Source organism: Pongo pygmaeus, chromosome 3, assembly GCF_028885625.2.
Source record: "Pongo pygmaeus isolate AG05252 chromosome 3, NHGRI_mPonPyg2-v2.0_pri, whole genome shotgun sequence".
Classification (NCBI taxonomy): Eukaryota; Metazoa; Chordata; class Mammalia; order Primates; family Hominidae; genus Pongo; species Pongo pygmaeus.
In genome coordinates, this window is record NC_072376.2 from 133,687,631 (window position 1) to 133,831,809 (window position 144,179).

Genomic DNA, 144,179 nt, shown 5'->3' on the forward strand with positions numbered 1-144,179 from the left:
ATATCCTATCAAATAGTAATTAATGGCCTAAAGTCACATTTAGATAAACCATATTTAGTTCGACTAGAGAGATGTCAGGCTTCTTTCAGATCTGATATTCTATGATCCTGAAAATTCAGAGATTCTAGGAATCACTTAATGTGTGTTCTTCTCTATGTTATTGAGTATTATTCAAAATTATATGTGTTCGCTAATTCAACAGATATTTCTTGAATACTTAATATGTGTCAGAAGCTGTTCTGGGTGCTTGGGATGTTTGTGAAGAAAATAGACAAACATTTCAAGCCCTTGTGTGCTAATACCCTACAGGGAGAAAGACAGACAATAAATGATCAGCATAATAAATTAATAAATATATTATGATAAAATAGGTAGACTAAGTCAGATGTTCCTAGCTTAAAGAAAAGATAAATATTTAAGGTGATGGATATCCCAGTTATCCTGATTTCATTTGTACACATGATATGAACGTATCAAATCATCACATGTTCCCCCCAAATGCATACATCCATTATGTGTGTATCAATTAAAATTGAGATTAAAATAAATAAATGAATAAATAAATAACAAATATACTATGATAGAAGGTGGTAAGAGTAATGGGGAAAAATAGGGCAGTCTCAGAAAATCTAGAGCATAGGAGATGTTGCCTTTTTAAATGAGGTGAACAGGCTAGACCTAATTGAGAAAGTTTTATATATATGCATATACTTTATATGTGTAAATATTTGCATATATGTGTGCATTTACATGGGTACGGAAGTACAAGCTAAATTGAAATAAATACCAACTACATAGATATGTGTATATATATTTACACTAAAATCCATTAATATATCTTCCACTAAGTTTAAATTTGTCATAATTTAAATACAACCTTGGTTAAGCATTTCTTTGTGTTTTTCATAAAGAGTTTCTAATAGTGTCAAATGACCTTTAAAATGACATTTTTATAGTATTTTTTGTTTTTCTTGATTCTAAAAGCTTATTTTAGAAAATTCAAAATATTGAAAAATAAATAAACAAAAATCACCTGCAATTCCACTTCTCATAGATCACTACTAATATTCTAGAACACTTCTTCCATTCCTTTATACTTGCACTCTTTCCTTTCTCTGCCTTTCTATTTCCCACCCTTCTAACTACCTAGATAGAATTAAGGATTATTATATACAAATGGATAACATTTTTGAAAATTAAACCCTCAATCCCTTATCTGAAACCTTTGGAACCAAATGTGATTAAGAGTTGAGAAATGATTGAATATAAAAAGGTAATTTGGTAAACTGTATATTGTATGATACCTCCAGTATAATCTGGGATTAGACTGTATAATCAAATACATTAATATTGGAATGTTCAGCTATTCACAATAAATAAGATGAATAAAGTCTATAGTTTTATATTAGTTAAGGTCATGTTTTGCCATTTAATTATATTTACAGAATAGTCTTTTGGTTTTTGTAAGCTTCTTGGATTTCAGAATTGCAGATAAGAAATTGTGAACCTGAGTACATTTTTTAAAATGCTGGCTTTTTTAAAAACTTAGAGTTATGTTAATATTTTCTTATGATAAATTTTCGTAAAAAATTTTAATAATAACACAATAGCTCATTTCATGGATGTTTCTTGATTTTCTTAACTATTCTCATATTATTAGACATTCTTTTGCATAAATCTTTGATCATATTATTAACTCTTTAATTTAGATTTCTAGAAGTGGACTTTACTAGATCAAAGAATAGAAACATGTTAAGACATGATATGTGACGTATATTGCTTTCCAGAAAAGTTGAACAAATTTGCACTCTCATCAGCAGTACATAAAAATTCCATGCTCATTTTAGATAGCAGATATGAGTGAATGTCTACCAAATATTTCTTAAATGTGTTAAAAAATTATTAGAGTAATTTGCATATTAAGCATGTTAGCTAATTGTTTAGCATATTTGATGCATTTGTTTTTCTTGTTTATATATTATATTGTTTAAAAAAATTTACATGTAAATACATGTAAATATCACATAAGGTATTATGATGTTTTATTTTTCTGGTTTATGTTTACATATATATGTTACATTTTGTGGATCAAGTTTATTGATGTTTTCTTATGTTATGTTGAATATAGCTTTTAGGTATTTATTTATTTATTTATTTGAGATGGAGTCTTACTCTGTTGCCCAGGCTGGAGTGCAGTGGCACCATCTCAGCTCACTGCAACCTCCACCTCCAGGGTTCAAGCGATTCTGCTGCCTCAGCCTCCTGCTCCTTTGTAGCTGAGATTACAGGTGTGCACCACCATGCCTGGCTATTTTTTTTTTTTTTTTGTATTTTTAGTAGAGATGGGGTTTCATCATGATGGCCAAGCTGTTCTTGAATTCCTAACCTCTAGTGATCTGCCTGCCTCCACCTCCCAAAATGCTAGGATTTCAGGCGTGAGCCACTAGGGTTTTATATTTTTAATTTACCATCTATTCCATCTATAATATGTTCTTCAACTACAATGTATCTTCAAAACATTTTTTTTAGAACTTCACGTGAGTGATATATTTTCTGAACTCCTATATACTGTGTGTGTGTGTGTGTGTGTGACAGAGAGAGAGAGAGAGAGCATTCACACATGTTATAAGATTTTGGCAAGTACATTGGTTCACAATATTTTTTCTGCAAAACTTTATGGGACTTCTCCCTCACTTTTGGGAGCCAGTCTGGCCACAGAGGGATGCTGTTTCCATGTGGAAGGCTCAGTGATGCATCCCTGGCCCTGTGATGGCCGTGCAGTCCAACATCACTGGTTCTGGATCAATAAGAGGAGTTCCACGTGAAGTGTAATCTTCAAAATACCCAAGGCAGTGATTGCCAGTGGAGAAGGAAGAAGGAAAAGCAGCTTTTTATCTTAGGAAAGTTTGTGAAGAGCAAAAAACAAATGCAGTGCTTTTGATGAATGCCAAGAGCATAACGAAGCAAAGACAGCCCCTTTCCCTTGTGGGCTATTGGAGCTGATTTGATGCAATTGAAGAATACTGTACAGAGAAGCTTCTTCTGCTGTGAACTATGTGCTAAGATCCAGAAACTCAAGAAAACAACTTAATGACTCTTATTCCAGGAAGAGCCATAATAGATGGCAATTTTCAGAAAAGTGTTCTCTGCCGGCCTGGTTGAGGGTCATGATGCAGCTAGAGTGGCTGCTAATTTACCAAAGATGGCTTCGATGCTTCAAAGACATTGACACTAAGGCTGGTTTCTGGCTCAGATATTCCTGGGGTTCCCAATGAACGAAGCTAATTGGTTTTGCTCACAGAGTGACAGGTGATGACTGTTCTTTGATGTCTTCCTTTCTCCACCTCACCAATCAACCTCCTACCTTCCCTCTTTCTGCCTACTCCCTCTTCCTCCTACTTCCAGACACTTGTGAAAACAGGAGATTGTGAAAAGACCAGCATAGATGAGAGGAGGAGAAAAAGAATTTATTTTTAAGTTTATTACATTCTGAGTTCAGTTTCTTATTCTAGCGATCCACAGTGCAACAACATGAAAATGCCACACCTGTCTGGCTGTTGCTAACTTTTCAAAGCTGCCATATTCTTAGCAGTGAATTTGGATATCTTTTATAAAGAACCTGAAATGCACTTAGATGTCATGTTTATCAGTGCAAAAACACTTCCAGAAAGTTATCTGAAGAAATTTCTTTTTATCATAAGCTTAGTTCTTTCACTGTTAAATTTCTGTTAGAATACTTCAATTGTGCATCTGACTATTTTATGGTATACTTAGAATTTAACAAATACGTGAAATTAGGATTTACTAGACAAAGTAGAATGTTTGTTTTAAAATTGTGAGATTTATAAAAGTTTTCACAGATTTAGCTATAAAGGAAAGAACACTTGGAGCATATACTTCCTACCAGTAATTTCCTGTCACTTAAACAACAGTTTCAAGTATATTTTTGACATATTTGTACTTCCATTTTTTTAGGATCTGAGATGCATATTTTGTGAAAACTAATTGACAGCCTGATTGTCTCTTGAAAACTGTAGGTGCTTTGCAGGCCTTAATATCAGGAATATTCCTGAAGCTAATTTACTCTGAAATATTGTCAGACCTTCAAAATTTCTCTATGTTAACATGTAAGTTAGGCTTCATCAGGATGCCTCAAAACTATAATATGAGATCAAAAGCTGTCATTCTGCTAGATTGCTAACTCTATAACCACATTTGTGATTTAGTTTCTCCTTAAGTGATATAATTTGCTTTTCTAAAGGAGATAATCTTAAAAAGAGTGGAATCAGAGTTTTACTTAAAATTCTTCAGAACTGCAAAATGAAAATTATAAAAAGGATTTTGTGTAATGGCCAAAAGGCAAAATGCTCTTAGTTTTCAAAAGTAAACACTTCTGACTCATGTGGTCCTCAGCTCTGAATTGTGGCCTGTAGAATATGAAACTGATAAATCTTCAGAATTTCAAAATTGAAAGATAAACTCTCAGAGAGGTAGACTCCTTGAATGTACCATTGCTACATTCTAACTAACCCTAGATATGGTAGTACTTTGATGTATTTTTTTAAAGTGCAAGTACATTACTAAGAAATAAGGTACTTCTAATTGCTTACCATAAATTAAGATATTTTGGGACCATTTATATAAATTTAATGTAATTTTAATATTTTTCTCTAATTTAAATTGCCAAATTGTGACAGCTTTACTACTGTGTTTTATATAATGAGGGCAAGACTACTAGAGTCACTGAAAGACCAAGGAATATATTGAAAATTAAAAGGGGCTTCAGTCTCCCTTTGCTTCATTGTATCGTCTCATGGCTGCTAATAATTTTCCTCTGACAATAGAAAACGTAGGAAGTATCTCTATTTCTTTCTCATCACCCATCACTGTACATACAGTATAGTTTTCTGAAAATGAAAGAAACTTCTAATAAATGACATTGACAAACAGTAAGATCCAAAATAGATAAGTGACCAAGAGGATACGTGTAGAATTGACCAACTGTCCAAAAAGGTACTAATTTACAGAAAATTTTGAAGCCATCAGGAATTTTACCTTAACCTCTCATTAAGGAGCTACTCTGTTTGAATTAACATTTTATGACAGAATAATTGGAAGTTTATAATGCTAGAATTTAATTTTGCTGGAAAGAATCACCATCGTCCCACTGGTTTTTAAAGCAGAATTCATTTGATATAGTTCTTACATAAAGGAATTCCATTTCCTATGGTTTATTTATTAATAACTGATTAACATGTAAATTATATGCAAGTAAGCACTTCAGAAAAAGAAATAAAGAAATTAGACATGGGCTTTGGTAGTCTCACTTTACTGTAACTTTTTCCAAGTTTGCTTCATTAAAATATCTTCTTAAGGGGCTTTGTTAGATTTCAGAGAAAACTCAAATGAAACATTGTTTTATTCTTTATTACAGTGTTTTCCATTTTAAAATATATTAAAATTTACTGCACTATGATTCAGGGTAATATTCTGTAAGACTGCCAATCATAACATTTGAATTGCTTAACTCATCTGATTATATCATATCTGATTATATTCTTATAAGCCTACCTCCAGTTCCACTTTCCATTTTCAAACATATTGTGAAGAAAAAAATTACACACACACACAACACACACACACTTATATATATTCCCCACAATACCCTTGACATAAACTCTCTGAACTTTAACTCCCACATTTCTGATTAATCAAGATTCTTTCATTTAAAACTAGAGTAACTAACTCTCTGACTGAAAGAATTGATTGGAGAGATACTGATTGATTCAGAGATGACAGGGAAGTTGTAGGACAAGGTGCATCTTAAGAGGCCTAGGTAGCAACCATTACCTTACCAAGGTGCTCTGCCAAATGGAAGTTCCAATTCCAGCAAAGGAGTGTCCAGCTGGCCTGGTTTGGATCACATGGTTTATCCTTTGCCCAGGAAACCAGGAGAGGGTAGACAGTACTTTGGATCAAACTGGGTCCAGTGGGGAAACATAATTTTTCGAAAGGATGTTGAGTTGAGTGTGTAAAAACCAAGCAAGCAACCAGCCTCTCTGGGGACTTTTAATGGAGTATTAAGTTGGAATAGCTTTCCTCAAAGAACAGGAAAACTCTTCACTTATTTTTTTTTATCATTCTTTGAGTATGCACATACAATACAAACCAAGTATAAACAAGGAAAGATATTCCTAATAACTGAGTTTAAAACTTGTAATTGACAAAGGGTTTCAGACTATGTCTGAGATTGAATTATTAATAGGAAGTATTCCCATTTATAAATGAAGAAGTTAATGTATCTGTAACCCAAGTTTTAACCCCAGGCTTACATAGATAGCACAATTTATTACAGTATTTGAAAATTTTGTAGTTTTATTCATAGCTATCTGTTGGGAGATAATTGTTCCTCTTATGCATGTCCTGCAAGCAGAGGAATTGGCTGCCTTAATTCTAGACTACATTTGCAAAAAAAAATTTGTGGTGAACAGACTTAGAAGATAGTGTCTCCTTCTGGAATTAATGGCACACAGGTTAAATGTCCAGCATAATGATGATAATGTCCTCTTACTGCCCATTTCAAAGACTTGGGTTCTCTAAGCTTAGGGTCCCCTTCCTGTAATGCAGCCTACTGCTTGTGTAGGCATCACTTGGCCTTCTTTACTCACCCCGTAGAAGTTGGAAGTCAGATAACTGGCCCAAGAAAATAATAACACTGTGACTACAGCCATCACTATGAGTCACGAAGTCTCAGTCTCTGATCCAGGAGTCTTCTATCCTCTGCCAGCATTCATGAAACCGTGGTGGGCTCACTGACTATCTTTTAAATAGAATAAAGTCTCAGACATTTTACAGTTCTTGACAATATCTTATTAGCCTTTTCAACATTGACCTTTGTCTTTATAGATACAGAAACCAAAGGATTTATTGAGCCCCTGCCATGTGCTAGCCACCGTGTTAAGCTTATATGCATTTTATAATTGAACCCTACATACTCCTATAAATTCACAGCTATTGTCTTCATTTTAAGCCTCAGCACTTGAAAACAATTAAATTCATCAGAATTCATCTTAATGAGAGCCCTGCAATATTTTTGGTTTGTTTTCTGGTGATAGGTTGCATTGATAATTCTTTTTGGTGGAGGGTAAGACCTCAAGGACACATTGAAAAATAAGTGATGGCCATTAAGCAGCTATATTTATCACAAAAGGAGATGTTGTTATTACTATGGAGGAGAGGGAAAGAGTAGGAAGTTAGAGAAAATGATCAGAGGCCAGGCACTAAATGGAGATAAGCAGACGAGAAAGTAACAATAAAAATAACCATACCACAAAGTTGTAGTGGAGGGAAAGGCAGGCAACACAAATACTAGATAGGAGCTTTTAGTGGAATTTTAGTGGAATGTAAGCCCTTCCCATGACTCCACAAATCTTCAGGACAGACTGTACAAACCACAAGAAAATCACTGCAAAGGGCAGATGACTTTTAGCACCTCTGAAAGGCTCTGGTTTTCACATCCAAGTTTACATCCAGATTGATATGAGCTTTGGAGGTTATGGTGAGATGGTGAAACAGAGAGGACAGGTCACATCAGAGGGGCTGGAAGCCTCCAACTAACGTCTGGGATACTTAAGGAAAATCTGAAGTTCACAGAAATTAAGTGCTCTTGTCAAACACCTAGAGTTACTTCCAGTGCTGCACCTTGGAGATATAAGTAAGGCTCCTGTTCTTGAGGAGCAAACAGATAAGCAAGGGAAACAGGCATGGAAACAAAATAGTTGATAAAACAATGTTATTGGTATAATAATGACTAAACGTATGAAGTTGATTTAATTGATAACATGGGAGAGGAAATGAATAAATGGCTTGGGGAAGACTTCTCTGAGGAAGGAAGCTCTTTTTTATGTTTTTTAAATTATTTATTTATTTTTTATTATACTTTAAGTTCTAGGGTACATGTGCACATTGTGCAGGTTTGTTACATATGTATACATGTGCCGTGTTGGTGTGCTGCACCCATTAACTTATCATTTACATTAGGTATATCTCTAATGCTATCCCTCGCCCTCCCCCCACCCCACAACAGGCCCTGATGTGTGATGTTCCCTGCCCTGTGTCCATGTGTTCTAATTGTTCAATTCCCACCTATGAGTGAGAACATGTGGTGTTTGGTTTTCTGTCCTTGAGATAGTTTGCTGAGAATGATGGTTTCCAGCTTCATCCATGTCCCTACAAAGGACATGAACTGATCCTTTTTTATGGCTGCATAGTATTCTGTGGTGTATATGTGCCACATTTTCTTAATCCAGTCTATCATTGATGGACATTTGGGTTGGTTCCAAGTCTTTGCTATTGTGAATTATACCACAATAAACATAGATATGCATGTGTCTTTATAGCAGCATGATTTATAATCCTTTGAGTATATACCCAGTAATGGGATGGCTGAGTCAAATAGTATTTCTAGTTCTAGATTGGAAGGAAGCTCTTTACTTGGCCAGGAAGGGGTTTGCTGACTATGACTGGCAGAGGATGCTCTGGATAGAGCTGCCAGTTGTAAATGTCTTGAAAGTCATAATAGTGAGTTGTCCTTTATTCTATAGGCTATAGGTTTTTAAATTTTTGAAAACAGGACCCCCTTTTTGTCAGATAAACTCTTAAATGGAGCTCTAGTCTACGAATCAGATGAAAGTGGAGCTTCTGCCTAGGTGCGGTGGCTCACACCTGTAATCTCAGCACTCTGGGAGGCCAAGGTGGGCAGATCACCTGAGGTCAGGAGTTCGAGACCAGCCTGGCCAACATGGGGAAACCCCCTCTCTACAAAAAACACAAATAATTAGCCAGGCATGGTAGCAGGTGCCTGTAGTCCCAGTTACTCAGGAGGCTGAGGCAGGAGAATGGCATGAACCTGGGAGGCGGAGCTTGCAGTGAGCCAAGATTGCGCCACTGCACTCCAGCCTGGGTGACAGAACAAGACTCTGTCTCAAAAAAAAAAAAAAAAAAATTAACCGAGTGTGGTGGTGGGCGCCTGTAATCCCAGCTACTCGGGAGGCTGAGGCACCAGAATCGCTTGAACCCGGGAGATGGAAGTTGCAGTGAGCTAAGATCGCACCACTGTACTTCAGCCTGGGAGAGAGAGTGAGACCTAGAAAGAAAAAGAAAGAAAGGAAGAAAGAAAGAAAGAAAGAAGAAGGAAAGAAAGAAACAAAGAAAGAAAGAAAGGAAGGAAGGAAGGAGGGAGGGAAGGAAGGAAGGAAGGGAAGATAGAAGAAAGAAAGAAAAAGAAAGAAAGAAGAAAGAAAGAAAGAAAGAAAGAAAGAAACAGAGGGAGGGAGAGAGAGAAAGAGAAAGGAAGAAAAAGAAATAAAGAAAGGGATGGAGAAAGAAAGACAAGAAAGAAAGAGAAAGAAAGAAAGAAACAGAAGAAGGGAGAGAGAGAAAGAGAAAGGAAGAAAAAGAAAGAAAGAAAGAGAGGGAGAGAGAGAGAAAGAAAGAAAGAAAAGAAAGAAAGAAAGAAACAGGGAGGGAGAGAAAGAAAGAGAAAGGAAGAAAAAGAAAGAAAGAAAGAGAGGGAGGGAGAGAGAAAGAAAGAAAGAAAAGAAAAAGAAAGAGAAAGAAAGAAAGAAAGAGAGAGAGAAAGAAAGAGAAAGAAAGAAAGAAAGAAAGAAAGAAAGAAAGAAAGAAAGAAAGAAAGAAAGAAAGAAAGAAAGAAAGAAAGAAAGAAAGAAAGAAAATAGAAAAAGAGGAGCTTCTCTGAATTAGGTAGAGGACCAGGGCCCTGAGCACTTAACTCTCCATTGCCCCTGGTGGTGGCTCTTTGGACTGCTTCTGGGGACTTCTCTTTACACACGCTGGAGGACAAAAAAGCCTGCCTCTGCCAGCTTTACTGGGCTGCCAAAGGGCAGAACATAAACGACCTGATTCTTGATTTGAATTTTGTTCTTTCTATTTCCCCATCCTTTGCTCTTCTTTGTGAGTGTATGCCATCTGTATAGGGATTTATTTTTCACCAACATGATTTGTATCTGCCCACTCTCCCTTTAAAAGGCCTAAGCAATTATAGAGAACCTTGGTTATACACAATTGTTTTCTTAAGCATATACTAGAATAGTGAGCTCTCCAAGTATTCTACTGCATACACATATCTTGCGTCAGGGATGGTCGAGAAAAGAATTTGGGTTCCATAGCTGGAGCAGCTCAGTGTGGAGCCAGAGCAGTACTGAGATCATCTGCAAAACTGAACTCATTCAGCAAAAGCAGCAATTCAGGGCCTAGTGCTTCTGGAACACTATAAGCCCTCCCGGAGAGAGTCGCAAGGTTACAAGACAGGGCACCCAGCTGGCATGTGGACTACAGTTGTGGGCCAGGTGAAGGTGGTGCAGGTGTGGACCATGCCCAGGGTGAAGGCTCTGGAGAGGAGCGGGGGCAGTTCAAGAGATGTGGAAGCCAGAATGAGCACCCTCTGGCAGAGGGTGGAGGGGCTGCTCTCTCATAGGTCTCTGGTTTGCAGGAATAGACAAATGGCAGTTGTGCACATAAGAAGAGTGAATAAACAACAGAGCAGATGAGTTTAGAAGGAAAATTCCATTTGGGACACTGAGTTCTCTGTTAGGAATCATGAGAGGTCTGGACTGAGAAATGAGAATCTGGAGATCACAAATAAGTTACCACATCTCCTGACAGAATTTTGAGATTATACTGTCTACATCCATTCTAACATCCACCTTGCCTTTTTGAACCTTTAGTTACTTGAAAGGAATATGAGGACAGTATGAACAAAGAAATAAGGGTCAAAGGGAAAGACATGTGGTTTCAGTCTAAAGAATTCAGGAGAGGTCAGGAAGTGAGAAGACATTGGGTTCTCCTTTCCAAGAACAGAGGAAAAGAACATATATGGTTTAAACAGCATCAAAGAAGGAAAAGAGTCCATTCTCATTCTTCACCTGCCACATCTTGCCCAATTTTTGGAACCCCTAGAGATAGAAACGCAAAATACCTCTGCCTAGGCCAGACCCTGAGATCTCACACATGTTGTTTCTGTTTCCCTTCCCAGGGCCAGGATGGAGCCACAACGGTGGCAAACGAGCAAGAGGCAACCCACCAAGCAGCATAGCCAGCACTGATGTCTCCTAAATCCTCTCCAAATATGAATACGTCAGGATTAGGCTGCTGCACTAACGATTCTCACTCCCCCGTTCTTGTTCTCAAGCCCAATTGTTCCTGTGAGATGCTGCATGTGCCAACTGAGTGTTGTCTTCCTTTAAATGCCCAATGAACCAGGTTTGCGGGGAGGTATTAAGGGAAAGGTTTTCTTTTGCTTCATTTTTCCATTTTTCTTCTGCTTCAGTGCCATCTGCCCCCTGCCTGCAGAGGCAGCTGTGAGTGAGGAGCTGCATTCTTGCCGGCTCCGTGTGTGGCTGTGGTGGACGGATGTGGGTCATTATCCTATGGCCAAGAGGCTTTCCTACAAATGTGGAAATGGAGTCTCAGTTTCATCGAAGCATACTCATACCCAGAAAAGAGCAGACTCAGGAACAGCAGTTAATAAGATGGAGTCTTCCAGAAAATTAATCCTAAGTAATAAGTTAAGTACATTAGGAAGCCCCAAGGGTTGGTTTACCAAAATATGTCAGCAGCCTTATTCATTGTACTCTTCCTTCTGATACTAGTATGGAATAAAGTGGAAGGAGGGCAGACAGAAATTATTTTAGCTTCTGAGTACAATACACAAAGCAGTGAGATTCACACACACCCACCCCCAAACATTAAAAGTTCCCTCACATTACTTAGCAATAACTGGCCAAATTAATTGGTTCTAGATCTCAACATTATTACTTCCTGAAGGAATCTTTGCATGGAGTTAGTCAGTATTCTTGGCAATATATTATACACACAAGGATTTGAGACAAAATGAGAAAAAAGTTAGCTTTATTATGCAATGTTTTCAATTGGAATCAATTTTCCCAGTCACAAACGGAGAAGCCGGGAACCTGTAGCGTTGCCTTCAAGACTGGGGAGGCAGAGGCAGAGTATGTGCCTTGTGTCTTTATGTGGGGTGTGTGAGCATGTGTAGTGAGTGTGGTTTGTGTCTGTGGTGTGTATGAATATGTATGTGGAGTGTGTGTGCTGACAGAAGCTTCCTTTTCTTTTCTATGGAATCACAAAGATAGTGAGCATAACTGTTCCCTATAACACCTTTCTTTCTTGGAGCAAAAGATCGATGAAAGTAAAGAGGTAGATATGTAGGAAAGAAATTAGGCAAAAGAAATTATTTCTAAAATTATTGAAAAGTAGGGATTATAGCAAATATTTTCTTCTCTTTTGTGCTGTGTCATTGGGACTTCAGCAAATTGGAGCCAGAGAAAGAAGAATCATAGCGCGGCCACGATAGCAATGCAATGGATTTTATCTCTCCAGTATGTCATCTTGTTAGGATTCCCCAGGGAGATGGGAAGAAAAATAGCAGAAGTAAAAAAAGAGCAAAGGGACCTTCAAGTTAGGGGAATAATGTTTGGTAAACAACTCTGTCCTCCGCTCTCAGCGTGCATTCAACCAAGCACAGCGCATAGAGACAGAGGCAGTATGAGATGTGGGCTGCCCAGACATTTTTAGAAATAAGTAGGTATTTAAATAATAATTGTTAAATTGATTTACAAAATTGGGAGGTCATATGTCTTTTAGATTTGATTCTATACTTAGCCACGTTAAAAGTGTTGACACATGAAGGCACCATTTATGCCCATGCTTGCATTATTTTAGTGCACTTAACATTAGTATACACTTTTATTTTCCCGCATAGTAGCACAAATGAGATACTACTTCTCTTAATTCAGGAGGCAACTTACAATTCCCATTCAATTTATTGTATTTTTAATCAAAATATTTTCTCCTAAGAAGTGTGCTCCTGTAATACTACTTGATGATAACCCAAAAGAATCATAAAAATAAGTTGAGCTTGCCAAGGTTATCTACAAAGCAGAATTGTAGCACGCCAAAAACTGGGTGCTCCCAGGTTCAAGACAGTTTTGAATCTTGGCTCTACCATTTACTTGCCATAAGAACCTAGGGAAATGACTGAATCTCTCTGTGTTCTTGATTAATCATCAAGGCAGTATTTATACCTCTCCTGCTGGGTGAGAAAGCTCAGTAAATAAACTAAGGGAGATCATCTACAAGTTAGTTCATGCTCAATAATACTAGCAATATAGTCCAAAATATTCTTTTTGCTGGTAAGAAAAGTGGAGCCCAAAACAAAACATAGCAAAGAGAAGTAGAGGCTGGCCTAACTCCCAGTCCTAACCAGACCCTGAAGGAAGGTTTTCACCTAACCATATCACAACCAATATAAAGACATCTTTCTCTTCATGTGAGAACTTCAATCAAAGATCAAAATCTTCATGATTACCAACAACCTAAAATACGCTTAGTTTTACATTTCCTAAGAACAGATTATGTGACTTCCTCTCCTTTCAAAGGGACATAGCTATTCTTCACACAATTTCCACAAGTTGTATATTATTAATAATGAAGTAAGAGTCACAGCTCAGGGTATAACTCTTATAATGAGTTGAAGCAGAAAAGTCCCCAAACAAATGGTGTGGGTAGAGGGACACAGGAGAGGCTGGGTCACTCTCAGGACGGGGTTGTGAAATCCATCTTTTGGGAACGACAGTTGCCCTGAGCAAGGGGTCCTTTTTCTACATTTGTAGTCCCCCACTGGAGTTCAAATTAAATTAGGTCTCACTTAAATTGGATTTTCTCACATTACATTAGCATTTCCACAATCTTGCTAATGTTTGGCAACTTGCTAATTAGTAAGAGGATGACTTTGGACTGGAGAGTTAAATCACATTTTCCTGCTGCTAAATACGCCTGGGCCTGGCCTCTCAAGGAGTACTTTCTTGGGTGTTCGTTCGGTTTTTATTCCAGTGGGCATACCTCAGTTGGCAAATTAAATCCACCACAAGAAATTGACATTACAATGACTTTTTCACTAATCTGAAATCCCAAAATGTTTCCATTCCTGGGTATTACTTCAGTATAGGTGAATCAAGAAAACAACAGTTAACAAGTCAGCAGCTGACTTATACTTATGCTTATACTTATACTGAAGTAATATCCAAGAATGATTTGTCTCTTTGATAAATAGTAGCAGAAACAACCTTCAGAAAATTAATGTAAGACAAGGATAATTCTTTCTCAAGAATTATGTTCCAGGGTTGCAAAGGGCTGAACCTGAAAATATTTATTTTCCTAAGGCTCTTTCATCTTCCCATTATACAGAGCTTCAGGTGTATCCAGATACTGGAATAATAATAATTTGAGCTGTAATAAAGTAGCATAATTTTTGGAAGCTGAAACTGGATAATTTTATCAGTATGCTTGGATTGTTTTCTTCAACTGCATTTTCAGCTTTGCAGTTGCTGTAGATTTACTTCTAGAAGCATAGATATCCAAGGATCTCACATTTCTTATTATATGTATATATATATGTATATACATACAAATGTATAATTTGAGATCATATTTGTGAGAAAAAAATACATATATATACACACACACATATGTATGTATATATATAGAGAGAGGATCACGAAGGGGATCTCAAGTTAGTCCTAGCAGAATTCTTTTTAAATGGATAAACTTAATACTTCTAAATCTGCTTACTCTTTAGACATCTGTCATGTCACTATAAGATTTAATTGCAATAAAATTTCAATAAATTCCATTTTCATTTTAATTGGGTTGAGAAGTCAGAATTAAGTTTTTCATTAAAATTAATCAAATCCATAGGAAGGAAAAACACAGATTTAACTATAAATCCATATGTCTGAAATATTTCTGTAAGTATATATGGACACAGCATAGCCATATAGCCATCATCATCCCATCAGGACTTTGTCTTCCTTTTTTTTTGGTGGTGTGGAGTGGGTGGGTAGGGGGGACTGAGGCTTGCTCACTCTATTTCCCAGGCTGGAGTGCAGTGGTAATCTCAACTTACCGCAACCTCTGCCTCCCTGGGCTCAAGTGATCCTCCCGCCTCAAGCCTCTTGAGTAGCTGGGTTTATAGGTGTGTGCCATGAGCCTGGCTAATTTTTGTATTTATAGTAGAGATGGGGTTTCACCATGCTGGCCAGGCTGGTCTAGAACTCCTGGCCTCAAAGCACTCCACCTGCCTCAGTCTCCCAAATTGCTGGGATTATAGGCATAAGCCACCACACCCAGCCCAAGACTTTATCTTTCATAATCAAGTCTTGTGAAGCAGGCCCACAATTTCTCATCATCTTAAAGAAATGATCTGTCTAAGGAATAGCTTCCAATTTACCATTTTATTCAGATTGAACCACTTATTTAATTTAACGAGGTATATACACCCTTCAATTCTACTTTTAGGATCACTGAGATCAACAATATGTAGTCAAATAGCTAAAGAACTAAGGCCCTGTGGAAGAAGAATGGGAGCAATGTTAAAAATTTACAACTGCAGAAATTTTTACCCCAGGAAACACACACACACACACATGCACACACACACACACACACGCACACACACACACATATGTATGCTCTTTAAATCAACATACAATATCCCTGCAGCAAACACTGAGTTGCTTAAATCATAGAATCATTTTTGTGCATCCAACAGCAATATGCTGAAGAGATTTTCAGGGAGTCATGCATCATCCATCTGCCAAGTCTCATTTCAAGGAAACTGAAAGTTGTATTTGGTTGTATAATAACTGGCTCCTCCAATTTGATCAGGATTTCAGCTGTCAGAAGCCTTTTCCTGTGTTCATGCCAAAGGAAAACATGACCAGGCACAAATAACAGGGTAGATGATGTGTCTGTGTGGCAGAAACAAGCCTCAGTATAAACAAAGAAGACGGTCCTCAGCCACGCTCCCTCGTTGCCTGTTGTCCCTCTCTGTTAGTGTGTACTTCTACTGATTGACTTTCTTTACTGAGGATAAACCTATGGAAAACAGTAGGAAAATGTTTTAGATTAAAAATTAACATTTCATTTCTCTTCTTCCGGCTTAAGGCTGATATAAAGTTCCAGGATGGCAAAAAAAAAAAAAAAAGTTATGTTATATTCATAAGCTCCCCACAAGTTTACACTGAGAAATCAAGAAGCGGGAAATGGAGGGTTATTATTTTAAGCATTGACATATGCTTACCATTTTGTGAAATCAGTTGTGGCCTCGTTCTAATTATGCCTGAAGAAGAATGTTCTATAGTAATTCTCACTCCTGCTGGCATTTTGGCTTGGGCGTGTGAAAGTAAGTCACATATATGACTTAGGTTAGGTTCAGTACTTACCCCAGAGAAAGAAAACTTGCCAAATATGATCTTTTAATATACGGTACTGGGTACATTATTGCCAAAGCTATAGAAAATATCATATAGAAAGACTTGTTGGTGTATCATGAAGACCAATATGAAAAATCTGGAATATTTTGATTGAGTACTATTTGATAATGAATACTACATGAAAGACAAAGTCAAATAAGTTTACTCATGGCAACAGGAAAAAATAATCATAGAAATGCCAAGAAACAAAGTGTTATCCATATCCCTGATAACTTAAACATATGCCGAATATTTTGTACTTGTTGTCCTCATTTGGTATACCAAAGACGTGCTAAACTAACATTTTGGTAACAGAAAAAGCAAATAGGAAGATAATAAGTTACTTTTCCAGGCTGAAAAATTATGTTGCTGAGGACTGTGGTCACTATGTTAAAAAGGTATCTAATATGTTGAGAACATAAATTTGAACTCAGAAGCATAAATTAATTGATCTAACCAATATGAAGTTAACATTTAATCCACTAATGATACCTCTCCCTAAGTATCTTAAATATTTTAAAATTAACTCCTTCTCAATTTGTACAGTGCTCTTGTGAAACAGGTATAGAATTAAAGATCAATAGCCTGATATTTTAGATGGAGAGAGGCTGTGGCCAATGAGATAATCCATGACAGAATGGAAATCTGAACAAAAACAAAGATAGGTCTTTAGTTTCTTGAAGGGAAGGCAGAATTTCCCTAAATGTACAGTGAAGGTGGGCGGAGGGCCTTAATCCACTGTAACTGGTGTATGTGTAAGAAGAGGAAAATTTGGACACAGAAGGAAGATGGTGATGTGAAGACGGAGGCAGAGATTGCAGTGATGCTGCCACTAGCTAAGAAATACCTGGAGCTACTAAATGCTGAAAGAGGCAAGGAAGTCTCCTCCCCAGAGGATTTGGAAGGAGCTTGACCCTGCCAACATCTTGATTTTTGGATATCTAACCTCCAGAGCTATGAAAAAAAAAAAAAGTTTTTCTATTTTAAGCCACCCAGCTTGTGGTATTGTGTTATGGCAATGCTAGGAGACAAATCCAGTCAGTATTTAATTGGTTAGTATTAGACATTAGTAAAAGCTAATCATAATATTTAGGCTTTGATCTTCTATATTGTAAAGAAATAATTTCACAACACAGTTTCACATCCCTACATTTTATGCCTTTCTAGATACATTAATAATCCAGCTCTGGCTCATTAGACAAAGCATAACTCTGTACCCTATGAAAAATTTGGAATGTACAGAAGTGACTGGCATGCAATGCAATCAGAAACCATAGCTTTTTGACATTTCAGAAAGGAAGAAACAAACAACATGTTATTCCAGGTTAAACTAACTCTGTAATGACATAATTGTTCTATAAACATGGAAGTCATTTTGCATCTCGTTCTGATAACAGGTGAAACAAGATGAAAATGTTCTTTGTAAAATCACGTTTCTAAACAAAAGCTGTAACTCATTAATATCTGTGGACTTCAATGTATTAAAAACATCATTATTTAATGCTATACAGAGAGAAAGCCAAGTCTCAAATGACTTGAAAACATTCGAAACCCTTCATTTAAAATCTTTAGTTTTTGAAAGAAGGGTTGATTTTCAATGTGTCTCCAAAGCATTCTGAAATAACCACAGACAGTAACTGAGAGCAAAGCTGGAAATTAGTTGACTGGAAGGCTGTGCGCCATGGTACTCAGCACCTACCACCCTCAGTCCCTAGTCAGGAAGCCCTTCACTGGTGTCCCCATATTATGGAGGACTCTGCTCTGGCCCTCCTCCAGCCACACCCTTCCTCAGAGTGTGAGCGACCTTTCCTCCAGAACAAGCTCCTGGCACCCAAATGCACACTCCCGAAGTCCCTGCCCAGGTGATTCTTGGCCTGCTTCCAAGACTCATGTGGTCCTCTTCCCAGCCTGAAGGCTGTCGAAAGAGTGCTGTGTGTAGAGTGGTGAGGGGTGTATGGACAAGGGTGGGATCTCCCAGCTGGGCTGTCTTCAAGTCTGCCCTCAAGAGTCCTTATGATGGGAAGGTGGGGAGAGAAGGTGGAGGGTCCCAGGCAGGAGGCCAGGGTTTAGGTCTCCCTGTACCACCATGTCCTGTCACAGACTGGTTTTGAATCTGAGCATTGTAAATTGTACTTTGGTTTTCCATGTATGTTTATCAAGGTAGGAGGATAGATTATACTTTAACAGTTTCTATGCTTGATTCATGAGATTTACACATATAGGATGTAGCTCTCCACTTATTCTTGCTCCAGGCCCCAGAAATGTTAGAGGAGGGTTTAGTGGTATCATTGAAATTTAATCACTCATTATCTGCCATACCTTTTAAAATGCATGAAGTTTTTTTTTTGTTTGTTTGTTTTTTTTGAGATAGAGTCATTCTCTGTCACCCAGGCTTGAGCGCAGTGGCGTGATCTCACCTCATTGCAACCTTGGCCTCCTGGGCTCATGTGATCCTCCTACCTTAGTCTCCCAAGTAGCTGGGACTACAGGCACATGCCACTATGCCTGGTTAATTTTTGTATTTTTTTGTAGAGACAGGGTTTCACCATGTTGCCCAGGCTGGGCTTGAACTCCTAGGCTCAAGCAATCTGCCCACGTTGGCCTCACAAAGCACTGGGATTATAGGCATGAGTCACCACTCCTGGCCTTAAACCAGTGATTTCTTAATAGTCAATACCACAAAATTATTTTATGAGAATTCTGAGCAATTCACTCACACCAACAGATTAAAAGGACCTTTTTAATTAAATGAACCCCAAACCAGCAAGAACCACTACTGAAATTAAATAATGACACATCCATCATTTGTGACAAGAGGGATTTCAGAGTTCTGCCAATTTTTATGACATGGCTTGAGCTATGAAATACATCAACTGTGGAAGCTAGTAAAGGAGGCATAGGAATCCCAAACAGGTAGACTTTTGAGTGAGGAATTTTTTGGTGGTGCCCTAACCACGATCAGCCTTCTTCCCTGCTGCTGGCCAGCCATAGTTAGTTGCAGAGCTGTGTTGGTATGGAAAATGATAGGTTTCAAATGACAGCATACACCTGGTCAGGTTCCACCAGGGCTGTCCATGCACAGGTTAGCTCATAACATATTTATTACACACTTAATCTTACATAGTATTGTGCCTTTTACTTGTGATATTCTAAATGTCAAATGAGTAGCATGCTGTGAGTTCATACGAAGATGAGATTATTGAGGGTTAAACAACGCTGGTCATATTATTATCTATGTTAGAGCCCCCTTCTCATTTTTGTATCTATAATTTCAGAAAATTTTAATAAAGTGAGAGGGGTACAGTAAGAGGGGCACTGTACTATATAATTCAAACCATATGTTTTAGAATCCCGTATATCAAATAATCTAATCCTCGTGCTAAATTTTATTAACTGTGTGATTTAGGCGTGTTACTTAAATTCTCTAAGCCTCAGTTTCCTCATGTGTTAAACAGTGCAAACAAAACCTATTTTATAGCATTGTTGTGAAGATTGAAATAATGCTTTAAAAACAGGCCGGGTGTAGTGGCTCACACCTGAAATTTCAGCACTTTGGGAGCCAGAGGCAGGAGGATCACTTGAGGCCAGGAGTTTGAGACCAGCCTGGCAACAGACTGGAGGTGGAGCAAGACTCCATCTGAACAAAATATAAAAATAAAAATTAGCTGGGCATGGTGGTTCATGCCTGTAGCCCCAGCTGTTCATGAGGCTGAGGTGGGATGATTTCTTGAGCCCAGGAGTTTAAGGGTACAGTGAGCTATGATCACACCACTGCACTACTCCAGCCTGGGTGACAGAGTAAGACTGTCTCAGAAAAACAAAACAAAACAAAAAAAAAACAAAGCTTAGGTTGGTACAACATGGAGATTTTTTTGTTGTAGTTTTACATCTGTAGACACTGTTACATGGTATGTTTATACATCACAAAGCTCACTGCATTTTTCCTAGCTAGACAAAAACTAGTAAGTCTCATACACTGACTACAACATTTCATTATTGCGTATTCTATTTAGTTTCTGAATGTCATCACAATTCATTTCTATTTTATGTAATCATTAGCTTGTGTAATATTTGTCCAGCAAGAGTCTAATGTTGATATATAAATGACCTTATGGTATTACTAAATTCTGTACTAAGTAATTTTATTTTCTAGTTATTAAACTCCAATTCAGAAAGAAAATATCTTTAATAGTCATTCCAGAGCAATATAAAATGGAAGATTATAATTGGGTAGCAATTCTGCTATTATACAATAGTAGATTTTAAAATTGCATATATTATGCAACACTCGTTCTGGTTAATGGTATGCCTTTCTAATAAAAGAACTCCATTATTGTTGGAACTCAAGAACTTCATTAAAACCACTGGCTATATTTGTAGTAGAAAGCAAAGAAAAAAGAGAGTCCTGTAGTGTTATGATAAATACCTGGACATTTTATTATGGAGTTCTCACATTTCATATTTCTTTTCTGTGATGCTGTTGTAATCTATGGCCTTTGCCACTCCCATTGCTGCTGTGTACAGCTGTCCAGATTGCGTATTGTACTTCAGCAGGCTCCATTCACATAGACTACCATGATGAGCCCCTCAGACTTGTAAAGTTCACAACCTGCAAAACTATATGTGGTATCCCTGACTCCCTATTTACACTCCATAACAGACTCCTTGTATTAAAAACTAGATTTCTGTGATCTCAGCTCTGACTTCAAACGAGATCAAATTTCAAGAATGGCCTGAAATTAGACTATATAGCTCATCTTCGGCATTTTTAGATAGATTCAAATCTTTGGAGATTAACAAGTTAGAGTCCCAGGTATGTGTCATATGAGACTTTAAACATGTAGCAGACATTTCTAACTTTTGATTATGTATACTTGACGAGAATAGAAGTTGGATTTTGATTATAGCTCAGTTTATACAGCCCGCTTCTGGGTGGCCTCACAAGACCATAGAAACAAGCAGTAGAAAGTATAGCAGATTCTAGAAAGAAAACAGAAAATGTTAAATCAATAAAAAATAAGATTTTAAAAAGTACTCTTAGTTGTGAGTACTTCATAAGTGACTTTTAGTTTTTCCCAGCATACTTTGAGGTGGGCGTTGCGGGCAACCCTGGCCTAAACTAAGAGCCCTGCCTTGGAGTCTGACATTTAGTCATAAGGGAACACACTTCTGAGCCTTTGGTTTCCTCTGTCTGTCTGCCAGTGACATTTAAAACATCTGTCTAGCAAACTCAACATGGAATAGTGGGTGTGCATCTGTGCTTTGTAGTACAATTGCAGAGCTTTGTTGTTGTTATAATACAGCTCTGCTTACAGTTTTCATTTCTAACCCCAGATGGAATTCTGACTCTGAGACTGAAAAAGGAACAGAAGCCAGAATTGAGGTTCATGCATTTCTGCATTCACACATTTTCTTTGTCTTAAGGAGTTCAATTTAACCCCAGGTGCATCAAATTAAAGTTATGTATGTAACACAACTTTATAGTAAGTCCTCCCCAAGTACGAATGAATGTATATTGAGTAAACATCCCAAAAAGATCCCATTAAGATGTAAACATGAAAGAATGCTCAATACAGCTGTGGTCTTACCATTTGCCTTGTGTTGTACATCTGGCGGAAGCTGGTCAAGAGCATACCACAGATAGTCTGGCTGTGTGGAACAATACAACGTTATTATAGCAATATGGACTTCAAATATAGTGGCATGTCAAAAATACAATTAGGCTATGTGGCTTTTATTAAGCAGGCAACACAAAAGTAATTTCTATCCAAACCTATTGCCAACCTCACTCATCCTGCTTACCCCCCATCACTGCCATCATCTCTCCCTACCCCCTCTTAAATCCACTCTGTGTTTGGCCAGAATTTCTACTAGTTTGAGATTGTGACATGTTTTCTTTCTTTTTTTGAAACAGATGTGTTTTGAATATCTGCAGAAGTATAAACACTTGTAAAACTTACTACAGCCCATCAATAAAACAAAGCAACTTAGCATCAACAAATACTCTTCTTGAGACCCTCACACTAGAGGCAATGAGAAGGCCAGGAAAACAAAAAGTTTAATACAAGTTTTCTAATGGTTTAAGGAAGAAATCTAAGCTATTAAATGGGGATTTGGCATTGATAGAAGTCCAGGATGGTGAAGCCGGGCAAATCTTTCCCTTTTTGCTGTTCTGAAGAACCGATCCAGCAGAACCTATCCTCTAAATTGCTCATATAGTTTAGTCTACAGAGACAAGATTTTTCTCTTGGGATTTTCTCCTAGGTTTACACCAGTTAAGAACAGCTAGATATTGAATGTCAAACAAATTGCATTGAATAAATAGTAAACCCTTAGGCCTGAATTATCAAGATATCTCCAAGGCCAGCACCTCTGTATTTAACCTCTAGGAATGGAGCAATCTCAGCTTTACCTGCCCACAAAGCAGGTCTGTCTTTCTGCTCTGAATGCTCACCCCTGCTTCCTACTTCTCCACAAGACACAAAGAATATAGATTTTTTTTTTGTTCTGTAATTCAATTATCTCCTAAAAATAACTTGAGGAAAATTTTTCTAACATGAGCCAACAGAGAGCATTTACAAGGCTGCCAGACCACTGAAAGTAGCCCAGAAAGTTCAATTACTCAATAAGACACTGAGAAATGCTGCTTTTAGTGCAGTTTGACCCCACTGTACCTCTACTCTAGACACCTAGGCCCTTGGCTCCTCTGGCTTATGAAAAAGCTGGAAGAGGAAATGAGATGACCTCTGTTTTTTATCTTCTCGTTTAGTTTTAGATGTGTCAAATAACACATAGGATAAGTGACATGAGCTTCAGTTTTATATTCCAGGAGAGTTGCCAAAAGAAGGTAAATATCCTGTAATGTTACCAACACTGTAGCATGTGACTTAATTCAGCCTTCGATATAGACAAGAAACATGAAATATTATTTTTAAATTAACTGAGGATTTGGTTGTAAACTCTACTGTTATGCTGACATTTTTTTCATCTGACTGCTTCTTGAAAATGTAGGCCATTCCGGCCGGGCGCAGTGGCTCACGCCTGTAATCTCAGCACTTTGGGAGGCCAAGGTGGGCGGATCATGAGGTCAGGAGTTTGAGACCAGCCTGGCCAGTATGGTGAAACCTCATCTCCACTAAAATTACAAAAATTAGCCAGGTGTGGTGGTGTGTGCCTGTAGTCCCAGCTACTTGGGAGGGTGAGGCAGGAGAATTGCTTGAACCCAGGAGGTGGAGGTTGCAGTGAGCTGAGATCGCACCACCGCACTACAGCCTGGACGACAGAGCGAGATGCCTTCTCAAAAAAAAAGAAAAAAAAAAAAAAGAAAGAAAATGTAGGCCATTCTACATGGCTTGGAGTCCTTTTTCAAATATAGGCCTTTATTTAGTGACAATTTTATGTGACCTGGACTGCCTTGCCTTTTTTAATTGACAGGGACTGTTTGATGAGCTATAGTAGGTGAATTCCTTCCTTCTTTCCATAAATAAAGATTTGACTGAAACAATAATTTGTACTCCTAGGTAAATGTGAATGACTGATTGGTTTTATAGTTAACCTTTCATATGAATATTTCTCCAATCCCCCAACCTGTAGAAGCCAACTCCTATAGGTTAATTCACTCCTACAGTAAATTTCTTTTTATGTTTCTCACAATCTGAGTTGACTTCTACATTCTTGAAAAAAAAATTTAATGTTATTGGTAAAGACTAAAAAGTAAGCAAACAGGTAAAGAAAAAAAGGAAATGGGGGAGGGTGAGCAGACAGAACTAGCAACCAGCAATAACATGAAAAGACTCAGTTCTTAGCAGTGTGCTGTGTCATACCAGGGTCAAATAAGAGATGCTCATTAAGTCCTCACATTCCTTCAGCCACCCAAAGAGTCATTATCTCCTCCCTTGGGAAAGGGTTTTGAGTCACACTCGAACAAAAGTATGAGAACTTTCAGGAAGCCAAGAGAATCATGCTCTCTGTAAGCATTCTGGTAGGAAAATCCCAGTTAAAAATCTTAGATTTTTTCATCATGAGAAACACAATCAAACCTAAAGGGTGGCAGGATTTGTCTGGGTAAATCCAAAATGCAGAAAATGCATATTTTTTTCCTGGATAAATTTCTATCTATGTAGGCAAAATAGAAAGTAAAGGAGGGTGGGTGGAATACTGCTATTGAGAAGGAAAAAAAGGGTGCTTTGGGCCTCACTAATTCAGGTTGACTGTCCAAATCAATTCCCCTCACAAATAATTGCTCAACTCTGCATTTCATTTTGTCTGGGAAGACACAGAAATGGAGAACAACTTAAGTGGGTCACTTTTTCTTGGATCCTTTAAGAAAATCCTTTCAATTGGAAAATGTCAAAAACTATTTTGCACATATGTAGCAATATTCATAGTAGTTCAATATAAATTTACAACTGAACAAAAGCATCTCATTTTTCTTGTTTTGCCATATCCACTTTCCTTTATACATAAATACACTTTATACATAAAATGTCCTTTGGGTAGAATGAAGTATGCCAATTGAAAATGTTATATGTTGTTCAAGGAATTATTCCCAATTTAATACCTTTCAGTTAATTTATTCATATCTATGTGTCCTGTGGATTCAGTGTCCCAAAGATAATTCTAGTATACATTGACCACTCCAACTTTGCAAGTTAGAGGCTGAGAGAAAACAGAGGCTCTTGCTGTAGATAATATAACGTGCTGAAATTCCAGAGATGCACATAATTTCTACCAAAACAGTATACTAAGCACTTTTTCAAATGCACTGTTACTTACTGGGTGCTCCCGTTGCTTCTGCACAGCTCCAGGGCCTGTTGGTACCCATGGATCTTGCAGGTGGAAAACCAAGCTGCGGTTACAGGTTGGGCAATACATCTGAGGAGAAAAAAGCTGTGGGTTCACTACCAGTGGGAAAGACTGAGGAGTCACACTGACATTGCTTTATACAAAAGGTTTGGTTTCAATTTTAAGGTTCCACTTAATCTGGCATAATTATAACTCAAAATAGTAAACATATCAATAGACTCAGGACCGATACAGATGAGGCTCACAGGTCAAGTTTTACCTAAGCTGAAACTATAATCATTTCTCCATTTTGAAGAAATTAGACACACTTGAAAAGTATATAGAGTTAACTTTGTGTTTTTGAGTTATCTTTATTGAGGGCCCTCAATGAAGAAAATCTATCCATTGAGTCATAAAATAGGTTTTCTTAAATTGTAGCCAGGGAAAACTAAAGTCCAGAAAGGAAATTAGGAATTAAGACAAATAATATTCATTATTTAAGGCTATTAGAGAACCCATGGGATAAAATGCTTCAGTGCTCAAGAAGGCATGTTATTTTTTCAAAAGAGGCAGTGTTTGATTTAGTTTTCTGTTAATTGTGTGAGCAACTGCATGAAATACCAATGAAATCTATTTCCAGGTGATTGTGGGTCTAAGGAGCACTAAGGCTTGTGCTGGTATCATGCTTGTGCTGGTAACATGTGCTGGTAACATGCTCTATAAAGCATATGCTTTCTATGAGTGTTAGGGTTCAAAGGCCTTGGTGGTGCCTAAGCACTGTCTATCCATTGATGGTGTAGTCAGTAATGAAAAGCATGGGTTGTTGTAGGCCACCTGTAGCAGAGCTTGAATATGTCTTTAATTGGGACAATGAGAAATGCTGTACATGGGAATAAATGTATGCGTGAAAATTAGATCACCATACCTGTTTTAATTGCTTTTCTAGTTTTTCTTTCTCCATCTGACAAGCTTTTATCTAAAGACAAAACAAAGGCATTTGTTAATCAAGACAAGTTCAAATCATTAATTCCCAAGCCACTCTTGACCTACTCAAGTGTCAGGCATTGACAGTAGTAATACCAACAAAAACAGCCGCAGGTTGGTTTCTGCAGACACGCATTGATTCTTAAAATTTCCAGTTGAAGTTTGAAAAATGTGATAGTTTTAAATTGCTATTCCAGTTTTTTGAGGCCATTACAATTCTGTTTTAGGTAGATCTGTTTACATACAGATATAGAAACAATTTCCATTGCTTACTGAATGACACTGGAATTGTCAAACTGACATTCAAAGGCTGCCACAATAAATTTTAGAAGTTATATATACACTTAATCCATGTCAGAAACTTATCTAAATTTTTTACATGCAATAACTCACTGAATCCTCCCAATCCCTCTAGGTGATACTTAATATTATCTCAATTTTATAGATGAGAACACTAAGACATAAGATTCTGAGTAACTTGTTCAAAGTCACACTGCTATATTCCATGGCTTCTCACTACTTAAGGCCCAGCCTCATCTAGATGAATCACCTACCCTGGGTTCCCTTAACTTAAGACACACTTAGAGAAAGCTGGCTTTTTCTTGACTGTTCATTCACATCATTGTCATTCCTACACTCCATGTCCCACATTCCCATAAGGGATGGTCAAATAGCCCCTTCTGAATGATACCTTTCCAAGTCCCACTCATCAGAATTATTCTGTCCTCTTATGTAGTGTTGTACATTTATTGTGTGATTTTTTAGACCAATGTGTACTATTTACAGGCAATTCTTGCTGCTTGTGGTGGTCATATTCCATTAAGTCACTACGGATACTGAATTAGTGAATATTGAACCACTGCTCCTAGGAGAAATGTTGGGTTAAGTTTCTGCTAGCCTCTTGTCACAACATTTGTGTCAACGGATCAATACATAACTTTGTTTCATGTGTGTTTCTGATTAAAGACAACTTATTTAATATGTATTGTTGATTAACTCTGAAGTCATGGTCAAGAGTACTATAACATGCCTTAATGAAGCTTCTCTAACACACATTTTCTCTATAAGGCACATCACATTCTTCATGCTTAGGAATACTAGAGAGCATGTCAGCATATATGTGAGGGCCATTCTAAACCATGAAATCACCAACAAAAAGCACAAAAATGTAGCAAACATGGCACTAAATAGACCACAAAAAGAACACTAGGAATGTGTATATGTCAGGAAACAACTTTGCCGCTCTGCTCATATGTAAGGATGTATCACAAAGCACTACAAGTATTGATTTGGGGATGACAAATGCATTTTAGTGAGTAGGGAAATTCACGTATGCAGAATTTGTGTTGATGAGGATAGACTGCACACATCTCTTTTACTATATTGTGAGTTATTTACTAGCAAGAACCAGTTTTTGTTTTCTCACAGCATATAGCAGAATGCCTTGCAAAAAGAAAGCATCAAAATTAGATTACAAGGAACTGAAAGTAGCATGCTAATTATAAACTAAATGAAACTATTAAACATGCCCCCTCTTCTAATAGACTAAAATAATTTATAAAATACCTCTGAGCCATGACTTGACTTGAGCTGAATGTTTTCTAAAGGGTTTTTGTTTTTTTCTTTTCTTTTTGAAACAGAATCCCACTCTGTTGCCCAGGCTGGAATGCAGTGGCCCAATCTCGGCTCACTGCAACCTCTGCCTCCTGGGTTCAAGTGATTCTCCTGCCTCAGCCTCCTAAATAGCTGTGATTACAGGCGCGTGCCACCATGCCCAGCTAATTTTTGTGTTTTTAATAGAGACGGGGTTTCGCCATGTTGGCCAGGCTGGTCTCAAACTCCTGATCTCAGGTGATCTGCCCGCCTTGGCCTCCCAAAGTGCTGGGATTACAGGCGTGAGCCACCGCACCTGGTCTGTTTTTGCTTTTTTCACTTAACATTGAGAACAACTTAGTGAAGTCACAAGGTAGGTTTCATTATCTATATTTTACAGGCAGGTATACTAAAAGAGGTTAGGTAACTTATTTTTTAGAGAGAGATTTTAGAGTAATAAGAAACATTTTAGAGATCATCTAGTTCAACTTTGTCATTGTACAGATGAAGAAAAGGAAGCATAGAAAAGTTAAATAACTTGCTCAAGGTTACCACCAATGGAATATTAAAGCAGGCAGGAACACCAAGTCTTTTTCCCCTAAATTCTCCTATTTCTGAGTACCCTAAGCACCTTTCACTTTACCACATTACTTATTTTCACTGGCTTAACGCATCCTCAGTGATAGAATGAATACATTCTGGTAAGAAAGCAACTCAGAATGCCAGAATGATTTGACCTAAATATTCCTCTAAAAGTCCACTTGGACAACAAATAATATGTTATTCAACTAAGGTAAAGTCAGTTCTTTTTAAAATATCATAGCATTTAATCTGCTGTTAATACATTTAACATAGATCATCAAACCATCTATTACATCTCTGTGAATTCTATCATTCTCTTACTGAGTAAATGAGACTTAAAAAAAATGATTGGGCTTTCATTATTTTAAATAAAAAATTTCATAGCTTTAAGCTATCACTTTAGATATCATTAAGATTGTCCTTTAGGTTCTAGGCACAATTATACCATACTGCATTTAGAAAATACATTTATTTTGTTGATATCAATCAACTTTACAGGTGACACAGTTAAGGACTTGTGGATTATAGTATATAACGTTAAGTAGATAGATATACGTTCCTGACCAGACTAAAAGTTCTGTAATGGCAAGGACATTGCCAGTCTATCACCATTCTTAATATAGTAGAATAAAGAAAATTATTTAATTATATATAATTATATATTGATATATAATTTATCATATAAAAATAAATAATTTATTTAAAATTGTTTTAAAATTAAAGTTGTTTTACTGGCAGCAAATTTTAAAATTGCTTTAAAAAACAAATTATTTTTTGTTCTAAAACTGTTTTACTGGCAGCAAGTAAAACAGTTTGTGCAGAGACAACTTAAAAGAAATTAGGGTAGCTGGGCCTGTAAGAAACAAATTAAAAGAATAAAAATACAAAAAATTAGCTGGGCGTGGTGATGCATTCCTGTAATCCCAGCTACTTGGGAGACTGAGGCAGGAGAATAGCTTGAACCTGGGAGGTGGAGGTTGCGGTGAGCCGAGATCATGCCATTGCACTCCAGCCTGGGCAACAAGAGCAAAACACATTCTCATTAAAAAAATTTAAAAAAAGGAGAGAATATATAATATATACTCTTTTTTTACCAAAAGTAATCAGAACACTGTCTTACCTATTATTGTGTGAATTATTTTTTAGGTTGCCTGAATTACTTTCATAAAATTATTTGATTTTTTCCTACTATTTTATTTTTTCTAATTTCTTACAGAGAAAATGGTTCTGCAAAACAATTTTTCCATGTAAAATTAGGAATTTCAAGTTAATCTTAAAAAAATCAGAGATAAAATTAAAATTAATTCACAATCCACTTTGTATTTGGAAGAAAATGATGACTAACTGTTTTAAATTTTTTTATGACTAAGAATCTTGAAGCTAAGAGCTGCCACAGCATTCCCATAACAATTTTCTATTTATTTAAAAGTATTGCAATATTTTACAAATAAAAATGGTGCAGTTTGTTTTATTTTTTAGGCAAAATTATATTAGCTACATTTTCCTTCATTAACATCACTATTTACCCATCGTGGCAACTTCCTGAGTCTACTTTAATATATTCAATTACACTTAATTTTAGTATGCTTACATTTAATATATTCTATTTTAATAAACTGGTGACCATTATCTGGCTTCCTTGAAAGTACTCCAGTTACATTACATCTGGGAACCACTGAACAAAATCCTCAGTCTCACATATAAATGGCATTTAGAAATATGTATGTTTTTGGCAGACAGGAGCATTCCAACATAGCCCTTCAAAGAAAATGACAAGAATTTTAAAAACAACTTCACTTTATTTGAGTACTAGGTAGTTCAACTCTCATTCTACCAAGATAAATATTATGAGAAAAAGATCAAAAGGACTGTATTTTATAAAAAAAAACTTTGGAATCCAATTTCTTGGGCAATTCCTTAATACACTTAAGTTAAAAGAAATTTCCAGTCATTTTCATCTCTTTACAAGATTGTTTAAGAATGACTTCATCCCAGGTGCTGACCTTTCAAAAAAATTCAATGTCAATTAACAGAAATCCAAAAGTCTTGAATTTTTTTAAATGAAAAAAAATACATACATGCTGGCAAAGATTATTTTGTTTTGACTTGTACCTGAGAATTCAGCCTGTTCAACTGGGATTGAGAAGTTTCATTAATTTGCTGTAGCTCCTCTTTCTCTTGATTAAGTCTCTCTCGATCCGATCGTTCCTTTTTGAAGTCTTCTTCATATATTTGCACCTAAGAAATATTAACTTGCTGTTACTGTTAGCTTCCTTTTCACTCAAGCCATTTAAATGACTTTATTTTAAATGACTGCTGCCTACTCCATTATTGTAAAGAACCCTCCCAACTAGTGTTCAGTGTCACTGTTTTGGAGCAAGTCATCCATCCCTAACACAAGGGCTTTTATGTATGAATACTGCTTGAACTTCTAAAAGACAGTTTACTGACAATAGCTGTTAAGTGATGCCACTAAATACTGACATGCCCAAGTTTCCAGACATAAATTATAAGTTGAATGCAAAAGAGAAATGAAACCCTTACATATGTGGAAAAGCAAAGCATGATTGTTAAAAGGTATTCACAAATTTTCCCTTTATAAGTTATTTTGGATGTATATCATAAATAATAGTAATGTTTGAGTGGAACACCTCTTGAGAGGCACTCCAAATATTTGAGAAAAGTGACTAAAAACAAAAACAGGTTTAATTATTGTTACTGTTTTTAACTGACTTACTGTTGACTGAGGGCTAGGAGACTGGTATATAAAGCTATGAAAACAAATGAAAGTTAGGGAATGAAGTAAAAACATTCCTCTAAGACTCTGATTTAAATTACTACTTATATTGGAACCTAGTAGCTAGATTTTTATCTATTAAAACTAATGCACATTACACTTTCATCACTAACAGCCCAACAAATTTTAACTAAAGGTTTATCAATTTTATTGTTCTAAGTCGACAGCAATAGAACAAAATATGCAAGGGAAGAAATTAAAAATTTTGTATAGATCTACATGCAGATACACATATTACATTTTTAAGGCTTTATTCACCAGAAGCACTGACGGGAAACTACATCCAGCCACACTGATATTTTGATGATTTTTTTGGTTGAGAACTGACATTCATTTCCAGAGACAGTTAAACTAATGCTCTGTAAACAATTACCAGAGGCATTTTAAATGGGAGGAGCCCATCTGATTAGAATTAAACACTGGCGACATCATCACTTTAGTCAGGTAGGGGCCAAGATTCCAACTCAGTTTCTTTGTGCATTTAAACCCTTTAGTGTTTCATGTGGCACCTGGTGATGTAATGATTGTGGGTGCCTGATTAGAAACGTGCACAGTTAAAATATTTATGGAGAAAGTCAGCAGTAGAGGCACTGCAAAACTACGGAGATGGATTTTGGTCATGGATTATGAAGAAAGAATACCTGTCACTGTAACAAATATGAACCAAACCATTATTATAAACTTTATGTGTAAAAGTGACTCTTGCATGTGGTGTACCTTATATGCGAGTTCCGAAGATGTCAAGTGTTTGAACATAAGCAGTACTTTTGGTTTTTGAAGAAATCCTGGCTAGCGCCAACAATACTTTAGGGGTTGAGAGTTTGACAGAGCTTTAAGACTGTGCATATTACCCTTATTCTCTTCATCGGTTTATTTTTCAGCTATGTATTTTACCCTGAACGTAATGAAGCAGATTATTCAAATAAAATTGACAGAAGAGAAAATCCAACTTCACCATCAAATGCTATAAAATTTTTAGATCTATTCACAGGCTACTTCATATGAAGCAATAACAATAAAGTAAATAGCAACAATAATAACACAATTGCCCAATTTTTCCATGTATTGCAACAAAAATCTTTGTAATTAGTACTTGCTCAGGGCAAAAGCAGTCAGTAAATCATACCCAGGGACATCAGAAAAATAATGCTTTCCAGCCCTTTGTTCTATGACACCCTGTCTCCCATTGCTAATATGTTACTGACAATGTGTGCCTCAGGGACTGAGGTTCCTTTATGGATCCTACATTTATCATTATTGCCATGAACCATTCCAGATTTTTCTCTACATTAATTTAACCTCTCACATAAAAAGAGACATGATATGCATGGTGGGCCCCTCAGCTAAGTGAATTTCAGCAGATTGATTAAATTTAGACACAAGTAGTTTAACCAGTGCAGTATCTCCACAGCCCTATGCTGCCAATAGATACATGCAGAAGTTGTAGAGAGTGCATCCTTACTCTTGCTGTCCACTTGGCAATAGTGTGTGAGGTTAGGTGAGTGGAGAGGAGAATGCTCTTGCGCATCAATGAATTGCTAAGTGGTGCCATCCATACACGGGACTAGCTGAGCAGACCTGGTTTCAGTGATTATAATAAGTACAAAGTATTTTCTTTAAAACTGCTCTTATTGTGCGAAGGCCTAGAGGCTAGCAACTACAGAATCACCACTCAGCTGCTACCATCTTCTGAAAAGGTCCAGAGTTGGGATTGATAGTGTTCTTAAAATAAACCATGTGGCTGGGTGCTGTGGCTCACGCCTGTAATCCCAACACTTTGGAAGGCCGAGGCAGGTGGATCACGAGGTCAGGAGTTTGAGACCAGCCTGGACAACATGGTGAAACCCCATCTCTACTAAAAATACAAAAAATTAGCTGGGCATGGTAGCGCACGCCTGTAATCCCAGCTAGTCGGGAGGCGGAGGCAGGAGAATCGCTTGAACCCGGGAGGCGGAAGTTGCAGTGAGCCGAGGTCGCAGCACTGCACTGCAGCATCGGTGACAATGGGAGACTCCGTCTCAAAAACAAAAACAAAAACAAAAACCATGTCTACGTGAAACTCTGTAGCCCCAGTGCTAATAGAACCTCACCCAAACGTTAATTGGCATGCCCCTCTTTTAATTGTGTGTTGTTGGGTAAGCATTTAATCCGTCTGAAACTCAGTTCCCTATGTTCTAAATGGTAGGACTGAACTAGCTGATCTATATTCTTTCTATCAAGCTTGAAAATTAGATAATTCTACTTAAAATAAATGCAAAAACCTTTGACATATTTCTAGCAGCAAGACATCTAAAAATGCCCAAAGAAGCATGAACAATGGGCAGTATGCTCTCCACAGGATCATGCCACTTCCAGCTTCTCACCTGCTGCTTCAGAACTTCCATTTCTGTTCTCATCTCCTCATGGCAGAATTCCACTCGAGACTTCCTCAAACAGTCCTCGGAAAATGAACACTTGATATTCAAGGCGTCCTGAAGAGCCTATGTAATAAGATAAGTACACTGTTGATCTAAGATTTACCACATGGAATGAATTCTTTTATAATTGTTACAATCATCTCAAATGCACCCACAAATATGCATTTCATGTTTAATGCTGCTTCCATAACTGAGTAACTTTCTTCTTTCTGATTTTCTCATATATGTATTTTTTTTTCCAGGATCTCTGTCTTTTCTCCATGATGATGCTTATGTTAGTCAATCCTCATTATTATTTAGGCTTTGATGTTGGACCCTCCTCCTCCACCTAGCCAACTAAGAAAACAAAATCTATATCTATAGACTTTTTCCAGATTCTCTGCTTCAGTCAAATGTATACCCTTTCAATGATGCTTAGCCATTAGGGAAAATCAGAGGCAGCAAATATGCCCATCCCTTGGTACTGACTCCCAGAGATTATGAGTCAGTAGGCTGGAGGATATGGTTTGAGAATTTGCATTTCTCAGAAGCTGGTGCTGCTGGTCCCAGGTGATGTTTTGAGTAATATTCTACTATATAACTATGGCATGCCTCCAACAAGAGAGAGGGACATCCACAGAAATGAAAGCCCATGCAGATTCATTATCTGATAGCTCTGTTGCGCTGCTCTTCTGCCCTGGCCTAGCCACAGTCCTGTTTATTTTCTGTTAAAACATTCATTAACTCACTACTGAGTGGAGAGAGTGCCCTGCTTTCTTGACATCCGGTATAAGTTGATGCTTTTAGCATGGCATGAGGAGAGGAAAGAAAGAAGTAATACCTTTATTCACCAGAACGATTATCATCCTTAATCATTAGCTCATGATGGGCATATCATTACATTATGTTTGGTAACATCATATGAAAGACATTGCCTCTATTTTGAAGACCTTTGGTTCATGATAAGTTCAATAAAAATGACTTCCAAATATTGTGACAGAACACTTCTCATCCTGGTGTGGCCTCAGAGACCACAAAATGACCACTCGCTCATTATCAAATGAGTCCTCTGTACAGATAGAAAAGGTTCATTTTCAGAGATCTAAGAATAATTTGCTTCTGTGTTTCTTTAGTAACTTCAACAGTGTCTATTTGGTGATATTAGTGGTAACTTACTCCACTGCATTACTATGTAATATGGTCATAAAGGTAGGAAAAGAAAAGCAAATGTGTGGTTTTGAGTATGTGAATAGACTGGGAATTTCCTAATAGAATGTCTTAGAATATACAAATACTGTCTAGCCTGATATGAATATCATTTTCTTCAGGAAGTTGTAAGAGAAAAAAAGAGCTTTTTTCATCCTTCAGAGAGAATTTAAAGAAACAACAAAAGTAGTTTAATAATTTATGTTTTGTGAGGATTTGTGTTAAGCTCTAGGAAGTGTCAGAATAGTTCAATTTTTTTTTCAATTGGTGAATAGTAGTAAAGAGAATCTAGGGTGGGGTGGGCCAAATGGATTATGGCAATGGAATATGCTGGTTCCTTATCCTACACCTGGGAATAGACTACTTTTGTAGATCTTGTTATTTGAATTTTCTGATCTACTTTTCGTGCTATTCAGGATCCTAGAAATTTTGTAAATGAGTCATAAATGAAAGATGAGTCTAATAGATATTTATTCCATTTTGGGCTTTCCCAACTTCCTTGAACAAACACCTATAACCTATTCTAGAATATTTACGATTAGTACGGATATCCCAAACAGATCTACTGAGATGTTAGACAAATCAATTTTGCCCACAGATGGCACGAGCTGAGTAGCCTTAGGTAATTGTTTTCACTTTGGTTAAACATCTGGCTTCAGGAGCCTGATAAAAACAAACTCCTAGGTATTTTCTTCAAAGCAAATAAATTGAATAGAGTACACATAATTGTGTGAACTTCTAAAAACAGTATGTTAATTACTAAGCTGACATATTACAAATTTTTTCTGAGTGAATGGGTCAGCAGGCATTCAGCTTGTACATAGAGGGTAGGCCCTGGATTCCATGCTGTGATGGATGGTGTGCAAAATCAGCTGCCAAAATCAACATTTTGAGTAACTTTTGTTTATCACATTGGTAAAATGTGATAAGGAAAAGAAAAATATTCATTGTAAAATAGAAGAACAATAATATCTTACATTAGGTACCAATACCCATCTTAAATAAGACAAAAATCTACTGTCATAACTCATCACTTTCTATCTATACTTTTAAGGGACAGCTTAAAATATAGATGTGGGATGAAATCTTTTCTGGCTTTAAGCATCCTTTTATTTTTTGCTCACTACCCATAAGTAATGTATTATGCCTGTTGAAGCATGAATTCTGGGTCCAGAATTGTCTACCAAACATATTATGTACTAGCTAATTAAATTCATCCATTCACTCATTCAATAAATATTTAAGAACTTACTCTGAGCAAGGTCCTGTTCTAGGTATTCAAGATAAAGCAGTGAACAAAACAGAAAAAATTCAGAACCACATTATGACATTGCCTGAGTCCCTCCCTCCCTAAAAATACATGTTAAAATGATATTTTACAAATGCGTTGCTATAAAGATGGATACATAATATATGAAAATGTGTTTTCAACCCCAAAGTTTATTTTTTCTTCTAATTTTAAGAGAAATTAAACGTAAACATACTTATGGGTCCCTAACAGTACTATAGGCCTGGCCACTGTGCCTCGGGTGCCTAATGGAGGAGTTGGCACGAAAATCCTACCTTCACGGAACTAACAACCAAGATTAGTAGCTAGAAAACAAATAAAGTCAAAAAAGTTAGACATTATATATATATTAGACAGTAATAAATTCCAAGGAAAAGTTAAACCAGGAAACACCAGTAGTATAGTATGTAATTTTAATTAGGATAGCCAGAAAAGTCATCTTTGAGAGGTGACATTTGTATAAAGATCTGATTTTACTCAAATTATTTTTCTCATTGAGATTTTATAATTATAAAATCATAAAATTTTAAAATGTAAAATTTTGTATAGAATTATTAAATTATATAATCACTGGAATGATGAAAAAGTATATTTTTCTAACTTAAAACAATTTTCTGTGAACTACAAATATGGATACATAAACATGAAGAGTGCACGTGGACATGAGCAAAAATACAGCATTCTTGGCTGTTCTAATATCTACAAGGTTTATATCTTTGTGTCTACATTTAGGGAAATTAACTAGACAATGTAAGAAAACTTGTAATATGGTATCAAAAACGGGAGGATTTTAAATATAGTCTCAATTATTTATAGTTCCTGTAATGCATTTGTGCAACATTTTCTGGAAGAGAAAAAGAGGGAAAAGATAGATTTTGCCCTGCATTTGTATGTCTGAGCATGGTTTTTCTGTCTTAGAGGATAAAGTATATTGTTTATGAAGTTTATCCTCACTTTCCCATTTTCTCCTGAAGAATAACTTGTCCCACAAACAGATCTACTACAGGATCACATTTGCAAAGCATCCTATCAACTATGCAGGCACATACTTAATACTTTAAGGACCTTTAAATGACATCTCTGAACACTAGTTAACTACAACAATGGGCATGTGGTCCAAAATACAGGGATTGAGCACCTGTTTCAAGTCCAATCACCTACTCTTGTTTCAGAAGACAATTTCTGTTGCTTTTATCATGAAATATCTAGTTGAGAGAGGCATATCTCAACTCAACCATGTGCTAGAGCATTCCTATGTTCCACATATGGGTTGGCTCTTGGAAAAGTCAATAGTATAGGATTATTTTTCCTGAACTAGTTAGCGACCCATTCCTCCAAAATATGAATGAACTAGTCCATAAAACACACACACACACACACACACACACACACCTGCATGCACACACACACACCTTTCCTCGCTCTGACTTTAAAGTAGGTTTAAAGCAGGTTTTAGGCTTGCACTTGAGAGAGCTATCATCTCAGCCTTGGATTCAGCATTTAGCATGCTTCCTTAGAGTGTGTTTCACACCCAACTCCATAGCGATCATTTTAAAGAGCAGTTTGTTTCCTGAGGAAGCTTTTGCGGTTGACCAAGAGATACGTTATTGTTTGCAAACACCCACTTGCTTTATGTGGTTCTTCAAACTAAGAAACGTTCTTACTGTCTCTATAATTCCTCCTCATTTCTCTTTTTCATGATGAATCTTTGTAGGGACAAAAATTCCCTAAAGCCTGCTTAGCCAAGTATGGCTGAAAGCTGCAGCTAGGAGTGATTTATAAAATCACAGATAATTTCTTGTGCAAGCCTCCAAGGGTGGGACCCACACTGCAGCCTAGATTTTGTTGTGACTCTCAGTAAGAATGTTTTATGCAGGGACTTCTCATTTTAATCTCCCATGCTTGACCTGACTGATACCTTATTGAGGCGTTTTATTTCACATTCGTAGTGTTCCTTTTCCTTGTTCACAAGAGTATTTTTTTCCTTTAAAAGTTTATTCTCTTCCTTCAATTCATGTAATTCTTCATTTAGGTGGTCCTTTTCCTTCTGAAGTTAAGACCAAGAAAAGAAAAGAAAAATCAGTACAAGTCAAATGAGATGATATTGTAGGAATTCTGATATATCAGCCATGGCAGGCAGATTGAGGGGTCACCCTTCTGAAATACAATAAAAACAGGACCTGCAAGACTTTAAACTTAATGTTCCATTTGAGCAATATTCTTTGGATGCACACTAGAATTAGGATTGAAGGAACCTTTCTTTTATCAGAATTTACTGAAGTATCTTAGAAATTTTGTGACCCCAGGAAAAAAAATCAAAATTCCCAATTTTCTTTTTTTTTTTTTAAAGACGAATTCTCACACTGTCGCCCGGGCTGGAGTGCAATGGTATGATCTCAGCTCACTGCAACCTCTGCCTCCCAGGTTCAAGCAATTCTCCTGCCTCAGCCTCCCTAATAGCTGGGATTACAGGTGCCTGCCACCACGCCCGGCTAATTTTTTATATTTTTTAGTAGAAATGGGGTTTCACTATGTTGGCCAGGCTGGTCTCAAACTCCTGACCTCGTGATCTGCCCATCTCAGCCTCCCAAAGTGCTGGATTCCCAATTCTTACTTTCAATCGTCAGATAAATGGGTCTGCAGGATAAGCAAGTCCCTATATACTGTTACTAGGTGATGGATAAGTGATTAAGAAAAATAGCTGAAAGTCTTAAAAAGAAAAAACTCTCATTGTAAAAAAAAATGCTAAATATCTCAAAGCTCATTCCTGCATCATTCTGTATTAGAAAGAGGGAAAACAGAATAATCTTTAGGCCAATAAGACCCTTCATTACAGATCATTATTTAGATCACTCTATTGTTGTGATTATTATTTTTAAAAGGTAGAAATCAACTAGTCCAACTGCCACCACTCCTCCAATTTTAGATGACAATCTAAAATTGTCATCCAGAAGTGCAGTGTTTTAAACAACTGAAGGTTAGCTGCTTAAACATCAACAGGCTCTGGATTCAGACAATATCTCCTACCTCTTAATTTTGTATAATAGATAGCAAACATTTTGTGAAGTAAATTGGATTCTTAATGAGATTGAGATTTTAACCCAGTAAAATAAATATTGCAGAAAATAGGTCACTTGACATGCAAAAATAGCTAATATATGTGTTAAAGTGTGTTATTTGAGTAACTAATATTTCCCAATATGATTATTAAATTTAAGAAATCCACTTTAGGTAATTCATTTTCTCTAAAAGGGAAAATATTTCTATTTGCTTTTATTAAAATAGAATGAACATATACACTTAGAAAATAAGCCAATTATTTTCTAATTTAGCATAATTTAAGAGAAAATTATTCCAATGAGATAATGGTCCCAACTGCATTGAGGGAAAAATTACTCAGATTCCTGGCTAGGGTGTAATTGGAAAAGGAAATGACTGCTACATGGCAGAAAGGGAGTGTTGCTAAATTCTGTTTTCCTGACTCACTGTGACAAAGACATCCTCAGCAAGGTAGGAAAACCTGGACTGGCATTGTCTGCGCTAATTTCAGACATTGCCTTAAGATTTGTACATGTTTTAAAATATTGCCAATGCCTCACAATATCAGTGATAAGATTTCCCCTCAGAGTCTTTACACTTTGTTTTGTCTTACTATACCTAAAATAACGAGGGGTCATTAGAGTTTAAGGTTTCCTCCCATTTTCTACAATATTCATGAAGTCCAATAATTGAAAGTAAAACCAGGAAGAAAAAGTGTTCTTTAGGAAAAGCTGTCATCTCAATTGTCACCATCCAGTTCTCAGCAAGGGGCTGATGGAGCTTTAGAATCTGGAGGTTGGGTTCAAGTCCCTTTTTATCAACGTGGGCAATTCAATTTGTTTACATCTCAGCTTTCTCATCTTTAATATAGCAAAAATAATATTTTGCTCACAGGTGGGCCATCAATGTTAAATGAGATAATGAGGATGAAGGCTTTAAAAAATGTCATAAATTTATGGTTACAGAAGTAAGACCTCATATATAAATCTCTCTGTAAGCTTGAAAAGCTACTGCACAAATACAAGGTATTGCCATATTATTATTATGAACACTACTAATAAAAATAATAAATACGAATAAAAGCAAAAGAAAAAATCATTTTCTCCTAGGCTGAAATGCCCTAGAGAGTTAGCAAATCTATGGATCCGTTTTCTTCTTCCTGGAAGGGCCTGGGGAATGACTGTCTGCCTATTTATGCAAACCAGGAGGAAGCCGGCAGAGAATCTCCTTCCTTCTAGAGAAATGACCCTTGTTCATGGCTCTTGGGGACTTGCGTAACCCATGCACCCTTGCACATCGGTCGTTGCTCAGTAGTGAGTTGATTTTAATAAAACGGTAGGTTTTCTACAGGAAATCCCCCCGCCCCTTTGCTTTTACTTGGATCCTCTGGGCTCGAGGACCCGGGCCCCGCCCACCTCCTCCCGCTGCAGCCGGTCCCGGGTCAGGTCGCGCTGCCTGCCGTCCTCTCTCTGCCTGCCGTCCTCTCTCTGCCTCTGATGCGGATCCTTCTCCCGCGTGCTGAGGAATCTTTCTGCGGCGTCAAGTTTCATCTTCATCTCTGCTACCTGAGGTGGTCGTTCACAAACAGCTGCAGATACCTTCTCTGAAGCTCACAAGCCCCTGAATTTATTCCCAGGCTATGAACTTTGGCAGAAACGCCCCACCCCAGAACGTCCCCTAAGGAGAGGTTCTAGTTCCCACCGTCCCTAACACAGATCGGGATACTCGCGTTTCAAAGGGAGCTTGGCCTTGCACCAAAACAGCCTTCTTTTCTCCAAACCACCCAGCTCTTCCTTCTTTTCTCCAAACCACCCCTACTTCAGAGGGCATAAAAGACTTAGACCACACCCAGGGGATTCTGTAGGTTTGTCATTCTATTCTCAACTCTCCAGGTGAGCCTAGCCTGATCTGGAAAAGGCAATGAGGGGCAGCACGTTAAGTAGAATATGCCTACACCAGAGAAAAACAGACAAGGCCTTTAATTTATCAGTAATTTGCAGCACTTGACCTCCTACTAGGTGCCAAATCACTCTGATGACAGAGTGACAGGTCCTCAGAGTGGCCACAGTCCAGAGGGGGAATCTTAGAGATGGGTGCATCTTCCAAGATGGAGATTATAGCCATCACTAACACTGTCTTCACACACCTGCAAGCCGTTCGAGAAAGCAGCTTAAGCATTCTCTCTGGGATCATCATCTTTAACATTTACAGACTAGGATTGCCCCAGCAGGGATATTGCAAGGCTGCCTGACCATTGCCTGATGCAGCAGGAACATTATCCTGCACCTTCTAAATTCAATACTTCTGGGTAACAAAATGAGGAAGAAAGGAAAAATGCTGCTATATTATAATACTCATGGTCAAGTTTCTTAATACTGAATTATTTAGGGGAAAGTACTTTCTCTTTTTATCTCTTTTTGAAAATAGAATAATTTTAAATTATAAATTGTCTTTTATGTATTAAAGGAGGTTTTCTTCCAAAAGCCCCTTTCTCACCAGAGCTTCTTGAGAGCAAATATGCTTTAGATGGAAGAGGAGGTTGCTCCATTTTTACTCACATTTTCACTGTTACCACCATTTGTTTCTCTATTTGTGGAAAATAGGTCATGCTATCTAATTAAAGAATTAGGGCTAACCTGGTGTAAACAGTATGGACTTTAAACCATATCTCACCTCACATATAACTTTGTGTCTTTGTGGCTTCTAGTGACAAAAGTAAGGCTGGGATACTCTGTGAGCCATGATAAATGTGCACAAGAACTCTTGAGACATCACTGGGGGCCATTTTTGCACCTTTCTTTAGCTATTGCTCAAGACAACTCACTGACACCGTTCATTAATCTTCAGTGCCATGAGACCAATACTACACTTAGCACCCTCCCCATCATTTTCCAACAGTTGGCTATCCACAAAGCTCTTTGTAGCTAAATGAATGAGACTCTTCACACAATTGGCCCCACCAGGATAATGGCTTTAAAGAAAATACCGAATAGGGAGAGGTATTTACCTTTCTTTCGTATAACTCTTTCATACTTCTAAATTGCTGATCCCATTGCTGGTTAACTTCCAGGAGCTGAAATCATTAAAATTTGGTGAATCAACAAAGAATTTCTGCCCATTTGGAAATTTGGTCAAAAAGAAATTACTTTCTGAGCTTATTAAGGTGTTAGAAGCCATGGATGAAGACAATATTTTTTTCCATCAAGTTCTGATTGGGCTGGGATGATTAAATCGAACACACTCTCACCTTTTTATAACTGGTTCGTATATGAAAAACTACTGGCCGGGTGCGGTGGCTCATGCCTGTAATCCCACCACTCTGGGAGGCCATGGCAGGCGGGATCACTTGAGGTCAAGAGTTCATGACCAGCCTGCCCAACATGGTGACATCCCGTCTGTACTAAAAATACAAAAATTAGCCGGACGTGGTGGCATGCACCTGTAGTCCCAGCTACTCGGGAGGCTGAGGCAGGAGAATTGCTTGAACCCAGGAGGCGGAAGTTGCAGTGAGCCGAGATTGTGCCACTGCACTCCATCCTGGGCGACAGAGTGAGACTCCATCTCATGGAAAGAAAAGAAAAAAAAGAAAAGAAAAGAAAAACCATTAAGTCTCAGGTATATCTTGACAAGTCAGCTGAACAGTTTATGAGTAACTTTTAACTTTTTTTAGTTATTTGGATTTTCAGTTTCTTTGTTTAATCTAACCACAATCTGAAAAAAATTTGTAAGTATTGATGATTGTCTGTAAGATGTCTTAATGCATGAAGATTCTTTTCCCAAACTTTTTAGTATTTTTCTATGTGCTTACACTGATTATAATGAAATATTTTTTAAAGCTCTTTTAAAGCAGAATTTATGCTAACAAAGCCTAGGCTCCATTAACTGATCATGATTTTCTTGCAATAATGTGTTTTAAAAGATTAACACATGATTTATGATAAATATTCAACAAATAGATAATATCACCATTTTGAAAATTTAGGTTTTCAAGAAATTATAGTTTTGTCGTAGGACAATATTTAGATGCATTTTAGGCTACAAATAATTTAAAGATCTTAAGACTATCTGCTAATTAGAAGGCAGAAGAAATGCTATGATATGTGGTTAGTTTTTGTTGGGGAAGTTTGTAGTTTTCTGCATTAAGAGAAATTCTAACACTTATCTATATGGAACAGACACTGAGAAGACAGTCGTAATGACTAAAAAATAGCAAAACTTTCTCCTAATTAAAAAGCAAACTACTGAATCCAGAGTGGCAGTTACTAGGTAACTCTTATGCTGAAAATACATATCATTATTTAGTATGAAACTGTATAATATTATTATATCGAGAGTTACCCTGTTGGCATTTTAGGGATTCCCATGTGTATACTATAGTAACATTACTCTGCCATAGTTCAGTAATTTTCCAGAAGGTCACAATATTCTTCAAGTATCAAAGAAGAGTAGAAGGCACCATACAAGAGAACATGAAAGATGTAGTACACAGAATGAATTAGAAAAGGAATTACAGGCTGGGCACGGTGGCTAACTCCTGTAATTCCAGCACTTTGGGAGGCTGAGGTGGGCAGATCGCTTGAGGATAGGAGTTCGAGACCAGCCTGGCCAAAATGGCGAAACCCCATCTCTACTAAAGATACAAATATTAGCTGGGCATGATCCTGCACGCCTGTAATCCCAGCTACTTGGGAGGCTGAGGCAAAAGAATTACTTGAACTCTGGAGGCAGAGGCTGCAGTGAGCTGAGATCATGCCACTGCACTCCAGCCTGGGTGACAGAGCAACACTGTCTCAAAAAAAAAAAAGAAGGAATTACAAAATTGACAATATACAGAGTGCTAAAATTGTTATACTTTTCACTACTTCCTCTGTCAAGAAGAGTAAAGAGGTTCTAACATTCATTAAGCTCAGAAAAATAAAACTCCAAATAATACCCATTAATTCCCAGGAACATTTCAGAAACAAACTTTATTTATGATAATGCTTTTTAACTCCCATGTGTTTGGATGCCCAGTTCATGAAGTCATAGCACCTAAATCAACTATACTTAAAGACTTTTCAAGTAACTCAAGAAACCTTGAGTTTCAAGGTGTGTCAAGTTGCAAGGCATAAAGGGTCAAGGTCATAAGGCACAAAGGATAAAGGCATAAAGGATAGAGTAACTTGGTCTGTGTGGAGGAAACATCTAAGTTTTGAGAAAATTAGGATTATATTACCAGACTTATGACTTTGTCGTTTTTCATTCATCACTGCACAGACACTGAGACAACAAGTATGCGACATACAGGTGAATAAGAAAAAAGCATTTGCTCTCAAAATAGTGCAGTCCAGTATCTTAAAGATAAATACTGTGACCTGATAACAAAAATAAAAGGCATAAGGATAATACATTATTTTATCCTCAGCATTAACCCATGGCACCTGTGGCTTTAGCGAATATTTCTAAGTTACCTCTTTTCTTTGTTTTTCCAAACACCTTATCTTTTGTTCAAGAGAATTCGTCAAGTTCTTTCTTGTTGATGATTCAGCACACTTAAAAAAAAAAAAAAGAAGAAGAAGAAGATTGAAACAAAGCTGTTTACAAAATAAACAGAAGTACTGTTCCTCACAAATCCCATGCATTTGGCCAACTCTCCTGTTGCAATTTATAAAAATACCTGATTCTAGCAGTAATAATCCTCATACCCTAAGTCCTTCATCATGGCTGGTGGATGAATCAGCTTCATATTATGTTTTAGAATCCTTTATATAAATTAGTTACCAATATAATTCTTTAATAAATTATAAATATATCTATATACTATAATGGGTAAGTCAGAGATAAAAATTTTATGAATTTGGATTTCAATCCTTTTCCGAAAAAATGACAATTCAGAAATCAGTTAAGTTTCATGGACGTATTTTAGGTATTTTTATAGTAAACATTTCAAAAAAGTCATTTTGGTGGCTGTGTCCATGAACATGTATGTGAGTAATATTCTGAAAAGTAGACCCAGTAAAAGTCAGAGGAATGACAAAATCATCAAGAATAAAGACAAAAACATACAGCTATTACTGTGTAATTACTGTGTAATTTTAGCCAGCTCCTTGAATAAAGTCACTAGGTTACTAGTTTAGATTAATAATAAATTACTGGCTTAATGAAAAGTTTACCACCTTTCTTTTCAGTTATTTTTTTTTCAGGAGTGAGAGTATTCATTTAAAGATAACACAAAAGCTGTGGAAGCTGTCTGCCATCTGCCTAAATCAACTAAGAACAATATTTACTTAAATAAAGGACTGGATCCTCTATGATAATCCAATAGTCTTATTACTATCTCATCTCAGAGTCATATAAGTAATACAATGAATTGGGTGATGAGAGTAATTCCTACATCTGTAATCAGTTTCAGGCTTAATAGTTACTGTGGACCACTAAATTGCTTAAAGGTATTCATGAACAATTAAGAAATATTTTCAAAACATGTTGTTGGTCTTTGCCAGAAATGTGTACAGGAAATTGTTCTTTTGCAATCATCATGGGATTTCAAGCACCTTTTTTCATCAGAAATTATTTATAAAACTGAATTTTCTATCTTTTCTCTGTTTGTTTATGTTTCAGCATTTTAGGGTTTGATGGTAAGCATAGATGTTCTCGTTTCCTTAGCTTCTTCCTATTTAGACCTATGTTACAATTAAGACCACATTTAAAAAGAGACAGTCTTCTGTGGGTCAATAAATTCTGAATGATTATATTTGCTCTTGACCTCAAGAAGGTGGTCTGGCTGAGCACCAAGAGTGACACTGAAACCCAAGTGTCAAGTATGCTGGGGCCCGTAATTGGACCTTCTTCTTTTGGGGAAGACTTCCAAGAAACTGGACCCATTCTGGGTTAGAACAGACTAACTATTAAGCATCTTTGATCTGGAAAATGCTGTGAGCCAGCCCTACTTAGTGTATCTTGAGGTCATCAGCAAAGTAGGGGCACAGTAAGACTGGATTTTAGAACAGTGGTTCTCACCACAAGAGCACATCAAAGTCACCGTTAAGCTTGCTAAACATAGAGCATCCTGAACAATGGATCAGAATTTCTAGAAGAGCAGCCAGGGCACCTCTATTTCTAATACATTTCCTAGGTAATCTTGATTCATACTAAAGTTCAATGTATTCCAATTCTAAGGAATAAATTACGTGTCCTCAAAAATGGCTTCTCTCTGTTTGTGATGTAGACAAAAATCTGTGATTGGCAAGCATTTGTATGTCCCTGCCTTTGGGAGCCCAGATGTGGAACAATGAGACAGTGTGCTTTTTGTTTGTTTCCCCATAAACAATTTTCTCTGGAAGAAAATTATAATACATTTCATCCTTAATTTTTCTTTAATATATAAAAATTACTGAAAATCTAGATACCAAATCTGCAAGAGGCCCTATTTGTAACTGCACGAATACTGGTTTTTGAAATTCATAAGTAATATTCAGTTATAAGTGGGGGAGGATAGGAGGGAGGAAAAATAGAGAACATAGTGACTAGGAATGACATGTAAGTCACAAATGTATCACCAGAGCTTTCTCTGGAGATTAATCAACATTTTGTTATAGTTCATATGTCTCAGGTTTCTATAAAATAAAGTGAAATTAATCAAATACAAAGGTTTGGGGGACCTTTTCATTTGTATTTACTTTGCTTTGCAGTTGCTAATGAAGGCATCTGATTTGCAGTAACTACAAAGATTTTCAGTCATTGCTTCTAGTAAGGGCTGCTTACAGAACAGTTATTCCCTATAAATAATTTCCTATAATTATTCCCTGTAAAGTAGAATTTCTGTTCAAAGCATCTGGGCACTTCTTTCTCTATGATAACATCCTTACCAGTGTATATTCAAGGTCTGATGCTACCAAATTAAAAACTTAAATGAATAGAAGTTTCCATTTAGTTTCCCATTATACCTTGTTTATCTGTAAAAGAAAACTAGAAAATATTTGAATTCATTCATCCAATTAGCAGTAGTCTCTGTTGCTGAACAAAATCTGTGGTATCAATTGTAAATATACAAAAATGTTACTACAGATACTCTATTGTTACAATATGTTCTATTTCTTCCCACACCAATATAGTATTCTTTTAAGATTTTATATAGAACAAAAATCAAGAACAAAATAAGGAACCCACAGAATTGGAAGGCTGAAAGGAATTTAAGCCTAGTGGGTTAAAAGCAATGTACTGGTTACTTAGATATTTTTTTCTATGTTACATAATATTGGTTAAAAATACAGAGCAAATCTTAGCTAAAGAAAGCAAACTAGCCATTTCTGTTCTTACTAATAAGTGCACAATTAACCACTAGAAATGCCATCAATGCTAGATGTGATCAACTCATCTCCTAGAAATATGTTCTTACCTCTTTATGCTCCGTAGAACTTTCTGCAGCAATCATTCTAGATGTGCCCTGTACAAAATGTGACATGGAAGCTGTTTTTCCTGGAGTCTTGGAAAGCAGAAAGGAAAACGGGGAAAAAGTCTCTTAAGATATATTTTAAGGTGAGAGCAAGTATACAAAATTTAAAAAACACACATCACCATTAATTCATAATAGAAAATAACAGCAATAGGTTTTCATTAAAAATGAACAGACTGTGGACAGGAATTACACAGAATAAAGTTATAAGCACTGCAACTGGGATTTTAACTTTTCTTCTCTTCCAAATAGGGATTTCCCAGGATGTCTCAAATAGGCAGGCTGTGACTAAGACCTGGGGCAGATTAGCCTTGCTATGGTATGTAAATCGTCATTCTTCCTTTACTGGCAGTTTCTCCCACTGGAGGAGGAAGTTCTCCACCACAGAAAGCCTGGGCAATCCAAGTGTTTCCTCAGTAGCCTAACTGTTATAAATTGATTGTATTTCCCAGAGCAATTAGGTAACTGTTGACTTTTTGACAGCTCGGTTTCCCTAAAGGCGAGATTTTCTGGCAATGCCTTCTAAATGTGAGTGTAGCTTGGTAGAACTTAATGAGTCATACATAATTCATAATACATAATAATATAAGTGCCACTAATTCTTATAGAAATAAAAGGGAAAATAATTCATTGTAAAGAAAACGGGCATTGTTTGCAAATCTAATCTTCTATATTGGCAGAAAGGTTAAACTTGCCTCTCAAGTTTAAGACTGTCTTTTCTATAAATCAAGTCCAGATTGTCTCCATGACTCATTTGAAGTGAAATCTTCTCATGGAGAATCATTTTCATTTTAATTAGTTGACTGTTGTCATTTTAGGAGCCTTGAGGTAATGGAAGACTACTGGGTAGTACAGATAAAAGCATGGAAATGGCAGATACTTGGAGCTACATAAACGGACTGCGATGGAACAGAAGACCTCATTTTGGACTTGGAACAAAAAAAAAAAAAAAAAAGAGGCAAGGAATACAAAAAAGGAAAGAATGTGTAACTAAACAGAGAAAAGAATTTATGGTCAATCATTTAACTTCATTAACCTGCCTACAAGATATTCACATATATATAGGATAAAGCCTAAAACTCCTAAAACTCAAAAGGGAGTGATTGAGTGTCCCACATTTGGCCCCCCCATTTCTCCTGAATATCTCCCCCTACTCTCCAACTCTCCCCTGTGCTCCAACCATCCTGACTAACCTCCCTTTCCTGAAATGAGTGAGGTGGTTCTACGCCCCTGAGCTCTGTGCATACTGTTCTTGCCACCTCAGATGTCTCCTCTCTGGGCCCTCCATCCAACCTTGTGACCGGGAAAACCTACAGTCAATGCCTCTCTTTCCTTCTGATCTTCTCTTGACCTCCTCTAATCAGCTAAGAAGAGCACTTCATCATGCATTACGATTACATATTTCCATGTTCCTGTGTTCATCTCTGTGTCCACGCACCCAGGCACTGAGCTGTCTGGCACAGAGCAGGCATTCAACACATTTTGCTACATGAATAAATGAATGAATATCTATATAATGATATACCAAATCGATGAAATTTTTGCTAGTTTGTGTGTGTGTGTGTGTGTGTGTGTGTGTGTGTATGTGTTTACTTTCTTCTGGTTTCTTGTTATGTTTTGGTCTATGCTTGAGTGAAAGGGAGTGATGCTGCTTTAAGGCAAAATCCAAAAATACAGGTAGGAATCAAATTGTTCATTCAGGGTTCTGAAAGAAAAGTTATAACTCACATAAGATCTGACTTTAGGGTATAGAAGCAGTGATTTCCTGAACTGACACTTTATCAACACTAAAATCTGCTCATCAGAAAAGAAAAAGAAAACTCTATTGTAAAAATATTTTTCTTCTGAAACATACCATGCACGTACACACTCCATAGTTTTATATAGTTTAAGGTTCTCTTCAGCTTTAACTTTGTATTTGGTAGTAATAAACTAGGGATGTGGTAACATTGACCTAGAAAAGTGGGTGGGAAGAACATTTTCTTGCCAGGAAATACCATCTTTGGCATTGTGCCACTTGATTCTCCCCTGTAAAATATCCTGATGCACATACATTGTTAGGTGCTATGGCTTCTATTAAATGGAAATTCTATATCTTTGCATCTTTCATTACAATTCCTTTGCCTCTTCTGCTATGCAGATAAACAACAAACAGATTTTCTATTAGCTCAAGAGAGCCATATGGTTATTTATGAATAAGTAGTAACTCTTCTGAAGAACCACAAGTTTGGTTTCAGAAAAATGAGACATTCAATAGGCCATCCCTAAGAATTAATTGGGTCTTTTCTGTTACATATGCTCTGTTCACTTCACCTCCATCCCTCTCACATTGTGCCACATGTTTTAAGAGTCTGGCTTTTAGTCAAGCTTTGTTTCATGAGAAGTCTCACTAGCTGAAATCACTTTCAGAGAAACAGAGGTGTCATTCCATGTTTCCAAGGCTGTTGTGAAGAGTCTTCATTTCTGAAGTCACTAAAATATTGTACAGAGGAAAGAAAATTAAAATTAAAATTAACAAAGGGAAATGTGGTAAAGGAACAAGGACTATCAGTCACTGGTCTATAACCATCATTCTGGTGGACAATAATTATCTTAAAATTAGTCCAAGAGGAGAGCACCATATTTCTATAAGTTATTGGAGGCATTCTTTGGCAGGTAAAAGAAACATGCCTTTTCCCTTTTTATGCTTTTACAATGGGAGTTGAAAAACCTTCTTTGTTTCCTGAATCTATTTGCATGAATTTTTAAGTGTATGTGCTATGTAGGTAGGAAAGAGAGGATTAGGAATGACTAAAAGATTTAGCTCTAGAATTAGATTATCTGGACTCACAGCTTGGCTCTGCCACTCACTGCTTGTGCCTTTGGTCATCTAAGATGCTTAAGGTCTCTAAGGCTCAATTTCCATTTTATACAATGGGATAGTAATAGTATCCTTCTCCTAGAGTTGCTATCTGAGCTTATATAGTAATAACAATTTGGTTTTAAAGATAGGACCATCAATCAAATTATTTATGAAACAAATAATGTGACAAAAGGAAAGGGAAATCCACAATTTATGCATCACTCACCCTGTACTTGACATTGTGTGGGTTCCAAAGGAAAACAAAAGCAAAAATTCCCTGCTTATGATGAAATGTACACACACATAAATACGTGTGTGTGGCTGTGTGTATGTCAATATATATACATATTTGAAAACCTAAACAGTAAATGAAAACCAGGAAATGAATGATAGAGACAATAAGGCCTGTAAGAATTCAGAGGAGAGAGTGCTCATTCTCACCTTTAATAGCTATGGAAAGAGTCAGAGTTTCTGCTGGGCCTTGAAGGGTAGATAGGATTTTGATAGAGAGTGAAAGCTGAGCTATAAATGCTGTAAAGGGAGCAAAGTAAGAAACAGAACACAACTGGGCACCTAATTATGAAGGATTCTGAAAAATCCAGTTTACCTCGAGTAGGGTCCATGTTGTATTTTCAAAGTTTATTTGGGTGAAAGCATAAAAGATTTTAATTTCAGATTAAGAAATGTTGACCTTATAGGCCATATGGAGTTACTAAAGACCTTTGGGCAGAGGAATTACATGATCAAAGTGGTTTTTTAATTGGTTCTATTTCATCATGTATTAAATGGGAGAGATTGGAAACCGCAATGCAGTTAATATACATTAGCAAAAGTAATATCAAAATATTTATTTTAACAGCTTGTGACAATCAGAATATTTAGCAATCAGTTCACCAGGAGCACTAGGAATGGACCATATCCCTGGACTCGAGACTCCTGTATTAATTGCTTAATTGTCATCTCTGCTCTTATGCATAATAGTTACCTCCTTCTTCACCTGACCTGTTTGATCAGGATAGCTTAGTTTATGATTTTCCCTGCAAAACTTGCCTTCCCTGTTACAATTAATAACACCTTTTATTCTCCAGATCAAAAATCTTGGAGTCATCCTTGACTCCTATTTCTCTTATATCCTGTATCCAATCTATCTGAACATTTTGTAGGCTTTTTGAAAATATATCCAGGGAGGGGAGGAGCACATTGCCACAAAAGTCTGGAGACTTCTCAGTTTAACAAGCAAGTGGTAAGGTGAAATAAACTTACCACTTTTTTCTTCCTTTCTTTTTTTTTTTTTTTTTTTTTTGAGACAGAGTCTTGCTCTGTCGCCCAGGCTGGAGTGCAGTGGCACAATCTCGCCTTACTGCAACCTCCGCCTCCTGGGTTCAAGCAATTCTCCTGCCTCAGCCTCCCGAGTAGCAGGGATTACAGGCATGCACCACCACACCTGGCTAATTTTTTTGTAGAGACAGGGTTTCACCATATTGGCCAAGCTGTTCTCGAACTCCTGACCTTGTGATCCACCCACCTCGGCTTCCCAAAGTGCTGGGATTACAAGCATAAGCCAACATGCCTGGCCTTTTTCTTTTCTGTTCTGTAGTATAGGCTGGAGTACAGTGGTACAATCATAGCTCACTGTAACCTCCAACTCCTGGGGTCAAGCAATTCAGCTGCCTCAGCCTCTTGAGTAGCTACAGGTGTGTACCACCACATCTGGCTATTTTTATCTTTTAAATTTTTGTAGAGATGTGCTCTCACTATATTGCCCACACTGGTCTTGAACTCCTGGCCTTGAATGATGCACCCACCACAGCTTTTCAAAAAAAAAAATGCCTTTTAATAACTTTTCAAAATGAGGACTTTAATATTTGCTTCCTGATTTTATTCATAGGAACATTTTTAAGAGCGTGTCCAGCAGTGACTGATCTCTGACTGTATGTCAAACCTAGTTCCACCACTTGCTAGTTATGTGACCTTGGGCAAGGTGATTGGCATTTTTGCATTGACACCAACTCACCATCATCTCTTAGCTGGATTACTGCAATAACCTAAGGGTTTTCCTGCTTCTATTTTTGCTTCTACTCTCCCCTCCCCATTATTAACACAGTCGCCACTGTGAGGCTTTTAAAATGTCATTTCATGTCATTCCTCTGCTCAGAACCTTTCAGTGGCTTCCCATGTCACTCAGAAAGAAAGCAGAACTCTTTATAGTGGCAAGGTCCTGCACAATCTAGCCCAGGCCTCTCTGACCTCATTCTTGATATCCTTCTGTTAGTCCATTCTGCACCATGTCGTGGCCACACTGTTGCCCCTTGAACCTGTTCTCTCTTGCCTCGAACTATCTTTTCCCTATATGTCCACATGGTACATCCCCTCACCTTTGACAGGTAATGGTGTAAGTGACATCTGTTTATTGAGTCTTTACTTGGCCTCCCAATTTAAAATTGCTCTCCACCCCAGCACTTTCCATTCACCTTTCCTGCTTTATTTTTCCATAGCACTAAATTTTTTTCTTCTTTTTGTTGATTGCCTCCCGACACTAGGTTGTAAACTCCATGATAGCAACTTTTGTGTGTTGTGTTCACTCTGTGTTTCTTGAGCCCAAAGCAGTGCCATTTTAGTGCCTGTGCACGTTCATATGGGACTCAGACACATACAAATTGCCTTCCTTACCCCAAAACAAATGTATAGTGTTCCCAAATCATACATCTTCTCAAGAGATTATAAGGGATCTAAAGATCAGAAACTTCAACTTTTTGGCTTCCAACTAGTAAATCACCTCTCTTTGATCCCCTAAAACTGGTTTTGAACTAGCTGAGTCAGGGGATGGGGTGTCACAGATTCCATAGCCTCTTGGAGGATATATGCTAGTGTCCCTCCTGGTTGGAACTCTGAAACAATGCTCCTATGCAATATAGTGAGGTTGTTTGCAGTCTGTTTTGATTATACACTTTTAGTTTTTAGGGCACATCAGATACATTAGAAGGCAAATTGACTTTTGTTGACGAGTCTGCAGCCTCTATGAAACTGCAGACTTCGTGAAATCCATGTTTAAAGATTTCTGAGTGCCCCACAAAGCAGTAAACAATCTGACCCACCTTGACCATCAGCTCCTCTGTGAAGGCTCCCCTGGTCCTCCAGAGTGGAGTTAGCTACTTCCTTCTTTATGATCTCATGGTGCTTTGTGAAGCATCAACTCTAGCACTTATTGTAAAGCAGTTGTTAATTTGATGTACCTTCTCTGAGATGCTATAAGCTTCTTGAAGATAAGGTCGATATTTATCATTTTAGCCTTAGGAACTACCACAGTATCTTCAAGGTACAGAGTAGTACAATACATTTTTATTGAATGAGTCCATTTATGTATGAATCTATAGTACAAAAATCATAGCACACCCCTGCTTTTCAGAACACAATCCAGAACACGCAATGACCACAGGGATACACAAAGTTATAGGCTTTGCCTCCAAACCAGAAATGATCAGGTATGACTGTTAACACATGTTTAAAGAGCTGGTCTGTTTCCGTGTATTTTCTTTTTATTCATTTTATAGGCAAATATTTTACTTTATCCTATTTTGGTTACATGATCAATATTCTTTAGCCTTCATACAAACGTCTCTTAAAATTTTTTACTAGATTTTGATAAATATTTAATAAATAATATAATTAGATATGCTATGGGAAAATTTTTAAAAGGCAGAACTGTTGTCTTTAATGATACTTTCTACATTTTCATGGTGCTTTCTAAGATCTTATAAGTTAACATATTGAAGTATTAACTGATGATCCCCCAAAACACACACTATTCTTTTGTTTTATGTAGCTAATTCTTTCTTGGCTCAGTAAGAGATATCTTTTTTTTTTTTTTAAAGAAGGAATCTTGCTCTGTCGCTCAAGCTGGAGTGCAGTGGCATCATCTCAGCTCACTGCAACCTCTGCCTCCCGAGTTCAAGAAATTCTCCTGCCTTAGTCTCCCAAGTAGCTGGGATTACAGGTAACTGCCACCACGCCCTGCTAATTTTTGTACTTTTCAGTAGAGTTGGGGTTTCGTCATGTTGGCTAGGCTGGTCTCAAACTCTTGACCTCAGGTGATCTGCCCATCTCGGCCTCCCAAAGTGCTGAGATTACAGGCGTGAGCCATCATGCCTTGCCAGTAAGGGATATCTTTTGTCAGATTAAGTTTGTCATAGAATAAAAAGAGGAGAACGGCCCCTGTTTGGTCTTTGCATTTCAAAATAGACTCTCCAAACTCTAGACACCATCTGGAGAATCAAACCTTTGAATTTCAAGAGCTAATGTTTTCAAAACAATTTTTAAAGATTTTAGGCTAATTTACTTTGTGCAATTTATTTTGAAATGCCTCAAAAAGTTACATGAGTTGATGGATTAAAAGAGGGGTGGATAGATGGATGAATAGATGGTGAACAAGTAGAGTAAAATGTTCATGTTCATGGAAGAATTTTGGTGGTGGGTATATGTGTACACCATACAACTCTTTCAACTTTCCTACATGTTTGAAATATTCATGATAAAATGTTAGGGGAAAAGTCTGAATGAAGGCATAAAAACTTATACCAAGAATAACTGATAAAACAAATGAGTAGATGAAGAGTCAGTGTAACCTGTCCTTACCACTTTCACCATCTGCCCCAGAAGAGAAAGGTTTCATGCCTCAGGAAAATGAAAATGAATCAGGCAAAAAGAGTACTGCCTGGAAGTTTCTCAGTTCTCATGAGGAAATGGAGCCCTACTCCCCTACTTTTTGTTTTGTTTTGTTTTGTTTTGTTTTTGAGATGGAGTCTCACACTGTCACCCAGGCTGGAGTGCAGTGATGCGATCTTGGCTCACTGCAACCTCTGCCTCCTGGGTTCAAGCGATTCTCCTGCCTCAGCCTCCCAAGTAGTTGGGACTACAGGCATGAACCACCACGCCTGGCTATTTTTTTTGTATTTTTAGTACAGATGGGGTTTCACCGTGTTGGTCAGGCTGGTCTTGAACTCCTGACCTCAAATGATCCGCCTGCCTCAGCCTCCCAAAGTGCTGGGATTACACAGGCATGAGCCACCACACCTGGCCCCTATTCCCCTACTTCTAGGTACTCATCTGTCATCTTCCAAATTGCTTACATTGAACATCAGAGAGCAGAGTCAGCTCCAGACTTACTCACTGGGTGAAGTCCAGGGAAGGTACAAGCCTTGAAGAGAATTTCTCCACACCACCATGGTACACGGCTGTGACCATGGCCTTATGACTTGTCTAAGTAGAGAGGTCCTGAGGCAACTCAACCTTAGAGTGGTGTAGAAGCAGAGCCAGAAATTTCCTATGTTCCTGGGAAGGATGAAAGAGTGGCTAACTGAGGGTTTGAGGAGGCCTCAGAGTCAAATTGAGGAGGATGTAGTGTTTACCACATGACCCTAAGGACTAGAGATGTGCTGAGTGACCTGGAAGCTTTAGTGATTGCCAGTGAGGATATAGGTCAATGAAAAAACCCATAAGGGATAGACTACATCAGTGCCAATGGCAGTGTCAGATGGGCGATCACTGTAACCCTGATGACTCCACCCCAAAGTTGCCAGAAAAATACAGAATATCCAGTGAAATTTGAATTTCAGATAGACAACAATTTTTTGTATGTTTGTCTCATACAATATTCTGCCATTTATCTGAAATTTAAACTTAGGTGGACATCCTATATTTCTATATGCTACATCTGGCAACCCTATTTTACCCAGATTATTTCACAAAATCTGTTCCACAAATCCCTAGGTACCATTATGTGAAGGGACAGGGTATAATTCTTGCATACCACTGCACAGAAAATATAAATTGCCTGAGAAAACACTGAAGTGACTGAAATTTTCTGCAGTCAACTAGATAAATTATTTTCCAAAGGACAAGCTAGAGGTCCTAGAATGGAACTAAATTTAGTTTCGAAAACAAAGAAAATTACTATTTTGTACTAAGGAGTTATGTGGTTTAAAATACTTTATTTGCCTCAATCTGAACATCATAACAGCCCCGTAAGAAGAGGCAGCTTTAATGTTAATGAGGACAAAGTTGAATTTAGAGATGGCAAATGACTTGCTCACAATTATGATGTGACAAGTGGGTGGCTGAACCCATGTCAGAGCTCATTTAGTCTTCCTGGTTTACTTCCCCCAAAGAACCTTTTATCTATGTGGGTAGACGTAAATAACACACCTAAAAATTATAGCAGGAGACATCATTTACCAATGATGGAAAAGCACTGCAGGAGCCTAAGCCATTAGGAATATGATTCAGGGAAGTTTTATGGGAATTAAGCGTTTTTGAGGGATAGGTATGAGATGGCTTGACCTTTGACGTTGTATCCAAACAAAATCTTAACAAATTCCCACCATAGCATGCCTAGAGATTAATTTCTATTTCCTAAATAGAATTAGTGGTCAGAAAAGAGAAATTCAGTCTTTAAAAACTGTAGTAGCCAGAAAAGGGAAAATTCAGCCTTCAAAAACTGTAGCAGTTAGAAAAGAGAAATTCAGCCTTTTAAAACTGTAATCTGTGTTTGAGTTTTTTATCAAAAAAATTATTTTCTCTGGAAGGAAATTAGCTGCTGATCCATTATTATAGCAATGCAGATCACTCTGTTTTTCTCTTGTACTTGCTCATGTGTTGACTTCACCTTCATTCATGTATGCACTTTTTTCTTTGAGATGGAATCTGTCTCTGTTACCCAGGCTGGAGCGCAATGGTGAGATCTTGGCTCACTGAAACCTCTGCCTCCTGAGTTCAAGCAATTCTCCTGTCTCAGCTTCCCAAGCAGCTGAGGTTACAGGTGTGCACCACCACACCCAGCTAATTTTTTTGTAATTTTAGTAGAGGTGGAGTTTCACCATGTTGGCCAAGCTGGTCTCAAACTCCTGACCACAAGTGATCCACCTGCCTTGGCCTCCCAAAGTGCTGGGATTACAGGCATGAGCCATTGCACCTGACCAATGTATGCATTCTTATATTAAATACTTATTGATTATTGTCTGTGGACCCAGTATTGTGCTAAGTACCAGAATATGAAGATGAGCAAAAGGTACATCTCAGTTATATTTTCTGCTTTCTGAATATAAAATCTGAACATTAGAGGGGACCACTCCATTGATGATGGAATCTTCTCTGCATCATTCCTGCCAAGGGGTTGTCCAGATTAGCTTGGATACTTCAGGTGAAAGAGAACTACCTTCTTCCTGAGGCAATATATTTCAACACTGTATCTATAGATTTAGACACTATTTTTAAATACCAAAAGTTATAATTATAAAAATTAAGAGACTAGGCATGGTGGCTGACACCTATAATCCCAACACTTTGAGAGGCTGAGACTGGGGAATCGCGTGAGCCCAAAAGGTTGAGGCTATGGTGAGCCATGATTGCCCCACCATACTCCAGCCTGGGTGATAGAGCGAGACCCTGTCTCTAAAATAATAATAATAATAAACAAAATTAAAAAATTAAGAAACAACATGTGCATATAAAGATGATGTAGGTATATGGAAAGGCTATGGTGAGGACTCAAAACATGGGTGATACAAGGAACACATACCAGAAGTGTTTTGTCTGAAAATAAGCCTGACTCAAAAAAATCTCCCAATATGCTAGCCTAAAAAATTGCAAACATTTACTAACTCAGTTTTAATGACAAACATTTATTTTAAAAAGAAATCAGAATAGCTATCTTCCTCACTGGAAAAAAAAGGAATAATTGATCTTTTTTTTGCTGCTTATTCTAGAGTCCCATAAGAAAACATATTTACATACTTTGTGAGTTATGCCTCACTCTCCCCACAAGTACAAAATAAAGTAAAAAGCGTTTTTATTACATTTCATCTAGAAGGCAGACATGAGAATGACATGAACATTCTTCAGCAAGAGCTCACGGTGTCCATTTTGCTAGTACTGTTCCCATACCCATTCAGAAATATTTTCAATCAAACTAGAAACAAGAAGGCTTACTTAAGAAAGAAGGTTTATTGATGCATTAGATTCCAAAACCCAGCTTGGGTTGAGATGTCCCTAGGAGACATCCACATCCTGTCACAAAGCTAAACAGATCAAGAACATAATGAACACATTTGCTAAATAACTCTTATGAACATGTTATTTATGGTATCTCTCAAGCCCAATATTTTGCTTCCTTAACATTGTCATGAGTTTACACATTTCTTAACCCACAGGCTTATGCTGTTCTTCTTCTTACATTAAAAGGAATACCTATCCAAAACGTCTTCAGATTTACTTGCTGAAGTCATGCAAGTCTGGAAGAAGACAAAGGTGGGTTGATAATTCCGAAAGTAAGGATAATACCTTTGGCTTTAAGTGTCCATTCAGTAGAAACCCTGAGACCTCAAGTTCTTTTTCTTCTCTTTGTAGGGTTCTAGGAAGACTTATATTCTTCTAATTAACGTTTATAATTTCCACACAGATGCCACTTTTCACTTCAAGTCTTGGTTGCTTCCCCCACCAAGCCTCCCAGTGTTGTCATCTGCACCCCTGCCCACACCATTGACCCAAACTAGAGCTGCCAGGACTGCTGTGTTCACTGAGGCAGAGAGAATCCTCTTCTACCTACTGCTTACATCTTCCAAAAGACAATCTGCATCTCCCAGTTTTCTGTGACTCTTTCTTTTGTGGAACATGGGACAAATTCTCCCAGTGATAGAACAGATGACTTCTGAGTAAATAGAAAGCATCCTGCTCAAAAGTGTGTCTTATTTATCAAGAAGAATGGAGCCTCAGTATATATCCCCCCTTGCACCACTTCTGTCCTGTATAGAAATTTCTGCCCAACAGGTGGGTGGCTTTCAAAAGTTAGGGAAATATTTTCTCTCCCTTAATTTTTATGAGTTTTAATTATTTTGTCTTAGGATCCAATTTTAGTTCACAGACCTATGTCTCTGTTTTCCTGGGTTGTCTGGTGGTGTACTTTATTAGAAATAGAGTTCAAGCTGGGCATATGCAGTGAGATCTCCTTGTCTGGATTTATGCCTGATATTCATGTAGAGTGGAATCCTTTAAAAATCCTTGTAATGAATGGAAGGAGAAATATGTCATAAATTAACCATGGGATAAAATTAACTCTATGGCGATATTTTGGGAAATACAACCTGGCCTATTTATCCACTAATCTGTTTAATTTGGAGGGTTTATAATACTTTCAGAATCAGAATAGCCAAGCTTTACAGATAATAGAAAGATACATGGCTCATTTAAATAACTTCACCCATGTTGCCAGTAATGAGCTTCAAATGCCATAAGGTGCAGCAGCTGATCTGACAGGCTCCTCACTGCCTGAGAACCTGCAGGCAGAGCTTTTCAGCCAGGTTTTTATCCAAAGCCAGGTTTTTTATCCAAAGGTTTCAGCCAGGTTTTTTATCCAAAGGTTTTATCCAAAGGTTAACCTGGTTTCAGCCAGGTTTTTTATCCAAAGGTTTCCCAGTGAAAGCTAAACAGATCCTCACACAACAATGCAACATTTTTTTTCTAGCAGAAAAAATAGATCAAAACATTCCACAGCTACAACCTTTGAAATTAGATAATGAGATTCAAAGAAGTCAGTTATTGTATGAGAAAACCATTAAAGAAAATTTTGAAGCTCAAGCTCATCCTACTAGCATTATGATGATGATGATGATGATGATGATAGTGTTGTGTTGGTTTAGCACTTTCTATTTACAGAGTGCACTTTCTCTCACTTTGTATAATTATCACAACCCATTGTACGGATAAGAAAACAAGATTTTGATTAAAAAAAAAAAAACAGCTTTCAAAAAAGGGAAATAAGAAAAGGAAAGCCAGATTTTTTTTTTCCCTACAGTGTGGTTACAGAAAACATGTGTCAATTTACGGTAGTTTGCAAGAAGTTTTTCCCTCACAATCTTTTGAAGTGTCATTAGTATATATTAATCTCTGAACCAACCAAAGAAATTTCTCAATGCTTTTTACCTTGGGAAGAGTGTCCAGGTCTAGAACTTGTCCCCAGCCACTGGGAGTTCCTCCCTTAACTTGTATCAAAAGTCATTAAAAGCCCATTTCTAGTTCTGCCTCTAAGTTAAAATCAGAAGCAATGGAATTCAAAGACAGGATGGGCTTTTAGGTAAACTCAATTCTGGCAGGTCTGCTTAAAATTTGGGCACTTTTCCCTTTCACTCCCAGGTTTCATCCTTGTTTTCAAGCATTATTGGAACTGTATTTGTTTGTCCAAGAAATACATTTCAAGCATCCTGTCCCTTTCTTTTATATTTGAAGATACATGACTGCAGATTCATATATTATTTTCATAATTTTCTCATAGTACTTGGACTATAACTTGGTTATATATAACTTTCATTTAACATTCATTTTGGAATCTTAATGTCATTCTCACTTAGACAATTATTTTTCCTTTGCCTACAAGATTTTAAACGACCTTTGGTCACTAACTTTCTACTTCTTCAACTCTCCCAGAATATAAAAGCACACTTTCATGCTCATGGAGTTCCTCATATTCATCAATAGTGGTTTTCTGTTTCCTCAAAGCAGTGAGTCAGTCTGTTCATTTCTCTTATAGTAATTCTTCTTTACATATTCTTGGCAATAGTAGTTGAACAAAAAGGGAACTTGACATACATCTCAGGCTCTTTCACTAAATAATATCTGTTTTATTCAGTCACACCCTTCACACCCCATAAAGTCATAAAGAAACCAATTTCCTGCTCGTGGAAAGGGAATCTACCTTATTGTTCTTAGGCTAACTTCATTCAGTGTGAAAACGAGAGAAACCTTCCTCACTCCCTGCCATTGGCTCACCCTTGTGTTAGCCAAATATAAATGTTCTTATATTTTTTCCCTTTCTATCAATATCTCAGCAAAAATGTGAAGGTCTTTGTTTTGTTTTGAATATAGGGTTTCTTTCTGCAGAGTGCTATTGTGTAAATAGTAGCTCAGCAGGGATTCCACCTGGAAACTAAACCATGTTTACTCAAAGAATCAAATATTTGAAATACCTGCAGAGGACAATTGAGGAGGATATGCCAGTGGTCTATTGGGATAAAGAATGGAGACTCCTGGGGGCTGTTCTGGGAGAATTTACCCGAGGGAGAGAATCAAGTCACAGTGGCTTGATCCAAGTGTGGTGCTTTTAGCTCAAAGAGGAGGAGTTAGTCTGATGACAGTATCGTTCCTGATACCAGCTGGAGCTCTGGTCTAGTCTTCAAATAGCTCTGATGTGAGGGAGGGAAAATTAAAAGTAGAAAGTACAGGGCAATTGTTTTCATTAGACAGATTTCAGTTTAGGTCCAGAATCTAAATCCCATTAGCTGCACAATCATGAGAAATTTGTTTAGCCGCACTGAACTCCAGTTTCCCCAACTGTAGAGGGGTAAAGATGAAATGGGCTAATAAATAGAAATACTTTGCAAAATGCTGGCCAAGAGTAGGTGCTCAATACACAGCAGCTAAAACTTGAACAACGACAAACCGAAAGGACTGTGACCCTCTGGTAAACACTGGAAGTGCAAGCTAAAGTTGGAAAAGAAGAAGTTTCTTCACCTCGGTCGCAGGAGCAATAGTGTTTGGTTGCATTTGGAGTTCTCGAAGACGTATTCCACATTGAGGACACTTGGCACAGTGAGTGGTACCCAATGGTGCTCCTGAGAGTGGTACAGCAAACTTTGAGAAGCAAGGACAGTTTGAGCACCGGAAAACTTTCAGCAGTCAATAACTTCATGACACCAGGATGGGTAAGACCAAATGGTAGCTTCCATACAAGAACTGAGAGATTAAGCTTAAGAGTGTACATTTGATACTCCCCTACAGACTCTGAGAACTACTTGTAGGGGAATTATAGGGATAAATTGATTATGTATTCAGTGTTACCATGTCTCATGAAACCAAACAAGTTGTTTACTACTGTTGCTTCCTAGAAAATTCTATGTTGTGATACCTTATACCTTCATGGAACACTTTATACCCCATCCTCAAGAAATCCATGAGTCTGTCATAATCCATATGAGAGAAAACACATAGATACATAAGTGATCACAAAAACAAAATGATAAAATCTATAAATGACATATAAAGAAGATAAAGATGTAGGACAAAGCAGGGACGGGGCTGAGTAACGCCATGTGGGACTAGAGAGGGTGAAAAGGTTTCAAAACGAGAAAGGTTTGAATTGGGATAAAAAAGGCAGTTCATCGAATGGGCAAAGAAGCAAGGATTTCCAGAAAGAGTAAACAGCATGTGAAACGATAGCTGGAAAATGATAACAAACCAGGAAACTTCATGGTTTGTTAAAGGCTTATGGGTAGCTAGAACACAGGGTGCCCTTTGGGAAATAGCAGAATATATAGAAGACACTAAAACACTACAGGAAAAATATGTACAAACTTGGCTTTCTATCCTGATACAACTTTGTGAATTTAGGCCATGTTTTAAAATTTCTATGAGCCTTAATTTCCTTATCTGGAAAATGTGGATAAAGACAGTCATATTTAAGTGTTGTTGTAGGTAGAAAACAAAATAAAATATTTACCCCAATATGTATTTACCCCAAAAAGTATTACATCCTTCTTCTAATGTTTTGTTCTAAATGTGGCAGAACCTGTATCTTGGAGGAACGTATATATGATGCAAAGGCATTTGGATTCAATGATGTATGTAAAGAGATCTACTTTTAAGTTTTAAGCACTTTTAGGTTTTAAGTACATTAGTAAGATCTATGTTGATAGAATGAAGAAAAGGAAAAAATTCCAAAGATATAATAAAGGCAGATTAGACCTTCCCTTAGGAAAGGCCCAGAGTGAAGGAAAGATGACACTATTCTGTGAATGGTGCCACCTGAGTGGTGCAGCATGGTGGCCCTGAAGGAATCCAGGATTCCCCCAAATTTGGATGATTGGGTGCCTAGTGATTCATTCACCAGCATAGAAAATGTTTGTGTGCTGGCCAGGGTGGGGGAGGGATGACAAGCAGATATAGCAGGAAATATATTGAAGTCACTTCAGGAAAGACTGAGTGGAAAGAAAGTACATGTAGAAAAGCCCTCCATGTTTAGTAAGTACACGTGTCTGGAGTCATTGTCATATATTTTGTAGTTTAATGAGACCAGGATAGATCCTTGGGTAACACTAATGTAGCACAAGCAGGTGATGTAAGGGAAGCCAGTGAAGGTGAGTGAGAACGAGAGACCAGAGAAAAAAAGCGGGGAGGGGTGGCAAGGGTGTCCAGGAATTAATATTATAGATGTCAGGCTGGGTGCAATGGCTCACGCCTGTAATCCCAGCACTTTGGGAGGCCAAGGCGGGTGGATCACGAGGTCAGGAGATTGAGACCATCCTGGCTAACACGGTGAAACCCTGTCTCTAGTAAAAATAAAAAAAATTAGCTGGGTGTGGTGGCGGGTGCCTGTAGTCCCAGCTACTCGGGAGGCTGAGGCAGGAGAATGGCGTGAACCCGGGAGGCGCAGCTTGCAGTGAGCCGAGATCACACCACTGCACTCCAGCCTGGGTGACAGAGCGAGACTCCGCCTCAAAAAAAAATTTTTAGATGTCAAAGGAGTAAGACAATTTAAGAAAATTGAATGACTAAATAGTGTCAAATGCAAATAAGAAGACAAGTGAAAAGTAAAATGCAAAATGACCATTGGATTTATCCAGATAGAGGTTATTAATGGTGTGATAGGAGAGGGAAAGTTTTGGATGCTGTGATCAATGAGCTTGGCTACGGTGTGTAAGAGTGAGTTCAAACATTACCCATAAAATAAGATGGGGTCTCATATATGTTTGAAGTGGAGGAGAACGGTACATATTTTGAGCTGGTGAGAGGTGATGGAGAGATTGGAGATACAGGAACCCCCACACTGTTAAGTCATTGGTCTTATCATACAGTGGTGGTTTTCAGACTCAACTCGGTCCTCACTACTACTCTGCAACTCATTTTCATTTTACTTATCTCTTCTGTCTCCCTGCCTTCCAACAGTCATTTCATATCTTCCCCAATTCCCTTAAGCCTTGGGTCTCACCTCTTACCCTCTCAGTCTCTGTAGATGTCTTTATCTCATACTTCACAAAGGAAATAGAAAACATCAGCTAAGAATCTGCTGCCCTTTGCCTGGAAGTGTGAAGTGCAGGAGAATGAGCAAATTTCCTCAATGAGGTCACAGGAGAATCAGTATCTTAGAGAGAGAGACACAAGTTTCAATGAAGTCCCAAAAGGAGACATAACCTGTAGCTAAGAGGATGGTAATAAGGATTAGAAGAGGTTTTTACCATGTAAAGGAGAACCAAGAAGACGAATGAACAGAATTGCAAGGAAGGTCAGTCATGAGCAAACGGGTCTTAGAGGATGATAATGGGAGGATATGAGGATGAGGGTACCAGAGGGAAATGATATTGTCACCATGAAATTTCTTTCTGAGTTTAGACAAGAAGGTGGCTGGGAAAAGCATGCATTTCCATGAAGGAATACATTTCTAGTTGGGAGTTAGAGGTGTATATGTGAGGGCTTGGAGTTGGGATGAGAAGCGCAGAAGAAAACAGAAGAGAGAGGCCTTATTTGACCTCTTAACCATTAGTGCACATTCATCTGTAACTCCAAAAATAAAGACAACCTGTTCAGGAAGAAGTGAGTTTTTTTGTTTGTTTGTTTGTTTGTTTTTAATTATTATTATACTTTAAGTTTTAGGGTACATGTGAACAATGTGCAGGTTAGTTACATATGTATACATGTGCCATGCTGGTGTGCTGCACCCATTAACTCGCCATTTAGCATTTAGACAGGAAAAAGTGACTAAATGCAGAAAGCATACAACATTGTTCATGACATGAATGAAAGAAAGAGGTACAGGAGTATCCACAGCATATTAAGCGAAGAGGGTAAGTTAACAAGACAGGTGTGTGTGTGTGTGTGTGTGTGTGTGTGTGTAAAACACAGAGGTATCCCAAATGCTAAGAGATGGTCTCTATAGGGGGTGAGCCTACTGTTGGTTTCAGAGGCAGTTCTATGTTTAGTGAAGCCTGAGGCCTATACAATTCTAGGATTTCCTTTAAAAGAAAAAAGAAACAAATTTATGGATGCAAATTAGTTATAAAAGTAAATATTTGTTTAAGGGAGCCCACGCTCCGTTATCTCCACAGTGTATCTGTCTCTACATGATTTTTATAGCTTTCTGTGTTTATCCATGTACATTTTGAACACTGAGTAAGAACATCTTTAGAAAGAAGAACCAATGTTATTTTTAAAAAGAAGTATAAATTACTTTTTAAAATGCCAGCCGTGCTCTCAAACTACTCACATTAAATTGTTTTTTTTTAGTAAGAATCATGAAAGATAGTTTTTAATTGGGAGGATTACAGAGTTTAAGAGTTCATGTTGTCATAGGATGCATGTCAAGAAAGTCATCTGTAAAATTCCTAGCTTGAGCCTACCCTTGAATTTTATTTGCTTATATAAAGCACCATAGACAAATACCCTGAAACGAGTAGAAGTTCAAAGTCAAACAACTCCTTTAATCAGTGAAACCTTGCTTTTTCTTACAAAAATACAAAACGAAACAAAAACAACTACAAAAAATCATCGACATGAGTTGTGCTGATTTTGGTAACCCAATTTAAATGGGTTACTTCTTCCCAGGAAAGAGTCGTCCCTGCATTAAACATTCTTTCTAGTAGCATGATCTCCTCACCTTCTTGTAGTCACAGCTGCCTGGACACTTTAAACTGGAAAGTGCCCGCAAATTCTTCTGCTGAATAATTTCTTTAGTAACAGGAAGTGGCTGTGTGAGAGAAGTTTTATACTGCTTCGCTTTATCCTCTCAGCTGACAAGGAAGTACATGACTGACTGTAAATGACTTGGGGACTGTCCCCACAAATTCTTCTTGATGAATAAACTGCTGAAGGGTACATTGAGATAAGGAGAAAAAAGGTGTTTTCTTACCTTCGGAGAACATAGATTTCTGTGAGTTGGCATGGCCTCTGGGGTGAACCGTTTTGGATGAGGAGAAGCATTTCTCTCAATCAGATCCTGGATTTTTTTGTCCAGCTCCATGCTTTCACATCTGCCCAGAAAGACATGGGAAAGTTACATTATACGAAGGTAATTAAAAATTATTCAGGCGTAGAGTGAGTTTATGGATGACATGGAGGTGTTATTTATGTATGATACTCCTCTATGATCTCCCAAACTCTAATCTCATTATGTTTTCATTAGTCCATGCCATGAGAGCACTTTGAAAGAGCATTAGAGTTTAATTTTCACTTACAAAGGAAGATACGGACAAGTTTAGGAATTTTCAGTCTGAGAACAATGGCAAGAATTGAATCAAACACTCACGGTGAGCCAGGTTCTTTCATTCATTTTCTTATTCAATGTGCAAAGCAACCTATTAAAGTAGTCGCTGTCCCAGGCATTAGACAGGTAAGTAAACTTGAGTTTAGGAAGTTAACTAACTTACTAACTTAAGTGAAGTCAAACTGAAACATCGGCAGGGCCAAGATCAAACTCAGACCTGTAGAATTCTACAGTCTGTCTCAACCATTTTTGCTGTATGTCTTCAATTAACCTGAAAACAAATCCCTAAGCAGCTACTTGCCACCAAATGGAAATAATATATTACAGCTGAAGAGTATCTGGAAGCCCCCTTAGGAGAATCTAGTCCAGCTGCTTCCAAGAGGGACTTGCTCACAGTCACATGGCCATTAGCTGATAACACCAAAATTAAACCAGAGCTTCCTACTCAAATCAAATTTTTATTTTTCCTTTATACCAGGAGTCCCCAACCCCCACTGCCAGTCTGGGGCCTGTTAGGGCCACACAGCAGGAAGTGGGAGGCAGGCAAGTGAGCAAAGCTTTATCTGTATTTACAGCCCCTCCCCATGGCTCACATTACCCCCCGAGCTCCACCTCCTGTCAAACTAGCAGTGGCATTAGATTCTCATAGGAGCGCAAATCCTATTGCGAACTGCACATGCGAGGGGTCTAGGTTGTGTAAACCTTATTGTGAACTGCACATGTGAGGGATCTAGGCTGCCTGCTCCTTATGAGAATCTAATGCCTGATGATCTGTCACTGTTTCCCATCACCCCCAGATGGGACCATCTAGTTGCAGAAAAACAAGCTCAGGGCTCCCACTGATTCTACATTATGGTGAGTTATGTAATTATTTCATTACATATTACAATATAATAATGATACCAATACAGTGCACCATCAATGTAATGTGCTTGAAACCATCCTACCCCCTGCCCCAGTCCATCAAAAAACTGTCTTCCATGAAACCAGTGCCTGATGCCAAAAAGGCTGGGGACTACTGCTTTATATGATGTTGGTATAATGGAGAAATTTTCTCATTAAAAACAACTCACAAGGAAAAATGCATTAATTGTGTGATTTTTTTTTTCTTTCTCTCCCTATATATGTATATTTTCTTGCCTGCCTCATCATATCTCACCCCCTGAAAATAACCTCTTGGATTGAGGGAGGAGTTCTTGCAGGAGTACTTCTCAAAGTTGTCTCCAAATAAAATAAATAACTAGATGAATGGCCTAATCAAATGCCTCTATGGCAGAGGTTGCTAGAATTGTCTGCTCAATCCACCACGCTTGTTGAGAGTAGCTCACAGGAGTAGGCTCTGACAGCCATGTTTCCATTGATATGACTTGAACTTGCCTTTTGGTTATAACTGATTGGACCAAGAGTAAACAACTGATCCCAGTTTGGCCAGTGGGATTCTCCTCTGTGTCTGGAGCGAGCTGAGAATGAAGCATATGGGTAGAGCAATGCAGAGCTGAGAGATGGAGAGAGTCCTGACAATTTCCTAGTTCAGAATCAGCCCCTTCTAAGGCCTGACTACCTTCCAGCTTTTAGATTCTGTGAAACACTCCATGTCATTATAATGAATTCTCTCTCATTATTTTTAAAGCTAGCTTTGCTTGGTTTCTGTTCTCTATAATCAAAAATCCCTACATATGCACCTTGACTTTCATATTTATATTGTTTCTTTCAGGCTGTGAAATATCTGTACATCATGTGCCATTTATGATCCCATTGTAAAATATGGGCTACTGGGTCTACGGTAAATCCTTCATGGTGCAAAATGTTGCATATGCATAACAATGAGTTTGGACCTATCTTCAGGTTTTTTTCCACAAACCTGTGAGGAAGAAAGTCACAAAATTTGTTTAGTAACTGCCTTAAATCCTTCAGGTTAATTAGATTCCCAAGTAGCAACAGAATTGGACTAGTCTAAATGTTAAGCTCTTGAGGCAGCTTTCAGACCTATTCTGAACCAGACTGGCCTGCCAAGATGTCACAAGACTTTCTGGTCCTACATCCCTCTGTGACAGAAAAGTTACTGAGCCACTTCAATCCCAGGCAGGATCATTTGGAGATAAAACTCATCATCATCTACAAGTCCTCAAACGATCTCGTTTTCTTGCTGTCTTTCTAATCTCACCTTCTACTCTCTTCCTTCATGCTCTTTTTCTTCCAGACACATTTGCATCGTCAAACTTTATGGAACGTGCCAAGCAGTTCCCACTCCAGGCCTTGGTGTTTGCTCTTCCTCTGCAAAACTTGCTCTCCCACTTCATTCAGCGCTGGCTCAAATGTCACTTTATCACGAAAGCCTCTGCTGACTAACCTATCTGAACTAGATTTCTCAGCCCCATCATTGTCCCACTATTGTCCCTTAATTGTTTTATTTTCTTGTTTGAATTTTTTATTATTTTGATTTCTTATTTGTTTACTTTTCTCCTCCCTTGCCCCATCTATGTCCCAGGAAAGAGGAAAGGCCTTTGTCTGTGTTTATTCACTGCTCAGTCTCTTAGCACACAGTAGGACATCAATAAAGATTTGTTATTGAATAAATATGACTCCAGGATGAGATTTAACTCAAAATAGCTAATTATTAACTCAAATCTAACCAATAAATTAAGTGCTTATCTAAAATGTGTGTAAATAAACTCAAACTCATAGGACTGATAGAGTCGAAACACAAATCGGTAAGCAAGGAAACACTAGCAGCAGCTTCAGAATGGACACTCAGGCTCAGCTGGTATTGCCCTCATGGCTGCCTTGTTCTTTTTTACTTGTATTATATGTGTTCTTTGATATTAAACAACAATTGAGTATCCGTTATTTCAAGGTACTGACTTTTCGCAGAAATAATCACATGCAGTCATCACTGTTAAAACTGTTTCAACTTCAGTGTCAAGCATGTTAGAAGCCAGCAGTTACTGTTCCCTTTTCATTTGGACAGAGTGGTGAAGGATCAGCCTCAGAGCTGGGGCCCTGCGTCCTCTCACGTGAGCCTGGTTCAGCACACGCCCCTCAGGACCACAACCAAAGAGGGACGGGCCCTCATGAGGATAGTGGTTTTCTGGGCTTGGCGCACAGTGAGACTGAGCGTGGTGACTACAGCTTCACTAACTTCAGCCACTACGGAAAGAAGAGAAGTGGCAGCAAAGAAAAAGAGAACCATATGATGGTGACCAGACGTGGGGGGCTTTGGTCACACCTATGGAGAGAGTGAGCGTCAGTGTTGACCACTGTGGGAGGGATAGGTTTTGAGCACTCAGGAATCCAGCTGGGAACTGAAAGGACACAGGAGGGGTGGAGCTCCAGGGATTGTAGCACGGTAAGGACTTGCACTCACTGTCTTTTCTCATTGCCAATATGATTGACATCATCACTGTCACTATAATGAATATGCCTCAGAACTTGCATATGAACCCTCTGAAAGAAGCATTGTGATGCAGTAGAAAATCAACACGCTTTTAGAGTTGAACATAACAGTGGGACCTAGTGTAAGTCCTTTAGCTTCTATGAAGCTTTTTGGCCTGTTTTGTAAACAGAGGAAAACAACGTAATGCTGTGAGGCTGACAGTAGGATTAGTGATGCATATGTACAATGCTTAGCACAGTGCCAGGCATGCCATAGATGCTCAGTGATCGATACTATTGTTATTATTCTGAGGGTCTGGGATAGTTACCAAACATTCTATCAAACAAGTTTGGAAAGTAGGAGCCATAAATTTAGTATACCACCCTAAAGAAAAGAAAAGCACAAAAAATGTTCATTGGGTTCAAAATATTCTCAAGAAGTTTAGTCACACCTCAAATAAATGAGAATTATGTCACCTACTTGGGCTTTATAACATTCTTAGGAAAACTTTTAGATTATTCTTTAATTAATGTAGGAATTTGTACATGAAAATATTTTACATTCTCTTTTGAATTAGTGAAATTCATTATGTTTCATAAATTTCAATTTGACCTAGATTTATTTCACAGAAGAAAGTGCTTATCAAAGTTCATTTTTTCCTATAAAGCTCAACATTCTTGACAATTGAGAGGCAGAATTAATTAAAGTTGAAAAATCCTCCTTTTTTCTTGAGATCACTTAATAATTGCATCCAACAGTGTTGTGCTCTTAACACAACACTATGACCTGAGGGTAAAACAAGCAAGCAAAAAAAACACCGTACCAAACTTTTAAACACCAATAGAACAGATCCTATATAATCCTTGCATTAGTTCTGTGGGTACATAGTTGTTCCCACCTTGGGATCTGTTCCAAGAATCTGCTCAACTGATTGAGAGTTATGGCTCCATTGATCTCTGCACGGGGCCCTACCTCTTACTCATACATATTTTTCAAATAGGAAGCTTGAGCGTCAGTGAGGCTAAGCAGTGAGGCTAGACACCTTCTCCCAGGTCACTTGACTCATGAAGAGCAGGGTAAGATTTCATGCTGAAGCTTGTGACTTTTTACTCTACATCTGGGATCTTAGTGACCTCAGCCATTGTTAATAAAGAAGGACCATGGAGGGCTATGTTATTTCCAAAGAATTTGTTTTAGGTTTTCCATTTTGACAGGCATTTCTGCTCTAGTTCTAAAGAAAACAACTATAGGTCCCTCCAACTGAAATGTAGCTGATTTGTAAAGTCAGATGTTCAGAGAGGCTTGGGAGATAAGATATAAGGATCAGGTCTATCTTTTATATTTTTGACCAAAGTCCATGGATGGGATTCAATCAAATTAAATACAAAATAATATGTGTGCTATGTGTTTATCGTCTTTTCCTGAAGATAGGGTCTCTAGCAAGTTCTGGACTTCTCAAAAGCTTAAAAGCCCTGATCCAACTTTAGTTACTTTCACAGGTGACTACTTTTTTTGGTCTAAGAGTACACTTTTACTATGTTTTCTTTCTTTCCTTTTTTTTAAACATGCAGGAATTATAAAAATTCAGAAATGACTCTTTGAACCAAATACTATTACTAAAATCTTGATTTAAGGCGAACTCTTGACTACATTATAAATGAAAAGAGAATTATGGAGGCAATATTATTAGGCTAAGAGTTTGAGGTGAGAGTGACAGAAATAAATGAAATTCAGTAAACACCTGTTGGGTCTTGGCTTCTTCACAGCTTATTTTAAACTTACATGGACAGAAATCTCCTTCCTCCCTGCCCTTCACTCACAAGAATAAATCAACATAGAAATTAAACAGAAATGATATTAATATGAATTAGATTTTATCAATAGGATAGTAGATTTCACCAATTTGACAACGAAACTTAAAAAAAAAACTTTCACCTAAGTTATATATTATTGTGAACTGTTTTTCCCAGACTAACACTGGGAAATAACCATCTGCCCTGTAATCTCTGTGAGCAGCCAGAGAGGACACAGGAAGAGATCAATGATTTTCAGGTGTTTGGAACCCTCATATTTTTGTTACTTGTTCAAAGGTCTCCAGTACAGAAGTCTCCAAAAAATTATCTAAAGGGTCCAATATGTTGCTGAATGTCATTGTTTAATGAGCTTATCTAAAGTTTGTTTATTTAAATTTTACTAGTTGATTAGAACCTAAATCAATAGGATTCTAAACTTGAAGAATCCTATCTGGTAGAGAAGATAATCTAAAAGGTTATGGTTTACTGCCTTGAATGGCAGTTTTGTATCTAATCATCCTATTTTAACACTTCTCCACTAAATTGCTTATAAATACTCAGCTCCTCAAATGCTCCTGAAATGAGCTGTCTCATGTTTGAGGATACCTCATTAATTAATACATTGAATAAAACCTTGGACATGGGTTCATTTTGTTTGCATGAACATCATGTTTTTAACTTTTTGTAAAGTATACATTAACACCCCTGGATATCAGTACTTTAAGACCATTGAATTTTGAGTTGACACTAATGATGCCTGGTGAGCATGCGACCCCAAACCACCAGACTTGGTTTTTATGGTTACATGGTATGGTTGCCTCATTAGTATTGGCAAGTAGTGTAAATTCTAGAGGAAAATAATTACATTCAATAGGAAAAACACATAACCACAGTCTTAGAAATAACTTGAAAAATCATTTAATTGACCTCCTGTATTAACATAACAAAGAAATGAGGCTCAGTGGGGCTAAGTGATAGACAGCAAAACCAGAATAAGAATTTAGGATGTTAGCGTTCTTTCTTCCTCCACACACTCGCCTACCTCAAATGCCACATTTCTTCCCAGTCCATTGCCAAGGTCACATTTTCTGCTTTGATCTTATGTCATTAACCATTATTTTCAGGAAAGACCCTGGAGAACAAAGCTCATCTTCAAATATGAGAAAAGGAAGAATTGACAGTAGATTCTTCTATAATGGAAATGCTTCCAGATGTTCAAACATCAGGAATCTGGGTGACCCAGAATGAGAAGTGTTGTGTAAAAGATGCTAATCAAGCAGGAATTTTTAGGTTTTAGTTTTTGTTATTATGATTTACTCTAAGTATGCTCCTGGTGATTTTGGGAAGAAACAAGTGACTCATAAATTACTCTGTGTATGTGTATTTTAGATGACTGAGTTCAGGTGTCTTAATTACTTGAGTAATTGGAAATATTAACAGCTGTGGCTTAAGAGTGTAGTAGAAGAGAGAGGGTTTGCTGAGAGAATTTTGAAAGTAACATTTTCCTTGGACAAGAAGGAACATTTCTGAAGTTTTACCCAAGGCTATGTGGTTTAAAAATTTAAATAGATATCGAAGAATTGTATTTGCATGTCTGAAATGAAAGTCCAGAGAATGGGGTGGGGAATGTTTTTTATAAACCTGGGCTCTGTTATTGCCCTCAATCTGCATTCTTGGCTAGCTCCCTGTTTATTTCCTCCCTGCTTTTGTAATGTGCCAGCTCACTATACTGATGCCACAAACTTGATCCAAACCTCTTGTGGCTGTGCCCAGGAGGACCGTGCAGGCAGAGGAGCCAGTTTGGAGCAGAGATAGAGCGCGGCTGCAGGTGCTGGTGCTAGCCCCAATGAGAGGTTAGGAGTGAACAGAGTTGTGTGGAAACCACATCCTCCTACAGGCATCCTGCTGACATAGGTTTGGCCTTCTTCTTGGGACTGCTCTGCATGGGTGAAACAATCTCATTCACAAAACAGAGTGACAGATTAAAACAGAATATAGAGCTTTTGAAAACAGTGTTTTAACAGAAGATATTCTGATACATGCACATCTTGGCCTTTTTGCCTGGCGTGTTTACTCATATTTAGTATCCTTTGGATTATAAACCTCATGAAGGCAGAGACAGGTTTAGCCTGCTAATCACTGTATTTTTCAGAGCCTCACAGAGCCTAATCATTGTATTTTTCAGAGCCTCACATACTTATTAAGTATCTGACAAGAGAGTAAATTGACAAGAATAACTAGATCTGAATTGGAAGAGGAGAAGCTCCCATTAAAAAGTCCTGTGCAAGTTGGTCCCCTGTCTTCTTCAGATGCACTCTATCTAAGTTATCCATATTATGTATTTCCTTCTCAGCCTCAGTAAATCCACTTCTGGGAAAAGGGGCTGACAAAGGCTTAATAGTTGAGTTGCATAACAGGGGACACACTTGTCTGCTACAAGCCATAGAATATCAATGTCAGTGAGCAGGGATCTGGAGGTGTACTGGAGTTCAGAAGTCCTTTCCAAGTTCCCTGGAATTAAAGCTGTAGTCAGGCCAATACTTGAAATAAATACGAATAAGGGTAGAACCTTAACCGAAGGTAAGTGTTGAGCTCAATACTCCCCGAACAAACTCTCAGAGAGTTCCTTCATAAAAGCTCAAAGAAAAATGATGTCACATTAGATTTCATGGGTAAGGTAAGCCTGGAAGACCAAGTTATGCTAAGATGTGATCTTCTACCCAGGGAGCCAGGACCCTAGTAGAGAAAAAGGACAAAACTAAAAAGAGGGTCAAACGCTGTTACTTTCACTACCGTTTATTCCAAAGTTGAAAATTACACAAAATTTACCCTCTGACAGACAGGGACACAGGGAGAACATAGCTTAATAACATTTTGGGTCAACAGAAGGAAGCTTCCTTGTTTTTTTGTTGTTGTTCTTGTTAGTATTATTATTATTTTAGTATGGCATGCTGTCATTAAGGTTATTTTTATTTATTTGAAATTCTATTTTCGTGAAGAAGCAGAGACTATAAGGAATGCACAATCAAAGATTTAGAGAATAGGAAACATTGGCTCCTAATCAACTTTATGAACAAGGCTGAGCCCCTATATTTAGGTGAAGAAAAACCTGGCACTTGATCTAACATTTATATCACCTGTTAGTGCTTTTGCACCATTGTTCTACCGTAGAAATACACTCAGATGGGTTTATTGATAAACACCTGGAAGAGAACAAAGTTAAACTAGCTATACATGCACAGAAAAATTATGTAGTTTATTGTTAGTGTTCTTGGAAATAGGCATCTCAACAAGAACATTTAAATGATGTATTTTACAGTTGCGTCTATGTTGCAAAACGAAGTAGAGTATATAAGTTATGTCTGATACATTCACCTCATGTAACCACATCCTGTGTCAACTATAGTTGTCCTTTAACTTGTCAAAATGTTTCTCTCAAATCTCTACCTGAACTTTAGACAGGTACAGTTCCAAGTTGAGACATTCTCTAGGAATATGAGAAGACTAAATTTTGAGTCATGTCTAATAATTTTCCCTAGTATCTCATTGTTATTTATTAACTATGTATTTAAGTAAAGATTATTATCATATAACAAAACACTACTATCTTAAAATTATTCTCTCAACTCAAACCAATATTGTTAAGGCTGAGTTTCATTGGGACAAATATTTGAAAGGACTTTTTCTTTAAGACACAGCCATTGATAAAAATAATTTTATTCAAATCTTTGGAAATTATGACAAAGGTGGTGAGAAAGACATAATTTTTATGAGTATATCTGGCATATTAAGTTATTTAGATACCACATATTTAAGAGCTATCTAAAAATTTTATAATAGAAAAGCATTACTTTTCTATTTAATCATTAAATAACATTTATTTGAAACAACAGTTTAAATGTGAATTTTTTTCACATCTATATTGGAATTTCCTTTCAAGACATGATTACAAGTCTTGATTCTACTTCACCAGAGTCTTTTGAGTTCGTGTGCATACACAAAAGAGATGCCAAGCCAAGTCAAGTCTGACCGCTGAAGCAGTTTGCCAATCTCAATCGACGCCCGAACTGTCTGTGGTGTTCACGAATGTTAAGAAATAATGGAATAAATTATTGAAGACATTCTTTCTGCGTGAAATATTTGGAAGACGTCATAACAGCTTACAAAATGTCATAGGACAGCGTTAATGTCCCTTCTCATCTCTGATGGCACGTTCCCAGTCCTTTCGTGTAGCTGATAAAGCGCAAGTCACTTTTTGTCAGATCCTTTGCATTAGTTTTGTTTGAGATGGTACAAAATATGCTGAAACAAATCATGATCAGTTGTTATTATGTGTAGGGTAATTCTACCTATTTGACGAGAACTGCTTCTGAAAAGCGTCTATCGAGCTTTAAACAGTTCATCTGCCGTTGGAAAGATTGCATTGATTTAATGATGCCTCTAGAGGGCACTCTGCACTCAGTTCAGGTCGAAAATAGTTTCTGAGATTGCTTGAGCTTTTCCGCAAGGTTTTCATTTTGAATTTTGAGTTCCGGAGAAGGGGTATGGGTGTAGAGAATTTGTGGTGTACATGTGAGTAATAATTAATTGTAGCTCATTTCCTTTGTCTCATTTATGTTAAAACTTTTTTTAAAAATATGTAATGCTTCACAAATTTGCATTGCATCCTTTCATGTAGGCCGTGCTAATTGCCTCTGTATTCTTCCAATTTTAGTATATGTGCTGCTGAAGTGAGCACAATTATTTATTCCTTAATAAAGTTGATTTTTAAGTTGCAATAATTGTTGGACATTTATATAATAGACTTACATCCAATAACTTTCCTCCTATATGCTCTGTAGAAGCTTTTCAGAAACACTTCTCATTTTATACATATGTAGAATTACCCTATACATAATAACAACCGATCATGATTTGATTCAGAATATTTTGTACCATCTCTAACAAAACTAATGCAAGGGGTCTGACAAAAAGTGGCTTCTGCTTTAGCAGCTATACAAAAGGATTGAGCCACGCTATCAGAGATGAGAAGAGACATTATGTTGTCATATGTAAGCTCATTTTTATAAAAAATTGCAATAATTCATATTCATTCTCTTCTTCTGTGATCTTCATGTGAGTGTGAAATTGATGAGCCTGGAATTTCTTTTTGTGCCAGAAATTAGGCAGGATTCAAAGAATTGATCAAATATGGCATACTTTCAATATCAAAATATGTAATAATAAGAATACATTATAATTCATCAAATAAAGTAGGAATTACTAACCTATACTGATGCAAATGTTAAAATAAACATAAATGGGGATAAGAAAAGGCTTTTATTTACATTAGAATGCCTACTGATAAGTGTAGAGAACATTATCCCATTAGAAAATCATTATTTGACAGCCGTCACAGTAATAATCTCAGTAAGAAGTATCAATAGATGCCAAGACTGGTGGCTGAAAATTTGATAAGAAATGGGATCTTTACATAATTTCATACTCCTACCACCAAGTATGTAATGAATATTAGGGGAAATGTAAAAGAATAATGCTACATTGGGAAATCTTGGCAGATACCACTTTAATCAAATGATCAAGGTTAAAATCACCTGTAATGAGAAAAATCCAAACTATGATCATATGACAAGATGCATAAAAAAAGTTTCACATCTGTGATATTCTTGCCAAAATTATACAACCTGAATCTAATTACAAGGAAACATTAGCCAAAAGAAAATTGAGAGACATTCTACAGAATATCAAGCCTATAATATTCCAGAGTGTCAGGTCGTGAAAGTTAAGCCAAGACTGAGAAACTGACCCAGATTGTAAAAGAATAAAATTTATGAAAACTAAGTGTAATGTAAGATCCTGGATTGGAGCCTTTTTATGCAAAAGATATTAATAGGATAATTGGCAAAACCTGAATGGGGTTTGAGGATTAGATGTAGTACTGTATCGATGTTCATTTTCTGATTTTGATGGTTATCTTGTGGTATATCCTTGTTTATAGGATATGCATACTAAATCATCCAGTGGTACCTTTTTAAAATTTTTTTCTTTCTCACAAAGCAGACTTTAAACTTCCAGTGGTAACTTATTTCCAAATGGCTGAGGAAAAAAATATTTTTGTGCACTTCTTAAAAATTTTTGATAAGTTTAAAATTATTTTATAAGTGCAAAAAAGCAATTAAAATATTAAACCTAAAAAATAAGATCTGATTTGATCTTAAAATTATCTTTTGCTCAATGTAGAAATTATTTTACAAAAATGAAATTAGCATTTCATTATGTAGCAGGAACTAAGATGCAGACCAATAAATCTTTCTTGGGGTTTACGAAATTAGTGCAAACCAAAGCAACTAAGATGATTTAGGTTTTGTTTTGTTTTTCTAAAAGGATGTGGAGGAAGAGCATTTGTGTGCCTCATATTACTGTGATGGCGTATTCTAGCCCAAGGATTCTAAAAAATGAAATGAAATACTCCCACTATAATATTTAAAGTTCAAATAGTAAAAAACACAAAATAAACAAAACCCCTAAACCTTGAGTGTCTTCATCTTTGCTCTGTTTAATGGCTGGCATTTCACCTCCCTGCGGACTTCTCATAAAAAACAAATAGGCTCTGTTGGAATCCTCAGATTATAGAAACCTGCCTTTGGAAATATGAGTCAGTGCTAACATCCATGAACAATAGAAAAAAAAAAGTACACACACACACACAGACTTCTTCTCAGCAGGGTGTGGTGGCTCACGCCTGTAATACTAGCACTCTAGGAGGCCAAGGTGGGTGGATCACCCAAGGTCGGGAGTTCGAGACCAGCCTGGTCAACATGGCGAAACCCTATCTCTACTAAAATTACAAAAATTAGCCTGGCATGGTGGCAGGTGGCTGTAATCCCAGCACTCAGGAGGCTGAGGCAGGAGAATTGCTTGAACCCCAGAAGCAGAGGTCGCAGTGAGCCAAGATCATGCCACTTCACTGCAGCCTGGGTGAAAAAGCAAAAAAAAAAAAAAAAAGACTTCTCGATTAAGTCAATAAATATTTTTTAAAAACCTCTTTGTGTAACCCCCATACACCTTCAGAATCAACTGTTTGTATGCTCATAATTTTAGATGGGATTATAGAAGGAAGAAATGTGCATATAAGGGAATTTTTTAAATTATTCTTTAAACAACAGTGGTATGAGCCTTGACATCAGACAGCATCACATGGATTAAAATGGAATTATATCACAGCATTACCTTTGGCTAGAAAAGTTATAAAACCCAAGTATTATGGACCTTGTTTATTTATTTCTGAGTATAGAGAGCGGACCATTTTTTCACAGGTTAAATGTCAAAAACATTGGGTTCTCTTTGTTTATTATAACATGTCAAACAATCAAATTCAGATGGGAATTAACAACGGTCATGACAATGTGAGAGACCAGGAAATTAAAAGTTATTTGGAATAAAATTGTTTGGAATAAAAGTGTTTGTTGTTCTTCATAATTCTCTTTATATGACTGACATAAAATCACATCTAGTATTTGTAGTAATGCAGCTATACAAAGGCTAGAAGACAAATTCCTGAAACTGGGTAAGTTAGATTACTTGGCAGCAACGGCAAGTCTCACTATAGCTGGCATTTCAGAAATAAACTGACCAGGGCTGATAGCATTCGGTAGTAAGAACAGGGACCAGCAGGGAGTGAAGTGAACTGGTTTTGTGAGTGACGATAAGATGAATGGGAAGCAGTAGCATTCTGCTAAATAAATGACATTTACACTCACGTTGCTGATGCTTGTAGAAATACATACAAACAAACAGACCTCCTGCCCAGACTAGTCACAGTGATGGCAGGATTCATGCAGCCAGGCACTGCATTAAACACCATATGCTTGATTTTATTCAGTCTGCAGAAGGCCCTCTTAAGGTGGAAACTGTCTCCCTATTCTTAGAGTTGAGGGAACTGAGACTCACAGAGATTAAGTAATTTGCTCACAGTGAGCTCTTAACCACTGCGTTTACTCAGGAATAAATGATCCATTTTCTGTACTCAAAAATAAATTGACAAGGTCCACAATACTTTCTTTTTATAGCTTTTGTGTCTAAAACTAATACTGTGATAAAAATCCATTTTAAACTTGTGTTTGTAAATTGCTAAAGGTAAAGAATTAAGACAGATCAACTAGTGATAATGGTAGAGGTAGGTTTTTTAATAAGTTTTTTCCTGTAACAAGTATAGTTTTTTTTTAAGTAAGAAAATAAATGGATGAATATAATATTTGGCTCTAAAGAGCTAAAATTCTGCAATTGGTATAGGAAGTAATTGTGTGTGGTTGACTATGTAATAGAAATGATAACAATTAAATGTGAAATTCCCAGTTTGGAAAACCAAAGAATTTGTTACATTTATTTTTTTAAGGAATTACAAATTACCTGAGATATAAAGTATATAGAGCTTTGAAGATAAAAAAATTAACAATTGCTTAGTAATATACATTAATACCAAAGATAACTATAAATATTTAGCAAAGGCTCAACAAATGCTGAATAAATAAATAGAAAAAACAAGTACTGTAATCTTTTGTATGAAGATTTTTATAATAATTGTTATAATAATACAATTTCAATGTAGAAAATTTAAAATAAAATTATGATAGATTTGCTTCTATTTTCTTTCTATTTATATATGTATTTTTAAAACTGAGATTAGAGATACAAAGTGTTTTATATTTTATTTTTTCTGATTAGCGTTTCATCGGTCATTAAAAAAATAAGAAATAAAATTCTCCTTCTTTTACTCAAAGAACCATGGGTAGAATAAGAATTCAGTTTAAAGCATTCAAGAACAAACACAAATAGACTTGACTCAAAGTCTTAATGAACTTCAAAAAATACAATGTGTTAAATACATCAAAATAGGAAAAAATCAACTGGAAAGCAGTGGGCTATTTATCAGTGCAATATAAAAGTTGTACTCATAAATAACAAGTAGATGGCTGCTAAGAGTTAAGAAACTTGTTGTTTAGCTTAACTGTTAAAGACTTTGGACGTTCTTATATGAATGCTCTCTTTAAGAACACCTAAGTCCTGCCGGGCACAGCGGCTCATGCCTATAATCCCAGCGTTTTGGGAAGCCGAGGCGGGTGGATCACCTGACGTCAGGAGTTCGAGACCAGCCTGGCCAACATGGTGAAACACCTTCTCTGCTAAAAATACAAAAATTAGCTGGGCATGGTGGCAGTCGCCTGTAATCCCAGCTACTTGGGAGGCTGAGGCAGGAGAACCGCTTGAGTTCGGTGGCGGAGCAGAGATTGCAGTGAGCTGAGATCAGGCCACCACACTCCAGCCTGGGTGACAGAGCGAGACTCTGTCTCAAAAAAAAAAAGAACACCTAAGTTCAAGCTAAAATACACATTTGAAGTATTTAAATTTTTTAAATAAAAATGAAGAATCAAAGAGAGTAATGAGAAAGAGATTGTCTTTAACATGTAAATCTATTCCAAACCTAGCTGGAAAACTGAACATAAACAAAAAACTGGGAATTACCTAAGAATTTGGGGGCAAATTTAGAAATCCTCCCCAAAATACATTAGCCACCATGAAAGACAAATGAAGATTGTTGGTATTTTTCTTGTTAATAAGGAGAGCCATATAAGAAAGTCAAAGTCCTTACCAGTGAGCAGTGGAATGTCATGGTATAGATTCACTACTATTCAAGTGTTTTGCGCTATGGAAAGAAAAGTTTCTGTAATGACAAATCTTGCTTGACTGAATAAATACACGTGAAAGATTCGCTAATATTACAGGAAAAGGCAATTTTAAACATTGAGTAACTATGACAATGTTCATCATGTTTTTAAAAATAGATCCTAGAAAAGAACTAGAGGATGCAGATAACAGACGTGTTTCTGGGTGAGTATAAATATTTGTTCTTTCTTAAGGACCTTGGCTAGGAGAACTTTCATTCTTGTTTTTTTAGAAATTACTTGTAAGAGAAAGTAAGCAATGACATTTTTAGGATTTTTCAAACCAAAATGCTAAAGCAAAAGGAATAAGCTACAGAGAAAATGCACAAATTTATAGGAATAGGCTGAAAAGTAGCACATGACCTTCATTGTAAAGAATTGCGTTTAGAGAAGAAAATAACCCAAAACATATGGATTTGATATATATAGCATAAACTTTCTGGTGCAAAGAGGTTTACAAGGCATTTGGATTGTTTGCTTATGAAATCATTCTCACAGAGCTACAGTGCAAAATTTCTCAATGACTGGATTTTATTATTCATTTGGCAAATAACAATTGAGCACCTATTATGGGCCGGATGCATGTCTTGGTGGTTAGCATATTATGTCAATGAACAAAACGGAAAAAAAAAATCCCTGTTTTCATGGAGCTTACATTTCAAGGTTTCTGTTAAAAACAACAAAAACTATAGCATTATTTTGCCTCTAAACAAACTTATAGTGAATTTACCCTCAAGTTCCTTAATAAACATGGCTTGAAAGATCTAGTGAAGGCCAACTCAACTGATCAAGAAGATGGGTTGCCTTAAGGCAAAATTTTTAAAAGTTGGTTTATGTGTCTGGAAAATATAAGTTCAAAGAGAGTGTTAACAAAATCATGGAATATGTTATGAGAACAAGCTGTTCTTTCAAAGTAATGATGGCCTGAGCTGTCATAAATATACATATAGCTCTGAGGTATTTAAAATTTTTAAATAAAAATGAAGAATTAGGATAATGAGAAAGAGACTGCCTTTAACATGTAAACCTTTAAAAGAGATCTTTGAAAAGGGTATAGATCTTCTTTGATGGCCAGAGATACAAAGTTGTAAACAATTAAGAGGAAGTTTAGTGAAATCCTAAAACCAACCAACCAAACAAAGGGACTTGAGAAAACTCAGATGTGACATGTCAGGTCCAGTTGAAAGCATTGAGCAAGGAGAGAGAGGGGATAGGTAATTCGAAACAAAAAATAAAGCAACAAAAAACAAAACCAGAAAATTTAGGGAAACCTGGGACACACTCACGGAAATGGTGGCGATACAACTTCAGGGAACCGGGAAGGGATGGATGCTACAGCTGGGAAACTTTTAGTAAAATACTAATAATATCTACAGCACACTAAGCTTCAAGATATACCTATAAAGCTAGTTGTTACTTAGACAGCAGTTTGCACTTAAAAGAAGTCGGACATGAGGTCTATAAGAAAACAGTATTACTATGTTTCTAGCCCAGAAATACCCCTTTCTGGCAGAGGTAGATGGGTAGGAAAAACAAGGTCTTCAAAGGCCCTGGTTATGAGCAGGGATCAATGAATGGGAGGAGGAAGTGATGCCTGGGAACCATTGATTAAAGATTTCAACCCATGACAAGCTGAGAGATCTGAGATTAAGCTTATCACTGAATTGATTTTTACCTCCCAAATTCCTCTATTCTTCACTGAAGTTAAGAATAGTGCATGCGCTAAGCTTCAACAGCCTGAGAAGAATGGCCTGGAGAAGAGAAGGCTGACCATGTGAACACAAATTCACAATGCCCAGAAGAGAGGCATCATTCTTTTGGTATCCTCAGATAAGAAAGGAAACCAAAGAAGCCTAATCTTTTCAAGTGGCATCAGAGTAGGTAACTTGTCAGAGTAGGTACCTGAGGATGGTTGTGTAAGTTGCTGTGTAAGAGCACGTGGCTTAGGAGCGAAGGCTGGGATACAGCCCATTCTCTACTTGCCCAGCCAAGAGACCTTGTGTGGGGCTGCGTATGCCCAGAAGAAAGAGTGCTTTTTTCTCAATTACACAAAGGCACTACGCAAGCTGGCATTGCCCTGGGAACTGCATCCCCTCAAAAACCACGGTCAGAGGCAGAGCCCTTACCTGTCAATATTGAGATGGCATTTGGCATTTCTTTCTTTTGTATGTTGCAACACTGTGACCATGTTCACTTGGTTCCTTTACTGTCTCCAAATGGGCACAGACATGCTAAAGGAGCTTCCTCTTTCCTTGGTTCTCACCCAAATAGGTAACACCAACCACCCCTGAGAATGCTGAACAATGGGTTCACTGAGACAACTGCAGAAGAGTTTCGACAGAGATGCTACAAAATTACAAATTCCCTTTTGCATAATCCACTAAGAAGAGGAATATTTACAGTCCAAGATTTCTCAAAAACTGTAGTAGGGCCCTCAGTAGACTTTATTTAGACACAATGTCTCAAAACTGTACCTAGTTAGAACTTGTCAGGCTGAGGGGGTTTTCCACACTTCTGAGCAACGTTTTTCATCTTTACCCAGAGCTTTGACAGTTGGCAGCTGTGGGGTCCCTGGCAGTCTCTGGATTCATAGAGACCCCCGAGCACACATGCCCTGACCAGCGGGCTCCTGTGGTGTTTTTAGTAACCACCAACAAACTGCTATCTTTTCCTATGATAGAACAATCTAGTTCAAAGAGAACTGTGGCAAACACTTACTGCCAAAGCTATTGGTTTAATGATCCTGGAGTTATTGCCAGTAATCAGGCACCTTGGCTACCTTTTTTCAACAGATTCTTTGTTGTTGTTTATTTTTGTTTTAATTTCCTCAGAGAGCTTTTTGTTCCATTTTATCCAGCAGATTTCTAGAACCCCAGCTCAGCTGGCCATTTCAAGTCCTCTGTTCAGGCTCTGTTAAGAGAACAAACAAAACTGTACTGGAAAATCACTTATCATGGGTAGAAATAAACCCGGAGGGAAGTGTCACAAAGTGAAACTGGCTTTTTGGATCTGCTTGGTGAGAGTGAAAGTAAAGGTCACTTTTTGGTAAGATACTCTGAATATTAGCAAAAGTGGAACTGTGTGCTGGGGAAGAGAGTAGGAGTTGAAGGTCAAGGGGAACTTTGGTGGCTGCAATAACCATGATTAATTTATGAATGGACTCTAAGCTATGTAAATGGATGCTTCTGATGAGTCTGGATGAGTAGGGGGCAGGAAAGAAAGTTTTGAGGTATGAGGAAAGTCCAGAAAACGTGCTAATCAAATGTTCCATGAAAGGGGACAACTGAGTGGCCATACTGATGCTTTATTTAGTGCTTGGAAGGACCACAGGAGGGCTTACTGCAGAAACCACAAGGACATTCTATGCAAGATGGCGTGTGGTCAATAGCTGGCTTCTTACAGAGCAGCAGGGTCCAGAGTGGAACATCTGGTTACTAGGCATTGTTTTGTATCTCATGTGTTTAAAATTAGTTTTTAAGCATTATATTGTATGTCTCAAAATCAAACAAAACTCCAAAAATAAAAGACAATAGGTTTTCTAAGAAGCCATAAATATAGTTCTACAGCATGAGCATCATGATTTTTGCCTTAGGCGAATTTAGAGCTAGAATGTTTGTAAGAGTTTTCTAGCTAAGCCTATCTAGCTTCATGCAATACATGTCTGCATGTTGTTCTCCCAGGCTTGTGTCATGATGGGAAGAGCCCTGGACCTGGAATCAGAAGAGCTGTATTCTAGATTAACCAACTAGCTATGATTTGGGCAATTACTTAGCTCATTCATTTGTATATTGATTAATACACACATATTCATTTATTCAACAGTTATATACAAAGAATCTGCTATGTATCAGTACATGAGGATCTCATTTTCCTCATATGTGAATTAAGGAAACTGCCTAAACTCCAACATTGAAATCATATAATTTATTTTAAATGTCACATTATTTTGAAGCATTGAGATAAAAATCTAGGTCATCTCACAAACAAATGGAAACATATCTCATGCTCGTGGATGGGTAGAATCAGTATTGTGAAAATGACCATACTGCCAAAAGCAATCTACAAATTCAGTGCAATTCAAATCAAAATACTACCATCATTCTTCACAGAACTAGAAAAAACAATCCTAAAATTCATATGGAATCAAAAAAAGAGCCCACATAGCCAAAGTAAAACTAAACAAAAAGAATGAATCTGGGAGGCATCACAATACCCAATTTCAAACTACACTATAAGGCCATAGTGACCTGACCAAAGCAGCATGGTACTGGTATAAAAATAGGCACATAGACCAACGGAACAGAATAGAGAACCCAGAAATAAGCCCAAATATTTAGAGCCAACTGATCTTTGACAATGCAAACAAAAACATAAAGTGGGGAAAGGGCTCCCCCCTATTCAACAAATGGTGTTGGAATAATTTGCTAGCCACATGTAGAAGAATGAAACTGGATCCTCATCTCTCACCTTATACAAAAATCAACTCAAGATGGATCAAAGACTTATATAAGACCTGAAACCATAAAAATTCTAGAAGATAACATTGGAAAAACCCTTCTAGACATTGGCTTAGGTAAAGACTTCATAACCAAGAACCCAAAATAAATGCAACAAAAACAAGATAAATAGATGGGATTTAATTAAACTAAAAAGCTTCTGCACAGCAAAAGAAATAATCAGCAGAGTAAACAGACAACCCACAGAGTGGGAGAAAATCTTCACAATCTATGCATGAAACACAAGACTAATATCCAGAATCTACAAGGAACTCAAAGAAATCAGCAAGAAAAAACAGATAACCCCATCAAAAAGTGGGCTAACTACATGAATAGATAATTCCCAAAAGAAGATATAAAAATGACCAGCAAACATGAAACAATGCTCAATTCACTAATTATAAGGAAAATGCAAGTCAAAATCAAAATGTAAAACCACCTTACTCCTGCAAGAATGGCCATAATCAAAAAAATCAATAAATAATAGATGCTGGCGTGGATGTGGTGAAAAGGGAACACTTTTACACTGCTGTTGGGAATGTAAACGACTACAACCACTATGGAAAACAGTGTGAATATTCCTTAAAGAATTAAAAGTAGATCTACCATTTGATCCAGCAATCCTACTACTGGATATCTACCCAGAGGAAAGGAAGTCATTATATGAAAAAGATACTTGTAGAAGCATGTTTATAGCAGCACAATTCACAATTGCAAAAATATGAAACCATCCCAAATGCCTATCAATCAATAAGTGGATAAAGAAAATGTGATATAGATAGATAGATAGATAGATAGATAGATAGATACCATGAAATACTATTCAGCCATAAAGAGAAACAAAATAATGGCATTCGCAGCAGCCTGGATAGAATTAGAGACCATTATTCTAAGTGAAGTAACTCAAGAATGGAAAAACAAACATCGTCTGTTCTCACTCACAAGTGGGAGCTAAGCTATGAGAACTCAAATGCATGAGAATGATACAATGGACTTTGGGGACTCACGGGAAAGAATGGGACAGGGGTGAGGGACAAAAGACTATACATTGGGTAGTGTATACTTCCCAGGTGATAGTGCACCAAAATCTCAGATTTCATCATTGAAGAATTACTCATATAACCAAACACCACCTGTTCCCCAAAAACCTATTAAAATAAAACACTTAGGTCATCTGATATAATACAATTTAGGTCATCTGATATAATACAGAAACTTATTTATCAGGTTATTGGACCGTGTATTTTCAAATAGTAGCCTGTTTTATATTTTAATGGATATTTTACATTATAGAAATACACCAATTTTAACAAGCAAACGTTAGAGAACACAAAAAAGTTAATATTCTTATGCTTCCTTCAGTTCCACTCTACTCTGATAATTAGTATTAACATCATTCTTCCATATTTTTCTCTGTGTTTATACAAATATAAGTAGAGTATATATACAATATATGTGTGTATATATACATACTAATACACAAAATATTTTTCTTTCTTTTTAAAATATATATATTTTATAAATTAAATATTTAATATTAAAACAAATATTGTATTATATATAACTCTGCTAATTATTTGGTTATTTTCCTTTTATGAAAAAATCTCTGACTATTCCATCAGTTCATACATATTGCTCTAATTATTTTAAATAGCGAAATAATATTTGAAAATTATGAATGGACCAAATTTACTTTGTGAAAGGAAAATAAATCTTAGGGCCCAAAATCTCGAAGCTAAAGGGCAAAGTCAAGCTGGAAACTGCTTAGGGCAAACCTGCCTCCCAATCTATTCAAAGTCATCCCTTTGTTTATGGAGATAAATGCATATCTGATTGCCTCATTTGGAGAGGCTAATCAGAAAGTCAAAAGAATGCAACCATTTGCCTCTTATCTACCTATGATCTGGAAGCTCCCTACCCACTTCAAGCTGTCCTGCCTTTTTCAGACCAAACCAATGTTTGTCTTACATATATTGATTGATGTCTCATATCTTCCTAAAATGTATACAATCAAACGGTGCTCTGACCACCCTGGGCACATGTCATCAGGACCTCCTAAGCCGTGCATCCTCAACCTTGGCAAAATAAACTTTCTAAATTAACTGAGACCTGTCTCAGATTTTCAGGGTTCACAACTTAATCATTTCTCTATGATGGAATAGCAAGTTGTTTCTAATTACTTTTTCCTCTTGATGTCACTATAATCAATGCACAATAGAAATACCTGTCTAGATATATTCTTACATGCTAGTATTTTATTTATATAGAATAGATTTACCAATATTAGATTGTTGGGTCCAAGGGTATGTACATTAAAACTTTTAATAGTGCTTCTTGGTTATTTTCTAAATTGGTTACAATAATTTTCATTTCTATCAGCTATGTGTAAGAATTCTTATTTTCCTACAACTGAAGTCAGTCCTAGGTGTTATTGGTATTTTTGCCAACCAAAAGAATTCCATTGTTTTAATTTGTATTTTCCTAATTACCAGTGATATTGATCATATTTCAGTATGTTCATTATTCATTTGCTTTTCTCTTCTTTAATTGTTCATTCTGGTTCTTGACTGATTTTTCATTATGGTTGTCTTTTCCCTTTCCCATTTGTAGTAGTTCTTTGTCTAGTTAGCATTTTAACAGGTAATAGGTGTCATAGAAGAAATATAGAGCAATGTAAGTGGAATCAGGGTTATGAGGTGTTAGCTGGGGAGATGGGAATTGCAATTTTAAATGGAGTGATCAAAGGTGGGACTTATGGAAAGGTGACAATTGAGCAAGGCGTGAAGGAGGTGTAGTACGGGCCATGTGGCTTATTGGGGAAAGAGCATTCCCTGTAAAGATAGCCAGTGCAAAATCTCTAAGGCTAGAGCTTGTGTGGTTTTTCCAACATACAGCAAGAAGGAAAATACGGCTGGAGTTGGGGGAGTAAAAAGGGGAGTTGTAGCAGATTACATTAGAAAGGTAAAAGGGAGCCAGCTCAAGGAGGTTCGTGGGCATTGTAAAAACTTTGCCTTTTACTCTGAGTGAATGGGGGTTTTCAGCAAAGGAGGGATATTATGTGACATAGTTTGGAAAGATCACTCTTGTTGGTGGGTTTAGAACAGCCTGTAGGGAAGCATGGGTAAAGGTACTGAGACAGTTTAAGAAGCTCTTGAAATTATGCAGGCTAGGGATGCTAGTGGTTTGGACAGAATGGTAGTGAGGGATGTGGAGAGAAAAGGTGGGATTCTGGGCATAATTTGAATTTAGCCAGTAGGAGGGAAAAGGGAAAGAGAGAAAAAGCTCAAGGATGCCTCCAAGTTCTTTCAGATTAAGAAACTGGAAATAATAAAGTTGCCCTTTATTGAGACAGTGTATTAGTCTGCTCTCATGCTGCTATGAAGAAATACCTGAGACTGGGTAATTTATACAGGAAAGAGGTTTAATTGACTCACAGCTCTGCATTGCTGGAAAGGCCTCAGAAAACTCACAATCATGGCGGAAGGTGAAGGGGAAGAAAGGCACCTTCTTCACAGGATGGCAAGAAGTGCTGAGTAAAGGGGGAAGTCCCCTTGTAAAATCATCAGATCTCATGAGAACTCACTGAAAATCATGAGAACAGCATGGGGGTAACTACTCCCATGATTCAATTACCTCTCACTGGGTCCCTCCCACAACACCTGGGAATTATGGGAACTACAATTCAAGATGAGATTGGGGTGGAGACATAGCCAAACAATATCAGACAGGGAAGACCAAAAGAAGAGCAAACTTAGACTAGTCTTAGGAGACTCTTACTTGGGATGTCTTTTAGACTCCTCAAGTAGAAATATTGATTAGGTAGATGAATACACAAGTCTTAATCAAAATGAACCTTTTGCTAAACACTTTGCATGCATTATCTCATTTAATCCTCACCTTAACACAATTAGGAAGGAGCTGTTATTCCCTAATCCTCAGGTAAGTTAAATTTGATGATAATCAACTTGTTCCTTAAAAATAATCTATAAATTATTCATTTTTCTCATATGAATTTTATCATAAATTTATTGTTCTGACTTTTAAAATATAAATGTATTTAAAGGTGTTGAGATGTTACATTTGTATATATTTTGTGTGTGTGTGTGTGTGTGTTTTATCTTTTCTTTTTTGAGGTCTCCCTCTGTCACACAGGCTGGAGTGTAGTGGTACAATCACAGCTCACTAGCCTCAGCCTTCCAGACTCAAGAGATCCTCCCACCTCAGCCTCCTGAATAACTGAGACCACAGCAGCTGGGACTACAGGTGCATGTCACCATACTCAGCTAATTTTTTCTTTTTTTGTCTTTTAATACAGATGGGGTTTCACCATGTTGCACAGGCTGCTCTGAAACTCCTGGACTCAAGGGATCCACTTGCCTCAGCCTCCCAAAGTGATAGGATTACAGGTGTGAGCCACTGAGCCCAGCCGTGTTTTATTTCTTGCACTAAGCTCCTGAGGGTACAGAGCTATCTAATTTTGAATTCATGGGAGTTGCACATGAATTCAAAGGTCAACTTTTCAATTTAAAATAGAAATAAGTTCAAATATAGACTCCAAAGGGCAAACAGCTAAGGCAAAAAAAAATGTGATCAGGTAGAGGAAAATGTTTTCATTGGAAAAAAACAGTCATGGAAGATCATATTAGTGAAAATATAGTATGTGTGATCTGGGGTTCTTTGTTTTGTTTTGTTTTGCTTGCTGTTTATTTGTTGCTGTGGTTAATGACTAGAAATTGAAGAAGAGGAAGGAAGCCTGAATATTCAGAGAATTGTTCAGAAGTACAGAAAAAAAGCCTCAAGATCAGTAAAAAACAATGATCAATGACATATTTTAACTCAAAGCATAAAATAGACATTAAGCATTGACAGCTGTAAAGCAGAAACTTCTAAATTAAAAAAAGCAACTAACAAGTCCCAGGAAAATCAAGAAAATTCCATTAAGTTTAAATCTATTAAAGTTTCATAGAAACCAGGATATGTCAATGAATGATTTATAATAGTTAAATGTTAATGGATTAGGCAATTAATTATATGCAGAGGCCATATATCTTTAAATCTTACTTTCTGTATTATTTCATAATTTCATCCATGTTTAAATACTTTATTTAACTACTTTAACGCTGACTTAAGGTATTAGTTAATAAAAACAATAAACCTGCAGATTTGGGGCATGGCAGCCACACAGAGGAGAGCAATTTAGACAAAGAGACCAAAAATTTGAAACTGCCTTTACAAAAATTATAACTGAGAAAACTATGACAGTGAAAGAGATCTGACCTAACAGATTCCATCTTGCTTCTAACCTCCAAGCTGACCTTGTTCACTCCTGGATGTAGGCCAAACTAACTTTGGGAAGAATTTAGTTTATAGTTTAACTTCGAAACAAAGATGATAACAACTTGATATGGTTTGGCTGTGTCCCCACCCAAATCTTATCTTGAATTGTACTCCCATAATTCCCATGTGTTATGGGAGCCACCCAGTGGGAGATAATTTGAATGATGGGGGTGGTCTCCCCCATACTGCTCTTGTGGTAGTAAATACGTCTCATGAAATCTGATGGTTTTATCAGGGGTTTCCGGTTTTGCATCTTCCTCATTTTCTCTTGCCGCCACCATGTAATAAGTGCCTTTCACCTCCTGCCATGATTCTGAGGCCTTTCCAGCCATGCAGAACTGTAAGTCCAAGTAAACTTCTTTTTCTTCCCAATCTCAGGTATGTTTTTATCAGCAGCATGAAAATGAACTAATATACAACCCTTTCCCAAAATAAACCCCCTTCTACCTGGGGACCAGACTGCCTCTATAGGACTAATAAATTATTCACAGAATTAGAAATTATGGTTTAGGAGTCATGCAGCCAGAGACATCAAGATTCGAAATCTCCCCAGTTGCTCCTACGGATAACATCACTATTGTAAAACCCAAGAAGAGATATTTTACAGACCCTGAACTCAATGCGTCGGCTGGAGCCACCCAGATCAATAAACTGATTCATCTGGTCTTGTGGCCCCCACCCAGGAACTGACTCAGCACAAGAGGGCAGCTTCAAATCCCTATGATTTCATCTCCAACCTAACCAATCAGGACTACCATGTCCCAATCCCCTACTCATCAAATTATCCTTAGCCCTGATGCCTGAATTTTCAGGGAGACTGATTTGAGTAAGAATAAAACTGGTCTCTCATTCAGCTGGCTATGCCTGAAATAAATCCTTTCTTTATTACAATTCCTCTGTCTCGATAAATTGGCTTTGTCTAGGCAACAGGCAAGGAGAATCCATTGGGCTGTTACAAGTGGGTGTGATATAATAAAAAATACATTTCTTTGTCTCTGGTTCTTGGCACAGAGCTTCTGATACCCTTGGAATTTCTTAAGTGATAAGAATGACTGTCTCTTGTTATTTTAACTATACAGTCCTCTGGACTACACCTAAGTTATGCTAATGAAGTCTGTCAGGATGGAGTCCATGGAGAGCTTCAGGGCGGGGCCACCAGAAAGATCAAATTTGTGATTAGAAGGTAAGAACTTTCAGCCCCATTCCCCAATCTCCAGGAAGGGGAGGGAGCTGGACATTGGGATGTAAATACTCTTTTAAAAAAATTTATGTCTACTGGGTTCTGTATGGATATAAATACTCTTGAGGAAGGAGATTTGGAAAGCTTCCTGGTTGGTAACACATTGATGTGCTAGGAAGATGGCAGGTTTGTTAAGGGTGAGGACGCTGTGTGACAGCATCCCCATGCCTCACCCTTTGGATTCTTTTCATCTGGCTGTTCCTGAGTTGTATCTTAATAATAAACTGGCAACATGTGTTTCCTGAGTTCTGTCCTTCTCATGAATTACCAAACCTGAGGACGGGGCTGTGGTAACCTCTGAATTTGTAGCATGTTGGTCAGAAGTATGGGTGGTCACTGGACTTATAACTGGCCTCTGAAGCATGGGCAGTCTTGTGGGACTGAGGCCTTAACATGTGGGGTCTGTACTAACTTCTCGTAGTGTCAACACCAAATTGAATTATTGGACACATAGTTGGTATGGAGAGTTGTGGGAAAAAAAACTACGCACTTGTGGTCAGAAAAAAGATGTCACACTAGGTATAATGGATGCTTAAATGAACTCAAGCAAGCAGCATTATTCCTAGAAGGAATAGTGAGCCCAGAGGAAATAATTAGGATCCAGATTAGCCTTGTAAATTCAGACCAATAAAGTTATGGCAAATATCACACATATTTGTACCTCTGAAGCTCCATTAAACAAATACAGAAGATTCAAGATCTTCTATTTTTTTATTCCAAATAGGAAGAGATAAATATCAATTATATTATTGTATTGATGTTTTATTGATCGTTTTAGTTATGCAACTTTTATTCACTCACTCAACAAATATTTATTGAAGTTTGCTGCAGGCCAAGAACTATTCTAGGTACCTCTTATAGTATATTTCTTACTGTAAAAACTAGTTGGTGGCACATTTTTCTGGTAATGTATAGAGTTTTGCTGAATTTTACATGAGTGCTTCTAAGAAAAGAGAAAATTATTAAAATTTGAAGTATTTTTAAGGTTTTAGAGCAAATGACTTACCTAAGAAGCATGATTTGAACTCAGGGAGTCTGACTCAAGAAACCACTCTCTTAACCATAATACTGATTTTAAATGGTGTCATTGAGATAGTGGATGCTCTCCACTTCTAAATAAATAAGAACTTTTGCTATCAGCTTTGCTCAAAAGGGTAGGTATGAGGTACCCTGAGCCCATGGATGAAAAGGTATTTCACCATCCTTTAATGAATTATAATTTATAATAAAGAAAGGAAAAATTATTATTACATAGAGATAAAATAAGTCCTTGTTCTCTGGAAAATTTTTTAATAGCCTGAAGTTGAATCAGGTTTAGTAATGATATCTTGAATAACAGAAGTATTGGTGGTCCCCTAAGGGAATATCTTCTAATATATTGCCTGGACTTCTAGATGCCTACTAGATATTAATAGCCGCTTAAGCCAAACTCCTTCACACAGCCTCTGAAATCATTATAGATCAACAAGAAAAGCAAATAAAATCCTTATTAAGTACCTGTAGCATAAATAGGTGTCTTAGTCTTCTTGAGTTGCCATAAGGAAACAGCATAGATTGGGTGTAAACAATGGGTATTTATTTCTCATAGTTCTGAAGGCTGGGAAGTTTGTGAGCAAGGTGCCAGCAGGTAGGTTTCATTCTAAGGCCTCTTTTCAAGGCTTGCAGTGTGCTCAAATGACCTCTTCTTTGTGCATGTGTGGAGAGAGACAGCAAGCTCTCTGATGTCTCTTTTTATAAGGGCACTAATCCTATTGTACCAGAGCCCCACCCTTATGACTTCACTTAACCTTAATTACCTCCTAAGGGCCCTATCTCCAAATGCAGTCACATTGGGGTTTAGGAGTTCCACAAACGAATTTAGGGGGACACAATTCAGTCCCACTGTTGTGTTCTAAAACAAAGTATGATGTAGCACAGCAAAAAATGAAAACAAAAAAGAGAAATCATCAAATGGTTTGGATCTTAAAATAAATAGTATTTTGCATTTTAGTATGCTGGTATTTTCTGTCATAATTGAAAACCCTGATCTGGTAATATAAAGAAAATAAAGGAACTTACATGGTTAGAACAATGAAAATAACTGGACTTGGAAAGCAGAAATGCCCCTGACATAGAAATATTTCCTAGATGTGAAACTGAAAAGTGATTTTCTAGTTCAGTTGGCTTGGAAAGAGGGGTGATGTATGATTTAAATAATTATGATCCAATTTAACTAACAGAGCAGTATATTTAGCATATGAAGTGACAGCTAGAGTCTTATGTCAATATAAATACTAGCAAATGATATAAAATACTAAAAGAGGAATAAAAAGGTATTTGAAACAAATCCTCAATGTAACCCGCCTACACTCTAAACTCATATTTGAACAGAGACATAAGTAGTATCCTAAGCCGAAGCCAATGAGAGATGAAAACCCAACTCACTGAGGATATTACATTTAAATTTTCAATTTATGTGAAGGAATAAAAACAAAAAGATTCAAACCAAAGCCAAATTGAATTTTCCAAACTCTAGTCTCTTCATTTCCCCCATTATTTCTTCACTTAGTGCATTTACACAAATTCCCGTCAGAGTAGCACAGACAGTTGTGAATTTGGTATTTCCAAATTGCCCTGAAAACTAGAATTTTGCTAATGCAATACTTTCTATTATATTAACTGGCTTTGAAACTGCTTCAAATTTAAGCCACAGAAATGGAATGTACTGCCATGGAGGGTCTGTATATTGAATTATCAACGCAGAGGAGATGTTTTCAGCATAAACTCTGAAGCCTTCTGCAAAAAGAGAGCAACTCCTTAGAGTTGCCACACACAGAAAGGACAGACTTAAAATTCATTCAGCTGGCTGCAGGTTGTCTGTGGCCTGCCTGGGGCCTCGTACAGACCTCCAAGCAAGCTCTGTGCCACCACAGCTTTTATCAAAGACATTTTCATGGAGGTAAAAGCTGAGTGATTTCCAGTCTCTAGACATACAAATTTTATGCGGTACCAGTACTTCCCAGAAAAATGCTAAGTTGATTCTTGGGAAAATTCTAATTTGGTATTCTTTTCAACAACATCTCCCAAACACTTTCTAGCATACAGTAATAGCCTTACGAGTGATTTCTACATTGAATCCAAGAGTTTATGCAAGCATAAAGTATTCAAGGCAGATAGAACAAAAGGTGTACTCTAAATAGCTTCTTGGACCTTCTGGATAAGGTAGGCCTCAGAATATGGAAATCTGTGTTTATCCCATTGGCGTTGTTTGCATGGAAGAGGCTTTTCTGAAATGTGCTTTACAGAGCCTGGTTCAAAGCACAAGTTGTCCCAAAGCTCCTTGTCTCAAATCTCTGTGAATTTATCCATCCAATAAAACTTAATTTCATCTAATATATTACATATAAATAAATAAGGTTGAGAGACTGCTTTCTTAGTGTGGAAAGAGAAGAAACTTAGTCTATTGTCCAGAAACCCAATGTGACTTTGATGTTTACTAGTTTGAAGACATGTAATTTCTGAAAAACTAACAAATTTGAATTGCAAATAAATTAGTAAAATTTATGAAAAAAATTATGATTGGTCTATGATGTTTTGCCTGTCATTAAAAATACTTATTCATCAGTGCTGCTGCTTGTTTAGTGAAAAGAAAAATACTTTTATTTAGCTCTTCAAACTATAAGGTTCTCTTCTACCTAACAAAACAATGTGAATGGACGGAAGATATATTTTCAGAGATGTCTGTCTTTATGAAAAGGTGTGAGATAAACTTAACTTATAGCAACTGTATAAATGATTCTTTCTTCTGTCTTTCCAGAATAGTTTAATTTAGAGTCAGGTAAGAAGGGGGTTAAAAATAAAGAGGCCAAAAGAATTGTAAGAATGCTGATGATATCATAAAAGAGATCATTTTAGTTTTCGCTTACCACATACATAGTACAACTAAAACATCTGCCTGTCACCCCATAAACATTCCTACACTTCTCTTCCTTTTATGAGAAAAAAAAAATAGAGCTTTAAGAGACTTTTAATAGCCAGCAGCTGTTTGGCTGCTCAATGCTGCATCTGGAAGAGAGTATGCTACTCACATGGAGAAAAAAAGACAAAAGTATTATTTAATTTTCTTAATGTCCACCAACGCTTTACATAAAGACGTTTGAATGATTTGAATATGAAGAAAGACACAGAGCTCCTTAAGTGCATCTGAAATCCACCATATCATTACCAGAAGGCATGAAAAACTGATGGCACTGGATCCTGTTTAATATTAGGTTGAATGACTGCTGTTGTGAATGAATTTAATGCCAGGTAAAAGGGTCACTTCATGAGAACACAAAGTCATCTCGTTCTTCTGAGTTGAGCTCTACTTCAGGGTAAAATGAATCGTAGTCGTTTTTCTTGCGAGGTTATAATTATAATTTTCTGAATGCATAATCCATTTTTTTTAAAAAAGACATTCTTCGGCTGGGCACAGTGGCTCACGCCTGTAATCCCAGCACTTTGGGAGGCCAAGGTGGGTGGATCACGAGGTCAGGAGATCAAGACCATCCTGGCTAACATGGTGAATCCCCCTCTCTACTAAAAATACAAAAAAATTAGCTGGGTGTGGTGGCAGGTGCCTGTAGTCCCAGCTACTAGGGAGGCTGAGGCAGGAGAATGGCGTGAACTGGGGAGGTGGAGCTTGCAGTGAGTCAAGATCATGCCACCGCACTCCAGCCTGGGTGACAGAGCGAGACTCCGTCTCAAAAAAAAAAAACAAAAAAACATTCTTCTTACAATATTACGACAGGAAAGCATCTGCTTTAGAAAAATTAAAATATTAAAATGAGGAACTGGTATTACAAGAGTACTTCAAAAAAAGGATGACCGCAGGATCATACATGTTGAGTGGGACCGCTTTTATAATAATAATATGCTTCAAAACTGTGTTAAAGGGAAATATAAAAACTATAAAACACCATGTTTACTTTGATAATCCCCCACACTGACAATCGAAATTATTTCTTCCGCTCCTTTATTTTCCTTTGAAAGGAAACCTGGTGTGGGAACCATAATATCAATACGTAGGACCTAAAGCACTTCAATGAGAAAGGAGTCAGTTCAGGAGTGATAAAGGGAAAGATGACTCAGGTGCTCACTATTCTCTTCCTGCCCTGTTTGCTCTTGCCTCTCTTCTTTATTCTTCTTTCCCACTTCCCTCAGACAAAGACATGGACTGCGGCCCCTGCCTCACTGCCTCATCCCTCATCCTTCTTTCTGCACTTCTGGGTATATACACCCTAGAAGACAACTTGAAAGCCAGCTTCTGAACATTTTAGATTACTATTAAAGAACCTAACCCTATCTATTTCTTTCAGAAATACAAATTTTTAACCACTGTAGAAAAAATCTTAACTACTAAATTCTACATAATTTTCATCATTGGTAAATAGAACTAAACAGTAAATTGCATTGCTGGCTGCGGAGAAGAGGCAAGAGAATGGGACTCAGGAGCTCACATAAAGTCCTCAGAATTCTCCATGTGGAAGGAAATGGCTTGTGAATGTGGAGAGGTGGCCGGGTGAGGATTGCCCCTACCTCTTAGAAATAATAGGTTTCTCCCTTCCTTTCTTTTTCCCTTCCTTCTTTCTTTCTTGTCTACACGGTGAAATTTTGCCAAGCATATGCTTCTGCTACCAAAGGAGGATGGGTATCATCTTTCCTAGAAGTTGTTCAACATCACATCATATATTTTTTGCTTCTGTAATGCCTATAGTATCTTAGAGGTTGTCAATATAATAACTTCATCCTTAAATGACTCCTGTGATGTAAATTTCAATTTTACTAATATTTTATTAAAATGTATATAAAATAGATCAATGCTTATTGTAGACCCACAGTCTTCAAGAGGAATATTCTGCTGCATGTCAAGTCTTTCTGTTGAGGCAGGTAAAATCATATTGACAAGGAGAGACTTACACATGCAACACAGTTCTAGAATAATAAAGTATAGTGCATAGGAAAATGCTAAATTATATACAATTGAAGGCTAAAATGCTTGCTAAAGATATTGAATGTAATTGATTGAGGTGAATGGGAGAAATCAATATTTCTATATTTCTTTGAACTTCAGATCTTTTCCCTTTCCAATTAATTTTAAACACTATTGTTAGAGTAGCCTATTGGAAATCCTTGGCTCAAAATTCTTAATGGTACCCCTTGTGAAGTCATGATTTTCATATCGAAAGTACAGATGGGCCTCTTTTAATGAAAAGGTTCTCATAGAGAATCTGAGAATATGACTCCAGACACACAGGATCTCAGAATCCTAGTTTAAGAAATACTGACTTAAGAACTTGATCATTATTATTTCTTGAGATTATCCTTCACTTGAAAGGTATCACAAAATAGAAGTTTTGTCTTTATAAATAGAAATATTGGCCTGTAGAATAAATTCTCAGCTATTTAGTCTCTCACTCAAGAGAGAGTATCAACTGAGTTTCCTTCTTTTTACTACACACCACCTGTGGAAGCCAAAACAAACTGTTAGTTGATCCAGACACAAATACGTGACTTTCCTACCGCCACGTCTTTGTACACATTCTGCCTTCAGCTTGCAATAGCCTTTCCTTCTATTTTTCCATCTTTCTCCCCAGTTTCTCTTTGCCAGAAATTAGGTTAAACCACTTCTTCATGTATTTCTATCCCAGTCTCTGGAAATCTCACTTTCCTCAGATTTCCAAGAACAGTTTATCTGTGCCTCTTTCATGAGGCAGAGCATCCTACCATATATGATGCTTAGGCATCTGCATGGCTTTTCACTTCTAAACTTCAAGCAGCTTGAGGATAGGGTCTGAATCTGATTCCTCTTCTGCAAGGAGCAAGCACAGTATCTTGCACGTAAAAGGTGCCACATTAAAAAAAAAAAAAAAAAAAAAAAAAAAAAAAGAAGTAACTCTATGAACCAACGAATAGAAGGAGGCTTTAAAAAAACATTGAAAGATTGATAGAATGTGGAAAGTGCTTAAGTAAGGGACAGTAAACTTTTCACCCTCCTTCAAGTGAGCTAAGGATTAAGCAAATCAGGAGAAAAGATACAGCTACTCCTTCACCTTACTGGTGGAATACAGTTGTTTCCTGGGGGAAAAATTTGTGCAATTACAGAAAAACCATCCACCAAGGCTTGTCAATGGAAATTTACAAACACTTTAAAAATCAAATTATCTTCATAACCTACCATGACTTTTGCCCTCTGGATAGCAATAAAAGAAAATATGTTCAGATAGATAGGCCGTACTGTTACCTGTCATCTTTTCCTTTTCTATTCTATATAGCTCCATTCAGACAGCTTCTCTTCTACTCTTAATACACTATCATTGCCGCAAAGCAGAAGTGCTCTAATTAGAATATTAGTATTAGAAGCATATAATCTCCAAATAAACTGTTATTACCTGTCAGAATCTTCAGATTGATTGGTGAACATTACCAGTTTATCGTCGTGTTTCTCATTTTTGTTCATGAGCCATCTACATGGAATCTAAAAGAAAAAAATATGAAGGACATGAGCCTCAGATGTACCTCAAGCGAAGTTAACTACGTCAGTCGCCAAAGGAGAAAACCACCTGTTAAATGCATTTTTCATCAAAAACCGTGTTTTTATTCTCATGTCTTGTTTTCAGCCCTGCCAGACGTGAGAAGACAGACCACAAGCCTGCCTTCTGCCTAGTTTCAATGAAAGGTAAAACACTGGGTGTAAACACAGGCTCAGTGAGTTAAGGAAGAATCTCACGACAGGGAGAAATTGTCCAGGAGCAAGTAAAAGAAAGCTAGACATTCTAATACATACAGCATGAACGGTTAAAGTTGTCAGACTGACATGTTTGTAGTTTAATTAACCCCAGTCTAGGAATGAGTTCTCCAGGAGTGCCTACTGACCCTAGGACGCCAGCAGCTTTCTTCTAGGAAGACCTCTCATGCCAGCTTTTTCTCCAATAGGAGTTATTGATTATTTCTATGATTTTCAGGTAACAAGGGAAGTGGTAATGGGACAATGAAAAAAAGAGAAAAAAAAAACTGTACTTGCGACAGAATTTGTTTCTCATTTTTAAAATTTATTATTAAGTTTCACTTAAGTTTGGTGCAACTTAAGCACCAAACTGTGGACCAACATTATACAGACTACATAGTACGTCATGGGACTTACAGTAGAATCTTGAGATTGAAGAATTTGAAGATTTGTGTATGCTTTAAAAGCCAATTCCTGCAGGCAATTAACACATTTTAAATGCATCCGGAAACCACCAATAGCTGTGACCCCATCAGAAAATTTAGGAGTTAGGCCCACGGGAAACATGAAGCCAGTTTGTCTGAGTTTCAAGCATTTCTGTTTAATTGTAACAACAACCAAAAAAAAAAGTTTGTTAAAATGCTCCAGGAAAGATTCATTTCAGCTATTGGCAAGCTGGCTGTACATAGTGTTGGAGGGTGGCTTTTTATTTTGTTTCGTGTTGTTTTCAGCTTGTGACAGTTGTTTAAAAACCATCTGTTACCACCATGGTAGCCAGTTACTAGATGAAAGCAAATGCCTTTCTGGACCGTTGGAGGAATCGGACCACCAACTAGTACAGCTATCTTTTAAATACGCAAAATTGCAAAACTGCCCATCTTGTTTATATGGCACGCTGGAGATATTACACAATTCTGCAAATATGTTGAAGAGGAAACCAAGTGATAACCATCTGATAGAGTGACTGCAATAAGTGCCCATTTCTGAAACATGAAGTCTTAAATATTTAACTAATAAACAAATTTGTAGTAAGGTTTTTAAAATGTCTTATATTCTTTCATTATTTCAAAAATTACCTTTAAAATGCTAATTTCCATGCATATGCGAAATTACACATGGAGTCCTGGAGTATCAGGGAATCATAGAATCTGACACTGTGGAGAACACGCTAAGAATTATAATGCCATCATTTTACGGTAGAGGAAAGAGAAGTCCAGAGAAAACAAATGACTTGGCTAATTAATGACTCATCTAGGATTAGACACCAAACCATCTGACTCCTAGTCATGATCTTCCATTGCTGCTCCATAACTGAAAATTATACAGAGGAAATTTTAAGTTTGAAATAAAATAAAATTTGATACTGATATATTTTAATACTAACATATTTTAAAACTAATCTACAAAATTTTTACATTACAGATACAACATCATAAAACTATATTTCTTAGGCAATGGCATTGTATTATTTGAACTCTGATAGTAAACACCCCAAAAATGGCATGTGCAAAGGGAAATCTCCAGACTTAATATTGTATAGTTTAAGATTTACAAATAATATCTTGGAGGCACTGGAAACAGACAAGACGGAAATTGTCTCAAAGACATTAATTAGTTTACTGAACATTTTATTTCCTCCTAAATTGCCTTTTCCTAGGCTAGAATTTTACATTTGTTATTATTCTATCCAGGAAGTAAAAATATTAACCAGTGACAATCAGAAAAGTCAATATCCCAGGCATAATTATAATTTCCAATAGTTTATTTTCCTTCCTTCCTTCCTCCCTCCCTTCCTTTCTTCCTTCTTTCCTTCCTTGCTTCCTTCCTTTCTGCCTCCCTCCCTTCCTTCCTCCTTCTTCCTGTCCCTCTTCTTCTCCCTCTCCCTCTATCTGTTTCTCTTTCTTTTGAGATGATGTCTCACTATATTGCCCAAGCTAGATTTCAGTGGCTGTTCACAGGCACCATTAAAGTGCACTATAGTTCTGAACTCCTGGGCTCAAGCAATTCCCCTCCCTCAGGCTCCTGAGTAGCTGGGACTCCTGGGCTCAAGCAATTCTCCTCCCTCAGCCTCTTGAGTAGCTGGGACTGCAGGTGTGTACTACTTTCCCTAGCTATAGCCACATAAAATTTCTGAGAACAAAAAGATTTACAATTAAAAACCATAGAAGTGGCCAGGCATGGTGGCTCACGCCTGTAATCCCAGAACTTTGGGAGGCCGAGGCGGGTGGATCACCTGAGGTCAGGAGTTCGAGACCAGCCTGAACAAAATGGAGAAATGCTGTCTCTACTAAAAATACAAAAATTAGCTGGGTGTGGTGGTGTGCACCTGTAATCCCAGCTACTCAGGAGGCTGAGGCAGGAGAATCACTTGAACCAAGGAGGCGGAGGTTGCAGTGAGCCGAGATCACACCATTGCTCTCCAGTCTGGGCAACAAGAATGAAACTCCATCTCAAACAAACAAACAAACAAACAAACAAAAAACCCATAGAAGTAAAAGTACCCAACTGGCTGAGCATCCTCTGAAGCTAAAAGCAAACACATGTCTTTGTTTCCATCATTTGATTACTTCTCCTTTTTCCTCCCTCCTCCTCCTTTTCCTCTTTTTTTTAGAAATTCCTATACTGCTAAAGAAGCAGCTGTTGCTTTCTGTTTAACTTAGCCAAAAGATGTCCTCTATTCTTGGATGCATTTCAGCACATCAGTGAAGATCATAAGCCGTTTGATTGTTTAAGCAGAAGTTTACACAATCCATAGTTCCAAAATAACCCAGCTTTGAAGGATAAACTTACTTTTGGAAGTTAACCAAGTTTTATGAGCTTTTGGACATTCCTGGTGACAGCTTTTAATATGCTTGGATTTCTAAAGTCAGATTCAAGGGCAGGGTGTTAGTATTACCAGTCATAGTCAAAGTTTGCTCACATAGGTTTTACAGACCTTGAAAATGTTATATAAAAAATTACCAACGAATTCTTGTACTATTGTTTACATTTATGTTGGTCAAGTCTATGTTATACGTTGAGAGGTGTCCAAATGTAATTCACATACAATCAAAGGCATGAAAACTTTACTTAAGGTAGAAAGGACTAGAAGCTGACAAGGCATATTTATTTATATAAAATGTGTTTCTTTCTGGGTCATACAATTTACAATTCATAATACCTTCCTGGAAACTGTTTCATTTCACTATCTTTACTAAATTAACGTTAAATGTTAACCAGGTTCAATACATTTAGGATAAAACGTCCTCATCAGGTACTAAACCATCATGAAAATTACTATCTTTCTATCCATATATAATAAATAATAAAGATTCTATAAAGTAATAGACTGAAAACCATACATATGTGTACATTCACATGCTTACAGATATAAAAGCACTTATATTAATTTTTTAGAAATGACATTATACCATTTAAGAATACATGAAAAGCTTTCTTATTGATCACATAAGAGACCTACAGGTAGGCAGTCAGTTAATCAAAATGTTGGTTAAAGCTGGGACTCATGAAGAATAATACATTAATACCATATTAATGTAATGTCACTGAAAATACATAGGTGAACATCATTACTAGGCTCTGTTTTCTAAGGAGAGATCTATTAATGGTTGTCCACATGTGTCTTCTGGCCCACAATAAATTCGTGGTGAATTCTAGTTTTGGTTTCTTTACAAGGGAGCAAAAATTTTAAGACATAAAGCAATATGAAAACAGAATGCTTTTAGGTTTTTATGATAATTAACTACTTTTTTTTGTATTTGCCCTCACCAACATCCAATTCAAATTTGGTAACTTAACCTTTACTAGATGTTTCCAAGATGCTAAAACTGGCTTGTATTGAAACAATGTTTTTTTTAACCTTTTGGTACTCATGTATCATCGGCTTACATACATTTTATTTAAATATGTAACGGCAAAAAAGTAAAATTGTCATAAATAGCGTGGGGGAATAAACAAAGATGATCCTGGGTAAACATGCCACTTAACTTTTAGAGTCAGAAATAAGTGAATGTCCTTAGCTGTGAGCATTCAGCGTGCCTTAAGTGCCAGTCTGTGTGTTTTACTAAGCAAATGGACAGCAGGATTCGTTCCTGCTGTGATTTGGCTGAGTAGGGGATGAAAAAGAGCAATACGTTCAGTCAAGAGTGGGAAAATGCCTGCAGAGTCAGGAAGCTGACATAAATTGGTGACAAGTGGTGGTAGGGGCTGTGGTGAGTAAGTGAAGATATCCTCCCCAAAGGTATTAAATTTCTGTTTAAAAAAATCAATGTGAACAAATAAAACATAATGCTCTTTAAAAATGTTTCGCTTACTGTTAGCAATTCTCATGGCTTTTTGCAGTTTCCAAAGCTTGAGATATTTGTTGCCAATACGTGGGTGATAATGGACAACATTTTGAGATCCTTGCTATTATTGGTAAGAAAGAAATGTAAAGAACTGTAACATTTTTAGTATAAAATCTTGGTTATGTTTTTCTAATAATATCTTTAATATTCAGTCTAAATCACTCTTAATATATAAAATAGCCAGTCTGCATGTTCAAGAAGCTTTATCCTTAAAGTTCCCTATCAGTCATTTTATCTCCATAAATATTAAAAAAGAAAAAGGAGTTCACTTAGCCTAGAAACAGGAACAGTAAAGCAGATCACATGACTATAAAACTAACCTAAATTTACAAGCACAAAGCTAAAACAGCAATAAAAGATTTCAGATAATTTCTATGCAAAATGAGGCAAATGCTGAATGTTTTTAAGAATATGATAATGATATTCAAAAAAAGGATATGTTACACATTTTAATTCATTTATTTCCTCTAGCAAATAAGATTCCTATACCCAACAGGTACTTAAGGACCTTTGATTACAGTGTGGAAGAAATTGGAGGAGAGGAAAATTACACACCACTCTCATTTACAGTAATGGCTCAAGGGAAATTGAGAACAAGAAAGAGATTTTTGGCTACACATCGTTTGGCTAAACCAAAAGAAAGAACTACCCAAAAGAGCTGTAACTATTTTTTTTTTCCATTTCATATTTCTGAGAAAGGTGTCAAATCAGGGGACTTTCATCACCTATTTCCTTCTAAGAAGTCTTTTTGTTTTATAGCAATCAAGTTTTTTGCCACCACAGATTCTCTACAGCTCAATCACATCAGACCACCTGCATTTCTTCTTCATGCAAAACTGACATTTGAGGACTGAAACTAAAAAAGTTCCTGAACCAGGAGTCAGGAGACTAAGATTCTGTCTGTCATGAGGGCTATCACTACATTTGCTTGTCCCTGAATGTCCATCACCGGCTCTAAAATGAGAACAGATTGTACATTATAGTAGCTAAGAGTGCTCCTAATACTTAAGTGTTACAAAAACTGGTCATCCTAGGATTTTTGCAATGTTGCTATATTGCTCTTGATGCATCTTAGAGGCTTAGTGAAATATTAGTGAATTTTTTCCCCTGCGAAGAGGATCTAGTTTTCCATAGAATGTTCCTTCATTCTGCAGAAAAATGAGCATATCCTTTTTCTGAGTCTTTATTCAGCTCTATTTGGGAATATTCCTGTATTGTGGATTTCTACTGATAAATTTCATCAAAGCACCCCAAATTACAAATTTGCTTTTTCAAACGTGTATTGGAAGGATGATTGGGTTTAGAGTCAAAAGATGTGTATTCCAATCTGTCTCTCACGTTTAACAAGCTATATGTCTTTGGGCGTATTATTTAAATACTCTGAGCCCCACTGTCCTCACCTACGAAGTAAGGATAATACTTCCCCTCTTCAAAGAAAAGTCCATAATGATTAAACAAGATACTGCATTTGCAAGCAACTTCCACCTCAGTTGCACTGTAAGATGACTTTTCTAGTGTTGCATGGCAGATAGTAAGCTCCAAATAAATGTGAGAGAATTTAAATTTTGTTTAATCTTCAAAACTCACTGGAAAGCCTATAGAGAAAGTGATTTTTATGGGACATAAATGTTATTATATATGTTATTAGTTATTAATAGTTGGTTGTTCTGCTGAAAATCATGAAAATGTGGAGCTGAGGGTGTTTTTTTTTTTTTTTTTTTTTTGAGACGGAGTCTCGCTCTGTCACCCAGGCTGGAGTGCAGTGGTGCGATCTCGGCTCACTGCAAGCTCCGCCTCCCAGGTTCACGCTATTCTCCTGCCTCAGCCTCCCGAGTAGCTGGGACTACAGGCGCCCGCCACCATGCCCGGCTAATTTTTTGTATTTTTAGTAGAGACGGGTTTTCATCGTGTTAGCCAGGATGGTCTCGATCTCCTGACCTCGTGATCCGCCCGCCTCGGCCTCCCAAAGTGCTGGGATTACAGGCGCAAGCCACCGCGCCCAGCTGGATGTGTTTGTTTTTATGAGAATATGCTTCAGGTGAAACTAGTAATGGATCGCTTTCATATCCATTACAGGTGTGCCAGCCTTGGCCCATCCTTAGCCTCCTGCTAACTGTATCAGTTCCTCCAGGCAGATGCTCACCCGCTTGAAAGGGAAGTAAAGGACAGCCTGAGCCAATTTATCAGATATCTTTGCATACCAGGATTTTGTTCTGAAGTAATAAATTTTGTTTTATAACTATGCATTAATTTTGAATGCAGCTTAGCAAGCAATGACCAAACTTAAACCTGGTCTTGTACAAAAACAATTCAAACTTTAATGCTGGATTCGTTCTCATTATTTCCATGGTAAAGTAGCTGAAAGATGGTTTTAAATAATAACACACAATAATATTCATGTCCTATAAGAAAATCACTTTTGCTACTTGCTTTCCAGTGAGTTTTGAATATCAAACAAGATTTAAATTCCACCACATTTATTTAGACCTTACAAGGCTCCACAGAAACTAGAAAAGGTAAAATGCCTCGTTATCACACTTGCATTTCATCATAGCTTTATGAGATTCAGAGCATGAAGAGCAGAAGCCAGAGCTGTGTCCTTGAACACCTTTCTTAGCTTCCCTATCCGTTAGCACAGTAGGTATATGCATAATTGTAATACTAGTTTTTCTACTCCTGTCAACAGATCATTAGCAACTAAGAGGAAAGAGTATAATGAATTCTGATTTCCATCAAATTTTCAGCAATAGAAGCCATATCAGAGACTATTCTTTCAAAAAAACATACATTATTACTATTAAAATCAATCAGTTGTGCTAAGTCTAACCACCAGAGGCTACACAATGATTATCCCCAGATTAACAAACATCAATACAAAGAACTATGCTGTCTCAATTCCTCAAATGAAAATAAATGGAAGACTGTTCAACTATAAAAATGAATAATAATGAATGATCTCAGCTCTCTGATTTTAATTAGTACTCTCTGCTGATAATAAAAAGTTGAGATGCCAGCACTTTGGGAGGCCAAGGCGGGAGGATCACCTGAGGTCAGGAGTTTGAGATCAGCCTGGCCAATGTGGCGAGACCCTGTCTCTACTAAAAGTACAAAAATTAGCTGTATGTGGTGGTGGGCGCCTGTAATCCCAACTACTTGGGAGGCTGAGACAGGAGAATCACTTGAACCCAGGAGGCAGAGGTTGCAGTGAGCAGAGATCGTGCTACTGCACTTTAGCCTGGGCAACAGAGCAAGACTCCGTCTCAAAAAAAAAGAAAAAAAGGAAAAGAAAAGTTGAGATGAGACTTGATCCCTGAGCACTGGACCTCCAACACAGAATCCACACTTCGGCTTTTACCTGTAAAGCTCAAGATCCTCTCAGACTAATTATATCTTAATGTTCATGTTCATGGTTATGTTTTTTTGATATTTTTCTTGCTTTTAAACAAGTGACAGAACGCTCTCTAATTAGAAATTCGTCTTACTGTTTTCACCCATATTTAGGCAGGTTTTAATTTGTCTACATTAAACTCTTTAAAGTTGATAATCTTTCTACTCATTTTTTTCTGTTTAATGATTTTAGGTATTTCTTTTCATTATAAATAAAATTTGATTTTTATAGCTTAAAGCTGAACAATTTTTCTCTTATTTTAATATCTACAATTGTTTTGCCTTTCGTAATTTAAAAAATGTGAACTATCTTCCTAGAAGATTTTTGAACACCTTTCTAAGTAAAGAGTTTGGGGGAAAATGACAACATATTCTCTAATATTGAAAAAAAGTGACAACATACTGAACAGCATACTGAATATAGTGTGTCAGCATACACTGTCTGAGAGTCATCTGGCTGTAATCTATATATCTATATTTATTCACATCAAAAGGTAACATTTCACCATATTTGAAATTTAAGATGTAATTGAAAACTGAAAAAGGGATCATTTGCCTTCAAATGTATTTTATTAACTATGCTGCTTAATACTACATTACATCCTATATCCTTTCTTCTTGCAGAATTCATACATGTCAGATTAGCAATGGCAGAGAATGATTAATTTTTATTACTTATCACAATGATCTATTAACTATGTACTAATTGCCCCTTGTGACTGTCATCCAAGGTTTTTTACATACGTAGATTAATCAAGAGATTCATTTGTTTGGATTGTGCTTTGCAACCACTAGACTATTTTCCCCCCATATGATGTCTTTGTTTCAAAACAATGGAGATATTTAATCTTGGCCGTGTTTTCAAATATAATTGATTTTTTACTCATGCTCTGTGCAATTTCATTAGAAAGGCATTTTTTATTCTTGGTTTTTTCTTTAAGACTTGCGGATGTACATGTGAAAAATGAGGCTTCTTTTTGTTCTAAGGTCTTTATCCTTCATGAAATAAATATTTGAAAGATCCAAACTGTCACAACTCCAAACAGATGGGAGTACAACTATGACTAATAGGTGTTCCTCTAATAATTCATCATTATCTGATCTTAACAAGAAAGCAGTGTTTAGAAAAAGAGCTAAAGAGTAAAGTGTTAAAGAGCAATTTTTAAAAGTTAACAGTTAAAGTGAGGTCTAAGATTTTATCCTCAGCAGGAAGTATTTAGTTGGCCAAAAACTTAGTAAGCACCTTTGCCTTCCCCTCCTCACTCCTTCTCTACCTTTGCCCCCGACCTGGACAAGAAGGCCCCCAGGACTTTTGAGGAATAAGGGACTTTGATTGATGAGATAAATGGGAACTTTGCCTGTCTCTTCTACACTGTGCCACAGGTCTCTTTGACAGCTATGTGCTTTAGGTTCCTTTAACAGGAGGAATTGTATTTAACAGTCAATTTCCCATGTTTAAAAATTATTATTTCTTCCTCATTCATGCCTCATTAATGTCATTAAAATTGGGAAATTGTATAATGGCTGCAAATTTCATTGACAGAATTGTACCGGAAGCCAATGATAATTAAATATATACTTGGAGAGACAGTAGGACCAAGCAGAAGGGGAGACAGAAAGAGAGAGAGACAGAAAAACAGAGGCACAGTGAGAGATCAAGACGAAAAAGAGAGAAATAGAAACAGACAAAGGGGGACAGAGACAGAGAGTGACAGGAAAAGAGACAGAGGCAGAGGTACACATAGGAAGGACAAAGAGAGAGAGCGACAGAGGCACAAAGAGAGAGACAGAGTGAAAAGGAAAAGAGAAAATGAAAAGGCATAATGTTTTTCTCTTCTAGACTTTAAAAATTCATTAAAATTCTGATATAAAAATAGACTAAAAAAGTTGAGAAGATCATATCTGAAAATAGTTTGTTAACGTTGATCCATTCCACAAATATTTGCTTTTTGCTCATTAGGTTAAGGCCCGATTCGGGCCTTCCACTGTGGGGACAGGTCTGTGCATGCAGTGCCACTTGAAAGGACACTCTGGGAGTCTCTGCCACAGGGCATTGATCGAGATTCCTAAGAAGAACAAAATTCTCAGCATTTCACAGCCGGGAGTTTGTGGTTAAGCCAGAAAGCAAATGTTATCAGATTCAAGAAATATCAGCACTGTGCCTGTAAGCATCTAGCCTACCTTTGTCTACTGCTGGCTTTTAAAATGAACCTTCCTTGCAGGATAGTTTAACTGCTCACACTTAAATTATTCCTAGAGAAGTTTATTTTGCAATCTCGTTTGGGAAATTTGACTGTTTAAATAAAACAGTCCAGTAACTTTATATTCAGAAATACATTCTTTTAGAATGTTTCATGCTCCCCATCGATGTGATTCTATAGCACCATGAAGAACACGGTGAAAAATGTCCCTGCAGAGGAACACACTAAATGGATGCTGGCTCTGCTCATTGCTTAATCAAGATTGTTCAACCCTGTAATATCCCAAGAGGGAAAGCATAATTATTCATATAAGTACTTACATTTAGTTATTATTTATAGGATTTTTAGAAGTAATAAAGCAAATAGGGTACATTCACATAGTTAAATGTGTCATTTCCAAAGCTTATTTTATCTGATGTGCACAAAGGGGCCAACTGATAAAAGCTCTAAAATAAAAAATGTAAAGGAAGCAGCATACATTATTACATTTACAACAAGTTCTATCTTATTTCTCACTGGGAACACATAAAACCTTATCTTAATTGTTAATATTACTGAGCTCCTGATCAGTCATATATGTCTTTTTAATACGAGAACTTTATGCATTTTAAAAAAGAAATTAAGTTACAACCAACTCTGGTAAGTAAGCAAAATGAAAGTAAAGGCACAAGACATTATGTTACTCACCATGTTCTATCCTGAAAGTCCCTCTCAGATCTAGGTAAGCGTACTACAAGGTCTAATACGGAGACCTGTCTTTAAGACTCTTTGAATCAAACAGTAACTAAGTGGTTTAAGTAGAAACATGTATTTTGAAAGGTTAATCCACCCATACACAGGGAAACCCCTTTTTTAAGAAAGTCATTCTGCTGCCAAGAGACTATTAATATTCACCTCTCAGATACAAATACAACCTACAGATAAAAGATTCACAACCTATGTGAAAATACCACAGAGGATTCCCTCTTAGTCTCTATGTTGTAATGGAAACACAAGAAAACAATATACCTCTTCAAGCAATCAGGGGTACTACAGGAAATCTACCTGCCCACTTAATGGAAAAGTTGTATCAGCTTAATAGGGCCACAACACATAAACATAAATTTAGAATTAGTATAACTTACTGTAAGGACCACGTAGGTAACACACTCATTTCTAGGAATGTTCCTGTGTTTCATCTTCCTATTTCTTTCCCTGAGAGAGCTAGCACCCAGGTTAACATTTAAACAGTCACCCTTTAAAGTAATTTAGAAATAAGCTGGTTACCTTTTAAAAATAGGACTTGCTGAGTGTTTTCTTACTTAGAGGGGAAATTATATTTAGAGTCTCTATGTGGCTTCACTGGCACTATATCATTAGGAATCATGTGAATTTTTCTAATGATACCAGAAAACAGTCTGCCTAATCATTAGTAGTGGCAAACCTCTCCAAAGTGCTAAAGATATTTGTACCAGTTTGGGAATAGAATGTTTGCTGATGAAGTGCCTAATAGTGATTATTATTGATTAGTTATACCATTTGGTTATATTGAAGTATTCATTTTTCAGATAGGCATGGTAAGATTAAGAAAATGGCAGCTAGCATACTGGCGATATGCTGGAGGAGACATTGTCTCAGAGTTTGATTGTTTGCTCTACTTTAACTCTCATCACAACAGGCGTTGAGACTTCAGAAAAGCAGATGGACAGTGATGAGCCCCTTCTACACTTCCACTTCTACAGACATGCCTTGGGAAGTGTGAGACAAAGGGGGCCTCAGATTTATCTTTTTCATTACAAAATGCTGTAAATATCGATCCTGGTTAGTAAAGCCGTAACTGTTTCTTACATTTTTCTTTACTGTATTTTCTTTTTCTGTACTGTATTTTATGTTTCTGTATTTTCAAAAATTTTTAAAAATAGTCTATTATATGATGTAGCTTGCATATGCAGTGAACTGAAAAAGAAAATCAAAACAGAGCTTAGGAAGTAAACAGCCCATCCTTAACCTGAGTTATTAAATTAAATACATCTGATATGAAAATTCCATTGTTTCAAGGTCCCCTAAAGCATTTTGAATATGTCTTTTAAAAAGCCTTTTAAATGAACACAAAATGACATTTACCCTGTTAGTTTCTTTCAATGAGAGAAAATTAATTACTTAATATTTCATAAGAGTATGCTATTTTAGTGCAATATCAAAAGAACAAGGAGAAATTAATCAGCCAACAGCAAGGGGGTTAAAAGTTAAGCTATCCCTACAGACTGGAATCTTCAGATCTAACTAATGTCTTTCTTTCCTGAAAGTACTTTTAAAATTACAGAATGCTATGCAAATTCATAATGTGATTGCTATTATTAGAACCGAAGTTTTCCCAAAGTGTGTTGAAAGACGATCTTGTCTTAAGCCACATGTCTTTTCATTTGATGATCACATCAATTAAAGTGTGGAGGGAGAGCACAGAAGCATATTTCAGAGAGGGCTGATCCAAGCAAGAAGTTATTTCCATCAAAAACTATGGGATAACCCAGCTACTTGGGAGGCTGAGGTGGGCGGATCAGTTGAGCCCAGGAATTCGAGTCCAGCCTGGGCAATATAGTAAGAATCTGTCTCTAAAAAACCAAACACCCGTGGCAGGGCACGGTGGCTCATACTGTAATCCCAGTACTTTGGGAGGCCAAGGCAGGCGTATTGCCTGAGCTCAGGAGTTCAGAACCAGCCTGGGAAACACGGTGAAACTCCATGTCTACTAAAATACAAAAAAATTAGCCAGGTATGGCAGCATGCACCTGTAGTCCCAGCTACTCAGGAGGCTGAGGCAGGAGAATTGCTTGAACCCGGGAGGTGGAGGTTGCAGTGAGCCGAGATTGCACCACTACACTCCAGCCTGGGCAACAGAGTGAGACTCTGTCTCCAAAAAAAAAAAAGGAAACCACGCCTGTAATCCCAGCCCTTTGGGAGGCCGAGGCGGGCAGATCAAGAGGTCAAGAGATCAAGACCATCCTGCCCAACATGGTGAAACCCCGTCTTTACTAAAAATACAAAAATTAGTTGAGTGTGGTGGTGCCTGCCTGTAATCCCAGCTACTCAGGAGGCTGAGGCAGGAGAATTGCTTGAACCAGGGAGTCGGGAGTCGGAGGTTGCAGTGGGCCAAGATCGCACCATAGCACTCCAGCCTGGCAACAGAGTGAGACTCCATTTCAAAACAAACAAACAAACAAACAAACCCCAAACTATGAGATGGATGGTGACAATGGTAATGCTAGTCAAATGAAAATGTAGAAAGACACCATATTTATTTACCTCATGGAACTGTTATTGGGGGAGGAGAAGAGTCTATAAAACAGAAAGACAGATGTTGTTATCACTTCTTCTCATTGTTCTAACTGTAGAGGGGAAACTGGACTGTGTTGAATGCCACCATGAAATAAATGCATTATTTGCACATAAAACGCTGTATTGCTTCTTGTATACATCTAAGCCACCTGACATCAACTGTGAGCAGAAACTGGCAATGTGCCAACTAAATGATTTTTACTGTTCACAATAGAGTATTTTGTTTAGTGGTTTACCTTCAGGGAAAAATGAGGAAATGAGTTAGGAAAAAAATTAATAAAACTTGAAGACCAGTGTCGAAAGTGATCGATCCAAAATTAATTTCACGTGTCTGAGGGTACAAGTGTCTGAAGGAAATGGGGGAGGAAAGGAGAATACGAGACCGGCGAAGTAAGACAAGGCCATTTAGAGTTAGGGGGGAAAAAAGCAGTCATATTCAATGTTTCTTCTTTTATTCAGCGAGAGTATTAAAGAACCTAAGATAAAATTTCCAAGCTTTAGGCTTGAGAAAGGGCAAATCCAACTTGTCTCTGAAGATGAGCTGAATGCGTCACTCAAGAGTAAGATCCCACGGACCTCACCGCATGCCTTGTGTGTAGGCTGTCCACAGGTGTCCTCGAGAAGACAGGCAAAGTGCTTCCACATGCTTACTTTCTGGCGAGATTCCAGGCACTCTCCTCCCTCCCTCTCCACCACAGACTCAGGCTGCTTTCCCTCTCGGCCTCCCAACATCCAAGTTCCAAATCATGGGTAAGAAATGGAGATTGAGTGGAGACAATAAATGTAGTTGTCACAGTTGAGGAAATTATTTTAGAAGTCTTCACCACCATCGGGTGTTTCTATAAAGTGTGGTAAAGCCAACCTGGCAATGTTTGCCCCATTTAAGTACAGTTTCCCCAAGAAGTGTTCAATCTAGGTTTTGTCTGTTAGGTGAGAGCTTTCTGTGGATTAGGGACATTTAATGACCCTCCGGTGTCTTTCAAGACGGAGGCCATGGCCTCTTGCCAAACTTTGGTCTTTATTGTTTTGATGACAGAGGCAAACTAGAGAGTATATTCCCATGGCAACTTCAGAACATCACCTGTAATATTACTTAAAAGACAGAGGATGGCTGTGCTAGAAGCCTCAGCTGGACTGGATATCAAACTAGAAAGGGTAATATTACGGGCTTGTGTTCTACTCTCTCCTAGCTCAGTTTATTAGGAACAAACTTTAGTGTTAGTTTGGGCTTTCTGCTCTTCATAAAAAAGAATGGCATTTTTTTTCTCACAGATACAAACTCCTATCACAACTAGAAGTATGGCTAGCTGATTTCAATATTTGATGACTCTTATTTTAGAGAAATGAGTCGTTCAATGCATTTTTGCTACATTCTCTTCCATTACTATATATGTGCTTTTGTCTTTACTCTGATATGGATAGCAAAGGGGTAAACAACACATGATTTAAATTATTAAAGTATCACAGTTCTGCTTTTTCCTAAGAACTGTAGTCAACTTTTGTTCTGTAAAATGCTGCCAAAAGGAGGATATATCATGTAAACTATTGGGACAGAGGATGGGCATAAATCTCCTTACTAAAGAGGATGAAAAAAAGGAGATGAACCATGGATGTAGATAAATCAGAAATGCAGCTGTTTGAGACCAAAGTCCAGTTATCACTGTAAGCAAGGCCCAAAAGACATGGTGATCTTTAAAAGGCAATCCCAGGTGTTGACAGAGAAGTCCCCAGAGAACTCGTTGACACTCGGGCCCTTTGACTTTTACCCTCACCATATCTGTATCCTTTTCGGTTTTTAATACAGAGACATTTGAAGGGACATTTTTCTTATAGCAGTTTCTTGTTTTCAGTTGAAAACCTAAAATGGCAAAATAACTTCTAATGTTAAGCTGTGGTTTCCACCTTCTATGACGTTCATCTACAGTCAGTTGTTTTTATGTGATCTTCAGATCTTCACTCCAGCTCTACGGTATTGTGGGGTTCATGCACTTGGGAATAGACAGGAACTCTGGAACTATCAAAACAGTTACGAAAATTATTAAGTTTATGGATATTTTAAGGTAAAGTCATTCACTAAGCTGAAGTTTGAGAAGAGCCCTCATTGTTTTATCCCAAAAGACCCAAAAGATTATATAACAAATGTAAAAGTTTACCTCTAGCACTTTGAAACTCACGAAAACATTTTAAAGCTTGTATCAAAATAATTTTATACACCAAGGAGAGAAAAGTGTTTATAGAAGTTTAATTTAAACCAATGCATTATTCTCCAGGGGCATTTGTTCTAACATGCTTATTACATATCAGATTCATTTAACCCCTGGAGGCTTCAATTCCTTTATCTAAAAATGATACTGGTATACATAGTGCCTAAAAATCCCTTCCCAGTTGAAGAGTTTAATTTGATATCACCCCAAATAGCAAACAACACATTTCCATTTTGATTGGTTTTATGGCATGAAATCAATAGTCTTCTTAAGGTCCTTTGTGTCATTGTGAAAAAATATCCCAAAACTATGACCCTCACATTGCTCTACAGTGTGTATACTCTGAGTTGATTCTACTTATAGAATTAATAGCATAAATGATTTCAAATATTAAACCAAAGTACCAAAGACCTAAAAGAGTTGGACTCCCAGTACAATTTGAAAGTTATATAACTGAATGCTTAATTTCCTGAAAAGGAGTAATTAGGCCTTTAGAAAAGCTGTCTTCTTGTGTACTTCATTGTGCTGTAAAAACATTTGACATTAAGAGGAAGTACTTCACTCTTAAGACAATTTTCTCTATTTTACAAAGATGCTAGGATTCTGGAAAGTCAAGCATAGCCAAAGACCAAAATAATAATTATTTTAAAAAATATTTTAAATTACAAAGCCAAACATAAGAATCATGCAAAATTTAAGCAGTATAAAACTATACTACATGAAAAGGAAAAAAAGGGAGAAGCAGACTCCTATTATTAGAATGTGATTTCCAAAGATGACAGTCATTTTCAGAAAATTTGGTGTATATTCTTCTAATATTTATCTCCTCTATACACATAATAAGTGATATTATACAAGGCATAACATTTTGTTACTGAATGAAGCCAACAAGTATTCTTATTGGTAATAATATTTCTAATTGGGCAATACTAAGAATGCTTCACACAATCTTCTATATTACAATGAAGAGAGAGAATAAAAAATGTCACAAATTCAACAGGCTTTCATAGTCTCTTGTTTTTAAAATTCTAAATACTAAAAAATTGTGTAATATAAGGAATAAGCATATACGGACAGAGTTTATTGCTGAAATAAGTATTTTACAATTATTGTTTAACTTAATAACATTATCATTGTTGTGGTATATAATTAATTGTAATGGAAGGAATTCACACATGTGATTTTGATGACAATGATGATTGAAAATAATGATTAGCAATTATTTGTGATCATCTATGCTATACCAGATGCTTTATAAACATTATCTCCTTTCTACTTAAAGTGGAGTCTTTAGATCAACCGTACTGGTATTACCAGGAAAATTGCTAGCAATGCAGAATCTAAGGCCCGATACACCCTGGTTTGTGAGTCTCAGAAGTCTGTATTTTTCTCACAATCTCATACAGTGATTATTATGACTTTTATACAAATAAACCAAGAATTTCTAAAGTCAGTTGGGGTGAAAACCCGATCCAAAGCTAAACTTAAAAGATTTCATTGTTTCCAATTTCTCTCTGCCCATTCAATTTCTGCATTCACTTCCATTTTTTCTGCTTTACTTCTCTGGAATATATCCAGACCCCACCAAAGTAGTTTGATGTCTCAGTCACCATAAAATCCAGTCCCCTTGAGGACTGATAGAACCTGACTTTCCATAGATTGGGTCATTTACCTGCAAGGACCATCTAAAGAATGTAATAATTTTCTCTCTTGACTGTAATTCTCACAATAAATGGTTATGAAGCATTTCTGGCGAAACTGTAGTAAAATCTATGTCACTGTCCACAATGAGAAAGTCAGCATTCATTTTGCACTCCAGAGTCCTTCTAGTTACAGTCCAGCAGGATCCTCATCTTTGTTTTTCCTGGTCAGTGTCATTGCACTCAGGAGCCTCTGCCAGATTCAGCAGAGTAGTGTCTGGATGATTCCTTCTTTCATTCCTAGGACTGGGAAGAGGAGTGTGCTCGGGCTGGGACCATGGGTAACGTGAAAGGGAGTATTTGTTTCTCTGGAAAACATCATCTCAAGTTACAAGCCAAGCTGCCTCTAGATGTCCCTTTTCAACTCATTCGAAAAAAATACAGGGCTATGTCCAAACCTCAATGTTGAAAGCATTTAGGAGGTAATCTTTCTTTTTTTCTTTTACATTTTAAATTGATGCATAATATATAGAAATAGTACATATACATTTGCATTTGATGAGTTTTCAAAAACTAAATACACCTGTGTAACCAGCACCCACATCAAGAAGCAGAATGTTATCAAGGGAGATAGTGTTTTCATTGCCTATCCATGGCAGAGTTTGTGAATACCAGGGGTAAGTGGCCCTCCCATTTGTGACTCATCCCATCCTGATGAAGACAAATTAGTGAATGGGGTCTCCAATCTGAGATCCAGTCTGATCGGAGGGTATGGAGTCAGAGAATAAAGTTATAGATGAGGTGTTTGCTGACTGGAATTGGAAAACTTGCTTATTTCTAGCCCCAGGTTCTTGTTTGTTGGGTCTGACTTCAGAAGCTATGGCAAACTTACATTTTTTCCAGCTCTTAGAGTCCACATTTTCTCAAATTGGATCTCCTTCATTGTCCTGCCCTTGAAGGGCCACTGGAAACATCTTTTCGTATTTCATCCTAGGGTGGGAGTATCAAGATTTTTCAGCCATTCTTGGCTATAAGTGTATTTCAGGTTGGACTTGGCCTATTTCTCTTTCTTCAAGCATCTTTTCGTCACTTCTCCCACCTGATCTATGTGATTGCCTTCCAAATGGTACAGGAAACCATGTGAATCTCAGTCACTGTCTACTCTAGACCACTTGTTCTTGGGCAGTGAGGCCATTCTATATGATTTGTATGTGTCTGAGACCATGAGCCACCCCAGAGTTGAGGTCTGGAATCTCATATTTGGCTGTTGATTTTTTTCAAACTCTGAGGCTTCCATGCTGTCTGTGTCACTAGTGTATTCTAACAAAACTCAAAGTTGTTCCTTAGGATCTTACAGAAGTGCTTTCAATGAATTTCTCTAGTTTATGTTAAAAATACTTTATGCACATGGTTCAAAAGCCTGCTTGATTAAAAGTCATACAGTAATAGCTACCTCCATATGGAATCTGGTTTATATCAGTGAAGCAGAGCAGTAAGTCTGTGATAATCAAAACAAACATAGGGCTGGACACGGTGGCTTATGCCTGTAATCTCAGCACTTTGGGAGGCCGAGGCAGGCTGATCATCTGAGGTCAGGAATTCAAGACCACCCTGGCCAATATGGTGAAACTCCATCTCTACTAAAAATACAAAAATTAGCTGGACGTGGTGGCAGGCGCCTGTAATCCCAGCTACTCAGGAGGCTGAGGCAGGAGAATTGCTTGAACTTGGGAGGTAGAGGTTGCAGTGACCTGAGACTGTGGCACTGCACTTCAGCCTGGGCAACAGAGCAAGACTCTGTCTCAAAATAATAATAATAGTAACCTAAACACTTGTTGTTTCCTAAGAAATTTAGTGCTTCATGGATGTTGGGTAAAAGGTAATGACAGATTTACCACTTCATAAGATAGATAATGAGTTTTCCTTAAATTATTGAAGCAACTCAATATCTTGTAAGTTTGGTTCTCTACCTGAAATAGCCAGTTTTAAACCGTGCATTCTTCCCAAAATAGCAATTCAGATTTCAATGAAATTTCATTAATATTTCATTGGTAACTAGCAGAGTTCTAAAAAAATCAAAGAGAGAGAGAGTAAATGGGAATAGATCTCTTGAGTCATAGGCTCAGAAATGGTACAACTATGCTTCCTGCGTATTTTATTGGCCAAAGCAAGTTACAAGGGCATTCCAGATTCAAGGCCTGGAAAAATAGATTCCACCTCTTAATACAAGAAGCAATGTGACTTTTTATTGTCTTCCATCAAGAGGAGAGACATATTCTCAGGTGCCTCCCATGCCCTACTCACTTTCCTCCTTGTTAAAGCCAGCCAAGCCCCAGAAGTGTGATTGCCTGGCCTCACCAGCCTCTGTGAGAATTAAGAGCTAAATAATTGGTTGTTATATTATATCACTAAGTTTTAGAGTGATTTGCTATACAGCAAAAACTAATAGACTGCCTTTTTAGGTACTAAAATATGTACAACTATTAAACATTACAATTTAATTCTAGTTTTACTTTTGTCTTTTGGAAAACTTTGAAGGATATCCAATTCACAGCCCACAGGCCCACTTCCAAGAAAAGAAACAAATAATGCAAATGATTACCTATTATCTTTTGCTCTGACATCTCTCAAGCAAGTCTGGAGACCTTCTTTCCTCATTCTGAAACCACATCTCAAACTTCTGCCTAGCACGCTCTCCGCCCAGGCTCCTCAATTCCCGTCTCTGACAAAGCCATGCTTTGCTGCCTCTCTGAGGGAGTGACTCTGGGGACCTGTCCCTGCCTATTTTGGGGTAGCCTGAAGATCCAGCAGCTGCACGTCCTCTGGTCCTTTGTTCATAAAGACAGCTGTGGCCAGTGATCCTTGGAAAGCTGGGCTCTGTTCTCACTTTGATTGCTTTTCTTATAGGAAAAACTCCTAAAGCTCTTTCAGAAAAAGATATCCACCTTGCACCTAAGCAAAACCTTCTGGGGTTGATAAGTGAAAATAAAAGAGCCTCAGAGTTGTGAATGATTCACGCCTTCATGTAGAGTTCTCTATACACCTTTTGGATAAATTGCCAAAGTCATCCCCAACGGATGTACCCGAACTAAGAGTTCAAATGGGGAAAAAACAAAGTGAGGTGAGGCTTAGTGCAAACAAAGTTTAGAATTAGAAGATAACTTTTTATAACTTCCTCAAGTTAGCAAGTAGTTTCAAAACAAGCAGAAATTGGAAAGCAACTGTTGTTGTAGTAGTTACTAAAGCCGTAATGGGAAATGTCTCAGTGCGAGTTGAGCTTCAGCTGGCAGAACTGCTAGACTATGGGCAGCAGAGTGCTCTGCAGGAGGCCAGGATGTCTGACTTGCCAGAGAGTACAGAAAACCCAGTCAAAACATTGAACCAGGATATTAAGTTACCGGAGAAACTCAAAACACAGAACCAAGGGGCAGACAGGCCAGAGTAGTCAGACAGGAGGACATGCTAGATCAGGGTCAGAGATCACATGGTGGAATTAACCATTAGCATCAGTAGTCAGAACAACTACTGTATCCCAGGACCCTTTGAGATGAGACTAAAATTTCCTACCCGTTCCTGCCCTTCCTATAAGCGGTCTATGCCATCCTATAAATGGAAAGTTCTTCTAGACAATATTTCCTGCTTCATGCTTCAGAAAATCCCGGGATGGGCAGTGAGGTAAGACTTAGGATCATGGCCTATGAGCAGCAAAGGGTGGAAAAGATCAAAGGGTGGTGAGGGTATCCAATTCCCCGGACCTTTTCTGGGTCCACATCTGCACAATCATAGAACAGTTATGTTGGAGATCAAAGGTCTTGGCTTGAGCTGAAACTACTTCCTGACTTTTTGCTGTGATAGTTAGAGGTAGACAGTTAAACTAGGTTGGCCAAAAAGAAGAGGAATCAAGGTAAACATCAATGTGGCAGTTACTCCCAATAAAGCAGATTTGAAAGTATTTCGAAAGGTTCAATAAAATAATTGTGTGGTTATTGGAGATTGTAGAAAAGATATTGTGGGTTAAAAATCACAGTCAATCTCTCACCTGGAGAATTCCCTCAGTGATTATGAGTTCATCCAGTTGCCATCTGCTGGAAATCTTGACCAGTGAAAGGATGGCTTGAAATCACACACAAAGTGTGATTGAACAAAAGTGCTAGGTCAGAGTCTGGAAAGTTAAGTAAAATATAACTCCCTGAGGAAGGTGGTTCTGAGTAGAGCAGATTCTAGAATTATCATATGAGTACTGTTCTTTAGAAAGGAGGATGGCTTGTCTGTCCATGAGGCTTGTACAATTCTGGAAGTTCTGTGGTCAAAAGGAGCCTTCTGGCTATTGACCTGAGAATTTAGGATTATGAAGTCAGGTTTAGTTATACTTAGAGGGTAGAGCTAAAATATGTTGTTCCAGGAATATATGTACATCTTTAATATCATGTTTTTATCACAACTGAGGAAGAAGTGTATTACCTTAGTTCTGTATAAGTTACCTTGAAGATAGTAGCATGTTGTTGGAACACAGAGATTTCTGCAATAAAATCTCAAAAAGGCATTTTACTTTCTCAGCTCAGATATTGACCCGAATATACAAACTTATAAGAATTGTTGTCACTCTATTTGCTGGTAAGAGCATATAGAATCTTGAAGGTAATGGTAAAATGACTTGAAGATGAGACTGTTGCCCCAAATAATTAGAGAGAGCAGATAAAATAAAATAAATGACCATGAAAATAGCTATATTTTACAGTAATTGTGAAATCTACATGACACTACAAAGAATTGTACCATCTGAAGTTAATTATGTCAAGCAGATACAGCTATAAATTGTTATCCACATTTTTTAAGAGAACTTGTGTTCTTGCTTGTCTCACTGATGAATAATTTGCGTTGACCTTATTGCTTGACTTGTGGCTGCCCACCAGTTACACACCCATTGCTTCTTCTGATTTCTGGCCTCTCCAATGGTGAGCTTCCTCTCTGGGGCTCACAAGCCTTTCTTGGCCTTGGCCTTGGATCTCCAGGTTCTAGCTTTCGGTGCTAATGTCTCCACATCACATTCCACACCTCTGCAAACAGCACGGTGACTTATGGCTTATGGAGAACCACCTTCACGTCCAAGCCATCAAATGAACCATGGCTTAACTCATGTCTTACCTGTAAGATTTGGACTTTCTTTGGAATAGGAAGAAACTTTTGCTTAAGGACAATGGAAACAGCATTGCCTCCCTCTCTCCCTGCTACACATGATACTGGGGTGCAGTATCCAGATCTATTGAGATTCTTGCCACAAGGCAAGGCAGCCAGAGGGAAGGAACATTTCTTCCTCTGAATTCAGAGCACACAAGTTTTAATTCTGCTGGAAATTGGTGGGCCAAAAAGATAGGTGTTTCAAATTTTCCATGTGGGTCTACCTGAGTCAGCTGTTCCTCCTAGCCTATCCACAATATGGGCTGCTGCTCTCCTGCTCCTGGCTCCTTCCTCACTGCCCATGTACCCCCTCATCTCTTTCACTCAAGACTGCCAGAGTTTCTTTTTTTATTATTTTTATTGTTTATTTCCATAGGTTTTAGGGGAACAGGGGGTGTTTTGATACATGGATAGGTTCTTTAGTGGTGATTTCTGAGATTTTGATGCACCCATCACTTTAGCAGTGTACACTGTACCTAATTTGTAGTCTTTTATCCCTCACCCTCCTCCCACCCTTGCCACGGAATACCAAAGTCCATTGTATCACTCTTATGCCTTTGCGTCCTCATAGATTAGTTCCCACTTATGAGTGAGAACATAGGACATTTGGTTTTCCATTCCTGAGTATAATATTCCTGAGTATAACCACTTAGAATAATGGTCTCCAATTCTACCCGTTTGCTGAGAATGCCATTATTTCATTCCTTTTAATGGCTGAGTAGTATTGAGAGATATATATATAAAATTTTTAAAATTATTTATTTATTTATTTATTTATTGAGACAGAGTTTCGCTTTTGCTGCCCAGGCTGGACAACAATGGCATGATCTCGGCTCACTGCAACCTCTGACTCCCGGGTTCAAGTGATTCTCCTGCCTCAGCCTCCCAAGCTTCTGGGATTACAGGTGCCTGCCATCACACTAATTCTTTGTATTTTTAGTAGAGACAGGGTTTCACCATGTTGTCCAGGCCGGTCTCGATCTACTGACCTCAGGTGATCCACCTGCCTCGGCCTCCCAAAGTGCTGGGATTACAGGCGTGAGCTTCCAGACTCACGGTATCTTTATCCACTCACTGACTGAAGGGCATTTGGGCTGGTTTCATATTTTTGCAATTGCTAACTGTACTGCTATAAACATGTGTGTGCAAGTATCTTTTTCATATAATGACTTCTTTTTCTCTGGGTAGATACCCAGTAGTGGAATTGCTGCATCAAATGGTAAGCCTGCTAGAGTTTCATTAAAATGTGTACTTGAGGTCAGTGCTCTAAACACTATCAGAGTTTTCGTTGCTTCTAGATTCCCAAAGCTAAATGTGAGGGAGTCAGATACTTAGATGATTTTCAAATCCTGGCTTTGTGATCTCGGCTAGGATAACTTTTAACCTCTTTGGGCTTTATTTTCCACATCTGCAAGTAGGATTATTATTGTTGTTATAATCATTATTATGGAGTTGTTGTGAGAATTGAAGAGGGTGTATGTACAGTACCTACAACAAGTTATGTCAATCAGCTTGAGCAAAAGAGAAGGGCCCTGGATCATGAGGCTTAGACGTTTAAAATTTTTTATGGGAATAGAGGGAGTTGAGCTGGCCTTGATCACAGGCTACCCAGGAAGATAAAGACCACTTTTGATCTCTAGTAGCAGTTGTAAGCTGTCTTCTGAGTTACGTTTCTGTTAACTTTTCAGGAAATTCTTGATAAAAATTACAGCCTGATCTCAGTTGTGCAACAGGAATTTTGAAGAGCAGCCACCCTCCCTGAAGCCATCTAAGGAACACCAGCAGAATCACACTGGAGGACTGGTGTCCACAGAAGGCCACAAGCTTGTGAAGGTCAGCTTAGCTGCGGCAGCTGAGCAACTGTCGGGCAAGTCTGCTGGAATCTGAAAACCCAGAGACATTTGTCCTGGGGGATATATGGTATGGTTCCCTTGGATTCTCAGAAATGACTGAGATGACATTTTGAGAGAAGCTAAGTTTTGGAAATTAGGCCAGAGACTTGTGCCAAAATTGTGGATAAAGAGGAAGTTCCTGTTTGGGTTGTAGTGACAGGCTGTTGAGACTGGTGAAGTAAGCATCACACTCAATTTACCCCACACTATGAGGAGCAAAAGAGTTCTTAAAAAGACAGAGAGGCATAGCCTCATCATCAGAGCTCTTTAGGGAAACCGGGGGTGCTTGGGATTACCTCTATATGTCAGATTTTCAAATTAGCGTTGCACACCAGAGACCTCTTCAGGTGAGGTGAACTTGTAAAAATACCTGAGAATGGTTGTGAAACTGTAGTGTGCTGCTGCTGTGACTTCTGTTTTATTTTTTTCATTTCATTTACTTTTCTATATACAAGTGTGTGTGTTTGTGCACACACACAGATTATATATAAGACATAGATACTTATAGTACATAGAAATGTATTTGTATAAATACATGTATTATGTTGAAAGTTTGAGATTCTTTGGTTTTTGATAAAGACTAATTAAAATTGTTACTAAGATCTGAAAATTAATTCAGTCAGTTTTAAGAGACATAGAAATTCAGAGCAGCAATCCCTGTTTGGTAAATGTTTCTGTGGGGGACAACATTCTCCACTAAGGTAATTTTGAGCCACAATCTTAAGTCAAACCATGAAAGATAGAAATTATTTCCTTGGAAAAAGCTGTGAACAGTATTACCCAAGGCTTTGGATAATTTCAAATGAAATGCTGAATTTAATATATTGAATGACACAGCATCTTTATTTTAAAACGGAACAAGTCAATAAGGTATTTACAGGAACACAAGCTTGAATAATAAAATGTGTGTGAATAGATCTTAATAATTCATTCCATGTGCTGATGCAATTTGATACAAACTCAAGTGTTTTAATAAGAACTGTAAGCTGTTTTTTGAAATTATGTGTTGGATTAGAGAGAGAGAGAGAGAGAACAGACCAATTAAGCAACGAAAAAGAAGGGGGGATTGCTAATGTTGAATGAGTAGGAGCCATCTGGAACTATAAAGTGTCCCCAACAACCTACAGCTTCCCACACAGATCGTAACCTCCTCCTCCGATACCCGCCCCCCCACTACTTTGTGTAGGAGTTTATCTTTTCCAGCTATCACTATGGGTAGGGTAAAAACTACTTTTATAAAAATTACCTTCATGGTTACTGAAAGCTGAAGAGGAATACTTCACTAACCATGGGTCATGACTCATAGCGTAAATACTTATCTAGTAAGCATTTATAATATTTCTTTGGTGCTAATTTTCTCATTGAATAAAGTTTGCTTTCATTTTGTTTCATCCACATCATAGCGGCACTTTCTGGCTGAACTGCTTAACCCTCTGAATTCAACTATTTGCAGAGGCATAAAGAATTTTGATGACTATTTCATTATGCTTCCTCTAAAAATATTTTTTAAAGTCTCTAAAGATTGTTGACTGTGTGCAAAACACTCTAAAGCTTGTATCAAAGTAACATAAGGCATTTAGATGAGAAAAGGGAATATACACTCCACTTCAGCTACACATAAACTGGTTCATGTGTTAAGGACAGTTCTAGAACTTTGGAAACTTGGATAAGGATGCTCCTTCTGAGTATAGTTCTCATAGCACAATCCCAAAGACACTGGAACCAACTTCAACTCCCACTGAGCTTAGAACCTATCCTTTACATTGCCCTAGAAAAACAAACACACTCTTTTATGTAACCCCTCTCCCCATTCTCCCCCTTGTTTTACAAATTATATGCTAAAATGCTTCCAATGTACTTATAAATAGATCCAATAAGACATCAATTTCTACACATTCCAAGAGACGGGAAACAATCACAGGAAATGAGGTGAAAACAAATACTATTGGCTGGGCGTGGTGGCTCACACCTGTAATCCCAGCACTTTGGGAGGCTGAGGCAGACAGATCACAAGGTCAGGAGATCCAGACCATCCTGGCTAACATGGTGAAACCCCATCTCTACTAAAAATACAAAAAAAATTAGCCAGGTGTGGTGGCGGACCCCTGTAGTCCCAGCTACTCGGGAGGCTGAGGCAGGAGAATGACATGAACCTGGGAGGCGGAGCTTGTAGTGAGCCGATATTGCGCCACTGCACTCCAGCCTGGGCGACAGAGCGAGATGAGACTCCGCCTCGGAAAAAAACAAAACAAAAACAAAAACAAACAAACAAAAAACAAACCAAATGTTATTAACCAAATTACTAAAATAAACTTGAACACTAAAGAATAAATAATTTTCACAAGAACATTCTAAAGCAAATTGTAGTATCACTTTATTTTCATTATTATAGTAACATTTCTTCAATGACTTGGTACCAATAAATTGTATACAAATAAAAGTCCTGTGTTGGCTTAATATTTCATTTTTCAGCTTTTGTGTTAGGGTCTATAAACAAGTTTATTTCTACCTGTGTTTACAGAAGCACCATATTTAAATGTAGTATAAAATCTGATATATATGAGAATGTGATGGGATATGTGTATGTGTGCTCCTGTGTGTCTGTATGTGTGCCCATGTGTGTGCAAGAGGGTGTGTGGAAGAGTTTGTGTATGTATAAAATGCTGTGTGTCTGTTTAATTAAGAGTGTTTCTGATAGGCTATGATTCCAGTGGGTTAGGGAAGAAGAAGGTGAGAGCAGAGTAGGCCAAGGTTGACACAGAGGAAGTAAATAGAGGGAAGTCAGGCACAGTAACAAGGTAAGCAGGATATTGGTGTATGCTTCCCCTGGTTTATCTGACATTTTCCCCTAGGTGTTCCTACTCATCACTAGCAAACCTAAATCTATATTGACCCATCTGCACCTCTGGAATTCTCAGCATCAATCTCAAATTATTGAAAATAGTCTTTTGAAGATAGCCTGAAATATTCTTTTGGTGAAAGAAAAAAAAATCTTGGGTTGGGTGCGATGGCTCATACCTGTAATCCCAGCACTTTGGGAGGCCAAGACAGGTGGATCATGAGGTCAGGAGTTTGAGACCAGCCTGGCCAACATGGTGAAACCCCGTCTCTACTAAAAATACAAAACTTAGCTGGGCGTGGTGGTAGGTGCCTGTAATCCCAGCTACTTGGGAGGCTGAGGTAGGAGAATCACTTGAACCCAGGAGGCAGAGGTTGCGGTGAGCAGAGATGGCACCATTGCACTCCAGCCTGGGCAACAAGAGCGAAGCTCCATCTCAAAAAAAAAAAAGAAAAAGAAAAAGAAAAAAAACTCTACATATATTTTCCAAAATCATATTTGAAAATCTCAATGATTTAATTGATTTATAGGTAAATTGTTGGTAAAATACATTCCCTAAATGAATTTAAATATAATAAAGTAAGGTTTCATTTATCCTCTGATTAAAGTGATATTTTATTGAAATTTTGTCATTTAAATAATGACCTTTCCCTTTGTTCAATGCCATTGCTTATATAAATTAATGTTTTAGCAGAACAATGGTGAGTGGCAGACTATCATTGTATGTTGCTAAAGTTGGTCAGATACTGCTAAATGTCATTGTAATTTCAGAAGTTTCCCATTTGGCGTTATGTGGATGAGAAAAGCTGTTTCTTGGCTAAGCTAAAGTCTCTCTAGCCTTGAAATTATTATGTTATCTGTAATCTAAAATATTTCATAACAGGTCAATAACAAGAATAAAAATTTGTCATCTGGTGTCAAATTTTAAAACTAAGTTTATACCTACCTGTTTATAATTTTAAAATGTTTACTTTGACTTTCATATCCTCCAAATGTAATTTCCCCCCAAATCTTTTATAATTATATATTTTAAAACTTTTTGTTTACATTTAATTTTCCAGAAACTATATTCATAAATTTTTTCTGCATAAACTTTATTTTTAATACTTGAATGTCTTGAAATATGTATGATAAAACTCTGCTGCATACATATGAGTGGGGAAAGAGCCATGTCTTTAACACTGCCTCCAGCAGATAGTGTTTATTACTAATTTTCTTTCTGTGGGAGGTAGGGGAGATTACATAGTAAGAGTATAAATATTAATTTATTTTTTGTCATTTATTCACTCAGTCAGTATCTATAGAGTACTTCTGATGTGCCAGGCACTGTTTCAGGTGGAGAATAGAAGTAAACGAAACAAAATTGTATGCCCTGGTGGAGCATAAGATTAACTAGAGAAAGACAGAATGCTAACAAACAAAACATGGAATGTGTCAGAGGGTGATAAGTATGCAGAAATACAAAATAGAGACGGGGAAGGGGTGTGGGATTTGGTAGTCAGAGAAGGCTCTACTGAGAAGGTGATATTGGAGCCCCGATAGAGAGAAGGCAACGGAGTGCGGGAAGGTGTTCCAGGCCCAGGCAACAGCAAGGGCAAAGGCCCTGAAGAGGAGGTATGCTGAAGGGAGAGGAGAGAGGATTAGGTCAGAGGAGTAAAAAAGGGCACATTGCATAGAACTCATAGTCCTTTATAAGGCTGTTGGCTTTTACTCTGGAAGACACTGAAAGACATTAGATATTTATGAGTGGAGAAAAAAATGTAATCTGACTTTTTTTTTTCCCAAAGGAATCTTTCTAGCTGCTATGTTCAGAATAAACTTTAGGGGAGCAGGGATAGAAATGGGACCAGTAGGAGGCTATTTCAGACACAGGATTCTGATGATAGGGTAGTGTGGGTGGAGTATAAGCTGAAGTCAGACCAAAAGGATTTGCTGGTGGAGTGGATGGGAGGTATTCGAGAAAAAAAATTCAAGGATGGGCCAGGCGCAGTGACTCACGCCTGTAATCCCAGCACTTTGGGAGGCTGAGGTGGGCAGACACGAAGTCAGGAGATCGAGACCATCCTGGCTAATGTGGTGAAACCCCGTCTCTACTAAAAATACAAAAAAATTAGCCGGTCATGATGGCAGCTGCCTGTAGTCCCAGCTACTCGGGAGACTGAGGCAGGAGAATGGCATGAACCCAGGAGGCGGAGGTTGCAGTGAGCCGAGATCACGTCACTGCACTCTAGCCTGGATGACAGAGTGAGACTCCATCACCAAAAAAAAAAAAAAAATCAGAATTCAAGGATGACGTCAGGCCAGGCGCTGTGGTTCACACCGAGGCAGGTGGATCACTTGAGATCAGGAGTTCAAGGCCAGCCTGGCCAAAATGGTGATGCCCCATCTCTACTAAAAATACAAAAATTAGCTGGGTGTGGTGGCAGACACCTGTAATCTCAGGTGCTTGGAATGCTGAGGCAGGAGAATCTCTTGAACCCAGGAGAGCGTTCTGTAGTGAGCTGAGATCATGCCTCTGCACTCCAGCCTGGGCAACAGAGTGAGACTCTGTCTCCAAACAATAAAAATAAATAAATTAAACTAAATTAAATTAAATTAAAAAACAAGAATGACGTCAAAGTTTTTGGTGTGAGCAACTAGACGGCTTGTGTTGCCATTCACTGAGATGGGGAAGCCTATGTGAGGAGGAGGTTGAAGGTGTAAAGAGGAAGATGTAGAATTCAGTTTGTGAGATGTTAGAGTTAAGATGCAAATTAGACATCCAAGTAGAGCCATCAAGTAGGAAGTTGTATATATCACCTGGGAATGAAAGAGAGAAGATCAGCTCAGATGTATTGATTTGGGAAGCATCTGCAAATAGATGGTACTTGAGGCCCTGAGATTTCATGAGAGATCACCAACACACTGAGTATAGAAGACGTCCAGTGATTTAGCCCTGGGCCACTCCAATATTAAAAGAATAGGGAAGAGGAGAAATCAGAAAAAAGACTGGTAAGAAGCATCAACTTACCAGGGAGAAAATCAGAGAGTATGGTGCCCTGGAAGCCAGGTGAGGAGGGAGGATCTGCTGTGCAATCACTTGTGATAAGTAAGTGACCTGAAAATTTCCCACTGGTTTTTAAAAAGTGGACTTCATTTAGTGACTCTGACAGGAGCTATTTATTTTGGAGGATTGAAGTGAAAGCCACATTGAGAGAGCTGTAGAAAACATAGAAGAATTTGGGAGTCAAGACAAATTTTAGTATTAACTTGGTATTCTGAGGTTCAGTTGACCTCCCCTGACTCAGGCGTTGATATGCCCAGATGTCAAAGATTAGAAACCATCATGGCAGCTCACCGCAAACCCCTGGGGAATCATGACTAGAATTCTTCCTCTAATTTTAGGAGATGGAAGAAAGCACAAGAGAGTTTTTTTTTTAATGGAAAGAAAGTGAAGATCAAAATTATTAAGCAATCAATAAGATTATCAATAATCTTTAATTTTTATTCCTACTGTCTCCAAGCTGTGTCTTCTCACTGCTCTTTCCTCTAAACTACCATGTTCAGTTATTACCGCCCACAAGCCTCCAAATAAAACTCTCACAGTAGTAAATCACAGGCCCCAAAGAGCCAAAGTTAATGCCTTGATAAAACATGATGGATAGAACATTATGTTGGCCTGGCCACTGAGGGCCTGTGTGAAAAAGGGAACAGATGGCAGGAGTCCAAACTTACAACTGCAAACATAGCTAGAGAGTTGGGCATGGTCAGCCCAGTGGGAGATAGATTCAGGCAATCCCCAGGGATGTACGGGGTAATTACTGGGTTAGCAGGGTCAAGGATGAAGGAGATGCCTTCAGCCAGGGTCATGAATAGGAAGTATACATAGTCAAGTTGGAAAAACTGGCTGAAGTATGGTTAAGGAAGAGGGTCAAGGCTAGTTCAGAGGTAAGACAGATCTTTAGACTGGAAATGACCTTTTTGCTTCATTGTGCACCATTATGCATTACTTCTTATCCCAGTTACCATCAGTGATCCATCCTCTGTGATCAAGTCTGCAGCTGGCCAGCTCCTTGTCTTAGACCATTTTCTGCTGCTATAACAGAATATCACAGAGAGAGTAATTTAAAAAGAATAGAAGATTATGTGGCTCACGGTTCTGGAAACTGGGAAGTCCAAGAGGATGGTGTCAGCGTCTGCTGAGGGCCTTCTTGCGGAATCATAACATAGTGAAGGGTAAGGTGGAATGCGGGACAGAGAGGATGGGAGTCGGAACTTCACCTTTTTATCAAAAGCTCACACATGAAATAATTAACCCACTCCTGAGATAATGACATTAAACCATTCATGAAGGCAGAGCCCTCAAGCCCTAATCACCTCTTAAACATGCCACCTCTTAATCCTGTTACAATGGCAATTAAACTTTTAACATGAATTTTAGAGGGGACATCCAAATCATAGCACTCGTCAATATCCAAGGCACAGGTAAGGTTTGATAGAATGTTTCTCACATAAAGAAGTCCCTGGAATTCTTCAGGCGCCCAGCCTAGTGCTGAAGCTAGAACTTGGATACTGATCAGACCAGGCAGACAGGATGGCAAATTGCCATGGTTACCAGGTTCCTTCCTTATTCTCAGTCTCTCATCCCCATGAGTCTTCCTTTTCTGACCACTTCTGATGATAACTAGAATTACTGTCTGCATCAAAGGCCAGAGAGTTTTCACTGCATGTGATGGAAATTCAAACCAAACCAACTTAAGTGGAAATCATTGGTTTATGTAATTTACAATTCCAGAGGTTTCAGGTACTTCAGGCATTAGGCTAATATATTTCTGTCTTCAAGTCCTTGCTCCCTAACAAACCCAGAGAGGTACACACTAAGTATGACCATTCCCTTTAATACTGTAAGTATTTATTCTTAGGACATCTAAACTGATGTTCTATTCATGTAAATTATGAGAAATGTGGCATCTTAGATAAGGAAGTGATTCTCCAGCTTGAAAATCATATTATTAAAATTCTTTTTCATCTTATATGTAATTTCTTCTGTAGACAGCTTCTTTCAGTTTATACAAGCCTAAATTCAGTACTTTTTAGTTTTTCCCAACAGAAACTCTTCTCTATGAAGCATGAGTGAGCAATGCAAATTTACCAATGATTTTGCAGAGGACATTAAGGGAGAGCTTGCATTGCATGACATATGGTATTTAACTCCAAAAATCGCCATAAATTTTTCTCAACCTTTCTTCTCAGTTACCAGCCTTTGGATCTCCCACTGACCATCCTTCCCATGTGAAGTCTCAAATCTCTCCCCTCCTAAGTAGATAGTAGAGCTCTCCCTCATTCCTTGAAATCTATCTCAGGTGCCAGCCAACCTGTAACCCTGGAGACTCCAAACAGGCTCACCAAAGTGTTAACTCCAAAACTGAGTCTCCTCTGGGTGGAAACTCTTGGAATATGACCAAGAAAAGAATTTTTTCTTTGTTATTTGCATGTACATTGATGTCCACAAATCAATTTCCAAATAATATTTTTTAATTTCCCTAAGTAAAAGGAGAGTGTAAATACTATACTCTTCATATCTAAAAAAGAACTTTCAGTTAAGTCTGGTCTCTACAGTCAGTGAGCTACCACATCCTTGAAGATACAGGAATCTTTGCAAAGATTTTCCAAACAACAACTCTAAATGACGAGCAATTATGAGGAACTCACATAAACAATGTTTTTCTACTTTCACTTGAGAAACAAAAAACTTGAGGTGGGAGAGATGAGTTTTATGGTTAAATTTTACAGTGATTATGAAAATAGTTAATTGGGTTAAGAGAAGAATATTCTGGGTCGGGCTTCAAAAATGCAGTGTCTCTCCCAGCCAAAAGAGTCATCGGCAGAGAAAAAGAAGAAGAATTGCTGTCTGTGTGGTTCAAAACCTTTTACAACAGAGGAAAATAACTGAGAAAACTTGTTAATATTTGCACATTTTATTAATATTTACCTCTCAGCCTAATTTGATAAAAAGGAGCTAAGGGTAAATGAGTATAAGGAAGTGGGTTTGCATAGAATTTAAATTTATACCTACTGATCTTTCTGTTGCTGGCAAGGATATTTGTAGCCACATTTACCCTTACTCAAAAAATATCTACTGTATGCTAAATCTTCTTAAATCCATACACTATGTATTCACCATAAAAAGGCAAAAATGAAAATCCAACAATATACATCAGTCCTGAGTAGACATAACTTCTCTCAGAGGGGCATTCAGAGGAGTATAGTGGACCAACAATTTTTTAAGGGGACAAAACTTATAGGACAAGAGAGACAGTTTATAGAAAAAAACTTTCCACTTTTTTTCTGTATTTACGTCACATTTTGAACTTTTATCGCGTTAACAAGATTTCGATCTAATTGCATGCTTTCGTGTCTCTGCTAAACACAAAAATAAGCTGGAAGTGTGGGGGACACTAAATTCATATTGGGATGAGCAGAAAGTGATGCAATATATTAGGTATCCACCAGTCTACTGACTGATATTAGCAGTCCAGATATTCACAGACTTCCATACTGACTGTAATACTGAGCCTTGCTAGTGTCCACATGTGCCAGAATGCAAACAGCACCGTGGTCATGGCCCACAGCACCCAAAGGATGCAATGTCTTAGCCACAGCCGTCTCTGTTCCTCACTGACAACATGGAAAACTTGGCAAGGACACTTGGATTTGCAATTAAAATTGTAGGACACAAACTTGCTTACCAAGAAATGTTCCTATAATTTGGGAAGGCTACATGCCTTCACCTTTTTTCTTGTTGTAAAAAAAATGATTTCAAAAAGCATTGTTAGCATCTTGGTCTGCCTCCTCCATTCCTTACAATTGCAGTCAAATAAAGTTGAAAACTCAAATTCTTTAATAGATTAATATAGGTTCTTTTCTGGTTTTAATATAAATTAGTATTATTGAGAGATCATCTGGGCTGTAAGAGACATCTTACGATAGTAAAATCTTGCCATAACTACATAAGTGGGGTTTTAAAAAGTCAAGGGTAAAATGCAGGGTTGCATTATTCGAGGTTAATGAGTTGCCTGTTGGATCTGTGTATCCAATTGACAAGAGAGATCTGGAAGGATAATCTAAACCCATCCTAGTCCCAACTCAGTTTGCTGCCACCTGGTGGCAGTAGTCCACAACAGCTTAACTATCTCAGTGGTCAGGAGATTTCCAGGACAGGCTCAATGAAACCCCAGCTCTGGTTATTTGATCCCCATTTCTCTGGCTGTAACTGTGGGAGATTAGGCTAGGAAAATACGGAGGATGCAGGGAGCCACCCTTCATGTTATCACCTGCTTCACCACATAATGTTGCCTGACATTTCCAAGATAAGATCTTTTACCTGACCGCCTTTGAGAAAATAGTAGCAACCAATTGCCAATTACTTTATATCAGGATTCACATTATCTTGGTGCTGTATTGCTGAGGGGTTTATGTTAATTTGAAACACATGAAAAGTAACAGAGGACAAGAGCAAGATTCTGGAGCATGGTTCCAGGTAATTCTTCCATGTACAGGTTTAACATAATGTTAAGAGAATGGACTCCCAGCCAGCACAATGACTGATTGACAGAAGTGTGCTGTATTTGGGCATGGATTCTTGGAGTTTGGAACGTCTCCCTACTTCTGTTGTGTGAAATAATTGGGTTAACACAGAAGCTCACTACCTGGAGAGATTAAACGTAGGGGCCTCATGTACTGTTTTAACTAAACCATTTCTTGAACATCTTTAATAGTTCCTGACAAAAGAGGGTTTCTTTGACTGTTAAAGTTGTTATTTTTAAAAACACTATGATACTTTTGTGTATAGATAATTATAGAGAAATTTAAAGTGACCCACAATCTCACCACCCCAAAAAATCAAATTAGGTTTAAAGGAATACATAAATATATTTCAAAAATTCAAGTAGTGCTGAGAATAATAAAATGAAAATTAGAAAGTCTTTCCTCATCTCCTTCTCCCCTGAAATTACCACTATTAAGTTTCCTTTATAATGTTTTGATTTTATGCTTACAATAGAACAGTTCTGCAACTTACTTTTTGCACAAAATAACATCTTTTGGAAAGATATTTCCATATATCAACATATACACATATAGATCTACCTCGTTAAAAAAGTCACAGAGAGAAAATCATTCACCATGTTATCATAGTTTTTATCCAAGACTAGAGCCTGTGATAAAACAGTTTCATACAAGTGTATCTTAGTCAACTTGAGTTGCTATAACAAAAATAACATGAAATAGGTGACGTCAAGAACAGAAACTTATTTCTCACTCTTCTGGAGACCAGGAAGTTCAAGATGAAGATGCAAGTAACTCGGTTCCTGGTGAGGGACCTCTTGTTGGTTTGCGAGTAGATGCCTTCTTGCTATATCTTCACCCGGTGGGGGACAGAGAATAAGCAAACTCTCTTGTATCTCTTCTTATAAGAGTACTAATCCCATCACAAGAGCTCCAACCTCATGGTTAATTACTTTCCAAAGGTTTCATCTCCAGATACCACCACTTGGGGATTAGGATTTCAATATCTGAATTTGGGGGAATTTAACACATGTGCTGTCGAAAGAAAAGTGGTTTTTCTGAAATGACCCCAGGGATCATGAGTGAGGCACAGAGAAAGTGTGCCTCACCTGCAAGATGGCCTCCTAGTTCCCTGCCTCCTAGTATTCACACTGTTGTGGAATCCCCTCCTGCATTGAACCTGGGGTGATCTATGTCACCAGTAGCATACAGTACAAGTGACAGTATGTCCCTTCTGAAACTAGGTCATTAAAGATAGTGTGGCTTCCTGCTTGCACTCTCCTTTGCCCTCTGTTGCATCGCTCACTCTGGGGAAAGCTGGCTGCCACCTTGTGAGCAGCAGTCCATGTGGTGAGAAACTGAGTGCTCCTGCTCACATCCCTGTAAGTAACTTTAGAAGTGGGTCCTCCAGCCCCAGCCAAGCCTTATGATGAATGCACTCCTAGCTCACACTTGGAATGCATCCTCATGAGAGACCCTGAGACAGACAGAACCACTCAGCCAAGCTGCTTCTGAAGTTGACCACAGAGACTGTGAGAATAAATGTTTGTTGTCTTAGGCCGGGCGTGGTGGCTCATGCCTGTAATCCCAGCACTTTGGGAGGCCGAGGCGGGTGGATCACGAGGTCAGGAGATCGAGACCACCCTGACTAACACAGTGAAAGCCCATCTCTACTAAAAATACAAAAAAATTAGCAGGGCGTGGTGGCGGGTGCCTGTAGTCCCAGCTACTCAGGAGGCTGAGGCAGGAGAATAGTGTGAACCCGGGAGGCGGAGGTTGCAGTGAGCCGAGATTGCGCCACTGCACTCTAGCCTGGGCAACAGAGCGAGACTCCATGTCAAAAAAAAAAAAATTGTTGTCTTAAATCACTAAGTTTTTTACGTAATTTGTTGCATGGCAATAGATAGCTGATACAGGAAGTCAAGCAGAGAAGGAGGGAAAGGCAGTGTAAGAATGTGTTGGTCACCTTTTTTTTTTTTCTTTTTCTTTTCTGTCTTTTTTTTTTTTTTTTTTTTTTGAGACAGGCTCTTACTCTGTCACCCAGGCTGGAGTGCAGTGGCATGATCTTGGTCCACTGCAGCCTCAACCTTATGGGCTCAAGTGATCCTCCCACCTCAGCCTCCTGAGTAGCTGGGACTACAGACACCTGCCACCATGCCTGGATAATTTTTGTATTTTTTGTAGAGACGGGGATTCACCATGTTTCCCAGGCTGGTTTCAAATTCCTGAGATCAAGTGATTCACCTGCCTCAGCCTCCCAAAGTGTTGCGATTACAGGTATGAGCCACCGTGCCTGGCATGTGTTGGTTACTTCTGTGGTCAACTGATGCTCCATCCAGCAGGACCTTCTGAGGAGCCTTATGTAATGAATGTCAGAATTGTCCCTCTAGAAGATCCAAGGGGGAAGCATTTCCAGCAGCCCCATCCTTCATTGGTCAAGTGTGCTCTATCAGTGTTAACTCTTCAGTACTTCCAGGTTACACGTGGGTGAGCACCAAGTGGCTTCCCATGGGCTTCCCATGCCACACTGTGAGGTATATGACATAGCTCAAAGCAAGACTATCAGGTCGTGCCTGTACAAACCTGGTTGAAGCCTGCTCCAAACCATAGCTACAGGGATGGAAAAGAAGTACATCTGATATAACCATATACATCACATTTCCCATGCTCTTCCTTTTCATACATGTGTACACCACTTATTATTTTCAACATAGTAATTTCCTCTTGGAGTTTTAAAAAATATTGAAACTGAGTACATTCACTATAATTAACTTTTTAGTTCATGTGATAAGTCACATTTTATTGTTAATGTGTCTATTGCTTAATTCTATATGAATTTATAATGCTCTTGAATTAAGAAAATTATTGGCCATGTGCAGTGGCTCATGCCTGTAATCCCAGCACTTTGGGAGGCCAAGGTGGGCAGATCACCTGAGGTCAGGAGTTAGAGACCAGCCTGGCCAACATGGTGAAACTCCATCTCTACTAAAAATACAAAACTTAGCCAGGCATGGTGGCGGGTGCCTGTAATCCCAGCTACGCAGGAGGCGGAGGCAAGTGGATCACTTGAACCCGGGAAGCAGAGGTTGCAGTGAGCCAAGATCATGCCATTGCAGTCCAGCCTGGGCAACAAGAGTGAAACTTCATCTTAAAAAAGGAAAAAAAGAAAGAAAAGAAAATTATCTTTCCTTTCAATTTGAAATTCCTTAAATTAATGAAAGATTATATATTTTAGTTGATAGTACCAAAATTAAAAACAATTTCATATCTCCATATTGTTAATGCACGTCTCTCACGTCCCTTTAGAGTCTGTGATTAGGAGAAGCAAGAGAAATTGAGCACTTTGGGGAACATTATGAACTAAGATGAATAAGCACTTCCTTTTGCAAATTAGAAATTGCAGCTGAATTCAACTGTGAGGGATGTTGAAACATTGATATTTTTCTTTTTGTTTGCATCTTATTGTAATTTTCTTTGGTTAGATGACTTCTCAAAATTGCCCTTCTGTTTCTTTAATGTTGACCTTAAATGCATGGTGGCATTATAGCTGCACTAGGGAAAAAAAGATACTATTCAAATAGACTCCTTGACTTTGTGAACCTTTCTTTTCTGAAATTGGATGGAGAAATGTGTTGGCAGAAATGGTCTTTAAGAAAAAGGCAGTGACTCAACTTCTGAAGTGAAGCCAGGTTCTCAGGCTACAGGGTGCTGGGGTGGGCAGAGAGAAAACTCATTTCAGTAGAGTACAGGAAGTTACTTAATGCTGCTTATGAGTCAGAAGAGGGTAGAATCAGTTATGATTGAACTCTCTTTAGTTCCACCTAAATGCAGATAGTTTAACATGTGTGTATAAAACATATATGTGTGTATTTTTATTCATCTGTGTCCTATGTTTTGCTTTGATAGGAACCTCCCAACCCCCATCCCTGTTCTTCTGTTTGAGTCCGATAGTAATGAGTCACTGACACCCATTGCTTTGAAAGTAAGGACTTTCTAGGTCAGAGATTTTTTTTTTAAATATTACTATACATTTCCCTTTATTCAGTGCCTTTAGTGGGATCACATATAGAGGTCTGTATTTCAAAGAATTCTTGATTTGAGAAAAAAAGAGATAATCTATGTTCACAACACATCTGGTCTGTGCTAGGCACTTTATATGCTGTTTATTTAATCCATAAGCATGTAGTATGCTTCACTCCGAAAAACAAGAAAATGGATACATGGGCTCTGTTATGTTAATGTAACCACCCAAGGGGTTCACCTTGCCCTCTGCCTAGACAGAGCTGATTCATCAAGACAGGGGAATTGCAATAGAGAAAGAGCAATTCATGCAGGCTGTGCGGGAGACCAGAGTTTTATTATTTCTCAAGTCAGTCTCCCTGAGCATTTAGGGAGCAGCGTTTTTAAGGATAACTTGGTGGGTGGGGGAAAGCCAGTGAGCCAGGAGTGCTGATTGGTGAGAGATGAAATCATAGGGAGTCAGAGTTGTCTTCTTGTGCTGAGTCAGTTCCTGGGTGGGGGCCACAAGATCAGATGAGCCAATTTATTGATATGGGTGGTGCCAGCTGATCCATCAAGTGCAGGGTCTGCAAAATATCTCAAGCATTGATTTTAGGAGCAGTTTAAGGAGGGTCAGAATCTTGTAGCCTCCAGCTGCATGACTCCTAAACCATAATTTCTAATCTTGTGGCTAATGTTAGTCGTGCAAAGGCAATCTAGTCCCCAGGCAAGAAGGAGGTCTGCTTTGGGAAGGGGCTGTTACCATCTTTGCTTAAACTATAAACTAAGTATCCGCTGGGCGCAGTGGCTCATGCCTGTAATCCCAGCACTTTGGGAGGCTGAGGAGGGCGAATCACAAGGTCAGGAGATCGAAACCATCCTGGCTAAAACGGTGAGACACCCGCCTCTACTAAAAATACAAAAAAATTAGCCAGGCATGGTGGCAGGAGCCTATAGTCCCAGCTACTCGGGAGGCTGAGGCAAGAGAATGATGTGAACCCAGGAGGCGGAGCTTGTAGTGAGCCGAGATCACGCCACTGCACTCCAGCCTGGGCGACAGAGCGAGACTCCGTCTCAAAAAAAAAAAAAAAAAAAGTTTCTCCCAAAGTTTCTCCCAAAGTTAGTTCAGTCTACACCCAGGAATGAACAAGGACAGCTTGGAGGTTAGAAGCAAGGTGGAATCAGTTATGTTAGATCTCTTTCGCTGTCTCAGTCATAATTTTGCAAAGGCAGTGTCATTAAGAGACTTCCTCAACATTCTTGGAAGTGACAGAACTGAGACTAGAACCAAAGTCTGCCTCTTCACATAACCCTTGATTTTTCTACCCCACTACACTTCCCCTACATCTTCACAGTCCTTGCCTTTGCCAAGGTCCAATGCTGTGGCATTGGCCAGGTCACTACCTCTTGGTGTTCTTTCTTCTGAAAAATGTGGCACTTAGAATCCATGCCAGTTCAAACATTCTAAGAGTCTTTAAGATACTGACCAGGTGCAGTGGTTATTTGTATTTGTACATTATTTTATTTTTTTGAGTTGGGGCTTCAGGGCCTCGTCACTGAAAATTAAAATTCGAATATTCATAAGCCATGCTTGATACTACCAGGACTGTTCCTTTTCAAACATTGATTATTGCCCCATTTTTCAGAGACTTGTTCATTTGTTTGGATATTTAGAAATATTTTCCACAGGCAGAGAGGTCTCAGATAATCTGTATTCAGATGGAAATGGATTTAGGATCTCTATCTGACTGTGGGCTTTCTTTTTCTGTTGTCAGGCCAGAATGTCTTGGGAAATTTTTAGGTAATTCATCTAGATATAACTATTCCACTAAAGAGAACAGAGAAGGATTTGTGGCTTCTATTCTTCTCTTTCATTCTTTAGAAGGAAAAAAGGAATTGGTAAGCAGCTGAGAAAAGCAGTATACTATCCCAATACCTGTAGTTTCATCACTGTATTTATAAATTGTTCCACCTTAACTTATAAAAGGTGCTCATGCATTCTCAATCTAGGTGACATTTCTGCTAATTTCAAGATAAGTTATTTCTGTTGGGGATGTTCTTTCATATAGTATTAAAATATAATTTTTCCAGATGCCATTACTACTTTAAAAGCACTTTAAGCTCAATTCTGTTTTCCTTCTTGGAGGAGAAAGAACCCAACTTTCAAAAGGTACCAGTGTGACAGAAATCTTGCAACGGTTGATGTGAAGAGCTTACTTCACAAAAGCAACAGCACAAGAACTCTCTGATCAACTCCATTCCTTTTGGTCTATTTGTCTACATTTTAAAAAATACACATTGTGAAAATCGAAGTAGAAAATGGGATCATTGCCAATTTCTCTTTGATAAGGTAGTGGAGAAATTTTCAAAAGGCAAAGAAGTGAAAATTAATATAGGACAAAGGAATGCAAAGATTATTTCTTAAAGTTCTATTAATAATACCCCTAGCCTGTTGAGGTTGAAACAGATAAAAGTATCAGGCTTTGTATAAAATTTTGCTTTGCAGTTACATTTCTGTCCTTGAAATTAGAAGCCAAGATTCAGTGTTCAAATTATGAGGGCAATTTAGCTCAAAATGTATCTGAATCAAAACTTTTTGCTAAATACTTATCAGTTAGATTCTAACAGAATGATGATTTTGTTTACTAAAAATCTCTTCTCTCTAGGTAAAATTGAGACAGCTATTGAGACAACAGTAGTTAATTAACTCCCTAATTGTCTATTGAATTGAAATTAGGATTTAATTTGGTCTAAATAGAGGAGAAATTGAATAGGCTATATTTATTTAAATTAACCCCCAAATAATTCTGCAACACAAAGCAAAAGAATAAGCAGAGAGCAGTGTCCACCTAGCTGGCAATGTAAAAACTAAGTATTCCTTTCACACATATTATTTCCACACCTGATATATACAAACTTATTGTATATAAGCTTTTGTTGCTCTCTGTTGTTGCAGAAAGCAACAAAATTTTTAAAATAAACAGAATTAATACAACTATTACTCATGACTATTGATACTTCTACTAATAAAAAGTACATTTTATTGTGCCTAACCACATGTCAGCCCCTGTGAGTAATGAAATATTGTTTCTTGGTAGTGCCAAGTGTTCGTTTTCTTCCTACTTTTTGTGTTCTAATTTGTGTTTCTGGAGGTTTTGCAAATTAGCCTACTATTCACAACAGTTGTACATGGCTGGTGAGTAAGATTTTAGGTTATTAAACAATTCATCTTCATCTTAAGCTTGTATATATCAGGTATGGAAATAATATGTGTAAAAGGAATACATTTTACATAGGCAACTAGATGGACACTGAACTCTAGAATTGTGGGATATATATTTTTAAATTTCCAACTTTTAAGTTCCGGGCTACATGTGCAGGGTGTACAGGTTTGTTACATAGGTAAACGTCTGCCATGGTAGTTAGCTGCACAGATCCACCCATCACCTGGTATTAAGTCCAGCATGCATTAGCTGTATTTGATGCTCTCCCTCCCCACAACCCTGACCCCAACAGGTCCCAATGTGTGTTGTTGCCCCTCGTGTGTCCATGTGTTCTCATTGTTCAGCTCCCATTTCTTATAAGTGAGAACATGCAGTTTGATTTTCTGTTTCTGTGTTAGTTTGCTAAAGACAATGGCCTCCAGCTCCATCTATGCCCCTGCAAATGACATGACCTCATTCCTTTTCAAGGCTGCATAGTATTCCACAGTGTATACGTACCACATTTTCTTTATCCAGTCTATCATTGATTCCATGTCTTTGCTATTGTGAATGGTGCTGCAATGAACATACACATGCATGTGTCTTTATAATAGAACTATTTCTATTCCTGTGTATATGCCCAGTAATGGGAATGCCAAGTCAAATGGTATTTCTGCCTCTAGGTCTTTGAGGAACCACCACACTGTCTTTCACAATGGTTGAACTAATTCACACTCCCACCAACAGTGTAAAAATCTTCCTTTTTCTCCACAACCACACCAGCATCTGTTGTCTTTTGACTTTTTAGTAATAGCCATTCTGACTGGTGTGAGATGGTGTCTCATTGTGGTTTTGATTTGCATTTCTCTAATGATCAGGGATCTTGAGCTTTTTTTCATGCTTGTTGGCTGCATGTATGTCTTCTTTTGAGAAGTGTCTGATCATGTCCTTTGCCCACTTTTTAATAGGATTGTTTGTTTTTTTCTTGTAAGTTTGTTTAAGTTTCTTATAGATGCTGGATAATTGATAATGAAATCTAGAATGTGGGAGATTTTTAATAAAAGAAAATTTAATTAAATTTTCAAACAAATAAAAAGTTTAGCTTTATTTAAATAATTTTTATTTGAATGTTTTTTATTCATTAATATTATTTTACATCTTAATGCTTATTATTTTGAATATTTAGAAGAAATTTGAATATTTAGAAGAAAACTAATTTAACATATAGAAATAACTTTAATGTTTGGAATTTTTACATGGTAAGTCATATTTGTGTAAAAATCTATTAAAATATTTGTATACTTTGAATACGATTGCTTTTAGTTTTTAATCATTTAGACCCTGTTAGAAGAACAAAAATTGTAAAGAAATTTTGATGGCAAAGCCATAATTAGCACCTTCACTATAATAAAGATTTTTTAAAATTTGGAAGTAATACAAAATTATTTATAATTTATGCACATCTTCATTTTATTACTCATTCAAATACTGCCAATCAACATAATAATCACATTTATGCAGTCACGGTTAAAATTCATACATCTTTGCTATTTTGCCAATAAACTATAGCTTTACATGTTTAAAAAATTTTATTGTGATGAAAGCATCATTTGTCAGGGTGAAAATGTAGAACATATTTTTTAAAATTGTTTGTACTGTTATTTGAAACTTCTAAATATTTAGACTCACAGTTAAGATGACTTCCATTTGCATTCTTTACTAAGCCCTGCAAATGTTGGGGGTGGACCTGGAAGGAAGCACTTCCACTTTGGCAATTTCTCCAAATCTCAAACGCTAGTGCCAGAAGGGATCTTAGACATCCCCTAATCCAACCTCTTTATTTTACAGATGGGAAAGCATGATAACTGGCTATAACCTTGTGCCAAACCATAATGTTTTCTGAGGAGGACCAGGAAATGGAGCTCCCTGAAGCAGCCAGAGGGGCATGATCTGTGAGCCCAGCTGAGGGATGCCCAGGTCTTCCGTTGCAAACAGCTCACATGTCTTAGACAGAAAGTGCAGGCCCCGATAGCTGACTGAGTGAGACTAGCCTGTTCATGAGGCTTGTAGGCAGCTTGCACTGGCCATGGGCCAATAAGCAGGAGCCCTCTCCAGTTGCTGCCTGTCTCTCACT

The 144,179-nt window shown here is 37.6% G+C and overlaps 1 protein-coding gene and 1 non-coding gene across 4 annotated transcripts; both read right to left on the minus strand.

The window, feature by feature from the left end:
- Positions 1-12,828: 12,828 nt before the first annotated feature.
- Positions 12,829-111,016, minus strand: TNIP3 (TNFAIP3 interacting protein 3). 3 transcript variants are annotated; one of them, XM_063664065.1, is made up of 14 exons: positions 110,918-111,016; positions 99,962-100,047; positions 66,238-66,358; positions 47,396-47,482; positions 44,469-44,549; positions 42,026-42,091; positions 40,434-40,583; positions 37,898-38,026; positions 33,453-33,569; positions 30,405-30,530; positions 26,059-26,109; positions 25,125-25,223; positions 21,938-21,998; positions 12,829-15,972 (listed from the first exon to the last, which is right to left on the minus strand). In XM_063664065.1, the coding sequence occupies exons 1-14, from the start codon at positions 110,918-110,920 to the stop codon at positions 15,941-15,943; spliced, it is 1,209 nt and encodes a 402-aa protein (XP_063520135.1). In that variant the 5' UTR covers positions 110,921-111,016; the 3' UTR covers positions 12,829-15,940. The 3 variants fall into 3 exon arrangements, with proteins under 3 accessions (XP_063520135.1, XP_054341113.1, XP_054341114.1); XM_054485138.2 differs by lacking the exons at positions 66,238-66,358; positions 99,962-100,047; positions 110,918-111,016 and adding exons at positions 49,766-49,924; positions 53,390-53,430; XM_054485139.2 differs by lacking the exons at positions 66,238-66,358; positions 99,962-100,047; positions 110,918-111,016 and adding exons at positions 49,308-49,924; positions 53,390-53,430.
- Positions 76,389-76,495, minus strand: LOC129035914 (U6 spliceosomal RNA). Its single transcript, XR_008502403.1, has one exon. It is a non-coding gene; the product is annotated as a U6 spliceosomal RNA (small nuclear RNA).
- Positions 111,017-144,179: the final 33,163 nt, after the last annotated feature.

What these genes read in the sequence shown, in the direction of transcription:
- TNIP3 (XM_063664065.1), bottom strand. An exon ending in GTTCTACGGAGCATAAAGAG is followed by an intron (nt 44,550 to 47,395) that starts GTAAGAACATAT and finishes TTTTTTTTTAAG; the next exon opens with TGTGCTGAATCATCAACAAG. An exon ending in AAATAAAACGCCTCAATAAG is followed by an intron (nt 33,570 to 37,897) that starts GTATCAGTCAGG and finishes CTTATTACATAG; the next exon opens with GCTCTTCAGGACGCCTTGAA.